Genomic DNA, 114,754 nt, shown 5'->3' with positions numbered 1-114,754 from the left:
GAGTTTATTAGTTTCCTATATGTACTAGATGGGTGCTCCCATCCTGTTATTCATTTGTCTTTAATAAATTACATTATTTTTTCATATTTTGATTCAATAATTATCAGCTGCAACACAAAGCCCCTAGGGGTACTCTTCCTTTTCTTCAGAGTTTATGGTGTAACCCAGAAACTTTATCTTCTGTGTTGGATCCAGATTCGATTTAGCAACCAACCCAGATTCCGGAGGTGAGCCTGTGATACCTGAAGGTTCTTCGCAACCTGCTCCCCGGACTCTGCAAAAAAAACAGTAGGTCGTCCAGATAAGGGATGACCGAAATTCCCTTCAGTTTTAGAGGCTCCAATGCCTCCGCCATGATCTTCGTGAAGATCCTGGGGGAGGATGACAGCCCGAAGGGGAGGGCCACGAATTGGAGATGCCAAATAATGGACCCTAGGTTTATGGCCAGTCTCAGAAACCGCTGGGATGCTGGGGCTATCAGTACGTGTAAGTATGCATCCCTTAGGTCCAGGGATGCCATGAAACAATTTGGGGTTAACAGTTTCGTTATGGAATAGATGGTGTCCATACGGAAATGTTTGTAACAAATTGATTTGTTCAAAATCTTCAGGTTCAAAATCAAACGATATTTGCCTGATGGTTTCTTCACCAAAAAAAAAAAATGTGAGAGTAAAAAACCCGACCCTCCTGTTGTTTTGGGACCTCGACTATCACTTCCTGCTTTATCAGATCCTGCAATAGGTTCATCATTGCGGAAGATCTCTCTGGATCCCGAGGGTTGTGACAAAGAATCTGCTCGGGGGACATTCTGAAAACTCTAGATTGTATCCCTCTGCAATGATCCTTTCCACGTAGAGGCTTATGGGCATCTGAACCCACTGTGGAAGGAAGGCAGACAATTTTCCCCCCACTGGGGTCAGATCGTCACTTACTTTTAGATGCTTGGTCTGGGGGAGATTTGAAAAGGACTCCTCCTCTACCTCGGCCTTTTTGGGGAACCCAACGCTTTTTAATTTTCTTCCTTATTTTTATAGGACTGCTGAAAAGAACGAAAATTATTTTTTGGATTCTGACTCTAACAGGAAAGGCTTTCTTTTTATCAGCTGTTCTGTCTAACACCTTTTCTAGGTCCTGACCGAACAGAAAATCCCCTGAAAATGGTAAGCCACATAACTTGATCTTGGAGGGTGTATCTCCTGACCAGGTTTTTAACCAGACAGCACGTCTGACTGAATTGACCAAAGCTGCTGATCTTGCCGCCATCTTAATAGACTCGGCTGACGCATCCGCCATGTACTTAACTGCCTTCAGAATCAAGGGGAAGGACTCCAAGAGATCCTTCCTTGGGGTACCTGCCTCTACGTGACTCATTAGTTTTTCTACTCAGCATTCTAAATTTCGGGCAACCACTGTGGCAGCCATAGCAGATTTAAAGCTAGCCGACGTGGAATCCCATGCCTTTTTTTAAAAGAGAATCCGCTCTTTTGTCCATTGCGTCCTTCAGGACCCCCATATCTTCAAAAGCCAGGTCTGTGCGACGCGACACTTGTGAAAAGGCCGCATCCACTTTAGGTTTTTTGTTCCATACTTCCGTGTCTTTGTCTTCAAAGGGAAACCTCCTTTTAAGGGTTTTGGAAAAGAAGGGACCCCTTTCAGGGTATTTCCATTCCTTTTTAATCATGTCCGACAGGACTCTATGGACTGGGAAGACTCGCCGTTTAGAGTCGTCCAGACCCTGGTACATCTTACGTATGGACAACTCCACTTTCTCCTCCTGGATATCCAGGGTGGTGTAGATTGCTTTAAGTAAATCATCCACTTCATCCAAGGATAATTTATATCTGGAGCTTCTGTTATTATCTTCTTCCTCCTCATCCAAATCTCTTACAGAAGGAAGAGTGCTAGCCCCCTCGTCCCCCTCTTCTTGTCTAGAAAGTGAGACTCTCGGGCTGGTTGGTGGTTGCTGGGGCTCTGCCCGACTTACGGGACCTTGTGTCAGAAAGGTTTTGACTGAGCCTAAGGAGCTTGTGAGTTCCTGTACTGATGAGAATAGGTATTTGTACTGTTGTGAGGTTTCTTCTTCAACCAGAGCTTTAATACTAGACCTGCACATTGCTTTATGCCAAGAGTCTTGCAAAGGATTCTTGCAGGAAGGACACTTTCTTGGTGGTTCTAGGTGCTTAGTTTTGCCTACAGCTTTTTCCTGTAACGAGACGGATAATAAAAACACTTTTCTCCGCTTTCTTTTTTTTTTTTTAAAACACCCTTCGATTAGCCACCACCAGAAAGTGCCCTTTAAACAAACAACCACCAAACAAAAGGTTACCAAGACCGAATATACAGGCTTCTGTCTGGCACCTACAGGCTCCCTCAGGGAGGATCAAACAAAAAAACAAGCAATAAGGTAAAGAATCAAAGGCACCGCTGTACCCCTCTTACCTAGGCCTGACCGGTGCTTGCGGCGCCTGTATCCGCCATCACTGACTGTCTCTCCTCCATATTTGCAGAGCATGCAGCGGAGCTCCAAACAAAAACGCTGGGTTTCAAATTTTCCCGGGCCCCACGTCATCAACGAGGGCCGGAAGCGCCGGGCCGGCAGACCCGCCCCCTAGATGCTGCGTTCCAAGCGCTCGGAACCACTAGCGCCACGCCCCCACAGCAAGCTGCATCACCGTGCGTGACGTCGCCCGCCAGCCGGGACCCAGAAGCCGCTGACCTGCAGCGCCCACCCCCCCCGAGCCATACTCGCGGCTTCCAGGCTCTTAGAGGCAGCCTGCTGAGGGTCCATAGCTCCGCTGAGCAGGAGCGCCAGGGGACTCCGGAGCATTCCCTCCACGCCTGAGGGATGGTCACCGCACTCCAGGCGGAAACGAAAAATGTAAGCCTCAAACCCTCCACCCTGGAGAGAGCACAGCTCCTTGGTTCATCTGCTTCCACCATGGCGGAGGAAACACAATAACTGAGGCCATGGTGGAAGAGGAGGGATCTTAAAGGATCACATGTGTTTCCTGAAAAAGAGGCGGAGCTGCGCTTTCTCCAGGGTTGTCCTGAAAGGCGATTTGAGAAATATCAGTCTGCAAATGGATAGAAAACTGGCTAAAAGACAGAATTCAGAGAGTAGTGGTTAATGATTCTTACTCTGAATGGTTGAAGGTTATCAGTGGTGTACCCCAAGGTTCAGTGCTGGGACCCTTACTTTTTAATATCTTTATAAATGATATGGGGTCTGAGATCTGCAGACAGAAATGTTACTTTTGATGACACCAAGCTATCCAGTGGAATAACGTTTTTACAGGATGTCTCCAATTTACAAGCCGACTACAATGCTCTGTCTAATTGGGTGACTAAGTGGCAGATGAGGTTTAATGTTGATAAATGTAAAGTTATGCACTTGGGGGCTAAGAATATGCATGCCTCATACATACTAGGAGTAGAACTGGGGGGATCCGTAGTGGAGAAGGATCTGGGGGTTTTGGTAGATCATAAGTTCAATAATAACATGCAATGCCAAGCTGCGGTTTCCAAAGAAAGCAAAGTCCTTTCTTGTATTAAGAGAGGTATGGACTCCAGAGAGAGATATCATTTTTCCCCTGTACAAATCATTAGTAAGACCTCATCTGGAATATGCAGTTCAGTTTTGGGCTCCAGTTCTCCAGAAGGATATTGGGGAACTAGAGAAAGTGCAGAGAAGACCGACCAACCAAACTGATAAGAGGCATGGAGGAGCTCAGCTATGAGAAAAGATTAGAGGAACTGAATTTATTCTCTCTTGAGAAAAGGAGATTAAAGGGGAGATATAATTAACATGTACAAATATATAAGGGGTCCATATAGTGAACTTGGTGTTGAGTTATTCACTTTACGGTCAACACCGAGGACAAGGGGGCACTCTTGAAGTCTAGAGGAAAAGATATTTCACCTCCAAAATATGGAAAGGTTTCTTCACAGTAAGAGCTGTGAAAATGTGGAAAAGACTCCCTCCAGAGGTGGTTCTGGCCAGCTCAGTAAAGTGCTTTAAGAAAGGCCCGATTCTTTCCTAAATGTACATAATATAACTGGGTACTAACATTTATAGGTAAAGTTGATCCGGGGAATATCCGATTGCCTCATGGGGTATCGGGAAGGATTTTATTTCCCCTGATCATTGGATCATGCTTTGCCGTTTTTTTTTTTTGCCTTCCTATGGATCAACTGTGGGTATAGAATTGGGTATATGCAATTGTACGATATAATTATATTTCTTATGGTTCGACTTGTATCTTTTTTAACCTGACTATGTAACTAACTGTTGAAGTATTAAACTGAAAACTAGGAAATATCATGCTTAAGGCTGGGTGCACATTAAAGTGGATGTAAATCCTCCATACACCCAGTGAAGTAAATAGCCTCAGATGATACACAGAGATTAACCAAATCTCCCTACACAGATTTTATATGTATATCTTCGGTGTTCACATTTATATACAGTTTTAGAAAGTTGAGATTGTGTTAACCAGGAAGAGACAATCTCCTAACACAAAGTGTGATGTTTGGGCATATAGCCAACATTGCTGATTGGAAGAAAGGCACACACCCCCTCTCATCATAGGCAGAGACTCTCAGAGTAGCAGAGAGCAGCTCCAATTACAAAACGGCTCTATGTTAGCAACCTCCTTTGACAAAAGATTCTGGCTGCTTTTGTCTAAAAAGTCAAACATGTCAGGAGTTTTCAGGCCGATAACAGAGGAACCACTCAGAAGGTAACTATAAAACTTAGCTCATTGAAAAGAGATAACAAAATACTGCAGATATATGTGCCCAGCTCAAATGTCATGAATCAGGTTTACATCCACTTTAAGTGCGGGCACAGCTCACAGCAGGGGTCCGGTGTGTCCCCATTCTCCATTTCAGGGACAAATCATGCCCAAATTTTTGCCTGAATTCAGATCTGAAACTGAGCCATAGACACACAGGACCCCTGTGCAATCCACTCCGCAGCGATCCCGGAGATGCGTCAATCGGTCAGTCTCCTGTCATGCGAATTGGATGCAGAGAAATCCACATCCAATTCGCACTAGTGTGAACCCAGCCTTAAGATACATTTTTCCGGTGACCCTTGACCGCCAGGTACTGAACCCCTCTGACCCGCAAACCCGAGCCCACAGGGACTCTAAACTTTTCCGCCAGCTCACAAGACGTTATGCCCTATTTGACACATGGCGCGCCCTTCACCCGGGGGACAGACAGTTCACGTTTTACTCGGCCCCACACCGCATGCACTCCTGTATAGACTACTTTTTCGTTAACAACGCTACCCTTCGCGTTACTAGGGAGGCCCGGATATTGCCGATATCCTGGTCGGATCACGCCCCCCGGTGGTCATGACCCTAGACCTGGGTGCCCCCAACCAAAGGCCGTGTCTCTGGCAGCTGAACAACTTTTTGTACCACATATACTGGACCTGCCCCAAGATAGTGCCATTTTGGACGGAAACCCAGCAGTTGTTGTCTCGCCTCCTGGGAGTACCGGTCCCCTGGTCCCCTAAACTATTTTTATTAGGGGAGTCACCCCTGCTGATCCCCAAATCCTCCAAAAAATTGATGAGGCATGTATTAACGGCCGCGAGGTGCCTGGTCGCTCTACATTGGAAGCGCGTGTCCCCCCCCCCCTCTCAAACTGACCTGTACGCCAGGATTAAAGATGTTGAGCTAAGGGAGAAAATGACAGCTAGGCTGCAGGATAGATTGGAGAAGCATGACGAAATTTGGGAGGAATGGCGTCGCCATGAGGATCCGCCCTGAGCCACGGGTCGAGCCTTCCCTTACCCCTTCTCCGCCTTCTCTCTCCCTACCTCCCTGCGTCTGCAGTCCCCCTACCTGTTCTTTCTTCGTTTCCCTTCTGATCCCTTTCTTTTATCCATTCTCTGTCTCTATTATCCAAGAGTTTTTTTTTTCTTTTGTGTGCTATTTTTCGACTTCCGGCAGAATGTGCTGGTGGTTTAGCCGCTTACGTGGGGAGCCACCAAGCTCCCCCTGATGTCTGCCTTGTAATGTGCTGCAATATCATATGCACTGTTTTTGCTAATATTCTGAAATTTTCTTTTTGCATTGTCTCTGTGACTCGGGGGTTACCCTGTGTCTAATAAAATTATTTGAAAAAAAAGATAAATTTTTCAGTAATCGCACCTCATTTGTACTGCATTTGAGTGGTTGTTCCCCTAGGGGGGATTGGAGAAAAAAGAGACACAGACACACAACAGTTAGGTAACCAAAAAAAGTTCTATTTCGGTGAGAAAAAAAAAAAAAAATATAACAAAAACTTTGTAGGATGTTTCAAGTTGGAGTAATGATAAAATTAAAATGGCATTAGAAAATAATAAAGTGCGTATTTAAATCACTGTTCATTGTAGAACCTCTTCAGGAAACAATATACTTTAACAAAAAAATTAGAATAAAAAAAAAAAAAAACAGGAAAGGATTTTGGGAGCCCAGGCCAGAAGCTTCAGTACGAAAAAAACAATGTGATACAGGTAACACTATTCAGAGATATGTGATGTATACCATAATGCAAAAATCATTCTTCAGAAATCAGTCTCTATAGTACAAAACTAAAAACTTTTTCTTAACAAAACTTTTAAAAAACGAAATATCTGAAATTCAATGACAAAAATCAGAATGCCTAACAGCAAGCTAACCACAATATGACAGGTGACATTACAATGAAGTAAACGTGTAGTCAAGTCACTGAGACCTTACACAAAATGATTTTTGGCAGAAGACAACATAAGCAACATTTGTAAGGTATCCCCTGCCACTGGAGATCCAATTTTGTTTCTGGTCCATAAAGTTGCTTTGGCTGCTTTTACACAAACACACTGCTGGGTGAATGATTCCCTGGTACAGTACATGGCATCATCAAAATCCTGAGACAGCAGCCTTCTCCGCTGTGAAGAGGTTGTTAGAAAAATTGTGTACAACACTCAGATCTGTGCTTTGGAGGCTTGTATAAAACTTTGCACGAAACTTGCCTGCATTCTCCATAAACTGCTTTGATATGCGTCATTATCTAATGGCTTCCTTTTCACAAACAGATTGCTGCATGCCCGAGACTCCTAGTCAACAGTCAATGTCTCCTCTCAGCTGAAAAACTAAAGAATTCTAAATGGCTTTTAAATTTTAGCATTACAAATGTTAGTAAAAAAGTGTTAAGCAGTTTTTTGTAAGCCTAAGCACTCTTCAGCTCCAGGCTGCGAGAGCCAAATCACACCATCATAGGAATGCGATTTGAAAGCGGTTGTAAACAGCTGCTGGTTTAAAAAGACTAAAACCTGTACGACGGACAATGGCATAATGTGCTAGTATGCATCGCATACTAAGAAATACTTACCTTAGAACTAAGCCCTCCAGCACTGCACTGTCACCACTGAGAGGGCCGACATCTTCCCCCGGGTTTGCACACTTGAGCGTGCAATTAGGCCGATGATGTCACACACGTGCGTGGGAGCACTTGGGCTCAGGCACGAAGCTCTGACGTTCTGACATGGTACCTTCAGAGCCCATGTGCTGGTGATGTCACTGGCTGCACCCAGGGTGAATATCTCCTAAACAGTGCTTGTTTAGGAGATATTCAGTTTACCTAAAAGGTAAGCCTCGTTATAGTCTTACCTGTAGGTAAAAATCACAAAGTGGGCTTTACTACCGCTTTAAGAAGTCTTTAGCAGGCTTTAAAAATCATTTGGCAAACTATGGGCAACTACTGGGCTGAGTGCCAGAAAATCCAACTAAATGTTTAAATGGTAAACACTGGTCTCAGAAGTCATTTACTAATAAGACATGCTTGTATGCACTTATAGAAAACCCATGTTTGGCACACTAAGGGCAAAGCAACTGGTTTGCTTTAACCCCCACCCCACAGCAGCATATACTTTACTTCCACTCCCCCGTTCAGCAATAGGAGCCAAAAGAAAATAGTTAATACTTATGGTGCTGGACTAATCCTCGCCACAAAAAGGAACCCTAAGCCCTGTGTAAACTATAAGTCCAGTATCTTGTAGCTTACACAGGGCTTTCCCTTTTTTCTCCAAGCTTCTGAACAGAGTAGCAGGGAAGTGAAAGCAAAGTATTAAAATCTGCACTGAAGTGAACCTGAAATATGAAGGCCCCCCCATTCCTGACCTTCTGTCTGGCACCCATTCTTCTGTAGCTTTCGGCTCCGTTCACACCCAATGAGGCTCATAGCAGGGGGTCTAGTGTGTCCTGGTCCACTGTTTCAGCCCAAATTCGGACCAAAAGACGCATAAGGCTCCTGTGCAGAGCCGCATCAGATATGTGAACCGGCTCCATAGAGAGACACTCACATACCCTTGCTATTGCGAATTGGATGCGGGGATCCCGTAACCAATTTGCAATAGTGTGAAACCGGCCTTAGTATGTCTGAAGCAATACCCTGAACAAGCAAAGAGCTGGTAAAGTACAATCATGTTGATTTGCATAACTAAAGCTGGAGGTAAAGACAGGCAATCTGCCACTGCTGACCTTTCTAAAAATGTTTTTTTTTTTTTTTTTTTTAAAGCACACAAGACTTTGGGGAGTTAACAATTCTTTGCTTCGATCTCAGACATAAGAAGCAGCAACTAGATCAAAAACTGACAACTGTGAGCATCCCAGGGTTCACAATTTTGAAGTGTGGGTACAAAAAAAAAAAAAAAACAAAAAAAAAAAAGGAGGTTAAATGGAGTCACCCATGAAGAACTTGGATAGTTTTAAATAGCTGTATTTCACAAAATTAAAAGTCAAGAAAACTGTTACAAAATATGGCACATGTTATATACTCACTGACACTGCTCTCCCACAGATTCTACTAAGCCCACATTCATTGCTTATCCACTTACAGATCAAGGAGGCCTGGGCTGAAAGCATTGTGCAGAATCCCAGGCTAAACATGGCCCTAACATACAAACCACAAAAAATATATAATAAAATGTTGACAGAAGAAAATGTGATGTGGCCTCTACAAGAGCCACATTTCCATGACACCATCGTCAGCTGAACTCTGAGATGAAGCCATTGGCTAAGACAAATACCACCTGTACTTTAAATGTGAACCCCGCTGAGTGGCATGAAGTATATAAATAAAAAAAATAATAATCTGTCGCTGGGCACTCTGGGGACTTGCTGGCTCACAGGCATTAGAAGTTGACAGGAAATCTTCAGTACTCAGAGTATAACACCCAATGAAGGAAGGTGGTTCAGAGGAAACTGAGCACATAATGGCAGCTACGTTTCGATTGACCAGACTACAGTTGCCCAAACACAGGCTAGTTAATGGTCAAGCTAATTTTACGCCTATGCCAGCGACTGCCACCTCTGAGCTGCCCTGACTACGAAGGCCAGCAGATGGCTTGCACTGCCTCTATGGGTCTTCTGCACTATATTGGCTTCTTTAGTGGCCAAGGTTTGGCTTGACTCCACAATATGGTTCTTCCAGCAGCCTCCATTTTCCTGATCATTCTACCAAACAGGAACAATAAAAAGCCACATGGCCCCTTTCTCTATGATGAAATAAATAAATTAATGAATGGAGAATCTAGTCCAGGGAGTGGTGGTCATGGCAGGTGGTAAAAACTGGCTACCCAGACACTGAATTATTTGAGAAATATAAGAACTGACAGACCATGCAGCCTTCTGACATCGATACAAAAATAAAGTTGCCTTTGACTGAGTGATTTAAATAGAAAAAGTGGAACCCAGGCACAGGGATTTACAAACCCACCCCACTTAGGGACGTCCCCCCCCCCCCCCTTAAAAAAAAAAAAAAAAGAAAACACACAATAAAATGTTCAGGTTGGGAACCACAATATTACCCAGGTGAGGTAGCAACTGTACATCTGTAAAACAATCACAGAACAAAAAAAAAAAATTCCCACAGTTAACAGTCATATATAAAATCTTTCACGATGTAAAAAAAAAAAAAAAAAAAATAGCCACATGTTCAATCCTGTTACCAGGACAGGTCATTGGGCCGGGTGAAAGCAGCGCTTGTAGCACTACTGACATTTGCAGCAAAAGCCTCAGATAAAAGAAGACAACACTATGAAAACAATATTGTGTTAAATGTACCTATATTCCGTTAAAAGGATTATACAAATTTTTGTCTGGACTATAAAAATACGCTAAAATATATAAGTATTGCCAAGATGGAGCTAAATAGTGTCTTGTAATAAAAGAAAAACACAACATAAAAAACTTTAACAGGAACTTCTGTCATCCAAAACAGCGGTGGCAACCATTTTGCTTTGACAAAAAACAATTTTTACTGGTAACAAGCAAAACCAATCTGGAACGAGAAACTGTAAAAATTGACAGCTAGTTTGTGTGGTGGGACAACACTTTAAAACACACAGCCTGTCACTTCACTGGCTGGTACCAACAATGCTGCAAACTCGTGGGCAGCCATATGGTGCACTGGGACATGCTTTATAGAATAAAGCCCATCAATTCACTCAATTAGTAACAAGCATGCATTTAAAGTCAAGAAAACCCTTCACTAAAACCTGCTGAAATCTGTTGCATCAGGCCCAAGGGCGCTACTTTTTTGCAGCGGAAAATTCTCCACTACAACTGCTCTGGAGGGCGATAAAAGCAACAACGGCCATCCTTTAGATTTACTGGGACATAGGTTTGCAATTTAGTCCCATCGTGTTTAGATGCTAAATATTCAAGAGGATGAATGTAAGCTTTGCTTACTATATGACCACCTCCACTGTATATGGGTGACAGGTTCTCAACAATACCTGCTCAATAGGTGTACCTCAAGCAGCTCCCGTCTTAAACCAATATGAGAGCCTCTCCAATATCAAGCCACCAATAAGGCTATAGCAGTAATGCTGTGTAAGGTGGTTGTCCTGACAGGTTATGGAGCTGCAGTAAATACAGCTTTGCATTCAGTGCAGATGCAGCCTAGGCTGCAGAGGTTGGCTCAGTGGGTACATTGTGTCCTGAATCAGGAGGTGAGCTGGCTGTACAGCATTGAATTAAAAAAGGGCATCATACAAATTATTCACAAATAGGTATATATATTTACAATAGTGTTGCAGTCCTTTGTGTTTATCTAGTTTGACTTTTCTTCTGCATGGCTTTTAAGTGCTCTTTAGCTTTGTTTTCAGCAGCTTGGACTTCATTGAACTCGCGCTGGTCATGCTCCATGCAGCACAGCTTGCCACCCCTTGTCCGTCTAAACTGTTTGTCCTCATGGTGACTTTTGCAAAAGGAATTAGGGCACAGGCAGCAGAAGGAGATCGAAGCTTTTCCACAGACGTCGCAGTGATGCCATGGACACTCCCACTTTCCTATAGGGGGAAATGTAAAGCACATCAGTTACCGGTTTAAGTAATACAAGACTGCCAAACAGAGTCAGACACAGATTGATTAACTAAAGTTGGAGGGTGCAAAATTTGGCTACCATGCACAGCTGCACCAATCGGCTTTTAAACTTGAGCGTATTCAATTAAGCTTTGAAAAAAAAAAAAATCGAAGCCGGTCGGTTTCTATGCTCAGCTGCACAAGATTTTGCACTCTCCCGTTTAAAAAAATTAACCCTAGTGAAAAGATGTTGGCGCAGTAAGGCGATTCTAAGGCCCCTTTCACATGGGCTGTTAGATCAGGTCGGCCTGTCAGTTTTTCAGGCAGACCTGATCAGACCTTGCACTCTCCCCCTATGGAGCAGCGGATGTCAGCAGCGACATGTCTGCGGACATCTGCCACTATCCGATCCTGCCTGCAAAATCCAGACAGATGGTGGTTCTGTTTTCCGTCTGGCAGATCGGATAAAAAAGGGACAGGCGGTCTGTTTTCACCCAATTTCCCCATAGAGGAGAGCGGGGCGGTGTCCATCTCTGCTCTGCAAAGTGAGCAGAGACAGACCTGTCATCCGCCTCCTCAGCAGATCGATCCCCTGCTGAGCAAGTGGAGTCAGCCAGATGGAGGCAGCCGTGTGAAAGGGGTCTGTTTTTTTTTAGTGGGAATTCTATTATGGTAGTCAATTTAAAGAGAGACTCTGTTCTATAAAACACCTCCCCTCTAGGCATGTATAGTTTACCATTTCTGCTACCTTGTTGCTTCTGACTGCTGGGGCCATTGTCAATGCTTCTCTTGGTATGAGACAGTGCTTAGGCCTAAGCAGACCCAAACAGTCACATGGTGGGTGCCAGGAGGTCATCCCTCTTCTCAAGTTCCAACAACGCACACCATAGCTCAAACAAACTGGTATGTGGCAAGGAAGCCTTGCTGGGTAGGAGTGTTCTGCAAAAGGGGTTAAAAATGTAAATCTATGGGACCTTCATGCACACGCATGACCGGCCTGGCACTAGATTATTATCTACATCTTGGCTGGTAAAATAGAGAAGGCTCTTGGAGGAAATAAGCAAGCACCTGGGCAGAGTGGCGAGGTGTTGGGAAGGGGTGCATGGTGTAATTAAAAAGGTGAAATGTTTCCTTTAAAGTTCTGACTGATCTCGCTCTTCAGAGCTCATGCACGTGGGTACAAAATGTGCTGCTTTCATATCCGAAGGGGGTCATGCACATGGTAGTATATTCCATCGCAAGGTCCTGCTTGCAGAAAGATCTTACGAAAATCTTGCCTGCACGCAGTTATGCACGGAAGATTTTTTTACTCACGTTTACATGCGTAAAGTGCAGAACACGAGAGCATTGACGAGCACCCTTTTAGTTTGATTCTTCCCACATGGAAGTATGGGCTGATAGCTGTACTGAGTCTGCAGGAGCCTAGAATTGCACTCGTGATCCACTAACCACAAATGGATTTTTTTACTTTCATGTGCTTTTTTTTGGTTGAAATTACCTTTGAATTTAAAACTACATTGAATAGGATATTCCAAGTGCAAGGGATAAGATTATGGTAATGGAGAAGATAATTTATAAACAAACTCACCAAAAGGCCTTTTGTCAAGATCGAGACAATCAAGGTGGTAGGTTTTTGTGCACACCTTTCTATCACACAAAATGAGCTCTCCACCATCATTGCAGCGAAAGCAGTAATCCTCAGACTCCTTTTTGCCATCGCCTTTTGTTCGGCGTCGTTTTGCCTTCTTTTTGGGTTTTTTGGCCTTTTCATCATGAGCAGATGCAGAGGAATTCTATAAACACAAAAAGGATTAGGATACACCAAGAACAAATGAACTGTGTATGTCACCTACACACTGCAACTGCACTAAAATCAGAACATTTGTCTAGCTAGCCTTTAAAAAGGTAAAAATACACAAAATTACTTATACAGAAAATAACCTGAAAGTTTTAATTCCATTCAGCCAGCCCAATTACACACATCTTCTGCCACACTGCTTTGGAAAAAAGTATGATAAGTTGGGGCCTTTTTAATCTCACTTTCTGAGCAATTACTGAAACAAGAAATCTCGCCAACAATGTAGACAATAAAGATCTGCCAAATGTTCTTCACGCCACACAAAAACAAAAAAAGGCTTTGGGACAATACCTTAACATTTTCAAATAGGGAGATCGTACACAAAAACCTTTAGCATTTACACGAATGACAGTTTTTGCAAGCCGCCACCCTTTCAGGGGAGGAAAAATTAGGAATTTTTACTTTCCTATATATTCCATATCGTGGAGAACAGTAAAAGGACACAGGTAGAGAATTCATACACCATGGATTATTAGGCATGCACTTTCAGGTGGCTGGACAGTGACAAAGCTTTAGAGGACTCCTGGGGCCCTCTTGATGGATGATTGAGGCGACAGCCTAGGCATTCTGACTGCTCACCGATTGAGGGCCCCCTCAGAAGAAGGGTCGAGTGTCACAGGGCAACTTGACTGCTCTCAGCTTCAAGTTGATGAGGAGCTTGGCTTCTTTCAATGGCTTCCATCAATGACCACACGGCTTCTGACTTGGACTCCCCAGCCTGAAGGGCTTGTCTGTTGTGATAACTTTCCAGTAATTAGGGAAGAAAGAACTTTAGCTGAGATATGGAATTCCACGCTTGGCTGGACAGGAGCATGGGCAGAGCCAGAGAAAGACCCCTCTTTTTTACAGGTCCAACAATATGTTTTGCTGGGTGAATAGTACTACTTCAATGGAGGCTACCATTAGGCATAGAACTCTGATGGAGAATCTCAGTGTGGGAGGTCTCTTGGATCTCAGTTCTCGAGCTTGAGCTCAAAGAAAGAACTTTCCTTTCTGGTAGAAAGACTTTTGCATGGGATACATCCAGGACCAGATCCAAGTATTTCAGGGAAGGCTGCAGATTTTTTTATAAATTGATAATCCAGCCGAAGGCCTAGAGCATCTGAATGGTCTTGTGGAAATTTTTCTGAGGCATAAGGGAGAGGAGTCCTTCAGAAGTGAAAGGCATGCGATTTGGATACCCTGTGTCCGAAGCAAGGAAAGCAGGGGTGCTCAGACCTTTGTGAACACTCTGGAAGCAGATAATGGGCCCAAGTGCAGAGCCATAAATTTGAAGTGGTTGTCTGCATAGCACAGAAAGCACTAATGAAATGGGTAAATGGGAACAAGTAGATGGGCATCTTGGATGTCCACAGATGCCATGCGTATTCTCCTTGTCTAAAGCAATTACTTAAATTTCTAAAATTTTACATGGAATCCACAAGTTAAGGTATATGGAAGTGTGGGGGTTTTGGTACAGTGAACAAGTGAATAGAATCCTTTGAACCCGTCTTGTGGTGGTACAAACACAATGACTCCCTGGGACATAAGGTGGTTCAGGGCATTTTGCAAAACTAAAAATGTCTGTGTCCGTTTTTTTGTTAATTTGAAGAAAGGTGAGGTAGGAGAGTTACTCTTCAGGCTTAGGAGTTGAAGCCTAGTTAGAGCACTGAGGCGCTATGCACTTTTAGGAGGTAAAAGTGTCTGAAAAACTGTATTTTGTAACTTTCTTGCTGTGGAAGGACCTTTCCTCTTGTGACATCTTGGATCATTTTGGCAAGTTGCTCACCAAAGAGACGTTCTCTTTTAAAAAGGAATATATGCGAGGTATCTTACCGGTTTAGTCAGCTGACTAGGCTTTGAGCCAATAGATTCTGTGCGCATGCGAATACAAAGCAGAACCATTCTGGATATTTGTGTAATTTTGTTCTAGGGCATCCACACACAATAGAAAAATAGAAGGCAATTGCTCAGTTAAAGTACAGTCCTTAAATACAGGATTGTGTTGGTTGTTCAATGCCCTGGGTCTAGTTAGCGAAGGTATGGCAGACAGAAATTGCAGCTATAGCTTGTTGCAGAGCTGGGCTTGTGAGCACTTCAAAGTCCCAAACCTTCTATTAGCAGAATCTCTGAATAAAGGAACATCCATCTTCTATAATCCAAAGCACCAATAATTAGCTGATGAGGACTGCTGCAGGAGTGCAGCAGCACATAAAATGAAAAATCTATTTATGGTATTGAGGTATGAACATGCACTACAGACCAGTGTAAATTTTGATGTCAAATTTCAATTTAGTCTTTTGACTAAAATGGCATTTTAGTTTTAGTCATCAATTGTTTTAGTTGTATTTTAGTCGATTAAAATAAGATTAGTCAACGAAAATGTTTTAGTCTACAAATTAACACTGGTAGCAACTCTGTCCCCCTGCATTCACAAACAAAAGCTGTAAAACAAACCTTTGGTCTGTCCCCAAGGAATCCACTACAATTAGGAGCTCCACACCTACACACTGTTTTTTCATTTCCAAGACAATCCAAGTTATAATTAAATGTAAGTTCTTCACCTAAAACAAAAATAAAGAAACAATTTACAAACACCAAGAAAAAAGAAAACAAAAATGAACTGAAGAAAAGACTGGACGGTCGCACTCTGTTGACACCTTTATTGAAGACGGTTTAAAAAAAGAGATTTTTAATACAGCTTACCTGTAAAATCTTTTTCTTGGAGTACATCACGGGACACAGAGCGGCATTCATTACTATATGGGTTATATGGAGTACCTTCAGGTGATAGACACTGGCAATCTCAAACAGGAAATGCCCCTCCCTATATAACCCCCTCCCATAGGAGGAGTACCTCAGTTTTGTAGCAAGCAGTATGCCTCCCAAAATGGTCCCCAAAAGAGGGGTGGGAGCTCTGTGTCCCGTGATGTACTCCAAGAAAAAGATTTTACAGGTAAGCTGTATTAAAAATCTCTTTTTCTTTATCGTTACATCACGGGACACAGAGCGGCATTCATTACTATATGGGATGTCCCAAAGCAATGCTTACAATGAGGGGAGGGAGAACATCTCCAAGACAAAAGGATTTAATTTAGAGATATACTCAAATCATAATAAATCCAACTTAGTTGAGAAAAATAATCTTAAATTTAAAATTTAACTCAAAAAAAGAGGAGCCCCCGGAATCCGAGGGTCTCAAACTGCAGCCTGCAGCACTGCCTGCCCGAAGGCAGTATCAGTATTCCTTCTTACGTCCAACTTGTAGAATTTTGTAAATGTGTGGACAGAAGACCAGGTTGCCGCCTTGCAAACTTGAGCCATAGAGATCTGGTGGTGTGCTGCCCAGGAGGCGCCCCTGGCTCTAGTAGAATGAGCCTTTAATGATACTGGAGGAGGCAACCCCTTCAAGCCGTAGGCCTGAGTGATTAATTGCTTAATCCACCTAGAAATGGTGGACTTTGCAGCTGCCTGCCCCTTCTTGGGCCCATCCGGTAAAATGAACAGCACATCTGTTTTCCGGATCTTCTTTGTAGCTTTAAGATAGGCCTTCATGGCCCTGACAATATCCAGGGTATGCAGCAACCCTTCCTTTCTGGAAGTAGGTTTAGGGAAGAAGGATGGTAATACCAAATCCTGGTTCAAATGAAAACTGGATATAACCTTCGGTAGGAAGGAAGGATGAGGGCGTAGAACGACCCTGTCCTTATGAAAAATAAGATATGGTTCCTTACAGGATAAGGCCGCCAGTTCCGATACTCTTCTTGCGGAAACTATGGCGACCAAAAATACTAACTTCCTTGTCAGTAAAACCAAAGGAATTTCAGCCAACGGCTCAAACGGTTGTTTCTGTAAACTTGACAGAACAAGATTTAAATCCCACGGACAAAGCGGGGATTTAACAGGAGGTTTAATACGTAAGACCCCTTGAAGGAAGGTCTTAACCAGCGAGTGGGTGGCCAGCGGCCGCTGAAACCACACTGACAGAGCTGAGATCTGTCCCTTGATTGTGCTTAATGCCAATCCCTTATCCACTCCTAGCTGGAGAAAACTTAAAACTCTATCGATGGTGAACTTGCGAGGAAGCCAAAGTTTGGACTCACACCAGCCTACATAGGCCTTCCAGACCCTGTGATAAATCACCCTAGAGACCGGTTTCCTGGCTCTGATTAGGGTAGAGATTACTTTCTGAGACAGACCTCTACCCCTGAGAATCAGGGATTCAGCCTCCAGGCCGTCAAATCTAGATGCCGTAAGGCAGGGTGGAGGATCAGACCTTGCGATAGCAGGTCTGGCCTTAGAGGCAGAGTCCAAGGGTCTCCCACTACCATCCTTAGGATTAGTGAGTACCATGCCCTTCTGGGCCATGCTGGAGCTACCAGGATAACTGGTATGTGCTCCACCCGGATCCTGCGCAGCAGGCGGGGTAGTAACTGGAGCGGGGGAAACGCATAAAGCAGTTTGAACTGATGCCAAGGGCAAACCAGCGCATCGGTTCCGCAGGCCATCGGATCCCTTGAGCGGGACATGAACCCGTCTAGCTTCTTGTTGAGTCTCGATGCCATGATATCCACGTCCGGCACTCCCCATCTTTGGCAGAGTGCTTGAAAGACTTGTGGATGCAGAGACCATTCCCCCGGCCATAGAGTCTGGCGGCTTAAGAAGTCCGCCTGAAAGTTGTCCACTCCTGGAATAAATATTGCCGATATGCAGGGCACATGAGCCTCTGCCCATAGGAGAATCAAGCTCACCTCTCTCTGAGCGGCTTGACTCCTGGTTCCCCCTTGGTGATTTATGTATGCCACGGCCGTGGCATTGTCTGATTGAATTCTCACCGGGAACCCCTGCAATTTTGACGTCCAAGCCCTGAGGGCTAGTAGAGCAGCTCTGAGCTCCAAGATGTTGATGGGCAACTGCTTCTCTAGCTTTGCCCAAGTACCTTGGCGAGTGCAACCATCCAAAATTGCTCCCCAGCCCGTCAGGCTGGCGTCTGTGGTCACTATCTTCCAAGCCACTGGGCTGAAAGACTTCCCCTTCAGTAGATTCTGAGGGTCTAACCACCAACACAGACTTTGTCGGACTCTTGATGAGAGCGGCAACGGGATATCCAAGGCCTGTGGCCTTCTGCTCCATGCTGACAGAATGGCTGCCTGCAGGATGCGAGTGTGGCTCTGGGCGTATGGTACCGCCTCGAATGTGGCCACCATCTTGCCTAGTAACCTCATACTTAGGCGAATAGTCGGTTCCTTTTTGCTTAGAACCAGTAGGATGACTTTTCTCGATTTAGGACCCAGCCGAACCTCTCGAGGTATTGGACCGTGAGGGCCACTGCTCGCTCCCAGCTGGGAGACGAGTGATCTATGACTAGGAGGTCGTCCAGGTATGCTAGGATCGTGACCCCTTGGATCCTTAGCTTGGCTAGGATTGGAGCTAGGACCTTCGTGAACACCCGGGGGGCCGTAGCCAACCCGAAGGGAAGCGCCACGAATGGAAATGACGTGAAGCCACCATGAAGCGTAGATATCTTTGATGTGGCTGATAAATTGGAACATGAAGGTAGGCATCCTTTATGTCTATGGACGCCATGAAGTCGTCCCTTTGGAGTGTGGCAGCTGCTGACCGCACGGATTCCATCCGAAATGAGCGGACCTTTAGGTATGCATTTACCATCTTTAGGTCCAAAATTGGCCTGACATCTCCATTGGCCTTTGGGATGATGAATAGGTTGGAGTAGAAGCCCAGCCCCTGTTCCAGGACTGGTACCTCTACTATTACTTCCTGGGAAAGTAGATGATCTAATGCCGATCTTAATGCGGCTCCCTTCTCCGGATCGTTTGGAATCCTCGACTCCTGGAAATGAGGAGGAGGAAACCTTAGGAAATCTAGTTTGTAGCCTGTGGCCACGGAAGACCGTACCCACTCGTCGGGAATGCTGGCTTCCCAAATCTCTGAAAAGAGTCGCAGCCTTCCCCCCACCTTCGTGGGTGGGGGCGCCCCTTCATAAGGTTGGCTTGGGGGCTGGTTTTGCTGGTTTGCGAAACCACTGCCTTTTGCCTCTAACAGCCTGTCCTTGTGATCTGCTGTTGAAGCCGAAGCTTGCTTTTGCAGGAGGCCGTCGATACTGCTTAGTATTAGAGGGCCCCTGCCCAGGGGAATACTGTCGTTTAAACGCAGGCCCCTGAACCTTCTTCTTAGTTGGCAAGAGAGTACTCTTGCCGTTTGAAATGGTCTGAATGTATTTATCTAGGTCTTCTCCGAAGAGTCGTCCTCCATGGAAGGGGAACCCTACCAGGAGCTTCTTGCATGGGGGCTCAGCCTCCCAGCCCTTTAACCATAAGAGTCTTCTCATATGGATAAGGGATAACGATAAACGTGACGCTTGCTGGATAGAATCCTTGATTGCGTCTACCGTAAAACATATGGCCTTAGGGACATCCGAAAATTCTTCTGCCTGCTGAGCAGGAATAAGTTTAAGCATCTGCTTAAATTGATCCGATAATGCTTGAGCGACCCCAATCGCAGCCACAGCTGGCTGTACTACTGCCCCTGCAGCAGTGAAGGAGTTCTTAAGTAGTGCTTCCAAGCGCTTATCAACTGGATCCTTGAACACCTGTATGTTTTCTACAGGGCATGTTAACGATTTGTTAACACATGAGATGGCTGCGTCCACTGCAGGAGTAGCCCATCTTTTGGAAAATTTATCTTCCATAGGATATAGGACAGAGAATCTTTTAGGTGGTAAGAAGATCTTATCTGGCTTGTTCCAATCTTGGAACAAAACTCCCTCTAATAGAGGATGGATCGGAAACACAGCATTGCTTTGAGGCGCCCTCAGTGAGCCCAAAGCTGAAACCGTCGATACCTGGAGATCTGGTACTGGCAAGTTGAATGCCTTATGGACCAAGTCCGACAATCCTTGAATCCACCAGCTCTCCCTCAGGGAGACTGCCCCAGACTCCTCTGTATCCGGATCCTCGATCCCTGAACCTACTTGGTCCTTGTCCAAGAGGTCGTCCAATTCCCCTGAGGAAAGGACCTCCTCCTCTGAGGGTCCGCGCTCGGGCGACGGAGATCTATTCCGCTTACTGCCCCGCATAGCTGCGGCTATCATTTTTCCCATGCTTTTCTGCATCTCTTTTAAAGAGGTGAGTAATACCTCCTCCGTGACCATCTTAGGGCTGGACTGACTCGCGTCAGCTCCAGCCCCAGATCCCGATGGCCCCAAGGCTCCCTGTGGGGAAAGCAGCGGCATAGCTTTGTCCGAGACCTCAGACTCTCTGGGGGAATCCCCACCTCTTGTACCCTCTGACTTGTTTTTTGATGCCATGGTACAATACCGAGGTACACCTGCTACTTATTGGTACCTGGGACTTATAAATAGTTAAATGCCCAAACACCTGTTTGGGGGATAAAAAATGCTTCCTCTCCCCTAGATGACACTTTTTTTTTTTTTCAAATCTAGGAAAGAAAAAACATTCTGTCCCCCTGAGTAGTATTGCAAGAAAAACTATGAGATGGAAAAGAAACAGCCTATTCCTAGGCTTGAAAACAGTTTTCTGAAGACTGCAATATTCTTTCTGGCCACTGTGTGTCCTCGGCGCCCCGTGCTTGCCGTTCTGGTCTTTCCTCCCCCGTTCCAAAGTATTGAATGAGCTATATGGAACAAACAAGGAAGGGCCACCCCTTCCTTAAGCCACTGACCCGCCCTTCCCCCCCAGCAATCTCAAAACAGGAAATGCCCCTCCCGACAGGGAGGGGGGGGGGGTTGGGGGGAAGGGAGCCTCTCTGCTCCAGCAAACTGCAGCCTGCAGCCTGCAACCACGAGGAGGTCAGCGTTTTGCCTGCTTTGCAGGCTCTGAGGAGGAAGACTGAATGGAGCATCGCCTGGAGGCTTGCAGGTAAGCACAGCTCTCTGACACACACATACACTTTATACACAGGCCCCACTCAATGCTTTTCCAACACTACAAGGGAGGTCACATCTTATGGGGAATAATACATATAGAGCCATCCTATCTTTATGATATGTGACTGGTTTGCCAGATGCAGTGCATAACTTTAGGCATGTCCCCTGTGACCCCCCAGAAAAAACCTGCTAAGAACCAAGTTCCGCAAGTTTTCCCCTCACTTACCTGCTCCATGCCGCAGGACTTTGCCAAGCAAGAGGCCCAATCTTCCCCCATCTCGGTGGGGATGTCTAGACCTTCAGGCCCTGGGTTCCTATGAAGGATCCACTGTCCTGGGCCCATATAGCACTCTGGCAACAGAAAACATTAGGCACCCAAAGGTTTCTAAGTTCTGGGCCCAGGGTCCAGCTCTCTAAAAAGAAAAGCATTATGGGCTATACCCCAAGGGTTTGGGGTCCGGTTACTGACCACTTTAGCGCTGAGGCTTTTTTGGACAGAACCGGTTAGCTCACCTAATCCCAAGGATGCGGAGGCAAGCTAAACCATGACTAACACCTAAGACACTGGCGTAAAAACTGAGGTACTCCTCCTATGGGAGGGGGTTATATAGGGAGGGGCATTTCCTGTTTGAGATTGCCAGTGTCTATCACCTGAAGGTACTCCATATAACCCATATAGTAATGAATGCCGCTCTGTGTCCCGTGATGTAACGATAAAGAAATTCTCCCGATACAGAGGCACAGGATCAATGAAATAGCTTTTCATTGATCCTTTGCCTCTGATGTCTTTGTACCAGAATTTTTTTTTAAACCATCTTCAATAAAAAGGTGTCAACAGAGTGCGGCCATCCAATCTTTTCTTCGATTTATTCCTATATGCAGAGCCTGCACCCATTTCAATTAGCAGGTGGGATGCATTATGAGATGTTTGCCTAGAGCGGTGTTCTTTTGTGGTTTGCAAAAAAAAAAAAAACGCACACATATACAGATGAAGTATCAGACTCCCCAGGGATACGAAACCTACTGTTAAAGCAGCAATATGACCCCTGTAAAAACTTGTGTTCTTACCTGCAGGTATGTCCCGCACAGCAAACAGGCCCACACGAGTGTCTCCATTTACCGTCCATTTCTGGGTGTCGCAGTTTGGCTGACAGCTGTGATTCATAAATCGACAATAGTTCCCTTTAGGCCCTGCATCAATTATTCGGTCCTGAAAAGAAAAATAGGTTTCTAGTTCCGTTTTCCACAATAAAAATTTTCAGAAACGAAACCACAACTTCTTGCTAGGAACGTTTACAATGGCAGGAATGGTACAGTTTAGGTACCATTAATGCTACATCTTTTTGCTGCTTGCAACTGCTCCACAGTTGGCTGATCGTTTTCTTGAGCAGAGCTCACAGATAAGTGCCTAGGCCTTCACAACTGAAAGACCAACCAGGGATTTCTGCATCTATTCTTACCACAATAAGTGATGGCTTCAGTTTCACACTGTGACAGTGTTACAAGTCACAAGTATACAAAAGTGTTGAAGGTGAAGGGCGGCAAGTTCATGGAAGGGTTCTGGATACCAGAAGAGCCAACTCAAGAGATAAAGATTTGCTGCCATAGAGAACATCTAAAAACATTGATTAAATTGTGGGGTGGAATCTACCACTCGTTTAGAATTTTTCCTAAAAATGCAATTCCTGGTATGCGAGTGCCTAGGAACTCCTGTGCCATGCTCTGGTGATTTTACGGCTGTGCTGCTCAGCGATGTCCTTTCTTCTGGAGTTCAGTTCCTCTTTAATAAGTTTACACTTACAAAAACAAATAGTGTTACGTGATCATTAGAAAGCGCATAAGCATATTGTAATAATCATACAATCAAATGAAAAAAAAAAAAAAAAAAAAAAAAAAGATAGCCGTGCAATTGAAAAAAAAATCCATAAAGTCCAGGAAATAAAGTGCATCAGTGCAAAAAAAGTTCATATAAATATTCAAGTGTTACAAAATCCAGTGCTCCAAAAGTGAATGAAGAGGGATTCTTTACACCCAGACAATGCACACCTCCACTCACTAACCACTTACCAGCTATTAGGACCCCAGGATGGAGGTCAGGCTGCACCTTATCTTTATGGGATGGATGGGTGCCACGATTCCAAGATGAATAAAACCGAGCAAACAGGATGATCCACAATCAACCGCTAGGACCCAAGTTGGAAGTATAATTGCATCTAAACTCAATATCCCAATGGGATGGATACCAAGAGCAATGGTTCCAAGAAGGATAGACCATGCTGTCAAAACGGTCCAGCAGTTCAAACAAGCAGGAGTAAACTTGCATAAAATACAGCCACACATGCAGCACTCTGGCGGGCAGGATGGCATCACTGCTGTAGCTCATCCCCATTTCATTTGAAATAACTTTATCATGGGCTAAAGGAGTACAATATACTCCTTTAGCACTTGATAACATTCTGTTGGACCAGTTTGACTGCATGGTCCATCTTGGAACCCTTGATCTTGGCATCCATCCCAAAGTTTATATATGAACTTTTTTGCACTGAACTTCATGGATATTATTTTATTACTTGTACACGTTTTAAAATCACATTTTTATTTATTTGATTGTATGATTATTACAGCGATCTTATGCACCAAGGATAGCTCAACACAACTTATTTTTATGTTTAATAAATTACATAGGTGGAGTACAGCCATCACAGATATATATATGGTCGTGTAAGCTTGTGACACATTTGTACAGTGACACTTTTGCCTGACTTGCTTAACCACTTAAGGACCGGACCAATATGCAGCTAAATGACCCAAGGGGTTTTTACAATTCGGCACTGCGTCGCTTTAACAGACAATTGCGCGGTCGTGCGACGTGGCTCCCAAACAAAATTGGCGTCCTTTTTTCCCCACAAATAGAGCTTTCTTTTGGTGGTATTTGATCACCTCTGCGGTTTTTATTTTTTGCGCTATAAACAAAAATAGAGCGACAATTTTGAAAAAAATTCAATATTTTTTACTTTTTGCTATAATAAATATCCCCCAAAAACATTTTTCCTCAGTTTAGGCCGATACGTATTCTTCTACCTATTTTTGGTATAAAAAAAAAATAAAAAAATCGCAATAAGCGTTTATCGGTTGGTTTGCGCAAAATTTATAGCGTTTACAATAGGGGATATTTTTATTGCATTTTTATTCATTATTTTTTTTTTACTACTAATGGCGGCGATCAGCGATTTTTTTCGTGACTGCGACATTATGGCGGACACTTTGGACAATTTTGACACATTTTTGGGACCACTGTCATTTTCACAGCAAAAAATGCATTTAAATTGCATTGTTTATTGTGAAAATGACAGTTGCAGTTTGGGAGTTAACCACAGGGGGCGCTGTAGGAGTTAGTGTTCACTTTGTGTGTGTTTACTACTGTAGGGGGGTGTGGCTGTAGGACTGACGTCATCGATCGAGTCTCCCTATAAAAAGGATCACTCGATCGATGCAGCCGCCACAGTGAAGCACGGGGAAGCCGTGTTTACATACGGCTCTCCCCGTTCTACAGCTCCGGGGAGCGATCGCGACGGAGCGGCTATAAACGAATAGCTGCGCCGTCGTCCCGGATCGCTCCCCGAGGGGATCCGACCGCCGCATGTAGCGTCTAGGCAGGCACGTACAGGTACGTTGATGTGCCTGTCCGTGCCATTCTGCCGACGTATATCTACATGAGGCGGTCGGGAAGTGGTTAAAGTTTTTTTTTTTTTTTAAGTTTACACTTATTGCTTCTTTCACACTACTATCCTGGAAAGAAAAAAAAGTGCCTATTAGCCAGAATGAACCTGAGACATTAGACTCAAAAAAATTGCACCAAAACCACAACACTGGTGCGTTTTTTACCACATTTTCTATTTCAATAGGGACCTGCGTTTTTGTAAACAGCAAGGATGCTGCAAGCAGGGTTTTCAAAAAAGCACCACACCCACAGCGCAGTGGTGTGAAGAGTCCCATAGGATTTAAAGAGAATTCTTTTTAGCAAGGTAAAAAAAAAAAAAAAAAAAAAAAAAAAATGCATCAGTATGAAAGGACCTTAAACTGTTGCATCGTTAACTTGCAGTGTCACAATAGCACTGCATCGGACACTCCAACATATGGTACAGGAAGAATGTATATTTTCTAGCAGCTGCCAACATGCAAATACATTTTTTTAATTAAGGCAGGCTGAGTGAACTGAGCAGAGTTAAAGTAATACTGTATGAAGCCTACAAATACCTTATCGATGGTCAGCATATAAAAGTGCGTAATGTCATTCTCCTGTGCATGGCGAATCCTTGCCATACATTCCTCATCATCAATAAGCTCTCCAACGTACTCATTCACAAACTCTCCCTAGAATAAAAAATATTCCACGTAAACATCCTTTCTATACAGTAAACCAACTGGTTAAATATTTCAGAATGGGAACCACCAGGGAAAGTTAAACACATTCACTAATTTTTACACAAGACCATTTTTTGGCCTACCAGATTATGGCCAGTTAGGCGCCATGTCCTCTATACATAGCAGGGTTTTGTATACAGGGAACAGATGAATGGTTTGCATGGGCCAAGCTATAATATAAAAATTGGGTATTATGTTTGTTTTTAAATAAGTCTGATACGACTGGGGCGAGATCAGATGTCAAGCAACCCAATCCTAAGGACATGGGGAAAGACTTGGAGACCATTTTCCACTGTGAGAGCACATATAGAACTGAAGACTGGAAGCAATGTGTGCAAATGATAGCACACCCCCTCCTACCATACTACCCCACAGCCTATGATGGCTGCACAGAAGTCTATTCTTGGATGTGATTACATGCACATTTAGGCCGTATCAGTGCTATAAACAAGCAGTTCTGAATGCATAGTTGGTCTCAAGAACATAAAGTAACCTGCATGGCTCCATCATGAAATTAGAAATTATCTTTTTTGAAAAAGTGATGTTATGTAAATGGATTCTGCTATATACATTCAGTACTTTGGAAGGGCGTCAAGAAGAATTACAGGCTTTATATTTTTACATAGCTACAATCCAGCTTGAATCAAAGTAACTATATACAGTGCCTTGAAAAAGTATTCAAACCCCTTGAAATGTTCCACATTTTGTCATGTTACATTTACGTTTTTGGTGATATTTTATAGAGAGATTATGTGATAGACCAACACAAAGTGGCAGATAATTGTGAAGTGGAAGGAAAATTATAAATGGTTTTAAAAAGTTAACAAATATGTGAAATGTGTGGGCGTGCATTTGTATTCAGCCACCTTTACTCCGATTCCCCCAACTCTAAATCTAGTGGAACCAATTGCCTTTAGAAGTCACAGAATTAGTAAATAGAGTCCACCTGTGTGTAAGTTCATCTCGGTATAAATACAGAAGTTCTTGTGAAACCCTCAGGTTTGTTAGAGAACCTTGGTGAACAAACAGCATTATGAATGCCAATGAACACACCAGACAGGTCTGGGATAAAGTTGTTCAAAGCTTAGGATATATATATTTTTTTTAAATAACCCAACTCCGCTTTAAAACCTCTTTACATCTCACAGAGCACTGACTGACTGTACAATCCATCATCTAAAAACAACATGGCACAGCTGCAAACCTACCAAGACATGACTGTCCATCTAAACTGACAGACCGGGCAAGGAGAGCATTCAGAGAAGCAGCCAAGAGGCCCATGGTAATTCTGGAGAAACTGCAGAGATCCACAGCTCAGGTGGGAGAATCTGTCCACAGGACAACCATTAGTCGTGCACTCCACAAATCTGCCCTTTATGGAAGAGTAGCAAAAAGAAAACCATTTTTGAAAGAGAAGTCATAAAAAAATCCCGTTTGCAGTTTTCCATAAGCCATGCGGGGGACACAGCAAACATGTGGAAGAAGGTGCTCTGGTCAGATAAGTCCATAATTGAACTTTTTGGCCAAAAAGCAAAATGCCAGGTGTGGCGGGAAAACGAACATTGTACATCACCCCGAACACACCATCCCCACTGTGAAACATGGTGGTGACTGTATCATGTTGTGGTGATGCTTTTCTTCAGCAGGAACAGGGAAGCTGGTCAGAGTCAATGAGAAGATGGATGGAGCCAAATACAGGGCAATCTTAGAAGAAAACCTGTGAGTCTGCAAAAGACGAGACAGGGGCGGAGGTTCACCTTCCAGCAGGACAACGACCCTAAACATACAGCCAGAGCTACAATGGAATGGTTTAGATCAGGGATATGCAATTAGCGGACCTCCAGCTGTTGCAGAACTACAAGTCCCATGAGGCATAGCAAGACTGACAGCCACAAGCATGAAACCCACAGGCAGAGGCATGATGGGACTTGTAGTTTTGGAACAGCTGGAGGTCCGCTAATTGCATATCCCTGGTTTAGATTAAAGCATATTCATGTGTTAGAATGTCCCAATCAAAAGTTCAGACCCAAATCCAATTGAGAATCTGTTGTAAGACTTGAAAATTGCTGTTCACAGATGCTCTCCAGCCAATTTGACAGAGCTTGAGCTATTTTGCAAAGAAAAATGGGCAAAAATTTCACTTTCTAGATGTGCGAAGCCATCCCCAAAAAGACTGATTCTACCAAGTATTGGCTCAGGGGGGCTGAATACATATGCACGCCACACTTTTCAGACATTTGCAAAAAAAAAAAACCCAACATGAAAAACATTTATAATTTTCCTTCCACTTCACAATTCTATGCCACTTAGTGTTGGTCCATCACAAAAAATAGTGTGATGCGGAGCATGGACTACAGCAGAGGAGGGGGGACAAGGAGCCGGAGGGGGGACACGAACCTGGAGGAGGATACAGGAACAGTCAGCGGTGATCGGTGCGGCTTTGGGGGGAGTTACAAGCACCAATCACCACTGTACAACTTTAACTAAAGCAGCTGAAAAGGGGGCAGATCAATGCTTGCAACTCCCCTGTCGCACCGATCCCCCTTACTGCCCAGGTATCGGGTGAAGCATCGGTGCATCCACCCCCCCCCCCCCCCCCCCCGAGTACAAGTACCCAGGGGAAATGCTCGGTATCTGTACCGATACTAGTATCAGTACATCCCTACATAAATTCCCAATAACTTGAACATTACATTTTTGGTTGTAATATGACAAAATGTAGAAAATTTCAAGGGGAATGAATACGTTTTTTGTATACCACTATGGCTGAGGCCCCTGAAAGCTGAAAATCACCGATAAAGGCGCTACTAAAGTGATCTCCACTTGTGTCCGGGTCCCGTTCAGAGTGGACAGCCTGATGCATTGTGAACACCTGAGGTCGGCTGCTTGACACCAACACCATTCAAAGAATGCCTAGCATTTTCAAAATCAATGCAAAGCATTCTCCTATTGGATGAGGTGGAGCTCCCATCATAAAGGGAGCAACTCTGACACGCGTAAGCAAAGCTCCAATTCTCTACCAAGAAGGCCACCTCCACAGACAGTGTGGAAAAAGGCATGGTCAGCAATAGAGAATACCACCTGCAGGGAGACTTTAGGCAATACTGGCGACTAGTTATTTGCCCTCTGCTTCCAGTTTAGATCCTCCAACATGAAATATCCCATGCAAAGTTGTAGAAGTATATGGGCAATAGGTTATAGAGGTTAAATAAAGAGAACTTTCGTCAGGGGAAAAAAAAAAAAAAATTCCCAAAACAACTTTTCACTACTATATATTCTATTTGCTGCTCACCTTCTTTATTTTTCGAGTTGCTATCAGCCCCCATCCTTTGCCCTCAGCCTTGATGATCTTGGTCTCAGGATACTGGCGCTTGGTAAAACACTGATTCTGACACCTCGTCCCAGCAGGACACACTTGAGGGTGGCACTCATACATCAGCATCCGGTTTAGACATTCAGAGTCTAATCCACAGGGTTTATCGCTGGATGGCTTACAATTGCACTTAGGAATTTCAGCGATATCGGCAGTGTAAACTTGAACTTTGCCGTATGGCTTATTCACCTAAAAACAGATGGAATACAAAAATTAGCGATACAATAATTAAGGGGCAAAAACGTCCTTTCATTTCTTTAACCACTTCAGCTCCAGAAGGGTTTTTCCTCATTAATGACCAGGCCATTTTTTGCCATTTGGCACTGCGCTATTTTAACCACTTCAATACCGGACACCCCTTCCTGCTCAGGCCAAATTTTCAGCTTTCATCTCTGTCGCACTTTGAATCCCAATAAGTGTATATTGATTGGCTTGTGTCTACAGATATATACTGCCATTTTTATACTAGTAATGGCAGTGATCAACCACTTATGGGCAAACACTGACACGTTGTGGAAACTGGCTAACTGCCACTGACACCAATACAGTGTTCAGGGCTAACAAACACTGTAAACTGGCTGAGAAAGGTTAACATCTGGGAAAATCTAGGCGTTAAATATGTGCCAATTTTTTCTTGGCAATGTGTCAGTTTTTATTCCTGGCTTTGTGGGGGAAACAAAAACTGGCACATTGCCGCCGTCAGTAGAGAGAATTGTGTGTACATGCACAAAGCTCTCCCCTGTCACTCCCTCCATCGATCTTCAGGTTCCTGCCATGAATCATTGGCTGGTGATCGGCATGTGCTGAAAAGGCAGTGACAGCACAGCTGGGTGCGTGTGCGCCCCCTGCCTAGAAATGCAGAATCACATGTTTATATATGCGCACGTGCGATTCTGAGCAGCTGGCCCGCACTGAAGTAGTAAAACTACAGTGCACGGTGCGCAAGTGGTTAAAGATGTAGGCACACTATGATCTGTTCAGTACTTATGGGGTAAAGGAACATCAAGTATATTACAATCAGTAAACTATGCACCAATTTGTTAAAATGTATACCTTTATGTGTTTATACGGTGGTGGCTTTTTCTCATTTTCCTGAGTCTCTTTTGCTTTCCGCTGTGAATTTATTTCACAGAAACGATCTTCTGCTTCTTGCAAAGCTGTTCGGTAGCAAGAAACAATAAAGAAGACTGAATGAAAGATTGATTGGGATCGAAAACGGTTTTCTATAAAAACATTATCATATCACATTGCATTGATATGATCAGAAACGTTTTAGGGATCGCAAAGCAATGACACAAGTTTGGTGTCCTAAACAGTACCCAGCGCCACACAAGATAAAGCAATTCTGATCCAATGCTTAAAGTGGTTGTAAAAAAAGTCAACATTAAAATATCCTGTAATCCAAGGTGTTACAGGATTATCTCATGTGCAGTGTGTGCCTTTGTGTAAAATGATTGCGATAACTAATTTAGAGCGCCATTGGGCGCTCACGTGACCCGCCGGAACATTGCAGAGGCAGGAGCTGAGATTCCCCAACGTCAGCCGGAAGGTGAGGAGCAGGAGATCACGTGAGCACCCAGCGGCACCATAAGGTATTTATCGCTTTACACAAAAGACACACGCTGCACAGGATATAATCCTGTAACACAGCGAATTATAGGATTTCTTAAGGTTCATACTACATACACTTGCGCTGACAGGCAGGGGGAGAAAAGAGAGCAGCGGATGACGGAGACATGTAAACGGACCACAGTAATCAGTGCTCAGCTGCCATGATTACAATGGTCAACAGAAACAGGGGGACACAGTAACTGGAATGATCAACCAGGTTTTAGAGCATAGCAAGGGGTAAATGACACAGCACAAGCACTGTGAAACATGCTTTAATAGATCACTTTAAACGTGGTTACTGTACCAACATACCATTTTTAAAGACCTTGCCAATGCTTTTTACACCATGGTGTTTGCTCCCTCGATCACCCTCCATGTAAGGGAAAACTCGAGCATGATGGGTCCAGTAATAGTCTTTGGAACCGAAAAAGAAAACTGGGAACTCTCCAATCTCGTGCTTCATGTTCTGAATATTCGGAGGAATGTTTTTGGGGTGACACACTTCTGCAGGCCACCATCTGTTTTACAAACATAAAGCAATTTAAAATGTACTTGATAAAGAAAAGAAATGCGTTTACTCAGCAATCAACAGTCCTCATAAAATAAAGATCTGAAGGATCTTAGAATCAAGGAGGCAAGTTCAAAAAGTAGTAAAATTAAATAACGATGGCAAGCATACCTGTAATTGCCCAGTTTCACCCAAATGATGTCTTGGTATTGTGGTTTTTTCCCTGTTCTGCAGTCATTGCAAAACCAGGTTCCCTCTGGCATCTCAATATTCAAGCATTCAGGGTGGAAAGCGGAGGGACAAGACTCACAGCACAAGAGACTTCCACCTGCAGATACAACAAAAATAAAAATGACTCACAATTGTCACTTCACTTGCAAAAATAAATTAGTTGCTGTGCTTATAACCACTGACTGGAACTGCATATTATTCAGGGATACCAAGCTGTGTTAATACAAAACTGGATCATTTTAAAGATGTTGTAAAAGCTTAAAGTGTCACTAAACCCACACCATTAAACAAAAACAAAAAAAAAAATGGTGCATTACATGCAGTTCATTACTCGGTCACTGCAAGAATGGCCATAGAATGGGAATGGCCATAGAAGGATCAAAAAATTCATCTGATTCTTGCTGAACCAGCCATTTCTCAATCCATCTAAAGCCAGATTAAAAGGGTGACATCACTGCTAACTCTAAGCTCCAGACATCAGATTTTGGTGCCATTTGCGATGGTGCAAAGACGGGTTGGGAATCGCTAGAGGTGTTCAGTATCTGTGGGTAAGGGGGTAAAGTGAGCCAGGCAACTAACATAAGCAATGGTGGCCCCCCAGTTATTTTACAGTCTAACCAGTTTCTAAATTATGAAGCAGATTCCTCAATATACTTGAAATGCTAAAAAATTAAAAAATTACCAATACAAATATGGAAGCTGCCATTGCCAACTTTAAAGCGGAGGTTCACCCTAAAAAAATGATCTACCATCCCATCCAGCATACTTGCATCAGATACAGTATGCTTTTTTTTTTTTTTTCGCTGTACTTACTGTTCAATCGTTGGATTTTCTTTTCTTCGCGGGGGAATAGGCGTTCCTATGAAGGGGCGTAGATGATTGACGTGCAGCTACAGCGCGTCACGCTTTCCGAAAATAGCCCGACTAGGACTCGGCTCTTCACGGCGCCTGCGCACAGACTAGGAGCTGACTGCGCATGCGCCGTATACAGCCGAGTCCTATGTCTGCTTTTTCCGGAAAGCGTGACGCGCTGTAGCCGCACGTCAATCATCTACGCCCCTTCATAGAAGCGCCTATCCCCCGCGGGAAGAAGAAAATTAACAATTAAACGGTAAGTACAGCGAGAAAAAAAAAACAAAGCATACTGTAGCTGATGCAAGTATGCTGGATGGGATGGTAGATAATTTTTTTTAGGGTGAACCTCCGCTTTAAGGCTTCATGCTCTTCTAAACGCTTTTCTTCTAGGAGAAAAGAAGCTGAAAATACACTCCTACATTTTTCAAAACGTGTTTAGACGAGTCACACACTTGAGCATTTATTTCATTGGCCAGAAAATGAATTATGGCTGTTCAAAAAAAAAAAGTCTCCAGCGCAAAATTCTAATCGACACAAAATCAAAAAGAAAAAAAAGGGAACTCACCTTTGGAGCATATAAAACACCAGCTCACATTGACATGGCTATGATGGCTGTTGCCCCTCTTGGCAGCAAAGTGTGCAGTACAGATGATGCTGAAAGGTGTCAGCACTGTGCATCCTGCTGCGATACAGGACTCCCCACTGTGGTAAGCAACTGGGCAGCGGACGCAACGCATCAATTTATCTGTTGGACGTAAACAACTGCTTAGAATTAATTATCAACAGCCAAAAGCACAACACTGAAAAAACAGACACCATGCAAAGACAGACGGCCGCTAAAAAAATTCTGGCCTCATTTTATCCAGAGCTATTTTTAAACTGCTGCAGCCAGTGCTGGTAAACATGCACTGGGGAAGTTTCTTTAAAGCAACAGCATTTTGATCAATTGCATTAGTGCAGATTATTTTTGTGCGATTTTTTTTTTTTTTACACACTCAAAGCCAGTAGGTATTTGAATTTTTGAATATTGATGATTAGAGCCATAAGTAACCCTTTCGCTGCTAGGTCCGTACATCATACAGGCCTGACAGCCAGGTGCTTTCACACACAATCCGATGGCTACAGCCACTGGGATTGTGTGCAATACTGACAAGCAGACTCCCTCATGTAAGGTGGAAGCATTCAGGCAGCTGCAATGCCACCAAATTGCTTCCACACCCATCATCCATATACTGAAAAAGAAAGGACAATTAAACAGTGTGCGTTTAGTTATGTAGTGTATGGTGCTGCGCCGTTACAGGCAAGTAGAGTAAACTTGAAACCTATAAATGACGCACATAACTACACAAATTGATAAGCAAATGCATTGACAAGCAAAATGCTGAGCAAAGTGCTATGGCAATGAACTACCAAAGAATCATAAACATACCATCTGGTTGGGCAACAAACCAATTACCAGGAGGCAGAGGAGCAGTGCAGACAGGGGGGTTAGCAAGACAGGGACGCAGTCTACCCGTTACCTGCTGGCAATTGACAGGTAGCCAAGCCCCGACCTAGTGCGATTTCTGTCTGCTCTGTCATTCTCTGCATGTGTCACATCTGACAGTCTATATGGACACCAGACAATTCTAGCACAGTTAACTCGCTGGAATAGTCAGTCTCAGTCACCGGAACCTCTGCGCACAATGATATACAATACCCTGCTGCCTAGCATGGATTGTTAGTAAAGGAAACAGCAAGTGATCAAAAATCCCTGGAATTCACAAACACAGCTTGCAATACAATTTGTCATAAAAAATAAACGTAACAGATAAGCTTTTACAGGTTAATACACACTGAATGGATCAATTTTGTGTAGACCTCCTTAGTGAAAGAAGTGTAGCTCACTTTTTATTACTCTGGCACTGTTGGACTTCGACCCAACGCAGCTTGCGCAATGGTGAAGAGAGCAGCGGAAGCCTTTGTTGTCGAACACAGCCGAAGGGTACTTCCTCAGACAAGACTCGTGGTAGAACTTGCCACAATTTATTGCGCTGCACCGTTTGGCTTCAGAATCCTTCTGCTTGCAGATAAAGCACGTGTGAATACCTTTACAGGGACAGAAACACAATGTGAGGAAGGAAGCAGGCATAGATCGAAAAAAATAAAACAAGCACAGGGTAATGCTGACCCAAACCCAATTCATCATTACATGAAGAATACACAGGGATGCTGTCAGCTAGGATGTACAGGACCCCATGATTTCTGATAAGAACAGCGAACCAAACCCAACATGTGGCTCCAGTGGCATGAACAATCTTTATTCATGCAACCAGAATACCTGCAAGAGCGAGCCCTTAATTGTGGTTTTCATTTTTAAAAACTTTTTTTTTTTTTTTGAACAGCCCTGTGGAGGTTAGTGAAATATCTGGGGTCTAAAACAGACACCCAATGTCTTACACTTTTGAGACAGAGAAAGATTGTGGACACAGATTCCTCAATTCTGTCTCTGCAGCACAGGCCCTCTATAGAGAAGTTCTCTGTTCGTTCATAAACTGAAGCATTTGTAAACACAGGGAGGGACACAGGGATTGGTTCCAGTAACTGAGCCCACTCCTGCAGCTCTGGGTCCCCCTGTTGCGTTTATAGGACCTAGACCCATAGGCCAGGTGCTACCTCATCAGTGGCCCTGAGAAAACAGCTTTTAAACCTGCCAGCGTGTACAGCCAACGAGTTGGGATTTTCCAAATGTCCGGCTCCCGTTGAAGGGGCATGACTGGAAAAAGGTCTGCTGATCTACACTCTTAGACAATGGTCAAGAGCACCGACTGGTGTGTTCTGGCAGGGGGCATCCCCCTGTCAGAATACAATGATTAAGCGGGGGAGATCACTGTACTAACATCAGATTGTTCGTACAGGATTCGCCTCTTGAGCGTTTCACTTTTTTTCGTTCGGCGATGACCACCGGGGCACCCACAATCGCTTGTGACAGAGCGAAAATCTGTCAAGGGAGTGAAGAGATTGTGTGTTTCTACTAAGTAGGAACAACGATCTCCTCCTCTTGTCAGCCACATTTCCCCTCACAGCTAGAACCTCCCTAGGGAACATATTTAGCCCCTTCCTTGTCCGTGACATTTATACAGTAACCAGTGGCCATTTTTAGCTCTGATCCCTGTATAAAGGTCACTGGTCCCAAAAGAAGTGTCCAATCTGTCCGTCGCAATCCCACATGAAGAAAATCGCAGATCGCTGCCATTAATAATAATAATAAAAAAAAACATAATTTTGCTTGGGTACATCGCACGACCGCACAATTGTCAGTTAAAGCGACGCCGTGCTGCATCGCAAAATGACCTGGTCAGGAAGAGTGTAAATCCTTTCAAGGCTGAAGTGGTTAAGCATAGTACACACAATGAAATTATAAGACGAATGATCGTCAATGTTTTTTTTTTGCATGCTAGTCTTCAGTCAAAAATGAAGAGGTTATTAAAGTACGAAGGAATAATAATTTGGAAGTGATGTAATGCAATTGTATTTTCAGATGTAAACTGTACCGATTATACGATTTTTGTTTATTAAGAGAACATTTTTCCGGTTTGTCCCTTCAAAAAATTTCAGTTGAAACCTTAATTGTACGATATTCTGATCGTGTGTATGGGACTTCAGGTTTCTCGCATAGATACTTTGGTTTTGTCCATATTCCGTTTAAAATGGTTAAAGAGGCCTGCTCACCTGATTTACACTCTACACACAGAAATTGTCCGCTTGGCCTTTCAGAGAGGCCGGTACACGATAAATGGAAAGAAGAGAAGCATAGGCCTTCACACAGCAGGAGGTCCCCCGTTTTCTCACACGCCTAAGAAACACAATAGTAGATTAATGAATATCAGAATTAATGCAAGATATCAGTTTTACCATTCATACAGCTCCTCACATCGGTCAACTGGGCTACCCTCATACTAGGTTCGCTGCAAGCAACACCTCAAAGTAACCACACCACAGTTTCAAAACCAGATCAAAATGTGGGTGCCCCCATTGTTTTGCATCAATCAGAATATCAACATTCAAAATTCACCCCCCCCCCCAAAAAAAATATATAAAATATCTCATTGTCACTTGCTTTTTTAGCATGTTTTTTTACTGCAGCTGGTGTATTTATAATTATTTATTTTTATATTTCCTTTGGTGCCAAGTATTCATTTTCTCATGTACTTTCAAACATGTCTGTCTTTGTTCATCTCCATTACATGGGGGTAACACGTTTAGTAGACTACACACAAATGAGATATCTGTTTCTAATTAAATCGAGGACACCATTACTGACAAGATTAACATGCATTTTCAGTATTAAGATAAGAGGCCTCCCAGGCTGAGGCCTACACTTCTGATTAAGGAAGATGGGCACTCTTGCCTCCTGACATCATTGATTAGGGTGTCCAGAGTAGCTCCGATGAGATGCTATCCCTTCAGTATGTGAATCAGGCACCTTTTACATGCTGCTTCTGCAGTCAAGCACTTGAACCACAGAGTTCTTATGTTGATAAACAGGAGACTCACCAGAGAAAGGAGTATAAAGACATCAAACCACCCAAGCACACAGAAGCTCGAGACTGCAGGCTTGAGCTCCAGATTCTCCACGATCAGACTGAATAGAAACTGCATACCTTCCTAAAGGCCTTACAGAATTAGCTAAAGTTTGGCAGACTAAAGTCACTGCCAATGCAGTGACGTCCCAGAGAACAAGATTTCAGAAAACTGCCTTCAAACCTTTGTCAGTGAAGTCCTTTGACACAGGTACATCTAACACAGGGATGGTAATAGCATTAAGGTGGCTGGAACCTGCCATATCCACTGCAGGGGCAGCCCAGCTTTTTAACAAAGTTGTTTATTATTATTATTAACCACTTCCAGACCTGCGCACGACGATGTACGTCCTATTTTTAAAGATTGATATCTCGGTAACGGCAGCAGCTGCTGCCACAACCGAGGTATCGATCTTTAGTGTGCGCGGTCCGGTACACGATAACGGCGGTCTCCGCGGCGGATTCGCCGTTATCGGTGGCGGGAGAAGGGCCCCCCCCCCCTCCCTCCGCCGCTTACCGGAGCCGTTGGTAGCGGCGGAGGCGATCGGGACCGTTCGGCTGGTGACTGGGGACGAGACTGAAGGAAAAAAAAAATCTCCTTCGCCCGTCCCCATAGCTCTGCTGGGCGGAAGTGACGTCAAAACATCAGTCCCGCCCAACCTCTTAAAGAGACAATTTTTTTTTTTGCATTTTAGTCTAAATATGAGATCTGAGGTCTTTTTGACCCCAGATCTCATATTTAAGAGGACCTGTCATGCTTTTTTCTATTACAAGGGATGTTTACATTCCTTACAATAGGAATAAAAGTGATCAATTTTTTTATTTAATTTTTTTCAGTGTAAAAAGTAATAAAATAAATAAAAATAAATAAGAAAACCCCCAAAAAAAATTTTTAAAGCGCCCCGTCCCGACGAGCTCGCACGCAGAAGCGAATGCATACGCGAGTAGCGCCCGCATATGAAAACGGTGTTCAAATCACACAAGTGAGGTATCGCCGCGATCGTTAGAGCGAGAGCAATAATTCGAGCCCTAGGCCTACTCTGTAGCTCAAAAAATGCAATCTCTAGAATTTTTTTAACATCGCCTATCGAGATTTTTAAGGGTAAAAGTTTGACGCCATGCCACGAGCGAGCGCAATTTTTAAGCGTGACATGTTGGGCATCATTTTACTCGGCGTAACATAATCTTTCACAATATATATATAAAAAAAAAAGGGGGGGCCAAATTTATTGTCTTATTTTTTAATTCAAAAAAGTGAATTGTTTCCAAAAAAAGTGCGCTTGTAAGACCGCTGCGCAAATACGGTGTGACAAAAAGTATTGGAATGACCACTATTTTATTCTCTATATATAATGTTTGGGGGTTTTAAGTAATTTTCTAGCAGAAAAAACTGTTTTAGTCTTGCAAACACCAAATCTGAAAAACACCTAAGGTCTGGAAGTGGTTAAAGATCATTCTGGTATTGGGAAGAATGAACTGGATAGGGTTTGGTAAAGATTTGTGGCTGGGAGTGAACATTCTGTCTGGAGTAATCCAAAAATTGTCAGTCACACATTTTCTGTTCCTGAACAGGAAAGTTTTTTTTAAAAAAGATTTTGTAGGTCCCTTTGTAAACAAAGGGGCATGGCGAGACAGAATCAAGCTGTGCGATGCCAAGGCTTCTGCAGATGGCAGTGAGCTTTTCCACATTAGTAAGCATGTTGTGCGAAGCTCCTTCCATTTCGTACCAATCAGGGGGAAATTTTCCACAGATTCCTTTAATACTTCCTGTATATCCTCTTTATTTCAATCTATGCATGCCTAATCCAGGGCAGGCATACCGGGATCAGACTCAGGCAGATAAATGGGAAAGGAAATAGACAGTTGTTGAGCCCTGGACAGGACAAACAGTATCCGCAATCATCAACTCTAACAGGTAAGAACCCAGGCACCAACGCCATTAGTAGTTGATCCAGGGTTCACCCGATCACCCCCGAGGGATCAGGAAGGAATTTTTCCCCCCCGTCGCTGCAGATTGGCATTGCGCGGCTAGGGATTTTTTCACCTGTGCAGGCCGGCTTACGGAACCCAAAAGGGACCGACATCTCTGATGTCTCCGGCGAATCCTCCATTTTCTGAGTATCCCGCACCGCAGTGATAAGCGCTGACCCTGATGCAGAGTCATCCTCACTGTCGGTGTGGACTAGGTCTGCATCCTCTGACACCTCGGGAACCAGGGCCAGGAGCAGTAGCTGGGCCCGATTCCATGTCAGAGGCATCCCCAGAAGAAGGCGCTTTTTTTACCCCCCCTCTGGCCACGCGCCGCTTCAATCTTGGCAACAAACGCCTCTAGGACTGCCGTCATCGCATCCACAAAGGCCGCAGGTACAGGGGCACTAGGGGGTTAACTCTGGCATGTCTGGGGGAGAAGCATTCCGGTTCGGACGCCATGCTGACCCACCCTTTTGCCACCCTTGGAATGCAAGGCAAGACCCACAGGCCACCCTCCCGGCCGCAGCAGAGAACAGAGGAATCACCACTGGACCAGGCCTGTACTGCTGCTGTCCGCCCAAGAGCGCTGCTCCATGCTGTGCCGTCCTTCAGGAAGTGTGCTGGAGCCGCTCGCCCAAATCCAAAATGGCCACCGACATGCAAAGAGAGCTTGTGGGCTACAAGAAAATGGCAGCCGTTCTCCAATAAAGACGTTGCCAAAATGGCGGCCGCGGTTGCAGTAAAAAACACATACAGCATCGAAACCCGGACAGGCCCCCCCCCCCCCACAAAACAGCACCCCCCAAGCAGACACAGCCCCCTAGCCACTGAATGGAACCCACAGGCGGACCCCCCACCTCACAGCCAACTCCGCCACCCAGAACGTGGGGAAAGGAGGGAGAGGAAGGGAGAGAGGAAAGCAGGGCGGACCCCCAATCGACCCCCCCAAGATTGCACCAGCTGCACCACCCTGCCAAAGCAAGGGGACTGCTACTCACCCATCCTGCGACCAACGGCTGGAGGCATCCCGGACAGAACCAACGTCCGCAGTTACGGCATGGCTGTCGGCCCGGCACACTGACACGGACATAGAGCCCGGTCATATGCGTGCCCTGGAGCGTATAGCTCACCGGCCACCCCTGGGCCCAGAGGAGCCATGTCATTCTCCTTGCTAGGCAGAAAAAAAAAACGGAGGCTGCAGAGAGTGAGGGATGTACCTGGGAGGTACTACTGTGTGGAGTGTTTGACACTTAACATGCTGTTTTTCTGCCTAGTCAATATCCTAGAAAGGAGGATAATACCCAAGGTCAATATGCTGCTGTGTCCGTCCATGAACGGAAGAGAAAACGATTTTATTTTATTTTAAGCTCTCTGAAAGAGAAGAGGTTCATCCTATAACCAGAAAATACAAGCCTATAAAACCCAGGATACAGGAGCAATTTGCCAGTGTTCTGTACTATTAAAGGGGGGGGGTCCAAACTATGGCCCTCCAGTTATTCAGAAACGACAATTCCCATCATGCCTAGTCATGTCTGTGAATGTCAGTTTTACAATGCCTTATGGTACGTGAAGTTCCGCAACACCTGGAGGGCTATAGTTTGGAGATCCCTGGATTAAAAAAGAAGTTCACCTTAAGCAACATGTTACACCCGTTTTTAGCGTGGAACATGCAACATATTTCCACTGCTGTAGCCCTTTCTCCCTGTGACAGCACAATGGGGAGAAGTCCCCTGTACTAGCTGTCACTTTTTTTTTTTTTCAAAAAGTGTGGCCATGCAGGGCTCTGCCCACATCATTCATTCATGAATGAACTACAAGTCCCAACACCCTTGGCCGTGGTCGGCTTGTAGTTCTCAAACTACCATGGCGCTGCTAAGCACTTCAGTAGCTTGTCTTCCTATTAGTGTGAAACTGCCTGGCCGTATGAATTACAGGCAGACGGCTCACACTGACAGTCTGCAGGAGACCTGCATGGCATCAGCAATTTGCTGAACGCTGATGCAATTCTTTCCAGGCTCCTGAAACAAAAATATTTAAATGCACATTTTTTTTCACCTGCAAAAAAGGTGCATTATTTAGAAAAAGGGAACTTCTCCTTTAAGATATCAAAATGTTAGCGGCTTGAAGTACCACTACAATTTTGCTTAGAACAGGAGTTGCAGGATCCTGATAAGTTTCTAAGACCAAGTTACAAAGTAGTAATAAGCAATGATAGCATCTTATTATAAACACAGAAAGCCCAGTTTAAATAATGCATGCGTTATTGCAGCAGAGAACAATTTTACTACATGAAATGCCTGACAAAAGGCAAGAAGATTGTAATTTTACTCTTTGTGTCCAAGCGGTTCATAGCATGGTGCTTCCTTGTACGTCGGCTCTAAGCAATCAATGATGCGTGTTGTAGGATAGTGCAAAGTTACCTGACAGACAATCTCCCTCTTTGAACTTCCCTTTTCAGACTTTTTGGACATGACCGACTCATCTGCACTCTCTGATGGGGATTCAGACCTCTCGTCAGACACCTACAATGAGAGTGTGTTCTTTAATAACAATATGATAGGTTGGCTGGCTCCTCATTATTACACAGCTTGTATACACTTTGTACCTCATTATCTGCCAGAGACAAGGGAGACAGGCTCTTCCGGGCACCACGGGAGACTGAGCCCAAATCTGAATTGCGATTCCTCTTCTTCAACGGTTTACAAGCATCGGATAGGTTGCTAGCTGCTGCAAAATAAACACGGTTACATTTCTAGCCTCGGATATTTATTAAAACATGGTCATCGACCTAAAATAACCGCCAAAGCAGTTCCCCAATATGGAAGAGGCATTTCCTTTCTGATGGACCAGATCTACTCTCCACGTTAAGAGTTGCAACCTCTACCAGAGTATATAGCAGGGAAGCACAATACCTAATCTATGTCGGGCAATTACTTTGAAATTTTTTGGATAATACTGGGGTTGATTTACTAAAACTGGAGAGTGCAAAATCTGGTGCAGCTCAGCATAGAAACCAATCAGCCTCCAGTGTTTTTTTTTTTTAGTCAACGTTTAACTGAACAAGTTGAAGTTAAAAGCCGATTGGCTACCATGCACAGCTAAACCAGACTTTGCGCTATCTTTTTTTTTTTTTTTAAGCTAAAATACGCTGGTAAAAGCTTAGTGTAGCAGCATTTGGTGAGTGTTTTTTTTTATATAAAAAAGGAAAACAGCTCAGCAGTAGTTCTGCTGGACAAAGCTCCAAGAAACAAAGCATTTTTCTTTCTGCTTCTAAACACTGAAGCCCAAAAATAAACTGTGTGTCCATTGCGCACTACTTTAGGCTTAAAAAAAAAAAAAAAAAAAAAAAAAAAAAGCTAATAGCTTAAAGGAGTTTAAAAAAAAATGCTGGTGTGCATGAAGCTTTAGTAAATCAATTCCAAAGTGTTGCTTTAAAAACCAGAGCAAAGAGCACAGATGATCTGCAAAGCGTAAAAACATACAGCTTAAAAATTATATTCCTAATGATTGCTACAGTTTAGAGAACTTCTCTCTGCTTTTTTAAAAATAAATTGAATTATATGCATACAAGATGATTTTGTTTTGGATAATAGGAAGTATTACAACTTCTGTAGTTTTACTGCTGTGATCAGAAAATCCTTTCAGACCAAACGAATGTTAAAATTCAGTCAGGTTTCTACCGCAATCTGGGTCACAGTTGGAGATTTGCTCACTTCCCATCCAGATGGTTGACAAAATGCCTAACCCACCATTTAAAAACAGACTGAATACACATACACTGATTTTAGAGGTCACATTACCCCAAAAGACACTTTTCCATACATAAGAATGTGTATGGTAGCAGGTCAAAATAAACAAATTATATATATATATATATATATATATATATATATATATATATATAAATAATATATCTTTGGAATGAAAACGTATTAAATATACAAAATAAAAATAAAAAAAATGTTTTCTTTCCAAAGCAATAAGGCCACATGCCATCTCCCCCATCTCCCCCCCCAGTCAGAAAGCAGCTGTGGGAGGAGCAATTAAAGGAGCGCTGACAACTGATGGGCAAAAGGTAGCCAGTGGGCGACGTTGCAACTTCAGGAATTCACAGCCACTCAAGCACAACCTTACACAGGAGAGCTGTAGCTGCTGTATCATGTGACTGCTCCATGGAGCAGATAATTAAAACGTATTCAAGCACTTTTTCACGCAGGCTATGCAGTATTGTTGGGGGGGTCTTTTAATAATGCCTCTAATTTCCAGGGAAGAGAAACGCAGGCTCTTTGACAGACACCAAACTTCACTGGTAAAGGTCAGGAAAGAAGCACCCCCAACCCCCTATTGAACATTAATCCCTCACTAAATAGTGGGGTGCCCCCCCCCCCATTAAACACCCAAAGACCAAATCCTACCCTCTACACATAAGGCCAGCCAAAAATTCAGATAAAACAAGTAATGGAATCCCACTTTAGCTTGGCACGCTCTATATACAGATCATAGCATGATATTACCTGGCTGGGCCTTTAGAGGGGCACGTTCTCTGCCTCTACATGATTTTGAAGACTTCTCAGTACTGCTTTCCACTTGCTTAAGAGAGGAAAAAGGGGAAAAAAATTAAATAAATGACGCAGAAGATGCTAGTGATCACCAAGTGTATGCAAAAACAAAAATGCTGGAAATTAACAACAAAAAAAAAAAAGCGTTGCTGGTATTTATATTTGTGTGCCGTACTCTCGTATTCAACGAAAGCTCGATATTAAAAAATATAGAATATGAATAATTTAGACAAAAATTGCCTTCCAGACTTGTACAAAAACAAATCCTTGGCTGCCATCTAGTGGAAGACTTGCAAAGCCGAACAACACTTCCAAAAGCAACGCATGCCATCTAAAGCAGGAAGTGATATGACGTTGCACGTCTGCAGAGTAATTTGGATTGATGAACGTGGGGAAAGTAAAAAGGAGGGGGGGAGGGGGACTAAAATGAGATGCCCTTAAACCGAATCATGGCAATTTTGTTGTCCCTAATGAACCAGTTAAGCGCTGTATAGGCTTTAGAACAGTAACAAGGAAGGCACCTCATTAGAAATGTAGAGGTTTTATTCGGCTTTAATATTCTAACCTCACTAAACACAGAAGGAATGTGTGTGAGGCAGTAGATATAGCAGGCAGATTTGCAGAGATTCTCTTATGCATGGTAGAATAGCTGCAATGCTGATCACATGTATGTGAGATGACGTATCGTTGCTGCACTTCCTTCATCACACTGGACAAAAATGATGCATTTATTTTCCAGAGTGTATCTATTCATAGCTCCATTAAATGGTTGTGACACAAGGAGCCCATAAACCAACTGCTTTGTTCAATACTCACCATATAGCTTTAACGTTTTAATACAAATAATCTTGATGCGAATTAGGAAAGCTCTTGCATGATGCCATTGAATCTCAATTCAGGGTGCGTTTTGAAATATTGGTCAATGGAATGCAAAACCTGTTCTTTCCAGGAATTAAGGGGGGGGGGGGGGGGGGGGGTCGTTGGTCTGGGGGTTGTTTCAAAGTCCAATTATTAAATACATGCGGCCAGATACAGAGCAGCTCCTGCACTACTGCCACAAAGAATAAAAGGTTTGAATCAGTTAGGGCAGTTCTGTGTTGCTCATAGAAAACAGACTATATATGCAATTGGTTTGCAATGCAGACCTGCAGGGAAAAATGTTGGTTCCTTTGGTCGACACAAATCATAGACCAAATATGATAGAGAGGAAAAAAAATATATATATATTTTTAGTTCACATGGATGAATGCCCAACCTTGGCGCAATGCTGCTCGTGAGAGGCTGAAATATATGTTATGCATCGGCTGTTTAGAGTTTTCACTTTATAACATGTTTTATACTGAAGACACTGCACATCTGATAATACACCATATTGCTTGTAGTAGCCTTGAAGACTGCTATTCATTTAGAAGCAGTTCATATGGGTTGATTTAAATAAACTGGAGAGTGCAAAATCTGGTGCAATCAGCTTCAAGGTTTTATTGCCAAAGAGTAAACTGAATAATGATAAAAAAATGGCTGCACGCCACGGCTAGTTCCAAAGTCCTTTTATTGGACACTACAGGGCAACACACCACCTGATTAAGCACTTTTTTTTTTGTGTGAAACGCATCTACATTGCAGTCTGTTGGTGCCCTGTAGCGTCACTTTAGGGATTTCCAATAAACAGACTTTGGAACTAGCCGCGGTGTGCAACCATTTCTTTATGCATCATTGTACACGATGGCGAGCCGAGGCGGGCACACGTGTGCAGTTCCCCATTAAGCTTTATTGCCTCACCTGGAGCAGCGGGTCTTTTTCCAACTGAACAAGCTGAAGTTTGAAGCAGATTGGCTACCATACAGAGCTGCACCAGATATTAAACTCTCCAGTTTTAGTAAATCGACCACAATGTGTTTTAAGGCTGGTACACGCCTTTTTTTCTCTTCTTCTCTCGACTGAGAGGCTCAGGAGGAGCGAGCTGTAAAGTTGCGAGGTTGGTATTGCAATCACCCCCCCCAGAGCACACCAATTCACAGCCATCGCTGATTGGCTGCTGGGTTTCCAGTATACCCATTCAACAGAAGCTGGATGTTAGGCTAGCTTCTGTTGGACAGGTTACTGTACACAATGCCCAAATGTCACCTGGTTTCTGTTGACCCAGCCAATATTCGCCCAGTGTGTACCCGTCTTTAGATGCATAAAGCACTTTTTACTGGAAAGGGACACCTTTTCTTTATGTTTTTTTTTTTTTTTTCTCTCTCCATCCAATACTTGTAAAATTAAAGCAGGAATGAGACTAGTAACTACGAGTGACAAACACGTGATACAAGAAGCATGTTTTGAAGCATTTGCAAAAGCAAAAAGATTACAATAGACTTCAAAAAGAAGGTATACAATGTGGGCCTTCCCTGCAAAGAAATATAATCTGTCTACACTGGTTCATTTGCAGGCAAAATAGATATTGCACTGCAAAACGTATGCTTTTTTTCCAGAAGGAAAAAACGGACCACAATGAAATCTGAGTACAGGCTGGCAGGAAGAGTTAGAGCTGGCCTTGGCTATGATGTTAGTATAGCAGGTAATGAAGCAAACATGAATGTCTTTACCTTCTGACTGTGGGTCCTGAGCCTTTTCCTGGGGGCTTCTTCATCGTCGGTAAGCTTGCTGTCCATCTTTGTGTGGTTTCCTGTATTTCCATGCAATCTACCTTTAGGGGGGGGAGGGTGTGAAACGTGTGTGAAAAAACCCAGGAATATTGCTGCTACCCTAATTGGGGTTAACATCTAAACCATACATCCCACACCCTTCTCTTCCATAACATGCTATTGGCAAACCATTGGTGGAGAGGACATGAGCTTAACTTGAACCAATTTAACAATAAGAAATAGCTGGATGTTTGCCTTCATTGGTTCTTGCCATCGGCAACGTGACATATTTTGATTTACTGGCTGCTACTGGTTACTGTGCTTTATATATGATGCCTTAAAAAATAAATACAAAATAAAAAAAACCTCCTTTGTATAGCATGCATAGACAAGCACTTTACCAACACAGAGTAAAAGGTCAATTCTTTTATTTATTGCTGGCTCATATTAACCATTAACTTTATGAAAACATAACATTTGTAAATATATGATGCACAGCGTACAATGAATCACATTTTTCCTTCTTGTATTATAATTCAGGTGAATGTGACTGCACTATGACACTTGAGGTTGGTACCTCTGCGTGTGTCACTTTGTCCCCCCAGAACAACGTGCAACACCACTGTTAACGCCATGTACAAAACAAATGAAATGGATAGTTTATTACGTTGAAATGATGCAGTCTGGATGGATTTGCCTGTACATAAGACTGTCAATGTCCTGGTAACCACTGTGCTGCTTTTTGCAATTACAAAAAGGACTGCACATTTTAAAATTAGGCCCACACAGACCTCTCTCTTTTTTGGATGGATACTGCCATGAGAAATCACACACCGACATGTCGGAACGAGGTGGTGAAATCTCACAACCAAAAGTCCTAGCTTTGTTCCCCACCTAAGTGCAAGGATGGGCAAGAAAATCGTGGCAAGGGGTTAGAACTGGGAACTCCAGAGACACCAAGCTCCTGCAGAAACATTAAGGAGACACCTGGCGACTCAAAGCAACATCCACCCAAAATGTACCAGTTCTGAGTGGATGCTGTAAAAACAAAAAAAGTATTTACAAAAGTTGTCTTTGAAATGAAGTTCTCTTCTTGAGAAACCAATGAGGTATGATGCTTAGGATTACGAGCATGTTCTTCTTGTAATCATGTATTAGAGGTCTGCACTGTTAGAAATACAAGCTAAATGGGTGTTCAACAAATAACAGTACTAGAGACAAGCTAACAAGTCTAGCTTTAACTGGCAGGAAAGAGAATCTGATCTAAAGGCTGCACAACAAAGCACACGGAACTGAACACATGAGATCCTTGATTAACATTACATGCAGTACTTGTCTTCCCAGAAAAAAAAGAAGAATTAAAAAATATATCACCACTACACCTATATGTATTCAAGAAGCCATTATTCCCACAAAAAGGTTTCTTTTACATGAACTTATTCTGTAGCAAATATAAAAAAGAAAAAAGTGGACAACAGGAATTTCATTTACTTCTTGATCTTGATCTCCTCTTTGGCGACTCTTGAATTATGTTCCTCTTGATTACCCCTGCGTCCTTCGGAGTTGAACCTTGAGGGATACAGAAGGGTTGGTTTGTTGTTTTATTCACTGTTCCCCATTCAAAAAAAAAATAATCGGTATCCAATTATTCCACAATAAAATATACACAGAATTGTTGCTGTGCCAATGAAGGGAGAGCCGTTTATCAGTGTTTGCAGTACGGTACACAAAACATGGCCACTGAAGATCATGTGCGATACAGAAAATGGGTCTGCATCTCCCCAACGCTTTCAGGATTTGCTTGGAAAAGCCGAGTAGAATCCAAATAATGATTTTTGTTTTTAGCAGATGAGTAACTTTTTCCTTTTTTTTTGTTAGAATAGTCTGGAATACGGAGGGTGGGGGACACCTTCTATAGGAGGACTGCAATACTGAACAGTGGCTGTGGACTTGAATGCTGTAATATTTACACTGTAAAAATTAGGTTAACAAAAGGTGTTGGGATAGGTCGTAATAAAAAACAAAAAGGGGGGGGGGGGGGGGGGGGGGGGGGGGCAGAAGGTTCTGAAATAAGCCAGTTCATAAAACCACTTACTGTCTTCAGTTCAGAGAGATTGGATCTGCACAGCTTCACAAAATTAAATCATCTTACATGCAGTTCCAAATTCAGGCAATTGTATTTGCTGCAAGTCTCGGAAATTGATTTTCTGTTGAACAATATATTCCCTTTTAAAAAAAAGGGGACATTTTCAGGGGAACCAGGACTGGACTGGAAGTTTCCTAAATGAAAAATAGCCCTTCCCTACAAAATTACCGGATGACACTAAACTGGAACTCCAAGGAAGAATCTAAAAAAACACTTAAACATAGGTGAACAGCCTTCGCTATAAAATAATAATTCGATTTGATCAGGGAGTTTTGTGATTCTTTCCTGTGTTTTCAATTCAGAACCTTGGACAAGCATAACATTGACCCCCTTCAGATCCCAACCAGCCTCCCCTACAGTTAGAATAAGTGCATTTATTTATTTTTGGGGCCTGTAAAGCATTGCACCAGTGATTAAATCACTGGCAACATGCAGGTCTCCTACAGATCTGTCAGTATCTGTGTGCACGTAAATCCTGTACAAGCAAGCAGATACACCGACAGGAAGTATCAATGAAAAGCGCTGTGGTAGTTCAGCCAGAGCCACAAGAAATGTCAAGGCTTATAGTTCATTCACACACAAAGCTGAATGAATGATGCCACTGGGTGGGAGGAGTCAGATTTCAAAAAGTGAGAGCTAGGAACTTCTCCCTGTACTGTTGTGTGTGTGTGTGTGTGTGTGTGTGTGTGTATATATGTGTATGTGTATATATACTAAAATGCACATACCACATCGTTGAATCAAAAGAGCCCATGAAGGACCTTGTGTCGTAATCTGGCAGAAACATCCACCTGGAGAACTGGTGAACTAAAGACCAGTTATGAATGGTGACATTCACAGTGCTGGTCAAGTAAGCCCTTAATGGAAAGGGGTAGGCTGGCTCATTGTGACCATATGATGCCTTCATTGTGGGCCACATCAGCATTATGGTTGTCCTCAAAGGGCTGTTTGTATGGTAAGACTATATAAATTTATATTATATAGCCACGCCCCCTACTGAATCGCATCCAAAAACGGCATGCAATATTTGGGATGTTGGCAGCTTATTTGTATTCTAGTTGGCTCTGCTCCCACATTTTCTACTGAACCACATCAAACAATGGGAACATTGTGCACCCTAAAACTGGTGGAACATGTTCCCAAAAGGTGAGCTTATCCTTTTAAAAACATGTCCCTGACACCCCTGTGCAATGCTTTACCTCCTGGCTGGCACCCAGTAGGGGAGGTGATAGAGGATATTATGTATAGAAAAGTTAATGGATACACATTTATCTGTTTGGAGTTTAACTTTTGTGTACATGAAACTAAAAGCACTACTGTTTCTGCATCCTTTGTAGAAATAGAGCTTTCCAAACGTATCTAATCAGTACCTCAGTCCTTTAGTTTAGCAAAAGGAAAAGGTCCATGCGGATGGGCGCCTTAAATAGGTGAACTATAAGTAAGCAGAGCAAAGTGTCAAAATTAGAACAGCATGCCAGTAGTCAATGTAGATAGGAGCCTGGTATACTGTATATTCTTGGCAATAAGCATGTCACAGACTGCCTCTCTCCATATTCCAAATACACACTAGTAGTAGTCAGCAAGGGGCTTAGAATGCGACAAGTCAAAATAAGCCCAAAACTCATTCATGCTGCTCCAGGTTTTTTCTATTCAATATATAGCTAGTCTGTAATTGCAAGCAAGTAGTGTATGGAGTGCAGTGAGCCTAGAAAAAGCTTCTTAGAGAGGTTTGTAAAGTAGAAATACTCACGCCATAACCAAAAAAAATAAAATAATTCTATATAGTGAGAATAATCAATTGCGCAATATCAAAATATAATTATGTAGAATGAGGTGGAAAAAATAAAAAAAGTATATTGAGAGCTCAAAAAAAAAAAAATGAAAGTTGCCATAAGGAAGCCAGTGAGAGGTTTGCATCCTAGGAGTTCCACCACCAAGAAGCATACAGATCCTCCTGTGACAATCACTAAGTGAAGACGCTCATCAAATGGCGTGGACCTCCCATCCCTAGCGAGGTCACGTGCGCATGTAGTTATAAACCCTCTGTAGGGTAAGGTGATCCACCATGCCTCTTGATCTAGCTGAGGATCAGGGATATTGGTCCAAGATATCCAACTCCCATCTGAAAGTCTTGATCCGCCAAATACCACGGAGCATTGGCATAAGGCTCATCATTCAATATGTCCACAAATGCAGCGGTGATTATCCCTGGAATGGTCAGGTCTGCAGCTGGATGACAGGGATCCCAATCCGTTCAGCGGAGGGAGAAGACCAGGAAAGGCAGCTGTGCTGTGGTAACCAACATGGAATGCTGGACCTGGAAGTGACGTCAGCGGAAAAGCACCGGGAAACCACATGGAACTCAGAAGCTGGAAAGTGACATCAAAGGGGTGGGACTTGCCGTGGCATTTCACGGATCGAGATTCCCAGGCGCGAGTTGGAAATCTTGAACCAATCTCCCTGACGCTCAGCTAGTTCCAGAGGCATGGTGGGTCACCTTACCCCACAGAGGGTTATATCTGCATTCACATGTGACCTCGCTAGTGACGGGAGGTCCACACCATTCAGTGAGAGTTTTCACAGAGTGATTGTCACAGGAGGATCTGTATGCTTCTTGGTAGTGGAACTCTTAGGATTGAAACATCTTACTGAATTCCTTCTATTTACCTCGGGGAGATAAACATTTTTATTTTTAGAACTATATCAATATACTTTATGTTTACAGTTTAATTTTTTTACTTCACTCTACATAATAATTTTACCATTATGCAATTGATTATCCTCACTATATAGAATTTTATTTTTTCCATTTGGTTAAGCGTGACCATTTTGTTTTTATTTCTGTATGCTATGATTATAGGACATGGTTTTTCGTTGCTGGTTTTTAGGTAAACTTTACACTTTAGAGCAGTATACCACTTTATATTGTTTAGGTTTGTAAAGGCTGCTGGACTATCATAGGGTTAATTTTCCATGGAAAAAGAGCTCTTAATAGAAGTCGTAGTATAAGGGCTTGGAGTTGAAGTAAAAAAGGGTCCTTATTGAGCTGCTAATCCAATGTCAAAATGCTGCACCTCATTAGAATCTCATCTACCGTGAGAAACATGCATTTATGTAAACCGTTTAGCTGACCCCGCTAATGAGATCATTCCTTGCAGTCTTCATTCTGTAACCCCATCTAAAGACCCCTTTCTAGCATCCAGTGCCTTAAAAACGTGGTGATAAAAGTACTACCGTGTTTCCCCGAAAATAAGACGTACTCTGAAAATAAGCCGTAGCGGGATTTCGACGCAAGAGCGAAATATAAGACATCCCCCCGAAAATAAGACGTAGCGATGGCGTGTCGAATCCCTGAAAATAAGACGTAGTGATAGCGTGTCGTATGCGTAGCGGTGCGGGCGGGAAAACAAGACGTGATAGGCGTACTGTACTGGTGCGGAGCTCAGGAGCTGTAAAGAAGTCGTGCAGCCCTTCTTATCTGCTCCACGGTATCTCTAAGTGACCGGAGAGGTGTCGGCAGCCCCATAAATACGGTAAAGTCGGCTCCCCCTGTCAGGTAAAAGTGAAAGTAAAAAGTCTCCTCAGTGAAGTGAGGAGAAAGGACGCTCTGTACTCAGGGGAAGAAGTAAAGCTTCTCCCCAGCACTGACCAGCAACAGTCTCTCACCCCACACAAACACCAGGGGATAGTAGAAAAAATGTAGATTGTTGTACCATACTTGCCGGTAAAAAAAAAAAGAATGCATCCCCCGAAAATAAACCATAGTGTGATTTCTAGAGGAAAAATATAAGACAGTGTCTTATTTTCGGGGGAAACACGGTATGTTATGCAACCCAAGTGGCTCCCATTGTTGGCACAGCCATGCTTGAGCTCCAGTGCCATGAAAATGTCTACACATTATACCCAAGCACCAAACATTAACCACATTACATTTTTGAACTGACTGTATTACCATTATCTTATTTATAAGCTTGACAGCATAATATGTACATGTCATGTGTATGTGGAGAGCGATGGGCGTCACCCGAGCCCCCGCTCAATCAAGCCATGTGCACGAGAGCCTTGCCCGAAACAGCAGCCGAGCGGGGGTTAAATCGTGGCTTTAGGTGTCTTATGGATGCATCGAGCAGGACTCGAGAGTGAACACACACCAGTACGTGCAGAGCAAGCGGCTTACTTTTGGTACCACTGGTCAAGGGGGGAGCAGCGGGTGACCTGCAAAGAGGATCGGGGCTGCTCTGGGCAAAACCACTGCACAAAGCAGGCAAGTATGGCATGTATGTTGGTTATTAAAGCCGAACCTTTACTACCACTTTAAATATCCATTTCACAAAGGAATGGGGTTTAGGTATGTAAAAATATAGAAATTCTAGGCGAGAACACTAGCATAATGTAATCAAAGAGCATAGATAAAATAACTTCTTGGAGTAAACAAACCTGTAAGTTTTGGACGCATGGTACATTTCCAGATTTTAACTGCACAGTACAAGTTAGTTGGGACATTGAAATGACGGCTGCAATAGCGAGGCCAGTTTTCAGAAGCAAAAAACATAATGGGGATTTCCGATGTACACTTCATATTAAATTTTAAGTTAATTATACTTACAATATACAAAAATATACTTAGATTTTTAAAGTGGAACCATGGACAAAAAAATTTAAATAACATTTTTTCCATTCGAGATGCAGCATGAAAAAATTAACACGCCAGTTTTTGCATGTTACAACCCCAAAGTTCCACTTTAGAGCTCCATTCACATTTGTGCTACTTATGTGATTTTGGACATAGGTCGCATGATGAGCCACAGCTTATTCTTTTCAATAGCACCTATTCAAAACAGGTGCAGCTTAAAGTCTCAGCGACTTTGAAAGGAGCCCAGGCTACTTTAGTGCAACTTGGTCCAGAGAACAAAGTTGCACCAAAAGATCAAAAGTCTCAGTGGAAATTGTGCGACTTTGGAGATGCACGGATATAATTGGAGCCTAAATGTATAGCTGCACTAAAGTGTTTTTTGTATATTTGCCTGGAGTTCCACTTTAGTGTATAACAAACTGATAGGAAAAAGGGGCTCGAGGAGTTCTATGCAGCATATGTCTCAATATGCCTAACTTGAGCATGTTACATACAGTATTATCGTGCCATCTGAGAATGATTACCAGCTGCGATTATGGACGGCTCCTACATCCAGTCTGGTAGCTCAGCTTAATGCACGTTGAGGTAAAAGCAGAAAAAGGAGTAAAAACATAGGGGTAGGGAAACAAAAAGAATGGCTTTGTTAATAGAAATCTATTCTTCACCTGTTACTTAAGCATAAAAGGGTAGAGGAACCACAGTAATCACAGACTGGGCTAATAAGTGTATAAATATGGGTTAACAGAAATGAGGAGAAAAAAAAAAAACTGTTCATTTCCCCTTTAAAACCACAAGTGATATTAAAATGCCTTAGAGTACATTGTGGCTATGATGTTTACCAGAGTCTTCTTCAGATTTAGGAGAGGTGAGAATGGCAAACTTTGTATTATAGCGAGCTTTTTGTTTATCACTGAGCAGGTTCCACTGTGACTCGAGCAGTTCTTCAATCTCTTCACTGGAAGCATCTGTGTGTTCACTGATCACCTAGGAAAACAATGGAAGATCTCAGATTCCGGTAAGCATTAACACGGTATCCATATGTACGGTATTGCTTTCCACAATATACAGTAAACTACTAGCAGATCACGCAAACCAACAAGATCAGCTAAACAAGCTTAAAAAGGAGTTGTAAAAGGCCAACGTTTTTTTTATTTTCATGCATGAAGATAAAGATCTGTTTGTAGCAGCCCCCCCCCCCCCCCCCCATAAATACCTACCTGAGCCCCTTCTCTTTCCAGCGATGTCCACTCCTCCTGATTGGCCGAGACAGAGCAGCGGAACCACTGGCTCCCATGGCTGACAAAGTCAATCAGCCAATCAGGGGGGAGAGGGGGCGGGGGCCAGGTCAGGGCACTGTGTCTGAATGGATACACAGAGCTCTGACTTGGCTTGGGTGCCCCCCTGTAGCAAGCTGCTGGCTGAGGGAGGGGCCAGGAGCAGCAAAGAGGGACCCAAGAAGAGAAGGATCCGGCTGCTCCGTGCAAAAGCAACCGCACAGAGGTGGCAAGTATAACTGGTTTGTCTTTTTTTAACAATCACTTTAAAAGTGCATTAAACCACCAACAAGGAACGTATTTGCTCCATTTTGATCTGTTAAAGAGGAAGTAAAACCACACACACACACACACACACACACACACCAAAAAACCTTCAAGACAAAAAAGGCATAATGAATGAGCCAATATGCATAGCATACTAGCTTATTATGATTTACCTGAGAACGAAGCACCCGCATTGGTGCTCGGACACCTCCTCTGTCGCCGTCATGATACCCGCCCGGAGTGACTTCCAGATATTGCTGCTCCGGCACTGACTGGCCAGAGCAGCGATATCCGGAAATCACTCCCGCGCGGGAGCCGCCACTAACAGCATGATGCCGTTAAGTAGCAGTGCGCTGTAGACATCGGTGCCGTCTTTCTTGGAAATATCTCCTTAACCGTGTAGGTTAAGGAGATGTTTCTTCCACCTACAGGTAAGCCTTAAGCTAGGCTTACCTGAAGGTCAAAGTGGTCTGTAAGGGTTTACAACCACTTTACAGTAATTGTAAAAAAAAAAAAAAAAAACACAAACAAACACACCAGTGCTTTTGCCATGTTAATTGTCCCTCTCCATGTTGTATAATACCTGGTCCTGCCCGTTTGTCTTCCCATCTGTAAACTAACCACGTCAATCATGTCTGCTGTGATCTGATACCGTGGTCAGTTTACATGTCTGTCATCCTGCTCTCTCCTCTGCATCTCCCCCTCTCAGTTCTGTAGTCAGTGTGAGCCGATCTCCTTCCTACCCCCCCTCTCCTACCTGTATAAAAATTATATTCCCTGCAGCTGCTCCATGGACATCCTCCCAGAAAAACACCTCCCGCACGCCCCCTGGATCATGCTCTGTGACTGTTGTGTCCTTTTTGACATAGCTAATCACAAATCGAGGTAAAAAAGCCAATCACAGCCACCCTTTACTATGATCAGCTGTGCCCAATCACAGTAGATCACATATAAAAACAAACTTTCCGGTTATCGACATTCCTTTTGCTCACGAGCTGTTAGCGCAAGAAAAAGACGCTATCTGGAAATGCTGACGGGGCACATTTACACTCATATACAGTGCTCTGATAATCAGTGCCAAAGAAAAACAATTTGGAAGATTTTTAGAACATGTTAGTTCCTCCCCCCCTTAGAATATTTTCAGTCTTTATTTTGTTTAGCAAAAAATAAACAGTGGTGATTAAATGAGAAGTTGACCTTTGGGAACATGTGAGGCCTCATACACACGGACGGACTGTCCGCTGAAAACGGTTCGCCGGACCGTTTTCAGCGGACATGTCCGCTCAGAGATTTCTGTCTGATGGTTGTACACACCATCAGACAGAAATCCGCGCGGTGACGTGGCCGCGCCATCGCCGCGGCGACGTGCACGGCCCTGGAAGGTCAATGCTTCGACGCATGCGAGGGGCGAGTCTGTACAGACGACCGAACGTGTCCGACGGACAGGCTTCCAGCGGACATGTTTCTTAGCATGCTAAGAAACATTTGTCCGCTGGAAACCTGTCAGATCCGCCGGAAAATTGTCCGGTCGGCCGCACAGACGACCGAACATGTCCGCTGAAACTGGTCTGCGGACCGGTTTCAGCAGACATGTTCGGTCGTGTGTACGGGGCCTTACACATTCCACCCGCTTTTAAGTTGTCGTTCTGTACGGGCAGACGTTTCCCTCATACTAGTTGTAACTTCGAAAAACAGTGTGGCTATGCGGGGCTCCACCCATGTCATTCACACACAGAGCTCTGTGTAAAAATTAACTACAAGCCCCCAACATCCTTTGTGGCTGTCGGCTTGTAGCTTTCAATGAGGTACCACTGTGGTCATGGATTCTTCCTGTCAGAATGTATCGGTTACTTCGTACGAGTAAGCAGATACACTAGATAAACATTTCCTATGGGAGCGTTGTATGACCGTGCAATGGTCATTGAACGTGCAACAGCTCTGAAAGCTGAAAATTGGCCTGGGCAGGAAGGGGGTGAAAGTACCCCCTTTTAAAATGGTTAAGCCTGGGGAGTGAAGCGTTTTTCTGGGGAAAGCACATTCTGGTTCAGTAACCAGCCTGAAAACACTAAGTGATGAATCAGAACCAGTGACTTCTGAAGGGTCAAGATCTATCCAAATTTCTGAAATATCTTGACAGTAGAGCTGGTCAGACAAATCAAAGTGCGGCCAGTTCTTTTCTATTTATGAATGGGCAGGCTGACAATCTGTACACCCGTGGTTGAAGGAAAGAAAACTGGTTAATGTATGGCCTGCCATAGAGATGCATTGTCCTCCAAAAGAAGGCCACTATCGAAACTCAGAGCACAAAAGGACCAATACTGAAGGCAACACCTTGGTGAACACCAGATGAGCAGAAGAAAAAAAAAGACCAAATGGAAAAGCCATGAGTTGGGGCCACAGAGCAGAATGAAAAAATAGTTGGAAAGATGTGTACAATGTAGTAGGCACCTTGGAATGTACATCAAAGCCAGAAGCCACTCTGTTGACCAGAAGCACTGACAGATCTTCTGGAATATTTGGACACAAATTTAAGCCTTCAGAGCCTCAAGGTCCAAGATGTATTTATTCTGCCTTGGGAAATAAACTTAGCAGAGAGATGGGCAATGACCCAGTGGTCCAGAAAGCACTTGATGGAAGAATCGGTAAGCTGCCAAGGGGACACAGGGCAACAGGAGGTTAGAAAGTGAGACAGAAGCAAAACCTGACAGACAATCCTGCACCCAGCTATCAAGGAAGCAATACATCCAAGCGTCCAGAAAGCCCATCAGGAGTCCTACTACTTTGGAAAGTGGAGGCCAAGGAAGGCTTTTAGGTGTATGTTGCATGTGGTTGGAGAATTAAGCTTGTTTAGTCATTTTGGAAGAAAAACCCCTTCCACAAGGGGTGGCCTAAGTTTGGATCATCTGTCTGCTGATCCCCTACTGATCAGAGCAGGCAGATGAAAAGGTTCATGTCCACTTGGTTTAGACCAAGCCTGCTATGCTCCACGGGCAACTGGGTGTAAACTGACGTCACTGCATTTATACCCAACTTCCCTCAAATCTGACCCCCCTAGGAGAGGAGTGATCCCCTTCCATTTTTAAAGTAGACCAGATCAGATGTAGGTGGAGTGACACAAGTTGGTTTACAACTGCCAAACCTAAGGGGTGAATGGACAACCCGATCAGGTTGGCATGAAAAACCCGACAGCCAGACCTGATCTGCCCCTTTGTGTGAAGGGAGCCCAAAGCGAAAGGAACACTGATAAAATAATGGGAGGAGAGGACCTGCAGGTTTAAGTTTTTACCAGCAAGAAGAGTACCCTTGGACATGGTAGCAACCCCAAGCGTTGATCGGCAGAGACGGTGTACCTCAAAGCCATACAGAGCAATGCCTCTTGCAAGCGTGTTCTGCAGTCCAGCACTACAGTTACAGAGGCCTACTAATGCAGGACAGAAGACAGGTGGTTTCAAACAATCCTTCACAGATAAAAGTTCGGGGCCAAAGATATCTGATCTACGCAATCAACGATTTGAGGCTCAATATAAGAATCGGATACCAAAAACCATCCCCAACTTAGGGGTGGTAGAAGACCGACTTATAAGCTCATAAGAGACCCGAATAACTGGTTATCAGAAAGTTTCCATATATAATGGCTTGGATGTGGCTAGAACCACAGGCAGCTTAGGAATTGTATTGGCTACAAATGAACCATCGCGTTTGTGACCTCTGGGTTTAGGGTGAGGAAGTTGCTGGGTGTGCAACAAAGTCTAACATGACAATAGTTTATAAAAAATAAATAAAAATAAAAAAAAAAAAAGGACTTCAAACAGGGCAGCATGCAGACAGGCTCAAGTCAGGAGGAAAAGCCTCAAGTATGCACAGAGCTTGGGAAGCTGATAGACATTGTTAAGACTGGAAGGGTTGAGTGGCTGGTGGTGACCAAGTGTTACTGCAGGTGGGCAGCAGGAACAGATCAGAGATTGATGTTTCATATGACTCTTGTAACAGGAACAGTTTCAGAGAGATGCTTCAAGTGCAACTGACTGATGATGGGGGAAATTGAATGATGGTCAATGGATGGGTGGAAGGAAAGAAAAACTGAAATCATCCATGAGACTGCTTAATGCTAAAACAAGTGTAAGAATTAAAGTAAATAACCCTCTCCTATACCCAGTGAAGTGAATTGCCTCAGATGATACACAAATCAAACAAATCCTCCTATATACGTTTTACATGTATATCTGCTGCCCCCCCTTTCTACATTCTTTATAAAGTACAGATCCTGTTACAAATCTTTCTTCAGGTTTTAGCAGTGGGAGGAGAGTCTGGGCTTACACTGTGTGAGAGATGATTGGAGGAAAAGTACACACCCCCCTCCACATAGGCAGAGGAACAAAGGAACTTGCAGAGCTGTACTGTGAATAGACAAGCCCTCTGCTTATCTACCAGAGATCCCTCCCCAACACAAATTTTAAGCTGCGGTTCTCTCCTGTCTAGGAGAAATTGGCAGAAGACAGACAAGGCACTTGGCGCTTCGAAGAGTGAAATAAACACATTGCAGATATATGTGCAAGGGTCAAATTTCATGAATGGGCTTTACAAACACATTAAATGCAAAAGAAAGTCATTTTTGAAAACCCATACAGCACTACCCTTTGGGATCCGAAGGTCTAATGAGACTTTGGAAAAAACCTAAAATCTGCTGATAAAACTTTCAGCACGTATGCATATTGATAGTCTAGATCAGGGGTGGCAAACTCAAATTCATCGGGGGCCGTATCAGCAGTATGGTTACCCTCAAAGGGCCGGGTGCGCTACGTATACAGTGCATGGGTCAGGATTGCGCCTAAAAATTCCTCACATCTGTACTCCTACCCGCCCAGCTCTGGTACCTCCCTGTATAGGCGGCTCCCTCCCTTTGTATTGGGCTATAGTACCTTTTTTTTTTATTGGGCTATAGTGGTACCATCCCTCTGTGAGCGGATCTCCTGTGTTTAGTATCAGTACTTTGCTTTTTTTCCCACCATAACTGTAAAATCGCAGCACACGCTTTATTAAGACAAGCCACAGGACGCAGCACGCTGGATGGGGGGAAATGCCCAAAAAGCTGCCAGCAATCTCTGCCACTATGCACAGTCAATGGCATGCAAAAAAGCCGGCATAGCTGGCTGGAGGGACTGGGGAGGCGGAGGAGGCAGAGAGTGGCGTAGCGTGGGTTGTCAGCACCCGGGGCAAGGCAAGTAAATTGCGCCTCCCTTCCTTTGGGGATAAGTGGTGGGACAGGAGGGACAGTGGGGATAAGTGAGAGTAACGGAGGGGCATTGGGAATAAGTGGGGGAGAAGGTGGACATTTAGGTTAAGTGGGATAATGGGTATAAGGGGAGCACTGGAGGAACATTGGGGAGGACTGGAGGAACATTTAGGGGGGGGGGCAGGAGGAATGTTGAGGGACAGGAGGGACATTGGGGATAAGTGGGGGGACAGAAGGAACATTAGGGGGCCAGGAGGGACATTGGCCATAAGCGGGGGGACAGGAGGGGCATTGCGGTTAAGTGGGGTTGTAGGAGGAACATTGGGGGGACAGGAGGGTAATGAGGAACATTGGGGATAATTGGGGGGGACAGGGGGAGCATTGGGGGGACAGGAGGGACAGTGCGGATAAGTGGGGTGGCAGGAGGAACATTGGGGGGACAGTCCGGACATTACTGACTGTAGGGGGGACATTACTGTGACTGTACTGTGCATCTGTGTCACCGTCACATACCACAGTTCACTTGGTCAGGATGGAAGATCCCTGGAGATGTCATTTCACCACATGTGCTGCCCTGTAGGGTCCCAGACTGGCTGCCACATTGAGGAAAGGGAAAATTCTGTCTGGCACGAAGGAGGAGAAGATGACGACGGCGGCTCACACAGCGAGGCAGAGGCGGGACTACCAGAGCAACCCAGCCCCTGCCACCGCACGACACCCGTTTGTCCAATCGGGCAGCCGCTGCCAATCCCTGAGCCGCAACATGGCGGCTGGAGCGCAGCGAGTGACACCGTCCATAGGACGGAGTGGCACTGGATGCTGCGCCCCCCCATAATTTTGCTCCTGGTGCCACGCCCCCCCCCCCCCCCAATATGCCAGTGGACGGGGACAAGAGCAGCATTGTAAGCCGACATGGGTGGAGACAGAGCGGAGGCGGCGGTGGAGGAGACAGGGCGGAAGCCAGAGTGGCAGCCTAAGCCGAGACAGGTGGAGACGCGGCCTGGGGGCAGAGAAAGAGCGGCACAGTAAGGGGGAAGATGTTTATGCCTGCGTTCAGACTGACTGGCCGCGCATGCGCCAATTTGCCACGGGACTGAGGGACCTCAACCTGCCAAAATGAGGAGGCTGCTGTGCAGGCCACATTACAAGGTCCGGCGGGCCGGATTCCGCCCGCAGGCCTTGCGTTAGCCACTCCTGGTCTAGATTATAGGTCTCCTGTATTAGCTACATAAAATAATAGACTCAACTATTAACAGATCCTATGCTTACCAAGACACAAACCAATTATTGCACTACTGCCAATACTTTGAGACGGTCTTATGCGACCACTTAATCCCAAGAAGAGCAAAGTAAAAAAAAGCCAGTCTAAAAAGTAAGGCATTAACATGCTCCAGCTTCATATTAAAAATAAAATGGCAATATGCTCTCTAAAAGTTCAAAGTTGTAGGTTGCCATACTGAAACGTAAAAAAGTGCCCTAGGAGTGGACCCAGAACAGTAAACACTATTCTACACCTGCAAGCTGGCCTGAACTTCTTAAAACTGTAGAAAACTCAAACCGATTGACACTATAAAAATACAATTTCAGGGAAAAACTTGTCCTTCCAAGTGTCGTGTCCTAAAACTTAATGAACACAATATACAATGCAATCTAGTGCCAAATTCTCCCGGCTGGATACATTACAGACCAGCCCCATTTACCAATACAGTGGAACCTTGGCTTAAGAGCATAATCAGTTCCAGGAGAATGCTCGTAATCAAAAGTACTTGCATATCAAACCGAGATTCCCCATTGAAGTCAATAGAAAGAAAAATATAATTTGTTTTGCGTTGAGTTCAATGGGATGCAATACCGCATGTGGCCAGAGGTGGGGGGGGGGGCGCCGGAGAGCCTCAAACACATAGAAATGCCAGAGGACAGCTCAGCTGACCTAAGAAAACCTCAGAAAGGCTAGGGAATGGAGTCTTTCCGAGCATTTCCGATACACGACGATCAGCTCCTGCATCTACCCCCCCCGCCACCACTTCAGGCCAAACGTGGTACTGCACGCCGCTGTGGCTAAAATTCTGCTTGTTTTACGAGACACTCGCAAACCGAGTCAGGGTTTTTAATACAGTGTCCGGATTGCAAAACGCTTGTTAACCACATAACTTGCAATCAGAGGTTCCACTGTAATGAAAAGTACAGATCTGGAGACCACACACGGTTCCAGGTTCAATTTAAAACACAAATGTATAGAGCTGGGCATTTGGGCATATGAGGAAGATCAGAGTTTAGTTTGGCTGATCATCTTCTTCAGTAAAGATGAAATGACCAAGTGACTACGGCCATCACTGAACAGAGGCCAAGAGAGCAACAGAGGGTTGTATTACCCATTTAACCAAAAATTTGGTCTGGTGCTGCTGTATAGTTCTGAAAGTCTGTCCATTTTGCCATGTTTTGTGAATTAAAAAAATGATGCAAGTATAGAAAAATAACTTAATCTACAAGAAATCTACTGCATCCCTAACATCCTGCTTATAGCAAAAAGTAAAAAGAAAAATCTGTTAAAAAAATAAGTCTTTGTTTATAGCGCAAAAAAAATAAAAATTTGTTTCGGTACAGCGTCGCACAACCACACAATTGTCAGGTAAAGCGACAATTGCACAAAAAATGGCCTGGTCATTAAGGGGGCAAATCCTTCTTGTCCTTAAGTGGTTAATATATGCTTAATTTTTTATTTATTAAACCAAAAATATGCTTCAAAATACATATTGGCCTAAAATTATGAAAAAAAAATAAATAAAAAAAAAAAAAAGAAAAGGAGAGAATATATTATTGGATAGGTTTTATAGCAGAAAGTAAACATTGGCTGCTGCTGCCGTAATCAAATCCAGTGACGCGGGGGCCGAGTCCTGATTAGAGGTCGACCGATATATCTAGCCTTTTTAAAGAAATCGGCATCGGCGATTATTATCTAAAAAAAAAAAAAAAAAAAAGGCCGATTGTTGGAGATCTGAGGCAGGGGCGTGCTGGGTGGAAATCCCGGCCGCCCACCCAACCACCGTCTATTTTAAATGGCTGCTATCACGGCCGCTACATTACTTTTTTTCCCCCAGTGGAAGAAGTTGGCAGCGGCGGCAGCCGATTGGCTGTTCCCGGCCACGCTGCATTCTGGGGATTGTAGTCTGGAGGCAGAGGCAGGCCGCGCAGCACATCAGGGGACGAATGGAGCGGTCTTTTGCCATGCGAGGGGACAGAACGGAGTCGGGAGCACTCCACCGGTGGGCACTTAAGAGGTGACAGTAAATGACAGCTCAGCACTGATGAGCTTGGCACTCAATGACAGCTTGGCACTGGTGGGCTGCACTGATGGACACCAATGAGGTGGCACTGACAGGCTGAACTGGAAGGCACTATTGAGGTGGCACTGATAGGCTGCACTGGTGGGTACTGATGAGGTTGCACTGAATCTGAGGAGGTTGCATTGACAGTCTGCTTTGGTGGGGACTAATGGATACTGATGGACTGCACTATTGGGCACTGACAGGCTGAACTCGTGGGCACTAATGAGATGCCAATTATGGGATACCGATAGGCTGCACCCCAACTCTCCCAACTAAACAATAACCTCCTCCACACCCTAGATTTTCTGAGATGAAATTAATATATAAATATATATATATATATATATATATATATATATATATATATATATATATATATATATATATATATATATATATATATAAAAAAAAAAATATAACCCCTTACTGGCTTACTGTTCATGAGAAAAGAAAAAAAAAAAAAAAAATCGGCCTAAAAATCGGCAACATATATTCGGCCATCAGCCGCCCCGATTTATAAATATCGGCATCGGCCAGAGAAAAATCCATATCGGTCGACCTCTAGTCTTGATGCCTGTGTCAATGGATGCAGCAGCAGGACCAGGGAACGAGCCTGCACGGGTGCCTCCAGAGAAAGCGGCTTAAAACAATTGCACAAAGCAGTCAAGTATAAAAGGTTTTTTTTTTTTTTTAAATATAACCCCTTACTGGCAACTTTTCTGTTTCTAGCAGATGTGGGCAAAAGAAACTGCATACAACCCTCATTTCTCCCAAGGACTGGGAAGAAGAGATATGCACAAAAGAATACCCAAATCTGACAGCAGCAAGCCAACGTGCTCCACTTTTAGTGGAGCAAGCCTTTTTACTTTATAATAAGAAGGTAATAAAATTCGGTTAACATTGCTAGCATTTAAGACAAACCTCATCTTTGTGCTTCTGGCAGAAAACCAGGAACTGAGTAGCGTCTCCCTTTCTGCCTCTTGAGTTATGTGCTCCTGACTTCCTTTTCTGGATGGGTAAGGACATGGTTCCTTTAGCATCTGAGCTTTCAGTAGTGGTTTTCCAATCAGGATCAGTCTCTTGACAGGTGGCAGAGGTATTCCTTGACACTCTTCTCCTTTTGCTTGGCACTCCATCATCTCTCTTGGGGCTTTCGGAAGGTTCATCGGACTCATCATCTTTGTAAGACTCTGTAGGAACAGCCTTCCCAGCCACTCTAGGATTTAGATGGGGACGGTCTTTAATATAAATGAAAGTAAACTTCTCTTTCCTTCCCTCGACAGTCATCTGCGTGGCTTCCTTCACTTGCTGTATACCTATGTCCCACTGTGTTTTTAATTTGCCAGTTATTGGTTTCAAAAGCTGTACAATAAGATCAGAAAAAAATGGAAAGTTAAAAACAAACCTCAGTGTTAGAAGATCTACACCACATAATACAAGCTGTTGTAATCAAAAGGTTGTGCGATATGGATACAGGTAAGCCGTGCACTTCTCATGCTTTAAAGTGGTTGTAAACCCTGGTGGACTGCTTCTACCTTCACACAACTGATTTGTGGGACCCCAAAAAGAGCGAGCCCTCAGAGGATGCCTCAGCTGCACTATCCAGCTTAAGGGAGTCCCTCACAGCACTGATAAGCGCACTGACAAGTGCCCTGTCATGTACAGACCCAAGTGAGCAATCTTCTTCACAAGGAAAGTCCTGGTCCACATATTCAGATAACAGAGCCGGGGACCTGAGCAGCAGCCAGGTCCTGGTAGAAATCAGAGCAATCCCCAGGTTATTGGGGGGGGCTTTTTACCCCCTTATGCCCACACGCCGCTTCCAGCCTGGCAACAAATGTTTCCAGGACTGCCGACAACATGCCTATGGGAACCGCAGGAGCACCAGCTGCCACCTCTGGCATGTTTGGGGAAGGGGGAAGAAGAAAAAGAAGAAAAAGAAGAAAAAGAAGAAAAAGAAGAAGAAAAAGTTATCCCAATTTTTTTTATTGTGTGAAAGAATGTTACACCAAGTAAATTGATACCCAACATGTCACGCTTCAAATTTGCGACCGCTTGTGGAACGGCGACAAACTTTTACCCTTTAAAATCCCCATAGGCGACGTTTAAAAAAATTCTACAGGTTGCATCTTGAGTTAGAGGAGGTCTAAGGCTAGAATTCTTGCTCTCGCTCCAACGATTGCAACGATACCTCACATATGTGGTTTGACCACCATTTTTATATATCGGGCGCTACTCATAAGCCGCTGCTGTTTTTTTTTTTCATACCTGAAAGCAAAAGCCATAATGAGCTGCACCGCATACTATCTCATTATGAAATACTTACCTTGGAACGAGGTTAGGGGAACTTACCTGGTCCACGCCGAGGGAGATGTCATCTTGCCTCGACATGTCTTCCGGGTATCGCCGCTCCAGCGCTGTGATTGGCTGGAGCGGCGACAACGTCACTCCCGCGCTTGCGCATGGGAGACTTTTTTCCGGCAAAGTCCGGCGACTGCCGGGCCTTTAGCCGAAGATCCCCCGCTGCTGCAGTCAGCGGCGCATTGCGAGTGGAATATCTCCTAAACCGTACAGATTTAGGAGATATTCTTTATACTTACAGGTAAGCCTTATTATAGGCTTACCTGTAAGTGAAAGTGGTAGTACAATACAGAGTTTACTACCACTTTAAATATGAGATCAGGGGTCAAAAAGACATCAGATGTCATATTTACACTAAAACGCAATAAAAAATAAAAAAGGTAAGAAAATATTGTCATTTGAAAAAAATGACAAAAAAATAAAAAATAATGTGCCTTTAAGACGTATGGGCGGTAGTGATGTCGCTTCCGCCCTGCTATGGTATGGAGACGGGTAGGGGCCATCTTGCCCTCACACATATCCATGCCACAGAGGGAGAAGGAACCGATCGCCTCCGGGGGGGGGGGGGGGGGCGATTGAGTTTAGTAGGGGAACGCATGGGCTCCATATTCATGCTTTGATCCGTGTCTTACCTACTGACAGAATGGCACTCTGACTTATTTACATAGGGAGACTGCCATTGTGTCTAACAAATTAGTCCGTGGCTCCTGCTGTGTATAATCACAGCGGGAGAGCGGTACTAACAGCGCAAATGTGCACCCCCTACCCAGAAGAGGGGGTAAATAAAATCACATACACAGTAAGGGGGGGGGGGGGGGTATTTGATCCCCTTCTGATTTTGTACGTTTGCCCACTGAAAAATAAATGATCAGTCTATAATGTTAAGAGACAGAACAAACACTATCCAGAAAAATACATTTCAAAAAAGTTACAGATTTACATTTTAATGAGTTAAATAAGTATTTGACCCCTACGCAAATCATGACTTGATTGCAGATCCTCTACAAGTCATTAAGGTTTCGAGGGCGACGTTAAGTTCCTGCCAACAAGCTTGATTTTGGTCTCATCTGACCACAACACTGATGTTCATTAGCAAGCTTCAGATGGGCCTGTACATGTGCCTTCTTGAGCAGAGGGGACCTTGCGGGTGCTGCAGGATTTCAGTCCATCACGGCGTAGTGTTACACCAACTGTTTTCATGGGGACTATGGTCCCAACTGCCTTGAGATCGACAAGATTCTCCTGTGTAGTTCTGGGCCAATTCCTCACCATTCTCATGATCATTGAAACTTCACAAGGAGAGATCTTGCATTGAGCCCCAGAGGGAGATTGACAGTAATTTTGAGTTCTATCCATTCGCAAATCATTACAGCAAATGTCGCCCTCTCACCAAGCTGCTTGGCGATGGTCTTGTAGCCCATTCCAACCTTGTGTAGGTCTACAATCTTGTCCTAGATATATTCATGGACAGCTCTTTGGTCTTGGCCGAGAAGGAGCAATTGGAATCTGATTGATTGCTTCTGTGGACAGGTGTCTTTTATACAACAAGCCGAGATTAGGAGCACTCCCTTAAAGGGAGTGCTCCCAATCTCAGATAGTTTTCTGTATAGAAGACACCCGGCAGCCAGAAATCTTGCTGATTGATAGGGGATCAAATACTTATTTCACTCATTAAAATGCAAATCAATTTATCATTTTTTTTAAAACTCCTTTTTCTGGATATTTTCTGTCTCACTGTTAGAATTATAGACGGATCATTTCTTCGTCAGTGGGCAAACGTACAAAAAACACGATAAAAACACGATTAAAACACGATTAAAACACGATTAAAACACGGCCCGGCCCGCCCCCCCCAACACAATTACTTTCTTGTGCACAAAAGTTTTTAGAGCATTAATCTACATGTTAAAAATACAACTGAAATGACGCAATTATTTTGGCTACAGGAGTTATACAAGCTAAGAAACTGGTTGAGCTTCTTAAATCTGCAGAAAATATAGACCTATTCCAACAGTTCTGAAATGAGACAGCGACACATGCCAACACAGGGTAACAGCACACACCTTGACTTTTTCAGCTTTGCTTGTAGTCTGTTTAACGCTCTCCTGGCAGAGCTGTTCATACTCATGCTCTCCAGTGTAAGGCACAATACTCTTTTCGAAAATCCACGCCCTTTCTGGTGCATTTCCAAAAAACTGCACATGATACTGGCGAAAGCTCTTCTTCTGTCCTGTAATAAAATGGAATGCAAATCATTTCATTAGACGCAGTCAACCTTTTAGCTTATATTGGCTCACATCCATTTACAAAGTTGCCAAATGGCATTTGAAGAGTTGAAATCAGGTTTTTAGTGAGTGCACCAACTCTATAAAGACGAGATTCAGTTGGGTTTGCTGACAGTAATGAGCACATAATGAAGCAAACCCTATGCAATTATGCTCATTATCTGACGCCAATCATAAGATAAATTACAGTGTAGGACGTTATCCTATGTAGCTACAGTATATAGTGGAAATACACAAGACTGTGCATACACAAGGCTACTAGCAGGTGATGCAGGTCTCATTTGTTTTTTTCTGTGTATTGAAGAGTTAAATACAACGAATGTAAATCAAGTTACACTTCTACAACTACAGTTGCTTCTGCAGGCCATGCTAGGTGCATGGATTTTTCTATTCAGAAATCTTGCTCGTGAAGCCAAATTAATTTCAGGCCCACAAGTTCAATAAGGCACTTAGGATAACCACTTTTAGACTGAAAACTGAAAATTATCCCATATTAAGGAAAAAGTAACATTCCAAGCCAAGGCTGAAATGCAAACATTACAGTCACACACACCCCAATATAAACAACGTAAGGGCGTTCCCTGCGCTTATAAGAAAGCTTGAAGCATAACCGCTGTAGCGGCCTCTAACAAAGCAGAACCTACCCTTGATCTTGGTGTGGCTGTGAAGAACAGGATCAGATGTCACAATACACGGCCACCATGGATATCCGGACACCTTAGACCACACCAGATCTCCAACGGAGAACTTACACGGAATGTCGTCGTGCTCTCGCTGCTCAACGGACGTGTCTAGATCTGAAACAGACTTGAGAAAAAGAAAAAAAAAAACACACATTACTATAACGGAAAATATAAGAAAAGATACACCTGACATAATATGGTCTTTTGCAAAGCTTAAATGCCAAATTCACCTTTTTAAAATAAGAAAAATGGAAATTAGGGGAAGGGGGGGGGCACAGATCCCAACTGCATTTGTCCCCCACTGGCTCTACCCCGAGAATGTAGCAAGCACTGCTGATCACTTAGTTCACCTCTCCACTCTGAGCAGAGCCATGACTGTCAAATCCCCGGCTCTCTGGAGTGCTGGGTTGTGGAGGGGGTGGGAAGGGCTGGCTCAGGCTCTCAGTGGATTTTCTCTTAGTGTTGGATGGGGGGGACCCCCCCCCCCGTCAGGTTTTTACTGTTGTCTGTGTCCCCATTAGGGAGATTCACACTCTCCATTTGTCCCGTTTACTTTTATCAATGAAAGTGAAAGGAAAAAAAGGGAAAATCCCCAAATTTTGGGTTGTCCCCAGAAAAGTAATAGAAGGGAAATCTTCCAATGGGGACACCATTTCTGGTGATCCCCAAGAAATTCTAACACACACACATTATATATATATATATATATAAATAAAATCACACACCTTTTCTTCAGACGATTCAGCAGGAGCAGAATCTGCTTGATTTCCTTCACTAGACTTTTCCTCAGAGGAATCAAACTTTATACTTTTTCGCTTCCTTTCTTTCTTGTTTTTGCCTTCATTTTCTTCCGGTTTAGCCGCTTCTTCTCCTTGCTCACCACAGATGGAAGACTCAAAGAGAGGTTTGCCATTCATATAGGTCTTGGTAATTTTCAACTTGATTTCTGGTGAACCGTTCTTGGTGGGACTTGTGTGGGGAGGAGTCTCAGAACCTTGAGTTTCCTGGGAGTCAACAGGCACATCTGCCTCATGAGCAGCGGACTCTCCATTGTATACCCGTGAAGTCAGGTCTTTCAGTTTGTCAGTTGGGAGAAACGGCAGTGCATCATGACCATTTAGCTTCTGTATGACCCCCTCTTGTACAGAGGCGGAAATCGGAGTTCTGCTCAGATATACAGAACATTCGCGACTCATCTCCATGCTAGGGGCTTTCACAGTTGAGTTTTCTACTATGTGAGGAGTTTGCTTCATTTTGCAAAAGTTCCGAAAATGTTGCAGAGAACTTCAAGTAGTATTCTCAGTCTTCGACTTCTATAACAGAAAAAGCTAAAAATTAGTATATACATATAAAAAAAAAAAAAAAAAAAAAAAAAACACACAACAACACACACACACTAAATAAAACCAAATACTAAAAAGGTTAATGTAAAGAAAAATACAATGCGTTTTTAAAAATTCAAAAAGAAAAAAAATGGCTTTTTGATCAATGAATAAAAATCTGTTTTTTGGAGTACATTACAAGACAGGGATGTGTACTTCGGTACATAGGGTTATGCAGTTACCTTTAGGAAATAGGAAAGCCTAGAATGACCCCTCCTACTGTTTTGCAACAAAGCAAGAGAGGATAAAGCCCCTTTCACACTGGGGGGGGGAGGCACGGTGGCGGTATAGCGTCGGTATACCGTCGGAATTGCCGCGGGATTTGGCCGCTAGCGGTGCGGTATTAACCCCCGCTAGCGGCCAAAAAGGGGCAATACCCGCCCGCAATGCGCGGTTTCCCATTGTTTTAAATGGGAAGGAGCGGTATACATACTGCTCCTTTCACCGCACCAAAGATGCTGCTTGCAGGAGATTCTTTTCTCTCCTGCCAGCGCATCGCCTCAGTGTGAAAGCCCTCAGGATTTCACATTGAGAAGGCTGGGCAGGAGTTTTTCGGGCAGTATAGCAGCGCTATTTTTAGCGCTGTAACGCCTGAAAAACTCTTCAGTGTGAAAGGGGCCTAAGAACAGGGGAAGAGAAACACACCCCTCTACAACAAAGTGTACTGCTAAACAAGCCATGTCTAGCAGAATACTTCAGTTAGAGGGATGTGTTTCTCTTCCCCAATCTCAATAGTGACAACCCAAAAGAGCTCTGAAAAGCTTGTCTCTACATTGTGCTGTAGCAAAGTCAGAGGGGGTGCAGCTGAACAAAAAGAAACTGAGGTTTGCTTGAAATGATCAAGTATGTCTCCCTGCCAGCCCTCGACAATGGCAAAGGGGAAGGAAAAAATAAAGAAATAGCCCCAATTAGTTCAAAGGGCGATCTTTCAAAATGTGATAAAACCAGGTTGAGATCCCATAGAGCAGGGCTTGACAAATTTGCTTGGAATCTAGGAGCCAGCAAAAAAACAAACAAAAAAAAAAACCAACAAGTTAGGAGCCAGGAACGCGCCACGTCCCGCCGAGCTTGCACACAGAAGCAAACGCGAGTAGCGCCCGCATATGAAAGCGGTGTTCAAACCACACGCAAGGTATCGCCGAGATTGGTTGAGTGAGAGCAATAATTCTAGCCCTCCTCTGCAACTCACAATATGCAACCTGTAGAATTTTTTAAACGTCGCCTATGAAGATTTAAGGGTTAAGGTTTGTCGCCATTCCACGAGCGGACACAATTTTGAAGCGTGACATGTTGGGTATCAATTTACTTGGCGCAACATTATCTCACACATTTTTTTTTTTATTGGGAAAAAAAAAAGGGGGGGGGGGGGCTACCTTTACTGGGGTCTTAAAAAAAAAAAAGTGTATTTTTCCCCACAAAAGTGCGCTTGCAAGACCGCTGCGCAAATAAGGTATGACAAAAAGTATTGCAACGACCGCCATTTTATTCTCTAGGGTGAGTATATATATATTAGGGCTGTTACTGATCAAAAATTTTCTGTTCGATTAATCGACTAATTTCGATAAATTATAATGCACATATAGATCCAACTACTTTTAGCTGATCTCCTCGCAGGCTGATTCCCAGTGCAGCTACCAACCACTGGAAAAATGGATAGCGGGATACAAAAAACACACAAAGGCAGCGCTCGACGGGAATAGCATTAAAACTTTTATAGTCTTCAAGTAGGTAACAAAATATTGCACCGGAGATAAAATCTATGTAGCTACATAAACTGTAAACATGGTGCGAGTAATACCAAATGGTACCAAAAGCAGTCATAAAAACATGTAGCAAAGTATGATACTGGTAAAAAATGTGTACAACAATGCCACTGCTGAATCCAGATGAGGAGAGGTTAACATCAGTTCGTCGGCATGTAGATGTCCCATGAAGGGGACGTTACTGGATCTCCGACAGAACTCCCTGAAGGCCCAGAAGCCGGCAGAGAGGTGAGTACCAATCCAAAGAATATTAAATCGATCAAAAAGATTTTGATCGATCCAAAAAAAAAATGTAAGATTAATCGATCAATTAAAAGTTAATTTGCACAATTATATATATATATATATATATATATATATATATATATATATATATATATATATATAAAATGTTTGGGGGTCCTAATTAGAGGGAAGGAGATGGCAGTGAAAACAGGTAGGGGAAGCTCCATTAGCATTGCTGGCTGTCTTGTCATACAAACGGCCACCACAAGACAGCGCCAGATCACAGAAGGAAGCATAGGCCTGCAGAAGGCTGCAAAGCCGCTGTCTCAATTACCGGCCCGACGCGATCGTGTGGCGGGGGAGGTGGGGGCACATGGAGACATACAACACCCCAGCTGTGCCGCCCCAGGTTGCTAATTCTAGTCGCAATTGCGACCTGGCGCCCAGGGGTTTGTCAAACCTTGCTATATAGAATCACTAGAAAATATACAGAAACAATAGTAGCAACTTCCTTGTAAGAAGGCCTTCACTAGGTGAAGTAGTACGCTTTTCAATTGTGATGAGACTTTGCGAGAGATCAATTTCTAGCTTTCAGGAGCATAGGGATGACTCAATCGCATCGGTCCCTGTCCCTCAAGCCTTGGTCTTCAACAGCCATCCCATAAAAGCCAGCGACTGAGAAGCTGAGTGGTAAACTGGCCTTTGGGACAATCTGAGAACCCACATAAAGTCTGCCAGGAACCGGACAAGGCCCGAGTACCACCAGTACCAGTTTAGTGAGATAAGGATCACGGGGATGCCTTCCATCTCAATCCTGTCAAGAAAGAAACGTAATAAATAAATAAAAATTCCACAGAGTCAAAGTATCCACTACCAAGGCTAGAGTATGCCAGGATATGTAGATAAAATTGCTCAGTTTGTCATTTGACCTGAAAGCAGGAAAGATCCACATTTGGCCTTCCTCACTTGTAACATAGGGCTTGAAACACTGTGGGGGGGGGTGAAGATTTTCTAGATCTTGAAGACTGAAGTCAATTTGCCACGCGGCTGTGATTTGTACAGCGGATTGGGACTGAAAAGCATAACCACAAGACTTCTTGGTCCTCCCTGACAGTAAAACCTTGGATTGGGAGAACAATTCTTTACCCAAAATGCAACAAATTTCTCCATACAGGAGGCATCTTGACGCCGTCATTGCCAACAAAGGATTTTGTGCGAAGCATTAAATCTATTTCAGTCAGTGTTCAAAAACTTTCCCTTTTATTTACAACATAACTTCAAATTTCTGAACTTACTGTTTCTTTGTATGTATGGATTGCATGGGTTGTTACCGACATGTGGTAAAATTTAATGTTAATCGTACCTTTAGAAACATAATTCGAAAAATGTTGATGTGCTCAATACTTATTTTGCCTGCTGTATATACAGTAGGTGTTTGTGATATTGTGCTTTTAGCACGACAGCGTCGCGCTGATACTCGGCGACATGGTGCCGAGATCTCGCCGACATCTTGCACTCACTGGAATAGTGACAGCACATCCCAGCAAGCGCGTCATAGAAGCGACGGGAGATCCGACTTGGATTCCCGCCAATTCTACACGTGTGCGGCGTTTGTTATGAATCCTGAAGGGGAAGTCCCCGCCGGATTTTAAATAAAAATCCGGCATGGGTCCCCCCTCAGGAGCATACCGGGCCCTTAGGTCTGTTATGGGTTGTAAGGAGAGCCCCCCTACGCCGAAAAAACGGCGTAGGGGGTCCCCCTACAATCCATATCAGACCCGTATCCAAAGCACGCTACCCGGCCAGCCAGGAAGGGAGTGGGGACGAGCGAGCGCGCCCCCCCCCCCTCCTGAGCCGTACCAGGCTGCATGCCCTCAACATGGGGGAGTTGGGTGCTCTGGGGCAGGGGGGCGCACTGCGGCCCCCCCACCTCAGAGCACCCTGTCCCCATGTTGATGAGGACAGGGCCCCTTCCCGACAACCCTGGCCGTTGGTTGTCGGGGTATGCGGGCGGGAGGCTTATCGGAATCTGGGAGCCCCCTTTAATAAGGGGGCCCCCAGATACCGGCCCCCCACCCTAAGTGAATGAGTATGGGGTACATCGTACCCCTACCCATTCACCTGCAAGAAAAGTGGTAAAAACACAAATAAACCACACAGTGTATTAAAATATTTTATTTTTCTGCTCCGGAGGCCCCCCCTGTCTTCTTTATTAGCTCTTTTACCAGGGGGAGCTTCTTCTTTGACGTCTTCGGGTGGGTGGGGGCCGCCGTCTGGTTCTCTTCCACCGCCGGGGGGGGTGGCTTTTAAAAAAGCCCCCACCCCCCCGGCGGGTTTCCTCCGGCGTCTTCGGCGGGGCTCTTCTTCTTCCGCTATCCCGACGGGTCTTCTCCGCTCTCCGCTGTTGACTCGTCGCACCCCGGTTCTTCGTCTCGCAGTCCGGTCCCTTCTTCCGTGCTGTACGTCTTCTTCCGTGCTGTGAGTTCTTCTTCCGCGCTGTGACGTCATGTTCTTCACGTCTCTTCTTCTCCCGATGTTGACTCGCCGGTCCTCCTCGCTGAAATGACGGATGCGCGCCTTGCATCGGACCTATATAGGCCTCACAGTCCCATCATGCTCTGTACCTACCCATGTGATACCTACCCACGTGGGTAGGTATCACATGGGTAGGTACAGAGCATGATGGGACTGTGAGGCCTATATAGGTCCGATGCAAGGCGCGCATCCGTCATTTCAGCGAGGAGGACCGGCGAGTCAACATCGGGAGAAGAAGAGACGTGAAGAACATGACGTCACAGCGCGGAAGAAGAACTCACAGCACGGAAGAAGACGTACAGCACGGAAGAAGGGACCGGACTGCGAGACGAAGAACCGGGGTGCGACGAGTCAACAGCGGAGAGCGGCGAGACCCCCCGGATAGCGGAGAAGACCCGTCGGGATAGCGGAAGAAGAAGAGCCCCGCCGAAGACGCCGGAGGAAACCCGCCGGGGGCTTTTTTAAAAGCCACCCCCCCCCCGGCGGTGGAAGAGAACCAGACGGCGGCCCCCACCCACCCGAAGACGTCAAAGAAGAAGCTCCCCCTGGTAAAAGAGCTAATAAAGAAGACAGGGGGGGCCTCCGGAGCAGAAAAATAAAATATTTTAATACACTGTGTGGTTTATTTGTGTTTTTACCACTTTTCTTGCAGGTGAATGGGTAGGGGTACGATGTACCCCATACTCATTCACTTAGGGTGGGGGGCCGGTATCTGGGGGCCCCCTTATTAAAGGGGGCTCCCAGATTCCGATAAGCCTCCCGCCCGCATACCCCGACAACCAACGGCCAGGGTTGTCGGGAAGGGGCCCTGTCCTCATCAACATGGGGACAGGGTGCTCTGAGGTGGGGGGGCCGCAGTGCGCCCCCCTGCCCCAGAGCACCCACCCCCCCCCCCATGTTGAGGGCATGCAGCCTGGTACGGCTCAGGAGGGGGGGGGGGGCGCGCTCGCTCGTCCCCACTCCCTTCCTGGGTAGCGTGCTTTGGATACGGGTCTGGTATGGATTGTAGGGGGACCCCCTACGCCGTTTTTTCGGCGTAGGGGGGCTCTCCTTACAACCCATAACAGACCTAAGGGTCCGGTATGCTCCTGAGGGGGGACCCATGCCGGATTTTTATTTAAAATCCGGCGGGGACTTCCCCCTCAGGATTCATAACAAACGCCGCACACGTGTAGAATTGGCGGGAATCCAAGTCGGATCTCCCGTCGCTTCTATGACGGCTCTGTCTCTATCGCGGCAAGCCAGCTCGGCGCTGGCTCCCGCGATGGGGCTCGTAGGTGCTCAATCTCGCCGAGAAAGAGAGCGAGATTGACACAAAATCGGGTTCACCTACTGTAGGTTATTACTTGAGATCTCAATGGGCCCGAAACATTTTCTAATCCAATCTAATACCATCATATCCAGTAATAAACACAAACACCACATTAATGCAACTGACAGATGTGATCCAGCTTACTGCACACTAGCAGTAGAATGGGCCTTTGTATTTTAGTTGGCAGATGCCAGACAAAATTACTTTCGAGCAAACCTGCCATTTTGGACAGGCAGTAGAGGTTGCTTGGTCTTTAAAGTGGAGGTTCCATCAAAAAAAACTAATTTTGCTTTAGACTCTAGCTTACAACTAAAAAAATAAAAAAAAATACATTTTTACTCATCTGAAAATGCCTGTTGCTATGCAGTCCCACGAAATCTGCCTTTGAGTCCACCTAGGATTCTGACATCATCTCCCTCTAATGCTCCTGGGAAATGTGTGTCATCATTTCCCAGGATGCAGTGCGCTGTCCAATTATCACTCCCCATGCAAGACTTCCAGGAAGTGCCTGTAGGCTTCACATTGCCCACAAGCAAAATTACAACAGTGTAGACATAGTTTTATAAACTATCTTTTTTGAATATCTATGCGGATCGGCGGCGGATTGTAAAATAGTAAGTGACCGGATTTATATTATAAAAACGCAGGATGAAAGGACATACATTTAAAAAATGTTAATTGTGGTTGGAACTCCGCTTTAAAGCAAAGTCAAATAAAAATATGTATGCACAGTGCATGCCGGGGAAGTCGCCAAATATTCCACCAGACCTTGCACTTTATGCCCCAAAATCCACCCCATACTTCAAACAGAGGCCCTCACCTGCTGACATAATCTGAAGATAGAGGTGGTGGCAGTGCCCAGCTCCAGAGATCTTTACTGAGCGATCCTGCCTAGATTGCACATCCCTTTCGCCTCAAAGTTATTCATATTTCATAGGGCTGCACCAATGCTGAAGTTAAGAATTTTCACGAGTACTTGAACTCATGCAAATGCTCCGATGCCCAATATGGATACCTTTCGTGCGTTGCGATTTGAGCCCATACAAAATGAACGGGCTCAAAACACATGTGATTTGAATAGGAATGCAGTGAGATTTCTGCCCGAATCACTCCTGTGTGAACCCAAGCTTTTCGTAGTGATTTCAGCCTAGGTTCACACAGGAGTGTAGTATTGTGGGAATCTGCAAATGATTCAGACAGGAATCGCACCACATTCCTGTACAACTCCTATGCGATTTAAGAGAAAGAAAAAAAAAGTGGGGGCGGAGTATCAGTGCACCTCTAGTTATTCACATTAGATGCATACTCCCACCCATAGGAACACATGAGGCAGCAGTGCACCGGTACAATAGATGCTAGGCAGCATGCAAAGCACATTCATGTTGGCAAAGAGAGCCTGTAACCAGCCTCGTATCACTATGTAAAACAAGTCTCCAGCAGAAACAGCGACACACTGAAGAAATCTTAAATGAAACCTGTATAGAAATAAATATTTAGACTGGTGTAGCCGTCCTCTCCGGAAAATGCCAACTCTCTGGCTGTCATGCTGCCACAATGGCTTTAATACAGGCCTACGAACTGAAGCAAACGGTGGCCTTCTCAGTTCCAACACAGAGTGACTGCCAGTGATTCCCCCAGGTTACGAATTGCCAGCTAAGGAAGTCCACTAGCTTAAAGCGGGAGTTCACCCGAAAAAAATTTTAACATTAGATTGGGCCTAATTACGGGAAGCAGAATCGGGTGTTTTGGTTAAAATCAATGCAGTACTTACCGTTTTAGAGATAGATGTTCTCCCGCGGCTTCCGGTTATGGTCTTCGGTACTGGGCGTTCCTATTTGATTGACAGCCTTCCGACGGTCGCATACAGCGCGTCACCGAAAGTAGCCGAACATCGGTGCGCAGGCGCCGTATAGAACCGCACCGACGTTCGGTGACACGCTGTATGCGACGGTCGGAAGGCTGTCAAATAGGAACGCCCAGTCTTGAAGACCATAACCGGAAGCCGCGGAGAACATCTATCTGTAAAACGGCAAGTACTGCATTGATTTTAAACCAAACACCCGATTCTGCTTCCCGTAATTAGGCCCAATCTAGTGTTAAAAATAGATTTTTTTGGGTGAACCTCCACTTTAACTTCTTCCAGAAGACCTTTTCACATGTAACAAACAGCATTTTTTGCTAGAAACTTACTATATATATACACACACACACACACACACACACACACACACACACACACACAGGCCTAAAGAATAAAATTGGTGGGTTTTGAAAAAAATAAAAAAAAACATTTGTCACACGGTATTTGCACATTGGTTTTTTAAATACACTTTTTGGGGGTGGGGGAATAAATAAAAAACAAACATCACACAATGCAGCTGCAGGCACCATGCCGGAATTGCCACCGAAGGTCTAGCGACGTAAGGGTACATGGATAACAGAAAATTAATGCTTATAGATACAGAGGGGGTTATTTACAAAATGCAAATCTACTTTGCACTACAAGTGCAAAGTGCACTTGAAATTGCACTGAAAGTACACTTGGAAGTGCAGTTGCTGTAGATCCGAGGGGGACATGCAAGGAAAATAAAACAGCATTTCAGCTTGCACATGATTGGATAATAAAATCAGCAGAGCTTCCCCTCATTTTAGATCACCCTTCAGGAGCTACAGCGACTGCACTTCCAAGTGCACTTTGCACTTGTAGTGCAATGTGGATTTGTCTTTCGTAAGTAAGAACAGAGATTATTACTACTACAATACAAGATTTATATAGCGCCAACAGTTATGAATGAGGATTTGTTTCAAAGTGGTTTTACTGCATGTTCAAAATTTGTAACATTAATATGTAAATATTTGAATGCCCATAGTGTTATATACTCCAAATATAGGGTAGGGTTAACGTGTAGATAAGCAGTGGAGGGAAGGCCAATGATTAACCTTGGACATTGTTTTTTAATGCTGGAAAATTTTTAAACATAAGACCCATTTAAAGCCAGGAGATGCGCAAAATTTAGAGAAGCTTCGGGCGGATCTCAAACAGCTTCTGGATCGAAAAACTCAGAATAAAAATAGATATTTTGCCCATCGCTTTTATGAGCAGGGAAATAAGAGCGGGAGGTTGATGGCCAGACAACTGAAGAAACAACAGGAGGCGCGTCATGTACATACAATAAAGGTAGGGAGTAAACAGATAGTAGATTCTCAAGCGATAGCAGCTGAATTCCATCGGTTCTATACTTCTTTATACAATCTAGATCCAAGTGTGGGGGAGGCAGACGGGGGGGGGGCAGGAGGAAGGGATTCGGGAATATTTAAAGGCCTCGGGACTACAAGCAATACCAACAGCAGCCCTGGAGGAAATGGAAAAACCCATCTCCATAGAGGAGCTAGAGTGATACTGGAGGCAGCGCAGGGCAAAAGTCCAGGACCAGATGGATTTACTAATACGTATTATAAAAAGTTCTCCTCTATAATCCTGACCCCCCTCTGTAGGTATCTCAACTCGGTGTCGATCTTGAGTCCATTATCGCCAGATGCTTTAACTGCTTATGTGACTGTCCTCCCGAAAGCGGGGAAGGATCCGCAGTGCTGTGCTAGTTACAGGCCCATATTCCTCTTGAACTCCGATGTTAAGTTCCTATCTAAAATTCTAGCTTTGAGGCTACAGGATCACATTGTTAAGCTGATCCATCCGGACCAGACAGGATTTATGAAAGGCCGAGAGGCCAGAGATAATACAATAAGAGCCCTCCATGTGTTACACTGGATACATAAAGGCCCAAATCAAACTCCGGCAGTGGTGATCTCAATGGATGCTGAAAAGGCCTTTGATAGGGTGGGGTGGGGATTTATGGTCGGAGTTCTGAGGGAGATGGGCCTGAGGGAAAGAATGATGGGATGGGTGATGGCATTGTATGCAGAACCCAGAGCAAGGGTTAAAGTCAACGGGAGACTATCAGATTACTTTGAAATAAAAAACGGGACTAGGCAGGGGTGCCCACTGTCCCCATTACTATTCGCTATGGTATTGGAACCTTTTTTGTGTATGATTAGAGGGAATAGGGGGATCAAAGGGATAGTTATAGGATCGATGGAACACAAGATATCTGCATATGCGGATGACTTGTTGCTATATCTTTCTTCACCTCAAGAGTCTGACGGAATTGATGAGAGAGATAGACAGGTTTGGCTGCATTTCCAACTTTAAAATAAATATAGAGAAATCGATGTTGATGCCGAATCGACTGCCTGCGGGGATGAAGAATAAGCTGCAAAGATCCTTCCCCTTTGTATGGCGTTCAGACTCTATATTTTACCTGGGAACACATATAGCCCCAGATGTTAAACGTTTATATGAGTTGAATTATATACCCCTGCTCTCGTCAATACTAAGAGATTTACAGAGATGGAGAAGTTATACACTGACCTGGTTTGGGAGAGTAAGTGCCCTTAAAATGAGTATAATTCCAAGGCTTATCTATGTCCTGTATGCCATCCCTATAGCTCTCCCACAAATATTTTTTAAACAAATAAAGAAAGCTTTTAGGACTTTTGTCTGGGGGGATAAACATCCCAGGCAGGCCGCTTGGAACCAGGCCATATGTTATCTCGGATGCACAGAATGGTCCAGAGTGCCCAAGATAAGACAATCCCATATTACATGCGGGAATGGGAAAGGGAGTTGGGCCTTAAATTTACAGTGGAACAATCAAATAGGTTGATGGAAATAACACACCGGTCCTCAATAAGTTCATATATACAGGAGATGTCGTATAAGTTTCTGACTAGATGGTACCATACGCCGACCCGTTTGGCTCAGATCTACCCATTAATGAATGCCAACTGCTGGAGGGGGTGCAATCAAAGAGGGTCATTTCTTCATATATGGTGGCAGTGTCCCAGGATCAGGAGATTTTGGGAGGAGATATCCCCGTGGATAAAGAAACTGACATTAAGACCTATTGAGCAATCCCCATTGCATTTCCTGTTTCATGGAATGCCAGCATCCATAAAGTTCTACAAAAGAAGTGTTACACCACACCTATTAAATGCAGCGAAGGCACTGATACCTAGATACTGGAAACAACCTAAAGTCCCCAATATAGTGGAATGGAAAATCGAGGTAGAGAGGATAATGGAGGCAGAGAGATGGGTATACATGGTCAAGGACCAACAGGACAAATTTAAGGATATATGGGCAGGGTGGATATACTACTCTCCTGAAGTAGGGAAGGATTAGTTTGGGGCGGAGAGGCTAGGAGGCGGGTGGGGGGGGAGTGGTGAGACGGCGAATAATCTTTTTTCCTTTTTTTTTTTATTTGTTTGTTTTTTTTTTTTTTTTTTTTTTTTTTTTTCTGTCGCCCTACCCTGCGGGCACCGGAGGGGGGAGGGGGGAGGCGCGGCCCCCCCCCTCCTATTTTTTCACCTTTTTTTTTTTCCCCTCCTCTTTTTCACAGCACTAATTTGGATCACTAAAGAGGAAGAAATAAATAATCAACTAAATCACATAGGAGGATAAGTATAGAGGCTCCCCTTAAGGAATTTTATTTGGGAGTCATAAGAATGGGAACGGGGGTGTTAAAGGAAGGTTATAGTCACAAAAGAAAGACCACTAATAAGGGAAAGGAGAAGAACACACCCAATATTGTTTTTTTTTATTTATTTATTTACTTATTTTTTTTTTTCCTCTCCTCTTTTTTGAGGTGGGTATGAAACTTCTCCCCTTCGCATGGTAGGGGGGGGGGGGGGGGGATAAGGTGATGGGGAGTTAATGAGGCACGAAACAAAGGAAACAATTTTTTTTTTTTTTTCTCTCACTAAAGTCACGAAATTAAGGACTATTAAGCCCTGCACAAATACCTTTGCTTTTTTTTCTTTTATTATTAGGGTGGTATTGAGCTCCTCCTTTTTGTGCCATAGGGAGGTCATAAGGTGATGGGGTCTAGGGGGTCACGAGGGAGGGGGGGGGTCTCGTCTCTCCTTTCTCCTCCTCTTTCTCTCTCTCCCTGGTGTCCCTCCCACCTCTTGTAGGTGGGGAGTGGGACGGGGGATTGGAGGAGAGGGAGGGGGAGGCTGAGGGTGCCCATGGGGGGGATAATGTAATGTATGAAAGTAATTTTTTTTTTTTTTTTTTTTAAGTTGTTTGTTGTTTTGTTATGGTGATTTGTTTATTGTATGTGATGTAATTTGGAAAAATAAAGAAAAGAAGTAATTATAAAAAAAAAAAAATGCTGGAAAATTTGTTCAAATCAATGCTTTGATCTCAAGGATATCTCCCCCCCCCCCCCCCCCCCCAGGAGGAAAAAATAAAAAGATAAAAAATACAATCCTCCACCATACAGGCAAAATGTGTTCCTGGGAAAGAAAGATATTGTATGTGCCGTCTGTGGGACCAATAGATTTGCATTCCTCTTGCTTACTAGGTGCCAAACTAGTATGTTTATGAATTACCAAAACCACATTTGAATTTGTGTAAAACTGAAGTTTAGTGAATTATAAACAGCACCTGGGACAGTACTTTCCCTCCCCGTGCTCCAGTCACAGAAGCAGCGTTTACGCAATGAAAAGCACTCTATATATGGAGGACTGAAAGAGGACTAAAAGTTCAGCCTCCTCCAATCACAGAATGGGAACCAATAAAAACTATGAATGGGGGAGGGGGCGAAATGTGATTACAGGCAGCACTTGATGCATGCCTGTCACATGTAGGTGCTCATATTAACCCCTACAGCCCTGCAGGGGTATCCAAGGGGAGAGGACTTCCGATTACAACCTAACACAGCAGGCACCAGCACACGGGGCACTCTTCAATCATAGAAAGATGGCGAGTACCATCCCTGGTTCCCGAGAAGCACACTCACCTTTCCTTCTCTCTGTTCAGTCACAAGGAGAGAGGAAAGAATGAAGCTCAGAGTTGCCCTAATCTTAGTACTGAGATATCACTGCCAAATGCCAAGCACCAGCATTGTCACGTGAGAGGCAGAGGAGCAATTCACGTGCGCTCCTTGTACCTGGAATTACCTTCCCCCCTCCTTACTTACTCCAAGCTGTTTTGAGCAATACGTTGGGAGAGCGAATTGAAAAAGTGCCAGCACGGCTGGAGCTGTGGGCATTAAAGCAAGCCTTTTTGTCCTGCCTGGGCAAAGTACAGATTTTCTGTAGGCCCCCTACAACTGAGCCAGCCCTGTTTGCCCGCTGATTTCCTGCTGAACAAGTGGATGGCTGGTCCATGTCAGCTCCATTTATGCAGTGCGGACACGGACACAGACACAGCCCACTCTCCTCTATGGGTGGTCGGATGTAAACAACGCCTGACCGCTAACATCCGACTGCCACCCAATGGGATCTGCCTGATGGATAGGGAACGTATCCCAACCAGTCTTTTTTAGTGCATAGGATTGAATCTGTCAGCAATCCGCAGCTCTATAGAGAAGACTGGAGGGTCCGATTGTCAGGATGACCCAATCGGTCTGCCTATGTGAAAGGGCCTAGTCCCTCTCTTAAGGCTCATTGGGGAATCTGCCACACTCTCCCCTATGGGTGGTTGGATGGAAATTGACCGCCTGTCAGCCAATCTGATCCGCCAGAGATGGGGAGGGGAACGGATTTCCCATTCGCGTGTTTTTTGCGTATATGATCAAATGGAAGTGGACACACAAGTTTACATCCAGTGCTCCATAGAGGGCAATAGATGGTCCGATCAGGTCCACCAGAAAAACAAACAGACAGACCTAAAGGGGTTGTAAAGGTAAAAGTTTTCACCGTAATGCATTCTATGCATTAAGGTGAAAAAACATCTGCCGATTAGAGGCCCCCCCTTTACTTACCTGACCTCTCGAAAGTCCCGCGCTGTTAACGGGCAGGCTTCTCAGCCGCCTTCCCGGCTGATTCATTGGTTGATTGAAAAGCAGCACAGCCATTGGCTTGCGCTGCTGTCAATCACATCTATGGCCACCGGCTGCATCATGGGAGCGCGCACGCAAGAACTCAACGCCATGAGAGCTTGCTCGCATGAAGGTGTTGAGTCCTTGCGGGGGGGGGGGGGGGGCGAGACAGCAGGGGGGGGGGGGGGGGGGAGGAATGTATCGGATTCGGATCACACACTTAGGACCCCACTCAAACTGCAGTAAAGCATGTTGCGTGTGATGGCATGTTGCCATTTCACTACTGTGCGTTGCAACCTACTAACAAATGCAGCAGATCCAATGTTTGGTTCTTTGTGGTGCGTTAGGAAGATCAAATGAACAGGCTCTGTCCGAATATATCGCACATTATCAGCACTGCCAACAGACTTGTCTGAAGTGAATGGACACACAAGGACAACTCAGAGACCACAGCAAGTGACAAGTTCAAAGTTAAAGGGGTTGTAAAGGTTTGTTTTTTATTTCTAAATATGTTGCTTTAAGCTAGTGCATTGTTGGTTCACTTACCTTTTCCTTCAATTACCCTTCAATATGTTTTTTTTCTTTGTCTGAATTTCTCACTTCCTGTTTCTCCTCAGTAAGGTGTTCAGTAAGCCAGGGTTTGACAAATTTGCTTGGAATCTAGGAGCCAGCTAAAAAAGTTAGGAGCCAGAAAATGCGCCCCGTCGAGCTCGCGCACAGAAGCGAACACATACGTGAGTAGAGCCCGCATATTTAAACGGTATTCAAACCACATGTGAGGTATCGCCGCGATCGTTGGAGCGAGAGCAATAATTCTAGCTCTAGACCTCCTCTGTAACTCAAAACATGCAACCTGTAGATTTTTTTAAACGTCGCCTAAGGAGATTTTAAAGGGTAAAAGTTTGTCGGCATTCCACGAGCAGACGCAATTTTGAAGCGCAACATGGGTTTCAACGTTGTGTTTCAATTTACTTGGCGTAACATTATCTTTCACAATATTAAAAAAAAAAAAAAAAAAAAAAAAAAAAGAAAAAAACAGAACAGAAGTTTCCGAAGAGCTTGGGACTTTGTGCGGTGGGGGCGCACCGAGACACAGGACCCTGTGCCTCCGTGCGCCCCCACCGGTAATTGAGGCCGCAAAGCCACGTCCTCAATTACCGGCAGGCGCCAGGTCACAATTTCTTTCCAATGCGACCTGGCGCCCGGATATTGTCGACCCCTGCAGTAAGCTGTTCTAAATGACTTTCCACCGCTCGGATGATGGTGGAAAGCTTACCGAGGACAAAACAGGAAGTGAGAAATTCAAACAAAGAAAAAAAGCATTTAGAAGGGAAATCGAAAGAAAAGGTTAGTGAACCAACAATACACTAGCATAAAGACGAACCTTTACAACCCCTTTAAGCAGATGTCACACCATCCATTATTCCTTTAAAACATCCAGCAGTCCATACAATCAGATCTGCCGCTTTGAGCTTTATTCTGTACCTGCATGGTAATAAACATGTGAGACGGAGCTTCAGTAATTAGCCGTCTGCCTGCTTTCCGTCTGCATGGTGGGTAAACACACCAGCTTTTACCAAAACAAAACATGAATGAATTCCCTTTAATAGAGCAAAAAGCAATAGACAATTTATAGAAACACCACATCATTCACTTGTTGGACATAACAGACAATAAACTGTTGTGGATTTCTGAACACCGCTGCGCTCTGCACCATATTAAAATGTTGAGCGTGGCATCAGAAACAGAAGCACGTACACGCCGCTTAATGACTACACGGGTAGAGATTAAATGAGCCAAATTCAATTAAATCAACCCAAAAACACTGCATTTTTCTGTATTCACTATGCGATTCAGATTATGCTTGCGATATAGGAGGTTACCACTATTCTAAACACCTTACACGCGTGATTCAAAAAGGAGCAAGCCTTCCATATTTTGAAGAAGAATAGCTCAGCCTCGACATTACAAATGTGAGACGCAGACAGAAGCAAGCAGTAGGATTTAAAATATAAATGTATCATGCAGTATTGTATGCTCCCTATATAATCTCCCCCTCCTCAAAGGCTCAGAGCGCCGTGTCTGATACCACCTCCTCCTCCCAGAGTAATAACACTCAGAGTACTGATTACAAAGTGGGTAGCTTTCATTAGTCTGCTCACGCTAGGCTTCTAAAAGTTGCCTCCAGATTGGTCGCCATCACTGCTGTTTGCACAGAGTTATTAAATTAGCCCATTTATATGCAAAACAGTACATGTTGAGGAATATTTCACATGAGAAGCTGAACAAGACAGGCACATTAGAATTACCTGACATAAATACAGATTACGCAACCCACACATGGACAGATGATTGTACGATTCAACAAATGAGCTTATAGAAGCCTGTCTGTGCCATGACCACTGGGGTCATACTAATAACCTTGAGCAGTGATCACTGGGACTATACTAGTACCGTATTTTCCGGCGTATAAGACAACCTTTTGTACTTAAAAATATCCCCCCAAAAGTCGGGGGGGTCGTCTTATACGCCGGTACCTGTAATGCAGATGCTGAGCGTCCATTGTTCAAAAGCCACGCCTCCTCCTCGTCCTGTTCCGTGATATGTGGAACACTCAGTTTCCCAGCAGAGCCTGTGTTCAGTGTTCCGCCTATCACGGAGGTCCTCTAATCCTCAGCCTCGGACGAGAGGACCTCCGTGATAGGCGGAACACTGAACACAGGCTCTGCTGGGAAACAGAGTGTTCCACATATCACGGAAAAGGACGAGGAGCGGCTTTTGAACAATGGATACCCGAAGTCCGACTCTGCATACAGGGATAAGGCATGGAGATCGGCACAGTGAGGTAGGCAATGGGCACAGCGAGGTGTGTCGGAAGGGGGTTGTCTTATACGGCGAATATATATATATATATATATATATATATATATATATCCCTAAATGTTCTTATACGCCGGCAAATACGGTAACCCTGCATTGTGATCACCAAGTCCATACTACCAATTTTGTGCTGTGATCCCCAGGGCCATACTGCTAGCCTTTTACCATGATTATGGGGGGGGGGGGGCATACTACTAACCTTGTGTTGTGATCACCAGTAGAGATGGGCTCAGGCGTGTTGGAAACCCCACGTGCCCGATACCACCAGGAAGCCGATACTGCAGACCGCTAATCACAGGCAGCGAGACATTTCCTAATCTGTGCAGCTGCCAGCCAGGAAATGTCTCACTGCCTGCGATTAGCCATGTGCAGTGTTGGCTTCCTGGCGGGATCGGCATGTAGGGTTTCAAACACGCCCGAGCACATCTCCAATCACCAGGCCATACTATCAGCATTATGGAATGACCGCCTGGGCCATCTTACCAACCTTACACTGTTATCACCATCGCCACACTACTACCCTTGAGCAAAGATCACCGGACCATACCATCAACCTTACACTGTGATCATACTACCAACCTTCTGGCTGTGACAGTCAGGGCTTTGCACCGTGACACCATACTACCGACCTTTCTATACCACTTTGTGCCATCCTACCAACCTTGCACTGTTACCACCAGTGCCAAAATACTAACCCTGAGCAGAGATTCAGTAGCAGTTAAAAATAAAATAGCGCTACTTTAACTGGCCAATTGCACAGTCATGCAGTGCTGGACCAAAATTACATTTATATACATTTTCCACACAAATCGAGCTCTCTTTTGGTGGCATTTAATAAACGCGGAGTTTAATTTTATGGGATCGAAATGAAAGAAGAAAAATAAATAAAAAATTCTACTTCATTATAAAACATATCCAATACAACTTCATAAATTTAAGCCAAAATGTATTCAGCTACATGTTTTTTTTTTTTTACGAAAAAGACAACGCACAATAAAGTGTACATTAGTTGCTGTGTGAAAGTTCTAGCGTCTACAAACCAATTTATAGATTTGCAAATTGATCACACCCGATGACCAAAACTCTATTTCACAGGCTAAATCACCAGAGCAGTACAGCGTCAGATGTCTGGCGGTGATCAGGGCCACTGACTGATGATAGTATGTAAACCCTCCCCCCAGTTTAGGTCTTATACAATATTTTAAACTTGATTTTATTAATTTTTTTACATATTATTGCTTATACAGCGACCACTTTAACGGTCATAGGTCAACGATGGATTTGATTTAAATCGCTAGTAAAAAAGCTTGATTGAAATCATTTTTAAAGAGCAACAGCCCTGCAGTGGCTCCTCCTCTGACTTGATGTTGACTCACCGAAAGTTCCATTCACTTTAATGAATTCTAATCTTTAATCTTCTGCTCCCCCCCCTCCCCCCATGATGGTAAAGAAGTTGGCACACTTGCCTTAAAGCTCTGGACTCCGAGTTCAGATACTTAAAGAGTGTGTCAAGAGTTTCCTTCCTCAATCCAAAATAATTTGGTATGTTAACTAACCCTAATGTTAGCAACATGGAGAAAATATAAAGGAACTATGCAGGTTCTCTACAATCAGCAAAAATATAGGTAGATTTGCGGTATGTTGCTGTTAGCTTCCGCTTTTATTAAAGAAACATAATACTCCCCCCCCCCCCCCCATAATTATATATAACACACACTAGACACTTATAATTAGGTGCAACACAATTAAAGTTTAAGTTCCCTGCAAAGTCCCACAAATATCCATTGATCCAGCCAAGTCCACTAAATGCAACCTTCTGGGATGGTATGGCAACGATAATGCACTGCTCCTCATGTCTAGGCAGAGCAGCACTGTATACTTTCTTAATTTTCCAATATTTAAAATGCAACTACACAGCACCCCCTGCCCCCATCCGCAAGAAAGTACAAACCACTCCCCAATATCCCCCTACCCACAAGAAAGGTCCCGTCTGCCACCACCATACACATTGTAGTTTAAGGCTCCATTCACACCTAGGCGTTTTCACACCCGCCGCTATTGCAGCCTGCAATACGCTGGAGGGGTGATTTAACATTGTCGGCTATGGAGATGGTTCACATCTCCACGCCGAAACGCCTGAAGCTCAAAACAAGTCCCTGACCCTTTTTTTCAGGCGTCTTCGGCGTTCTGCCACATTACACACCCCTCCAGCGAAAATCGCGGTAAAAAACGCCGCAAATCACCTACGCCTAGGTGTGAATGCAGCCTAAATGGACTGCAAGGGCACTGATGAGCGCACTTCTAGTCCATAAAGTCTTCCTGCAGCTCTGAAACCAACAACAGAGCTGTAGGAAGACTGCAGGAACCTGACATTTCATGCACTATCCACCGATTGTAGACTCCTGAGTAGGCGGAAAAAATAATAATAGCTGCTGACTTTTAATAAGGACACTTACCTGTCCTAGCCGCCAGCGTTTCCTACTGCGCATGCGCGGCGCTTTGTGAATGGGCCGGCTGCTTTCTGGGATACACACAGTTCCCAGAATGCAGCGCACCCCATTCACAAGAAGACACCCAGTGTAGGAGGAGGAAGAGAATCCACCGCGGAGGATGAAGAGGCAGATTCGGCACTTCCGCAAAGCAACAGCTATTTAGGGCAAGTTAAAAAAAAAAAATTTCTTTAGATTTTTGGTGGAATATATTTGTTTTCAGGTGGAACCTCCACTTTAAGCTAGTGCATTGATGGTTCACTTACCTTGTCCTTTAATTTCCCTTATGATTTTTTTCTTTGTCTTAATTTCCCACTTCCTGTTACTCCTCAGTAAGGTGTTCAGTAAGCTATTCTAAATGACTTTCCACCGCTCGGATGATGGTGGAAAGCTTACTGAGGAGAAACAGGAAGTGAGAAATTCAAACAAACAAAAACATTTAGAAGGGAAATTGAAGGAAAAGGTAAGTGAGCCAACAATGCACTAGCTTAAAGGAACCTATTTAGAAAATAAAAGACAAACCTTTACAACCCCTTTAACTCCAGTGTAAAAAACGCATATAAAAAGCAAAAGGAGAAGGCTTTCAAAAAAATTATAAAAAATACACAAGGCTGAGGGATCATCGTCAGCATTCAAAATTTACAAATAATGCAACAAGACATGTAAGAGTGCAATTAGGGTGGCCAAGACAAAACATGAAAGCCACATAGCGGAAGAGAGCAAAAATGTTGCTGTCACAATGTAGAGTATAAGATTTCCTATCATCTGTGCCCAGTCTTGCCACAAAGAGTTAATCCAGCTCTGAGCAATCCTTTTATTTTTTTCAGTGAGATAAATGGGAGAAAACTTGTCCATTCTTCCCCCTTGCTGTGAATGACAGGTTATTTGCATATCTCATGCACTAGCCTGACACAGGCATTTTTTTTTAAATTCCCACCCCTTTTCTGAAGTCATGTGGTTACTTTTCTGGATTTTGACAGGATGTTAGTGATCATAGCAGAATTTAGTGTAAGGAATACACAGGAAAAAAAAATGCATGTTGACAAGGGGAGTGTAGAGGAGGGCAGGGAGTCTACTGACATCACAACCCCACCCACCGAGCTCCAGACAACAGATCCACCCACAGAATCTGCAGTTTTTCATTTCTTATAACAGACAGAGGGAAGACATTTGACAGGGAAGGATACATGCAGGAGTTATGCATATCCTTATAGATCAGCACTATGGCAGTAGTTTAGAAAGGATGAGAGTGGGTTTAGGTTTACATCCACTTTAATATTAATAAATCGCCGGAACCAAACGGCTTGCACCTGAGGGCACTTAGGGAACTCAGTCAATTGTCAGACCATTGTTCCGAATTTTTACTAACAGTCTACTGACTGGAATTGTACCAGCTGATTAGAAAAATGCTAGTGTAGCACCAATATTTTTTTTTAAAAAAAGAGCCAAAATACATCCCTGGGAATTACAGACCAATCAGCCTAACATCAATAGTATGCCAGCTCTTTGAGGGGTTTTTAAGGGACTATTATACAACATTTTAGTAATAAAAACTGCATTAATCAGCATGGATTCATGAAGAATGGTTCTTGCCAAACCAATCTATTAAAATTCTATAAGGAGGCGAGTTGTCACCTAAATAAAGGAAGACCTGTATGTGTAGTGTATATGGATTTTGCAGAAGAATTTGACACAGTTACCCATAAACATTTACTGCACAAAGTAAGGTCCGTTGGCATGGACCATAAGGTGAGTACATGGATTGAAAACTGGCTGCAAGGGCGAGTTCAGAGGGTGGTGAAAAAGAGAGGAATAATCAGAATGGTCAGGAGTAGGTAGTGGGGGCCCACAGGATTCTGTGCTGGGACCAATCCTGTTTAATTTGTTCACAAACATGGAGGATGGGGTAAACTGTTCAATCTCTGTATTTGCAGACGCCGCCAAGCTAAGCAGGGCAATAACTAGTAGACGATAGCAGGAGCTTGACATTACATGCCATTGCTGAGCCTAACAAAGCAAACAAATTACTGGCATGCATTACCTCAGGAGATAAAATGATAATTCTCCCACTCTACAAGACTCTGGTCTGGCCGCACCAGGAGTATGCTGTCCAGTTCTGGGCACTAGTCCTCAGAAAAAGGATGTACTAGAAATGGAAATAGTACAAAGAACAGTAACGAAGCTAATAAAGGGTCTGGATGATATTAGTTATGAAGAAAGGTTGCGAGCACTGAACTTATTCTCTCTGAAGAGACGCTTGAGAGGGGATAGGATTTCAATTTACAAATACCGTACTGGTGACCCCACAATAGGGATAAAACCTTTTAACGGAAAGGAGTTCAATAAGACATGCGGTCACTCATTAAAATAAGAAAGGGGGTTTAATCTTAAACTGCGTAGAGGGTTCTTTACTGTAAGAGGGGCAGGGATGTGGCATTCCCTTCCACAGGCGGTGGTTTCAACAGTGTGGGGGGGGGGGAATCAATGGTTTTAAAAAAAACTATTATATAAGCACCTGAGAGACCACAATATACAATGTAATACTGACATATAATCACACACAGGTTGGACTTGTGTAGGGCCGAAACAATTAATCGATTATGAAAATAGTTGTCAACTATTTTCATAATCGATTAATCGGCCAGTTGATTAGTTGGCCTGCATATAGAATGCATTATTTGTTTACATATCAGGAAATACAGTGCAGCACACATACAGCTCAGTACACCATCCATACATGTCACTAAGTGGCTGAGAATTTGTGAATGTGAAAGTGTGAGGAGCAATACCTCATGGGACATGTAGTCCTGGGCAGGAAGTGAGTGGTTCTAAAGGCAGAAGTTTTTTTTTACCTTGCTATAGCGGACGCTCTATACTATACTTTGCAGCTTGCTATTGAGGCACTCTGAAGGCAGGAGGAGCCAGATGCATCGGCGAGGGACCCCAGAAGTGGAGGATCTGGGCTGCTCTGTGCAAAACCATTACACAGAGCAGGTAAGTATAACAAGTTTGCTTAAAAAAAAAAAAAAAAAAGAGAAGGACTGTGCAGGGAAGATCAGCATCTGAACCCAGAGAAAGTGGAGGTAATAGAAGGCATTACAATTTACGGTAGTTGGTTATTTATATTTACCACTGTATATGGATATTTAAGAATTGACTTTTTTTTATTTACGTATTAACCACTTACCCCCCGGACCATATTGCTGCCCAAAGACCAGAGTACTTTTTGCGATTCGGGACTGCGTCGCTTTAACAGACAATTGCGCGGTCGTGCGACGTGGCTCCCAAACAAAATTGGCGTCCTTTTTTTCCCACAAATAGAGCTTTCTTTTGGTGGTATTTGATCACCTCTGCGGTTTTTATTTTTTGCGCTATAAACAAAAATAGAACGACAATTTTGAAAAAAATGAATATTTTTTACTTTTTGCTGTAATAAATATCCCCCAAAAATATATAAAAAAACATTTTTTTTCCTCAGTTTAGGCCGATACGTATTCTTCTACATATTTTTCGTAAAAAAAAAATCGCAATAAGCGTTTATTGATTGGTTTGCGCAAAAGTTATAGCGTTTACAAAATAGGGGGTATTTTTATGGCATTTTTATTAATATTTTTTTTACTAGTAATGGCGGCGATCAGCGATTTTTTTTTTGGTATTGCGACATTATGGCGGACACTTCGGACATTTTTGACACATTTTTGGGACCATTGGCATTTTTATAGCGATCAGTGCTATAAAAATGCATTAGATTACTATAAAAATGCCACTGGCAGTGAAGGGGTTAACACTAGGGGGCGGGGAAGGGGTTAAGTATGCCTGGGTGTGTTCTTACTGTGGGGGGGGGGGTGGCCTCACTAGGGGAAACACTGATCCTCGGTTCATACAGTGTATGAACCGAAGAAAAGCATTTCCCCTGCTGACAGGAACGAGAGCTGTGTGTTTACACACACAGCTCCCGTTCCCCGCTCTGTACCGAGCGATCGCGTGTGCCCGGCGGCGATCGCGCCCGCCGGGCACACGCACGGGAGTCGGGGGCGAGCGGGGGGCGCGTGCGCGCGCCTCCGGCGGCGCGCGTGCGCCCCTAGTGGCGGCTAAAGGGTAGGACGTCATAATACGTGATCTCGCCTAGGAGAGCCACCTTGTGGACGTATTATGACGGTGCGGCGACGGCAAGTAGTTAACTAAATTGTACACCACACTTTTTTTTTAAGATTATCCGATTAATTGAAACAATAATCGGCCAACTAATCGATTATGAATATAATCATTAGTTGCAGCCCTAGACTTGTGTCTTTTTAACCTCACCTACTATGTAACTGTACAAGTGCAAAAACACATCTGTGGGGAAAATGTTTGGATATATACTAATCTAAGCCCTGGTGTCTAGGCTAGAGTGAGGAACCTGCAAACAATGAGATAATGGCTCCCTAACGCAGAATCATTATCTCTCATAACTTGGAGCAATCCCTGGGGATAATGTCTCCCCTTGCAGTAGAAAAGTCAGGAATAAGGCAAGTATATACACTTAGTATCTCACTCACAAAAGTGAGTACACCCCTCACATTTTTGTAATTTTATTATATTTTTTTCTGCCTGGAGTGGGGATTTAACTTTAGTTCAGTATAGACAAAAATCTGTAGTGACAAGTCACCAAACAAATAAAACATTTACACAGTACCAGGTAACCCCAGAGGTCCTCCAGATACAAGTCCAAAGGAGAAAGGAGATTCGCGGTCCAAGGGCCTAGACTATGGAACGCTTTACCAACCAGCATTGGGTTGGAGAACCACTTGACGTTCAGAAGAAAGATCAAGACTCATCTCTTGATACCAAAGGAGACAGGAACAACAAGCGCCCAGAGGCGATTAAGTTCGCATGTGCTGCGCTATATAAGTTTTCATTCATTCATTCACACATTATATACACTGGACACAAATTGCACCTTAGAGATGCTGGAAACAAAACGCTTGTGTGCACACAAAGAAAGCTCAATGCCAAGACGACGTCTGCACCAGAATTTTTAAGATGTCGGTGCAGAAGAGAGGCAGGAGGTGGCCATTCATCCAGAAGTTTAGTTGCACATGCATTTGTATTACTAGCGATTCACCAAAATTTCAGCAGCTGAAAATAGGGTTTTCAGTATTGTGCCAAAAGAAAAATGTGCCGATAACGGCTGCCAAAAACACCAGCGATTTCACCTGCTTATGGTGTTTTTCCATAGGTATACAACCCAAATTGCATCAAATAAGCAAAAGGTGATTTTTTTTTTATGCGTTTTTACAAACATTTTTAAGAGGGAGGCACATTGTGTTTTTTTGGATTAAAAAGGGACCAACTATTGAAATTGACACCTCTGAGCTTCCAAACCCCCCCCCCCCCCATTTGTGTAGAACAAGCAGTACTCGCTAGCTGCAATCATTTGCAGTGCTCTAGACGCACACACACACTACACATCCCATAGTCCCTAGTTCTTGTCAGGAAAGAGTGGCTAAGTTCCTACATACAATGGGGGGCTATAGAGAATGAACTAAGCTACCCTCTAACAAGATGAGTGGGGGGGGGGGGGGGGGGGGTATTTTCCTAGCTTGGAGGTGGCCAAGAAAGCAATAGAAAGTAGTGCGAGTTCAGGATACATACTTGAACAGCTTGTTTTCAAAAGCAGGAGTTAAGTGACACACAATGACACATCATTCCAGTCTATGCACCGCCACACATTGCGACACTTTTATCCCAATGCAGTGTTGTGGTATGAGCGGGGCACACAGAAGACAATTGTTTTCTATGTTTCCTTGCAGTGATCTAAGCAGATCAACACAGCTCACCAGAAAATGTGTGACCAAGCCCTGAATCCCAGGAGAAGCCAGGCAAATTATTACACACATCCCTGCAGAGCACAAGCCACGTGTCAATCTTCTAGGTGTGCTGTGGTGTAACTCATTCTCTCCAACTGACATGCCTGTAATCTCAGCAGAATTTAAAGGAGAGCTCCGGGTTCACACACAATTTACAGTTTGTTTGGACCAAGCTGGCCTAAACTAACGATGTCCCTCACTTACCTGTGAGGCAGATGGATGTGCGGTATAAACTGCGGCTACATACCGCACTGTGCTCCGGGTGCGAGCCAAGACTTCCTGTCTCATACCCAGAACAAAGGAAAGTCTACAGCAGCGGCACTTAGCCATTTAGAGCCACAAATATATGAATACAAAGCTTCCTCTAATTGGCCGAGTCGGAGGAGCGAGATCGGCCCACCTTCTGCCAATCAGATGAAGCCTGGAATTCATTAGTGTCTCTGAATGGCTTTGCGCCACTGCTGTAGACTCTACTGGGTATGGACCAGGAAGTCTTGGCTTGCACCCAGAACACAGTGCGGTATGTAGCCGCAGCTAGTGGCACATCCAGTGGCTTCACAGGTTAGTGAGGGACAGTTTGATTGGGCCAGCTAGGCCCAAAATGTACCATGTAAATTGTGTGAAAACCTGGAGTTCTTCTTTAAAGTGCTTGTAAACCCCCACTCGGAAGTTACACCTAAAGGTAAGCCTAGATTAAGAATTACCTGTAGGTGTTTGCAATATCTCCGAAACCTACGCGGTTTAGGAGATATTTGCCAATAGGTGTACACCGTTTACGGCGCATGCTCGCCATAGATAACGGGGCAGGCGCAGTAAAATCCCCATTCATAAAAACGGCAATGCCCTCATCACCTCTCCGGCCAATCACAGCGCCGATCACAGATACCCGGAAGGTTACTTCTGGGTATCGGCGCTGTGATTGGCCGGAGAGGTGATGAGGTCACTGCCGGCATTGCCGTTTTTTTGAATGGGGATCTCCCCCCTCAGGCCGCAGACATCTCTTCACAGATACCCGGAAGGTTACTTCTGGGTATCTGTGAAGAGATGTCTGCGGCCTGAGGGGGAAGATCCCCATTCATAAAAACGGCAATGCCCTCATCACCTCTCCGGCCAATCACAGAGCCGATACCCAGAAGTAACCTTCCTGGTATCTGTGAAGAGATGTCTGCGGCCTGAGGGGGAGACGAGGACGGCTTCGGGGGCTTCAATTCTAAGGCAAGTAATGCACAATGAGCTAGTATGCAAGTCATACTAGCTCATTATGGCTTTTCTTGCAGGTGTGTCCCACCCCCCTCAAGGGTTTACAACCGCTTTAATTCTAAATTCCAGGGTATTGTAAAGTCACATTGGTCCAGCTTTGACTAATGCAAGGCTCACCATACAGGGTGCGATTTATTTTTTTTACTGCAACCACAGGCAGTGTTGACAAGGAAATTAGCAATTGTCTTCTGCCGATCCGGCCAAGATTCAACCCGTGTATGGCCGGCCCAAGTATACATATTCCATATCTGTGGAAGAGGGATAAGCATTGCAGTAGCTGCCATTACTACAGTGATGCTCAGTGGTCCTGTGTCAAGTGGCTGCCCTCAGTGCAGGTGGTCACTTGCTTGGCATGGGCACCATTAAAAGGTGTTGCAACGTCTAAACATTTTTTTACCTTACTCAAAAGTGGAATTTACGCTCGTCTACACCCCCACCCCCCCCCCCCCCAGTGCCACATTTGTCAGCTTTTTTTGGGGGGGGGGGCGACACCTGCAGCAAATTACATCAGCAGCTTGGCTCCCCTCCTCCTTTTTCCCCTTCTGCCAGGCCAGCAACAGAGCGCAGCACGCTTAATGCGTGTGCAGTAGGGACCCGGGCGTGAAGCCGAAAGGCTACTTTCACAGTCACATGGGGTAGATCCCGCTCCAATCAGCAGGGGATATGGGAGCTGAACAGGAAACATCTGTGCCCACCCAGTTGATCTCTATGTGTGGCCAGGTGTAAACAAATCCTGCTGTTTGTTTACATCAGGCAACCTCCAATCCAGTCTGTCAAAGCAGAAGAGTAGCCCTCCCCTTTTTTTGTTGAAACGCATTTACATTTGCTGTCTGTCTTATGGATTTCCAAGATTTTAAAGAGCAAGCAAAGAGTTGCGGACCATCTACTCTACGTATAGCCACCAGTCCATAGGGACCCAATCAGATTTGCTTGAAATAAACGATAGGTGCACCTGACTGGATCAGCCATGTGAAAGGGGCTCTCATAGGGAAACATTGAACACAGAGCAAAGTAGGATGAAAGTAGTGTAGTAGTGTGAACCCAGCCTAAAGGATCATACAATTAGATTGTTGTGAGCTGAGATCAGCTGAATTGTCTACAATACATGACAATCGATGAGCCACGGCCGTCACAAGCTTTGCCCTGCCAAGCACCAACTTCCAGCATTGAGGAACTATGTTACACAATCGCTTGTGCAATTTCAGACGCATGACCAGTAACGAAGTATAATAAATATAATTCGGGGTGAAGGGGGTGTAATAAATCCCAGAGCAGTGCACGGTACCCACAGAGGACACAGACCAAGGACCAAGTACCAGACACAGACTAGTACAAGGGGACCACATATACCAGTCTACAGAACCTAGACTAGGGTATGGGGGCCCATAACAGATTAGGTCCTGTATACCAGTCTGCTGAGCCTAGACTGTTGTATGAGGCCCATACGGAACCTATACCAGTCTTCAGAATCTAGACTAAGGTACAGGGCCCATACAGAGCCAAGACTAGTGTACAGGGCTCATACCAGTCTAGGTCCTGTATACCAGTCTACTGAGCTTAAACTGGGGTCCATACAAAACTAAGACTAATGTATAGGGCCCATACTAGTACATGGGAACCTAGACTAGCATTCGGGGGGGGGGGGGGGGGGGGGGGGGGGGGACAGCTTAGGTCCTATACAGCCATCTTTGGAACCCAGTCTAGGATACAGGGCCCCTACCAGTCTAGATACTGTATACTAATCTAGGAAACCTGTATGGTGAACATAACAGTCTAGGTCTTGTATATGAAACCTAGACTAGTGTATGGGGCTTGTATACCAGTCTAATGAGCCTAGAATATCATATGAGGCCCATGCAGAACCCATACCAGTCTGCAGAACCTAGACTGAGCTACGGGACCCATGCCAGTCTACAGAACCTCTATAAACAGTCTACTAAGCCTAGACAGACGTACAGGGCCCATGCCAGTCTACAGAACCTGTATACCAGTTTACTGAGCCTAGACAGGCATACGGGGCCAATACCAGCCTATGGAACCTAGACTGGTGTATAGGGCCCATACCAGTCTATAGAACCTGTATGGGGCATATATCAGTTTTCTGAGCCTAGACTGTCATACGAGGCCCATACCAGTCTAGATCATGTATACCAGTCTACAGAACCTGGACTGGGGTAGTGTACATGGGTCCGTACAAAACCTATACTGGGGTAGTGTACATGGCCCATACCAGCCTATAGAACCTGCATGGGGCATATATCAGTGTACTGAGGCTAGACAGTCATACGAGGCCCATACCAGCTTACATCATGTATACAAGTCTACCGAACCTAGACTGGTGTAGTGTACAGGGGGGCATACCAGTCTAGGTCTTGTATACCAGTCTAGACTGGGGTACGGTGCCCCACACAGAACCTAGACTGGGGTACGGTGCCCCACACAGAACCTAGACTGGGGTACGGTACGCGGGGCATACCAGTCTAGGTCTTGTATACCAGTCTAGACGGGGGTACAGGGGGCCACACAGAACCTAGACGGGGGTACAGGGGGCCACACAGAACCTAGACTGGGGTACAGGGGGCCCCCCACACAGAACCTAGACAGGGGTACGGGGCCCCCCACACAGAACCTAGACAGGGGTACAGGGCCCCCCACACAGAACCTAGACAGGGGTACAGGGCCCCCACACAGAACCTAGACCAGGGTACGGGGGCCCCCACACATAACCTAGACCAGGGTACGGGGGCCCCCACACAGAACCTAGACAGGGGTACGGTACGCGGGGCATACCAGTCTAGGTCTTGTATACCAGTCTAGACGGGGGTACAGGGGGCCACACAGAACCTAGACTGGGGTACAGGGGGCCCCCCACACAGAACCTAGACAGGGGTACGGGGCCCCCCACACAGAACCTAGACAGGGGTACAGGGCCCCCACACAGAACCTAGACCAGGGTACGGGGGCCCCCACACAGAACCTAGACAGGGGTACAGTGCCCATACCAGTCCTGATTCTGTATATCAGTCTTTGGAACCCAGACTAGCATACGGGCCCCATACAGAGGTGTACAGAACACACACCAGTGTATGGGGTCCATTCAGAACAGTGTACATAACAATATCAATGCCTCTACACACACATACATATATAGTAATAAACAATAATAACCCGACACAGAGACGTATAATAAGGCCCTGCCCCCTCCTCCCCCATAATAACAGGATCTCAGCCCCGATGAGCGGATCGTACATTGGAAATAGCCGGCCACTGCTGATCCCGCCAAGTTTCAGGCCCAGCCACCCCTCCTCCCCCTCCAGTAGAAGATGGAGCCGTCGGCGGGCCCCGGGTTTCCCTCCGCCCACCAATTCCCGCTTCCCCCCCGGACACACGGACAGGACAAGTGGCGGGAAAAGAAGAGAGCGGTGACCTGAATGTCTCATCCTTATGTGCGCGCGGAGGTGAGAGTCTGCTGCTACCGCTGGCTGGCAATCAATGGAGAGAAGACAGGCACACGGGCAGGCGAAGCTCCACCCCCTCCGTCCGGCCGTGCACGCCCCACGGAGGCTCCGGGCACGCCCACCCTCTCTCGGCTGCCCGCGGGAAAAACCCAGGCCGCTGATTGGCTGCGTGGTGGGTGAGAGACGGACGCGCGGCCAGAGTGATTTTCAAAACGTAACGTTTGGAGAGAGTGACGTCGTTGTGGAGGGGGGGGGAGTGGGGAGCCGTTGGGTGGCGCCAGTGAGCTGGGAGGGCAAGGCGGGCAAGCCGGTGTGCCCCGTGCCCGCTTCTTTGACGTGTTTAATAAACAAGTCTCTGTTTACGCCGGTCACGCTCCTCATGAATAAAGTTACACGTTCTCAGTCAGTATTCTACTAATACAATTCACCTTTGTCCGTGCACCTTTCAATATGTCTCTCATTGTTTGAGTTCTGGAAGCAGAGATAAGGCCGCATTCATACATAAGCATTCTAGTGCCACAGGCAGAAACGCACCAAAACGCACATCGCGCTCCCTTTATTTCTTATTGGCTCCCCAAATGCAACAAGAAGTGCTGCATTTTGTTGCTAAAAAATGCTGCAAAACGTGCAGCAAAAACACGCAGAACCCCAGAAACAAAAGTTACACAAGCTACGTTCAGCTAGGGAAGACCTATCATGTGAAACGCACCAAAAAAACACGTCACGTCACATAAGTGCAAATGCAGTCCAAAGGGTCAAGGTGGGTGAGCCTTGGTGCCAAGCGTCCTGCATATTTGCGTGAATTGGTAGTATACAGCTGTGCCAAAAGTTACCGCGGCTAACAGAAAGCTCACGATCACTGCCTGCCAATCATGGCGGTCACAATATCATAAATCGCGCCCCACCTTCTGCCATCCTAAGCCCCTTAACCTTTACCCCCTTCCTGCCCAGGCCAATTTTTAGCTTTCAGCGCTGTCACAATTTGAATGACAATTACGCGGTCATGTAATACTGTGCCCAAAGGATTTTTTTTATCATTTTCTTCACACAAATAGATTTTTTTTGGGGTAGTATACACCGGTAATCACCGCTGGGTTTTTTATTTTTTGCACAAAGAAAGGACAAAATACCTCAAATTGTGAAAGTTTTTCTTAGTTTTTGTCAGAACATTTTGTAAATAGGTAATTTTTCTCCTTCACTGATAAGCACTTATGCGGCGGCACTGATAGGCAGCACTGATGGGGTGGCACTGATGAAACGGCACTAATATGCAGCACTGATAGGCGGCACTGATGGGTACTGATAGATGGTACTTATCGTCACTGATAGGAAGCACTGATTGGCACTGCTAGGCAGCACTGATGGGGTGGCACTAATATGCAGCACTCATGAGGCGGCTCTGAAGGTCACTGATAGGCGGTACTTATGGGCAGTGATAGATGGCATCTAGAGTGGCCTCCCTGATGGGCACAGCCTTTCTCCACTCCAGGCCACCCCCCTATATGCAATTCATGCATAACATGAATCTATCCATGGCCGCCGCAGCCATCCCCTATTCATGAGTCCGGCCCCTTTCAGGGCACCGGACACATGAATTATAGCGACCAGGTTTTTTTTTGTTTTTTTTTAACCACTTCCATTCCAGGCACTTACGCACCTTCCCGCCCAAGCCAATTTTCAGCTTTCAGCACTGTCGCACTTTGAATGGCAATTGCGCGGTCATGCTACACTGTACCCAAACAAAATTGGCGTCCTTTTTTCCCCACAAATAGTTTTCTTTTGGTGGTATTTGATCACCTCTGTGTTTTTTTTTGCGCAACAACTAAAAAAAGACTGAAAATTTTGAAAAAAATTATGTTTTTATTTTTTTCTGTATTTTTTTTTGTAAATAAGTACGTTTTCTCTTTCAATTACGGGCACTGATGGGCACCGATGAGATGGCACTGATGGACACCGATGAGGTGGTACTGATGGGCACTGATTGGCGGCGCTGGTACGCGGCACTGATGGGCACTCATAGGCGGCACTGATGGGCACTCATAGGCGGCACTGGACACTCATAGGCGGCACATATGGGCACTCATGGGCGGCACTTATGGGTGGCACTGATGGGTACTTATGGGTGGCACAGATGGGCACTGATAGGTGGGCACTGGGCATGGATGGGCACTGTGGGGTGGCACTGATGGACACTGTGGGGTGGCACTGATGGATACATGTTGCCAGTCAGTGCCCATTTGTTTTACTGCCCTTTTTTTTTTTTTTTTTTACTGACTTTTTTTTTTGCTGGTGGTCCAGTGTGGCGATCCGAGGGGGGGCTGCGCTGATAAACAATCAGCGCGAACCCCCCCCCTGTCAGGAGAGCCGCCGATCGGCTCTCCTCTACTCGCGTCCGTCAGACGCGAGTGAGGAAGAGCCATCAACGGCTCTTCCTGTTTACATCGTGATCAGCCGTGATTGGACACGGCTGATCACGTGGTAAAGAGCCTCCGCCGGAGGCTCTTTACCGAGATCGGAGATGCAGGGTGTCAGGGCGCCCCCACGGGTGCACGCGGGCATGAAATCCTGCAGGACGTCAATAGACATCCAGTCAGGATTTCAGAACCACTTCCCGGACGTCAATCTGTTATTGACCGGGCGGGAAGTGGTTAAGCACCTGATTAGAGGCAGAGGCTCTAATAGGCTTCAAAATTGGGTCCTCTGATGCCTGCTGCTTAGATGGGGAAGTGCCGGTGGACCGACCGGCAGATGGGGGGGGGGTGGTTTTATTGTTTGCAAATTTAGGCCAATATGTATTCTGCTACATATCTTTAGTAAATAAAATCCCAATGAGTGCACATTCATTGTTTATGCATAGCTCCCAACTGTCCCTGATTTCGAGGGACTGTCCCTGATTTGGAGCAATGTCCCGCATTTTGGTCTGATTTATATAGATGTATATAAAATGAACTTTTTATCTATCAAAAAGTGTTTCCTAGTGGCAGTGCTAAATCTTTCATCTGATTTCTAAATTGCTGCATTTGTAAATTCCAAAAGCCAATATAAAGGAATGGTAGTGGTAAAAAAAAGCACTTGTGGGTTTAACCAATCTTGTTTTTTTGTACAACTCTCCTTTAAGGGGGCGTGGCAAGGGGATGTGTCCTATGCCCACATACTTTTGCTGATAGGTGTCCCTCATTCCCAACTCAAAAAGTTGGGTGGTATGTTTATGCAAATGATATAGCATCTACAAACTATGGGATACATACTGGAATTTTTATTTATTTTTATACTAGTAATAGCGGCAATCAGTAACTTATAGCGGTACTGCAATATTGCAACGTCCAATCGGACGCTAACTGACACTTTTTGGGAACCAGTGATACTAATACAGTGATCAGTGTTAAAAATATATATGCAGTGTCACTGTACTAATGACACTGGCTGGGAAGGGGTTAACATCAGGGGCGATCAAATGGTTAACTATGTGCCTAGCCAGTGTTTGTGTTTACTACGTGTGCTGCTTTTAGAGCCCTTTCACACTGGTGCGTTTTTGCGGTGTTTTTGCTGGGTTTTTGCAGTAAAAATAGCACTATTAAAACGCTCATAAAACGCTCCCCATGCATCTCAATGGACCCTTTCACACTGAGGCGTTGCGCTGGAGGAGCGTTGAGAAAAGTCCTGCAAGCAGCATCTTTGGAGCAGCTTTTGAGCGCTGTAAAAAACGCTCCAAAAACGCCCCTCTCCATTGAAATGAATTGAAAACGCGGTAAAATCGCTATTTTAACGCTCCACTATAGGCGTTTCCAGTGTGAAAGGGCTCTAACTAAGTGAAGTGATGGATTGTATTCCCTGCTTTGCAGGAACACAAAATCCATCCCTTCCCCGCTGACAGGATAGACCTCTGCCTTGTTTACATAGACAGAGCTCCGTTCTAAATATTTAGGGCAGGGTTAGTTTACCAAGAAAGTGCTGTGACCAAAGTTGAATAATGTCCTTGCTATAAGTGCAGGCCATTTACATACCTCCCAAAGCCTGACTAAAATATTCCCAGGACATTGCTAAGTGAGGCCTAGTCATTACTGCTCACCCTACCATCACAGGAGTGAGCTCTTATATGCTGAGCTCAGAGCTACTGCATCAGCGAAGAGAAAGTGCATATGAGCAGGTTTGAATCAGAGAAAAAGCTTGCTCCTGTGTTGGTGGAGGTGAGCAGTGATGACTAGGCCTCACTTAGCAATGTCCTAGGAGTATTCCAGTCAGGCTTTGGGAGGTATGTAGATGGCCTATACCTCCGGAGTTTCCAGTGATATATCGTGAGCACCCATATATCACTGCAAATCCTGTAGCTCCTGACTTTGAATCATGGGACACTTACTTACTTTCCATGGATCTTCACTAACTTTTTCACTAGCCTTTGTGTTCCGAGCATCGGCATTTTAAAGCGGGAGTTCACCCGAAAATTTTTTTTTAACATTAGATTGAGGCTCATTTTGTCAAGGGGAATCGGGTGTTTTTTTTTAACCAGTTCCCGACCCCCGCATGTACATATACGTCCACAATATGGCACGTACAGGCACATGGGCGTACACGTACGTCCTCGCCTATTAGCGGGTGGGGGGTCCGATCGGGACCCCCCCCGCTACATGCGGAGGTCGGGTCCGCTCGGGGAGCGATCCGGGACCACGGCGCGGCTATTTGTTTATAGCCGCTCCATCGCGATCGCTCCCCGGAGCTGAAGAACGGGGAGAGCCGTATGTAAACACGGCTTCCCCGTCCTTCACTATGGCGGCGCATCGATCGCGTCATTCCCTTTATAGGGAAGACACGATCGATGACGTCATTCCTACAGCCACACCCCCCTACAGTTGTAAACACATACTAGGTGCACCCTAACTCCTACAGCGCCACCTGTGGTTAACTCCCAAACTGCAACTGTCATTTTCACAATAAACAATGCAATTTAAATGCATTTTTTGCTGTGAAAATGACAATGGTCCCAAAAATGTGTCAAAATTGTCCGAAGTGTCCGCCATAATGTCGCAGTCACGAAAAAAATTGCTGATCGCCGCCATTAGTAGTAAAAAATTTTTTTTTATAAAAATGCAATAAAACTATCCCCTATTTTGTAAACACTATAAATTTTGCGCAAACCAATCGATAAACGCTTATTGCGATTTTTTTTACTAAAAATAGGTAGAAGAATACGTATCGGCCTAAACTGAGGAAAAAAATGTTTTTATATATGTTTTTGGGGGATATTTATTACAGCAAAAAGTAAAAAATATTGCATTTTTTTCAAAATTGTCGCTCTATTTTTGTTTATAGCGCAAAAACTAAAAACCGCAGATGTGATCAAATACCACCAAAAGAAAGCTCTATTTGTGGGGGGAAAAAGGACGCCAATTTTGTTTGGGAGCCACGTCGCACGACCGCGCAATTGTCTGTTAAAGCGACGCAGTCCCGAACTGTAAAAACACCTTGGGTCTTTAGGCTGCATATTGGTCCGGGGCTTAACTGGTTAAAATCGAAGCAGTACTTACCGTTTTAGAGATAGATCTTCTCCACCGCTTCCGGGTATGGTCTTCGGGTCATAACTGATCACGTGCAGCATCATAGCAACTACAAATCAAATAGAGACCAAGATGGCAGCTTCCTTGACTGTAGGACTGGAGGGTTTAGTTCCACTTTAAGGCTGGATTCACACCTGAGCACAATGATTTTCGGTAATTATTATTTGAATTTTATGCACACATATACAAATGTTCTAGAATGATTATTTAAAGTGTCTTTTATGTAAAAGCTTCAGGTATTTTTGTTATAGCCAATAAAAAGTAGGGGTAGGGGAACAGACCAGTTCTTAGGCCTCGTTCACACCGAAGCCTGAAAACAAGCGAATTAACCCTCCTAGAGGTATTCCCGAGTCTGGCTCGGGGTAAGATTTTTATACCAAAATCGGTATCCCCGAGCAAGACTCGGGCTTGCCTCGCTGCAGCCAGAGACAAAGTTACTTACCTTGTCCCTGGATCCAGCGATGCCACCGCGCTGTGTGAGCGAGCGGGACCTCGCTCGATTCACACAGTGTCCTCCTGTGCCGCCGATCTCCGTTCCCTGCGACGTTACGACGCACGGGAGCAGAGAACGGCGCCAAATTCAAAGAGGTAAACAAACACAATACATACATTTTACTGTAATCTTATAGATTACAGTACTGTATGTAAAAAATACACACACCCCTTGTCCCTAGTGGTCTGCCCAGTGTACTACATGTTCTTTTATATAATAAAAACTGTTCTTTCTGCCTGCAAACTGTAGATTGTCCATAGCAACCAAAACTGTCCCTTTATGTCAAAAATGGTTTTAGAGCAGCTAGAAAACAGCGATAATAAATTATATTCACTTGCAGAATTGTGCGATAGCGATTTGTGGGGAAATTCGTCATAAAAGAAATAAAAGTAATGACAGCGACAATTCTGCAACTGAGCAAATTTCAGTGATTTTGAGTTGATTACATTATTGAATAATTTGTATTATAATTATATTATTATTTGTTATAATTATTTATAATTATTTATTTTATTATAATTTTGTTTTTAAAAAAATGTCATACCCGGGATGCCTACTTAGACTCTTGTTTGGTCAGATTTAAGTGAGTTATTCCTAAGAATTACAGGCCTACAGTATAAAACGCCAAATTTCCTTGCAAATAATGGTACCGCTTTTAGCACCTTTTTTCTGAAATAATCATACCGCCAGGGAGGTTAAAGGGTCACTAAAGGATTTTTTTTTTTTTTAGCTAAATAGCTTCCTTTACCTTACTGCAGTCCTGGTTTCATGTCCTCATTGTTTGTTTTTGCTCTGATGTTGCTGTAATTCTGCTCTGTTCTGGACACTTCCTGGTTGTCTGTTTCCTGACGGCAAGGATTTACTGCCCCCCCTCCCCATACACCATCCATCCATATGTAAGCAGCTGTCAGTGATAGGGCAGTCTAGTGCTGCAAGAGCAAGTGGTAAAGTAATCATATGTGTTCATACTGCAGTCGAATTGTTATGTTTTTGTATGTATTTATGTTTAACACTTCTGCCTCTAGAGTGTCTCCAACACCATTTTGGAGGAGGCCTGTGTTCTGATAGGCCGCATGAGATCTCGAGAGATTTGGGCGACCATTTTTGTGTGGTTTCTTTTTATAGTAAAGCTCAGGCACGTTTTTAGGCAGAAAACACGTGGATGTAGATAGGGACAGAGACCCTGCTTGTGAGGGAGAGAGAGGAGAAGCCAGGGAGAGTGTTCCGGCCTGTGAGGGATAGTTTAGGGGTCCTACGGAGTCCTGCAATGGTAACCTTGGTCGGATGAAAGACTCCCAGCTGCTACGGGTAATGTGTTTCCAGCCTCTTCCAATAAGCATTGTGTGCTGGGGTATATAATGTACCATTAAGTGGGAAGTGCCTGTGATACTCAGAAAGCCACATTTCTTAGAACAACAGTATCTGTACTGCATATCTGTGCCTCCATGCCTGGAGAGGAACCATTTGCCGTTTGATTGTAAAGACTGTTACTACTACCGCCTCTCGGTAATAAACGTTACCTTGTTCAAAGAACTTTACGTGTGTCTCCCTCAGTGAATCGCCGCACCCCATCCCCGCTTACACATACAGCCCCCCCCCCCCCCCACAGACACACACACCATTCATCCTAATTCCTAGGAAGTATCTTTTTTTATCTCACGGGTGAAATGTGAGAAATGAACTCCATCGCTAACTATATCATACAATCATTCCATAAACACATACCACATACACTTCATATATCATTTGAGGAAAATATGCTTATTAAATTGTAAATTTGCCCAAAATAAGAAAATGTCCCCGGATTTCATTTTTAAAATCTGGTCACCTTATCTTAGACTGAAGACCACAACACCCCTACCAAGAGCAGTGTGAATATTCTTGGTTTACAAAGGCAAAGACACCCTGTTATTGTCTTCTCTAATCAAATCAACAGTTTGACGATATTATTTCTAATAAGTAGAAGCAAGTTTTTTTTTTTCTCTTAAGAGAAGTTGGCTAAAGAGGAACTATACTGCATCTAAGTGCCACAAACTGAAACCCTTTTAAATTCATTATTAATATTCAAAGCAAACTTACCCCACGCATCCATGTTTCCATGGTTTATTTTGTTCGGAAATCACCCTATAGCATTTCTAGCTGCAGCCATCTTGAGTAAGGGCATATTGTAGGCAGGTACAGTTAACTGGCTGGCCACTAGATGGCTCTGTACTCATTATAGCCTGTATAAGGAAAGTTATAAGCAAGTAATAGCTTCCCTTTTAGCTAAAGCCCTCCTATAGAGATGTCATGGGCAAGTCAGTGCCCATATAGTATAACGCAGGTTGGGAGGAGTTTTAGTGCACTTGGAGCATAGGAACTAAACACCCCACACTTATGTGGAAGTAACCAGCATGTGTAAGCTCAGGAGGCTGGGAGGAGTATACCTGCACACTCAGGAAGAGCCGGCTGTAGTTATTCTGGGCCAAATTGCCAAAAGAGATACGCAGACTTAACTCAAGTTTTCTAAATTTACACGGTGCGTATATTTGCGCACGATCTTCAAAACGAGTTAAGCGCAGATTTCCGTATTTTCAGCCGTACTTAAATTAGTTACACCTGCGCATCCCCGGGCGCAAATTACGTTAGTCTCGCCGCTGTTTTTGATAGGCAAAGATGCAAATGAGGGAGTTAGGGCGATTCTCAAAATTAAGTGTGTGCGCCGTATTTTCCGCCCTGTGCGCACCTGTTAGTTTCCCTGACTAAATTTCCGCATTATAAAACCAGCCCTAATTTTACACATGCTGTGGAAGGGTTTGCTGTAGGTAGTGACTAGAGCTTAGAGCTATAGTTGAGAAGGATCTTTGTTGAAAAATGCCAGGGCCAGCTATGATTCTGACGGCACTTGCCGCCATACAGGCACAAAGGAGGAGGAGGGCACAGAGGAGGAGGGTGAGGGCACAGGCAAGAGTGTATCGGCCACGGCGTGATCTTTTCCAAATGCCAGATTATGAGGTGTATGGCAACTACAGGTTCTATAGGGAAGCCATCCTGGAGATCACCCAACTTCTTCATGAGGATCTTATCACCCCAACCAGACGCTCCCATGCCCTGACACCTCTTCATAAAGTGATGGCAACCCTCCATTTTTTATCCAGTGGCTCATTCCAGCGTGCATCTGGAGGTCTGGCTGGGATGGTGCAGTCGACAATGAGCAGATGTGTCCATCAGGTGGTCCCTGCCATACTGCGGCGCACTTCTACAGCATTGCTGGCTTCCCAAGGACCATCGGGGCGATAGACTGCACCCATGTGGCACTACAGCCCCCCCATGAAACTGAACACCTGTTCAGAAACAGGAAAGGCTGGCATTCGATCAACGTGCAGATGATCGTAGATGCCCATGGCCTCATCTGGCACGTTTGTGCCAAGTTTCCAGGGTCGTGCCACGACAGTTACATTCTCCGGCAGACCAAGATCTACCAAGACTTGGAGCAGAATGTGTATGGAGACAGCTGGCTGATTGGTGAGTGACATTGGTGTCAGGTATGCCCCCCCCATGATGCAGACATCACAAGGGGCACATGCATGACTAATATCCTCCTGTCTTTTCCCTTACAGGTGACTCTGGATATGCCTTGGGACCCCACCTGATGACCCCCTTTAGGAACCCCCAAACACCCGGAGAACGCAAATTCAATGAGGTGCACATCCAGACCCGGTCAATTGTAGAGCGGACATTTGGCCTTCTCAAGTCGAGATTCAGATGCCTTGACAAGACTGGGGGTACACTCTTGTATTCCCCAGACTTTGTCTGCCAAATTATTGGGGCATGTTGCATCCTCCATAATTTTGCTCTGAGAAGGGGCCTGCATGTTGAGTTATGTCCTGATCTAACCCCCCACCCAGGCAATCCCCCCCCCCAAACCCCTCTACCCGGTCTGCTGAGGGCCAGGCAATAAGGAGACAACTGGCTGAAGGCATCTTTGCCCAGTAAATGGACCCTAATTATCTATATTTTTTTGCTTTGCCCAGAAAAAAATCACAGAGATTATGTGACCTTTAAATATTTTCTTTGTACATAAAATGCACATTACTTATATGACAATGAGAATGTTTTTTTTGGTACAAAACGCACATTAATTATCTCACAATGAGAATGCATGAATGCACGTCACTGTGGTCCCTAGCACAAACACATCACATGCACATCGAATTGGATTAGATCCAAGTACCCCCCCCTTTGGTACTTGGGAGCAGTAACGCCCCGCCACGGCTCCAATTATGTCACTGTGCATTCATACACCATTCAGGAACCTAGGATGACTTCTCCCTGGTCCTGGGGATCCCTACTCCACCAAAACTGAGGGTGACACCCTTATGTTTTCAGGAATGCCACCCCCCCACATTCACACATCATTCACACACATAAACCAAATCATAAGTACAGTATAAAAAAATAAATAAAAAAAAATAAAAAGTACCCCTGCAACTTAAGGATGTTGCCGAGTGCTCCTTCTGGGCTGCCCACGGGCACGGGCATGGCCACGGCCGACTGGGGGATCTTCACGGGGGGGGGTCTGTGCAGGGGAGGGAGTATTTTCATGGGGGGGGGTCTGTGCAGGGGAGGGAGTATTTTCATGGGGGGGGGGGCTGTGCAGGGGAAGAAGGAGCCTCCCCTGGTGTCTGTCCTCCTGCTGGCCTTCCCTCCAAGGCAACGGCTATCCTTGTCAGACAGGAAGTAATGTCAGCCGTATTAGCCTGGCCAGCCCGGGTATTGGCCTGCACAGCCCGGGTATTGGCCTGCACAGCCTGGGTGAGGGCAGTCACCTCCTGGGCCACGCCTGTTGTTGCGTTTTTCAGGTCCCACAAACACGTGATGACCCCCACTGAGTTGGTGGCCACGTCACCCAGTGAATCCCTCATTAAACCCAGGCTGTGCTCCACCTTGCTCATCGATTTTTTTAGTTCAGCCAGACTACGCACAAACCCCCCCCTGGTTTCCGGGGTCGGCCTCCTACTTGCCCCTGAGGCTTGTGGCCTTGGAGGAGGGGTTGGAGTGAGCCATTTGTGCTGCTGCATGTTGGAGGAGGGTTGGGAGGGGCCACCCATGATGGTGGCCTGACTGCTGGGCGCCTCTGGGGTTCCCTCAGGGGATGACTCAAAGGTCATATCTTGGCCCATCATGATTTGCTGCCCAATCTCAATATTGTCATCTTCCTCCCCCTCATCCTCCTCCCACTCAACATCCAAATTAGGGGAGTTGTAGGCACTCCCCTCCCATGGCGAATCCTGCCCTTCTTGGGACTCTGCATCAGCCTGTCTTGGGGGTGGTGCAGCAGCCTGCCCTAATGGGCCAGCAACCTCCTTCCCTTGATGGGCCAGCAACCTCCTGCCCTGATGGGGCTGCCACCTCCTGACCTGATGGGGCTGCCACCTCCTGACCTGATGGGGCTGCCACCTCCTGGGCTGATGGGGCTGCCACCTCCTGACCTGATGGGGCTGCCACCTCCTGGGCTGATGGGGCTGCCACCTCCTGGGCTGATGACCCAGCAACCTCCTGGGCTGATGGGGCTGCAACCTCCTGGCCATCTGGGGAGGACACAAAACAATCACAGGTTGGTGGATCCACACACTTGGCACATCTTCCCTTCCCCCACCCACACATGCTAATCACCAGATAGAAATTCAAAAAAATTACCTGTCCTCATAAGAGGATCAGAGTCAAAGCCAGGCAGGCCCACCAAACACTGGGCCACTGCCCATTCCTCCTCACTCATCCTGACTGGGCAGGGTCCCCCTCCTCCAGTGCCCCTGGTATGGGCATGCAGCGTTGCCAGCTTGTTCCGGGACACGCTCCTCAAGTCATTGATCTTTTTTTGAACTCCAGCGATGGTCCTGGTCTCCCCCCCCCCCCCCGCCGCATTGATCTGATCGTGATATTTTTAAGGATCTCCTTCCTCCTGGCCGGGGTGGTGTTGTGGCTCTCAGGGCCATGGAGAAATCGCCCATATTTAATGACGCCCTGAGCAAGTATATGCTTCTCTGCCACTGTAAAATTTAGCTTCCTGCGCTTGGGAGCCATGACAGACAACACCCAGCAACAGGGAACTCACCCAAAAAAAAAACAACAATACACACACACACACAACAAAGAAAATAAAAACAAGCAAAAAAAAAAAAAAAAGACAGCTACTATAAATTCAAAAACAAACAGGCAAAAAAGGGAAACAAAAAACAATCACACACCAAAAAAGACACACTTATCAAAAACAAACAGGCAAAAAAGGGAAACAAAAAACAATCACACACCAAAAAAGACACACTTATCAAAAACAAACAGGCAAACAATCAAAACAAAGAACAAATTATCAAAAACAAACACCAACTATACCCTCCAACTCCACAAAAACTTTTCTCACAAACAAATCTTACCAACAAACACTGACAAACGTTCAAAGCAGAAGCAACTTGCTTTAGGAAGGGAACACAGGGAAATACTTTTGCAATAGAAGTGTGTTTGACTGGGGCTATTTAGACACAGGGCGATCCTCAAACTAAGTACGCTTGGCCTTTTACCTATCTCACTGATTGCAAAGACCAAAGTTCTGCACATGCGCAGTGAGGTCCAGATTCGCTGTGGATACGGTACTTACGACACCAACTTAGGGCGCCGTAACTTAAATGACATAAGTTAGATAATCCTAAATTTGCACAGCTCTTTGGGAATTTGGCCCTCTGTCCCTTATGGAAATGGGGGATTGGGCAAATTGCAAAAGGACTTTTTTTTTTCTTAGTTTTCTTTGTCTGAATTTCTCACTTCCTGTTCCTCCTAAGTAAGCTGTTTTGGCTGACTAACCCCCTTACTGAGCTTACTGAGGAGAAACAGGAAGTGAGAAATTCAGACAAAGAAAAAAAACATTTAGAAGGGAAATCAAAGGAAAGGGTAAGTGAACCAACAATGCACTAGCTTAACCACTTAAGACCCGGACCTTTAGGCAGCTAAAGGACCTGGACAGTTTTTGCAATTCGGCACTGCGTCGCTTTAACTGACAATTGCGCGGTCGTGCGACGTGGCTCCCAAACAAAATTGGCGTCCTTTTTTTCCCACAAATAGAGCTTTCTTTTGGTGGTATTTGATCACCTCTGCGGTTTTAATTTTTTGCGCTATAAACAAAAATAGAGCGACAATTTTGAAAAAAAATCAATATTTTTTGCTATAATAAATATTCCCCAAAAATATATATAACATTTTTTTTTTCCTCAGTTTAGGCCGATACGTATTCTTCTACCTATTTTTGGTAAAAAAAATCGCAATAAGCGTTTATCGGTTGGTTTGCGCAAAATTTATAGCGTTTACAAAATAGGGGATAGTTTTATTGCATTTTTATTATTTATTTATTTTTTACTACTAATGGCGGCGACCAGTGATTTTTTTCATGACTGTGACATTATGGCGGACACTTCGGACAATTTTGACACATTTTTGGGACCATTGTCATTTTCACAGCAAAAAATTTATTTAAAATGCATTGTTTACTGTGAAAATGACAACTGCAGTTTGGGAGTTAACCACAAGGGGGTGCTGATGGGGTTATGTATGACCTCATCTGTGTTTCTAACTGTAGGGGGGTGTGGCTGTAGGTGTGACGTCATCGATTGTGATTCCTTATATAAGGGAACACACGATCGATGACGGCGCCACAGTGAAGAACGGGGAAGCTGTGTTTACACACAGCTCTCCCCGTTCTTCAGCTCCGGGGACCGATCACGGGACTCCAGCGGCGATCGGGTCCACGAGTCCCGCGGTCACGGAGCTTTGGACCGGGTCCTGTGCACGCACCCGCGGTGCGCACGACCCCAGCCGTGCCATTCTGCCGACGTATATCGGCATGAAGGGGTCCTTAAGTGGTTAAAGGAACCTATTTTGAAAATAAAAAACAAACCTTTACAACCCCTTTAGTTTCAATTATGTTTATTGAAAAGATTTATACAACAGTACAAAAGCATCCCAACACATTAGCATGCGTTAGCAAACGCAATCAAGGGCCCATACATCAAGCATGAAATGCAATGTAGTGTCCAACAGAAATAACAACAAAATCGGATATAACCCAAAGTGCAACCAAATGTAAATAGCAAAATAATCAGTGCTTACCCCAGGAACCTCAAGTCCCGCAGGACAAAGGGCCCCGGGCATAAAATCATAAGCCCATCTTACTGCTAATACTATGACCTTGACACAAGGACTGTGTTTGAGAACTCTTGAGAGAGAGATAGAGGTGAAAAAGAAAACAGTAAAGAGGGAAAAGGGGAGAAATAGGAGAGCAACCGTCCAGCGCCCCAAGACCCGTCAAATAGGACCATAACTACGTCGCCAGCGTTCTTAGATCATTAGTAAGCTTTACAACCCCTTTAAATAGGCTAGCTTGGGTTTCCCTTTAGAAGTATTGCCAGAATTAATGCTAAACTCTTGCTTATCTTTTCAGGCCATGTTTCAGTAGTATTTCATTGTACATATGTGTATATAATATTCTGTTATTGCCATACTGCCTCATCTTGCATTATTCTAGAGGAATTCTTATACTGAGCTGGGATTGTTATTCAAAGCTCAGTTGATCTATTACCTCCTCTGTGCAACAAGATATTCTTTTAAGTGTAGCACTACCCTCGGAGGAGCTGCTGGTTTGTTTTGGGTGGCACATTTCCCGCGTGGCTCTCCGAATTCCTAGGGGTGTATGGTGCATATAGCAGTAGTAAAGGAATGTCCGCAACAGATGTCTTTTGCTGTGCTCTTTATTACCCAGCCAGGTAAAAACTATAAACTGGTGGTGAAAGGATAGAGTTGAAGGAAGAAAGAAAACAGCAGATTCAGGCGTAGTATTTGGAAACAGTCCTGCTCCCATATGTATTACTTTCCGCACCACTCCTGCCTGAGTGGGCTTAGCGTACCCGGACAGGCCCTCACTGATTACAATTACGGAGACGACCCTCCTTGACCACCCTCCGGTGGTTTGTCGTAATCCTTTTGGATCGCCAGCCTCTCATTGGCTCTCCGCAGATGGACTCCCCACCGAACAGCTATACCGCTTGGGATCTTCAAGAATGGGAAGCCAGTCGATTACTGGGTCCCCGCTGCTGCTCAAATGTTCCAGACCAACATGGTCCCAGAACCAGGAACACCGCGTGGCACACACCCCCCCGGCCAGGTAGGCCATAACGCTGGGGCGCCATGATGTGGTCACCCTAAAGGTGGGTGCCACACTGGAAGGAAAAGGCCCAGAACTAATGGCGTCTGCCCCATAAATACCCTCCCCCAGCATGCACAGTGAGGCTCAACCCTCCTGATTGGCTGCTGGGGAAAAGCACCCAAACCTTGACTCCACTGCTGCCATATACTGCACTGGGGAGGGAAGAACACCCCAGTACAACAGAATGAGCTCACAGCACAGCCAAGCTGAGACAGAGACCCTGTTTTGAACATAACAATTTGGATCAGAGTCTACTAATACTCTGATCACCCTCTAAATGTCAATAGCACTGGTACTTGGAAGTAACCAGGCGCTACACACTCCCCCCACCTGAATAGACACTGTCCTCAGTGTCCCAACAAAAAGGTATTCAAGCCTGAATACCTGATCTGCATTATAGTATAGTAGGAAATAGAAAGGTATAAA

General features: G+C 44.6%; 1 protein-coding gene across 3 annotated transcripts; it reads right to left on the bottom strand.

Moving 5' to 3' along the window:
- Nucleotides 1-6,238: 6,238 nt before the first annotated feature.
- Nucleotides 6,239-99,151, bottom strand: NSD2 (nuclear receptor binding SET domain protein 2). 3 transcript variants are annotated; one of them, XM_040335289.1, is made up of 23 exons: nucleotides 99,024-99,151; nucleotides 68,738-69,325; nucleotides 67,974-68,136; nucleotides 67,108-67,274; nucleotides 63,605-64,045; nucleotides 53,423-53,567; nucleotides 47,296-47,412; nucleotides 45,766-45,866; nucleotides 43,133-43,208; nucleotides 41,224-41,345; nucleotides 41,039-41,140; nucleotides 35,797-35,920; nucleotides 33,973-34,173; nucleotides 32,651-32,830; nucleotides 31,171-31,327; nucleotides 30,804-31,009; nucleotides 29,934-30,037; nucleotides 28,800-29,069; nucleotides 25,340-25,456; nucleotides 22,151-22,292; nucleotides 15,634-15,740; nucleotides 12,928-13,132; nucleotides 6,239-11,326 (listed from the first exon to the last, which is right to left on the bottom strand). In XM_040335289.1, exons 2-23 carry the CDS (start codon nucleotides 69,263-69,265, stop codon nucleotides 11,085-11,087), a joined length of 4,017 nt encoding a protein of 1,338 aa, XP_040191223.1. In that variant the 5' UTR covers nucleotides 69,266-69,325; nucleotides 99,024-99,151; the 3' UTR covers nucleotides 6,239-11,084. The 3 variants fall into 3 exon arrangements, with proteins under 3 accessions (XP_040191223.1, XP_040191224.1, XP_040191225.1); XM_040335290.1 differs by having other exon boundaries at nucleotides 41,224-41,342; XM_040335291.1 differs by having other exon boundaries at nucleotides 47,296-47,373.
- Nucleotides 99,152-114,754: the final 15,603 nt, after the last annotated feature.

This window comes from Rana temporaria, chromosome 1 (genome assembly GCF_905171775.1).
Source record: "Rana temporaria chromosome 1, aRanTem1.1, whole genome shotgun sequence".
Classification (NCBI taxonomy): Eukaryota; Metazoa; Chordata; class Amphibia; order Anura; family Ranidae; genus Rana; species Rana temporaria.
The sequence above is the reverse complement of the archived record's forward strand: the minus strand, read 5'-3'. Positions and strand labels throughout refer to the sequence as shown.

What these genes read in the sequence shown, in the direction of transcription:
- NSD2 (XM_040335289.1), bottom strand. Translation starts at nt 69,265, where the DNA reads ATGAAGCAAACTCCTCACATAGTAGAAAACTCAACTGTGAAAGCCCCT. An exon ending in AGAGGGAGATTGTCTGTCAG is followed by an intron (nt 35,921 to 41,038) that starts GTAACTTTGCAC and finishes TGTGTTTCTTAG; the next exon opens with GCGTGTGAGAAAACGGGGGA. An exon ending in TCCTTGGGGACAGACCAAAG is followed by an intron (nt 13,133 to 15,633) that starts GTTTGTTTTACA and finishes TTGTGTTTATAG; the next exon opens with AATTCCTCTGCATCTGCTCA.